This window comes from Euprymna scolopes, chromosome 3 (genome assembly GCF_053919585.1).
Source record: "Euprymna scolopes isolate OS-2025 chromosome 3, ASM5391958v1, whole genome shotgun sequence".
Classification (NCBI taxonomy): Eukaryota; Metazoa; Mollusca; class Cephalopoda; order Sepiida; family Sepiolidae; genus Euprymna; species Euprymna scolopes.
The window spans coordinates 109867472-110011650 of record NC_136484.1 but is presented as its reverse complement, the minus strand read 5'-3'; the positions used below and the strand labels follow the sequence as shown (position 1 = coordinate 110011650).

Here is a 144179-nt window from a genome sequence, read left to right as displayed (position 1 = left end):
TCGAAATTTGATATACAGTGTACTGAGATTTGGAAAAATCTTTGTAATCTGTTTTCGGCCAGAAATTTTGCTGTTAAGCGGTCAAAGTTCAATGATTTGACCTTTGAGAACTCTACATAACTAATCCGGCAATTTGGTGTCTAAACTCTTGAAATTTTACATATAGGTTCCTTTGACATGGATCTAACTTAATAACTTGATTTAAGCCCAAAACAATAAATGTTAAGGGGTCATAATAGGCGGCAAAGTTTAAAAAAATTACGTTTTTTTTTTTTTCCTTTTTTGCTTAGCATACACCTCCAAACACCCGGGCAACGCCGGGCACCCATGCTAGTCTATATATCTATAAAAATGAACGTGTCTGGGTGTCTGTCTGTCTATCTGTTTGTCTGTGTACATTTTCCTTCGCAATAACTCTGTTAACTTTTAGTCTACAGACTCGAAATTTGATATGCAAGGTACTGAGAGTTTGGAAAATCTATGTGATCGGTTTTCAGCCAGAAATTTGGCTGTTAAGCCGTCAAAGTCCAACGATTTGACCTTTGAGAACTCTACATAACTCCTCCGACAATTTCGGGTCTTACCACTTGAAATTTTAGATATAGGTTCATTGGACATGGATCTAACTTAATAACTTGATTTGAGCCCAAAATAAGTTTTAAGGGGTCATAATAGGGGTCAAAGTTAAAAAAATTGACCGCTTTTTTTTTTTTTTGCTAAATATACACCTCAAAAAACCCGGGCAACGCTTGGCTGAAATGCTAGTATAATATAGGTGTACAATTTACCATGATAAAAAGAAAAATGAATCAAACATCGCAGTGGTAATTGCAAATGTTTGGTAGAGTTCTCAAAAGTCAAATCATTGAACTTTGACCCCTTAACAACCAAATTTCTGGCCGAAAACCGATCACAAATATTTTCCCAACTTTCAGTACCCTGTATATCAAATTTCGAATCTGTTGACAGAGTTATTGCGTAGGGAAATGTACACAGACAGACACACAGACACACACAGATAGACACTTTCACTTTTATATATATACTAACATTTTAGCCCGGCGTTGCCCGGGTGTTTGGAGATGTATGTTGAGGGAAAAAAAAAAGTCAATTTTTTTAATTTTGACCCCTAATATAACCCCTTAACATTTATTATTTTAAGCTCAAATCAAGTTATTGTTAGATTTATGTCCAAGGAACCTATATTTAAAATTTCAAGTGTTTAGACCCAAAATTGTCGGAGGAGTTTTGTAGAGTTCTCAAAAGTCAAATCGTTGAACTTTGACCTCTTAACAGCGAAATTTCTGGCCGAAAACGGATTACAAAGATTTCCCAAATCTCAGTACCCTGTATATCAAATTTCGAGTCTGTAGACTTAAAATTGACAGAGTTATTGCGTTGGAAAATACACACACAGAGATACACACACGTTGACTTTTATATATATACTAGCATTTCAGCCCGGTGTTGCCCGGGTGTTTGGATGTGTATGTTGAGCAAACAAAAAAAAAAAGTGGTAGTAGGAAGGCAGGCTCGAGCCCGTACCGCAAAGGAGGAAAAGAAAGGGGGAAAAAACTGACGTCTTTGCGGTTATGACCACCACAAACCCGTGACTCGTTAATATTGACTCGTGTTAATATTTAGCCTAGACAATCTAAAGGAGAGGATAGCTTTAAAAAATATTTGGCGACAAAAGCGACACCCCCGTAGAAAAGTGCCTAGTTTAATGCGAAGATATTAATGTTTTTAGCTAATTTTTCGATATTTGTCGCATAAAAGGTCAAACTTCAAAACGAGACTAATCTTGATAATATCCGTCGTCTCTGTCGAAAGTTTTAGGCATACATGCAAACATACATACATACATACATACATACATTTATATATTGGTAACTAAATTTTTCGACCCAAACCGATGAAAAAGCTTGCCCCATCTCTGAATACCCTGTATGTCAAATTTCAAATGTTTAGACCAGAAATTGTCTGAGTAATTTGGTAAAAACCGCAGAGGTCAAATTTTTTTAACCCCTATTGTGTCCCCTTAAAATTTATTATTTTAGGCTCAAATCAAGTTATTAAGTTAGATCCATATCAAAGGGACCTATATAAAACATTTCAAGTTTTTAGACCCAAAATTGTCGGAGTAGTTTGGTAGAGATCTCAAAAGTCAAATCCTTGAACTTTGACCCCTTAACAGCCAAATTTCTGGCCGAAACCCGATCATAAAGATTTTCCCAAATCTTAGTACCCTGTATATCAAATTTCGAGTCTGTAGACTTTAAATTGACAAAGTTATTGCGTAGGGAAATGTACACACACACACACACACACACACACACACACACACACACACACACACACACACACACACACACACACGTTCACTTTTATAGATAGATAGATAGATAGATAGATAGATAGGTAAAAAAAAGAAATAATCGATCTCAGGTAGTGAATAAATATTAAAGTGTGAATTAAAACGAAAATTAATAAAAATCCCAATTCTATTTCCTTAATGTTCACTCTTATGGAAGCAGCAGGAACCAGTGGAAAAAGTATCGACTGTCACTTGGAACAATATGGCAATCAACTGCTTCTTTCAGCCAATCAAAAGCGCAGAAATATTCACTCCACATACTTTGCGCATAAAATACAAAATCAAATATGCCAGCATTTTTTTCTCCCCCCCCTTTTTTTTGTCAGGATTAAGGCACATACCTAACAAATGTAGGTATAAAAAGCGTTTATAATCCATCATTCCATATCATGTTTTTTCTTTATTGAACTGACAAATAAATATAATTATCCGCTGACAAAAATAGTAAAAGGGAAAATTATTCCCAACTCGCATTTAGGTAGAAATGCACTTTCGTATAAATAATTAAATTCATTCAAAAGTACCACAAACAAAAACAAATAAATAACATCTAAATAAAAAAAAATGATACGTTCAACAGTCCCGCGAGGTAGTCCAGGGGTAAGGGTTTAATTTTCTAACCATGGGGTCCCGATTTTAAATCTTGCTAGATTCAGCCACTCTGATGAGTCATAGAGGAAACACGTGGCAGGAGATAATTATAGTTTAAACTATATATATATATATATATATATATATATATATATATATATATATATATACATATATATATATACATATATATATATATATATATATATATATACATATATATATATATATATACATATATATATATATATATATATATATATATATATAATCTTTATTTTTATTTTTGCATTTTCTTATTCAAAGCTTCTTTAGACTATATATATATATATATATATATATATATATATATATATATATATATATACACTTGTGCCCGATATTATTCATACCCCTCGGATCTTTGAGATTTCTATAAGAATATTGCTCAAACCAGAAGGTAGACAATATTAAAGGGATTTCAAACAATAAATCAAGCATAAGCATTTAATTTAAACTCAACAAATAAATAAATTATGCAAGTTTGAAACATTATACAAAGAAAAACAATAATGGCACTAGTTCAAAATTATTCATACCTCTCTTACTAATAGTCAATAGCATGCCCTTTATTCTTAATAACTGCCTGTAACCGTTTTGGATATTTATCAACAAGGTTTTTACAAGCATCAACACTGATTTTTGACCATTCTTCAATGCAGTAGTTCTCCAAATCCCTCAAATTTCTAGGTTTCCGCTTTTTAACCTCAGTTTTCAATATGTGCCAGAGGTTTTCGATAGGGTTCAGGTCGGGACTCTGGCTAGGCCATTCCAAAACATTAATTTGATTATCCTCAAACCATTTCTTGACTATTTTGGCAGTATGTTTTGGATCATTATCCTGTTGAAGGACCCAGTTTTGTCCTAAATGGAGCTTCTCCGCATCCTGTCTAATGTTTTTCTGGAGTATCTCCAAATATTGCTCCTTCTTCATGGTTCAATCTATCTTGACCACACTACCTGGACCACTAGCCGAAAAGGAGTCCCAAAACATTAGGCTACCACCACCATATTTCACCGTGGGTATGGTGTTCTTTGGGTTGTAAGCTTCTCCTTTCTTCCTCCAAACGTAAGAAGCATCCATATGGCCAAACAATTCAATTTTTGTTTCGTCAATCCACAAAATACTTGAGAAAACGGACTCTGGAGAATTCACATGGGTCCTAGCAAACTTTAGACGTGCTGCAAGGTGTTTTCCGGTGTGCAATGGAGTCCTTCTTGGTCTTCTTCGTTTCAGACCATTTTCATGCAGAGTCCTTTGCAATGTTTGCCTTGATATTTTTATGCCAGAAGACTCCAGATTTTCTAAAATGTCCTTAGTAGTGGTGGTTGGATTTGCATTAACACTTCTTACAATATTCCTGGTGGCTCTAGCAGACAGTTTCCTTTTCCTTCCTCTACCAATCAAGTTGTTTGTTGTGTGGTGGCTCTGGAATTTTTTGATGATGCTCTGTACTGTTGCTGTAGGGACCTCCAATTTCTTGGAAATTGACTTGTAACCTAAACCATCCTTATGTGAATTCACAATTTTAGTCCTAAGATCATTACTAAGCTCTTTTTTCTTCCCCATTCTAATAATTTTTATTCTTTTATTGGTTTTCAGTTGATATCATTTTAATTTCTGAAAAATGCAAAAAACGAAATGAAATTAATCAAAGGTTGTATAAAAGCATTCAAAATAAGAATCAAACAGGAAACAAACAGTCAGAAACTCGATTAATACTGAAAATATAAGGGGGTATGATTATTTTTGAACATTGCAGATTTTATAAATAGTTGTATATTTCTTTTATTACAAGTATCCCGAGATTTTAAAATGACGAACATGATCAGAAGAGGTTTATTAAGAATATGTATCAATATGGACGTAAACAATAAATTCTTACAAAGTTACACCTAATAAACTCAATTTTCAAGGGGGGGGGTATGAATAATATCGGGCACAAGTGTATATATATATATATATATATATATATATATATATATATATATATATAAGTGTTGGGACGATTAATCAGAATTAGAATCGAGAACCAGAAAATCAGAACTTTTTGGGGTATTGGAATCGGTATCGAAATCGGGGGAGGGGGAATATTAGACTTAATTTGCGATTCCAAAACCGATTCTTTGCATATTTTCTAAGACTGAATTTTCCATTGCTGATACTACTGATAAATACTTGCTGTTTTTAAGCTATTAGTAAGACTAAAATCTACAGATCATGTATCTATAGATACATAAAAATACGATACAAATTTATTCTATTTGCATAAAATAACCAAAACAAAAATTTAAACCATACGTAAATTCGCGATGTAATGTATACTTTAGAAGAATGCAGCTTATTTACAAAGTTCGAAAAAGTGTTTTGAAAGTTAAATAAAAGACTTTTTGTCAATGAAAAATACTATCAAACATTATTGATAATTGAATTAAAAGTAGAATATAAAAAACGTGTTTTTAAAAATCTTTTTATGCTAGTTTATGTTCTCAGCTATTGTCCAGTGGACTTTTGTCCGGTCCCTCATCTGGCATTTGCAAATATTACAAAGTGAGGACAAAACATAGCTGCTAGGAAGACCTTATCCTGCCTTGACAGAGTTCAGAATAGACTTTGTAGTCTAGTGGGGGTTGCTCTTTTCTCTTCCCTTCAACCTCTTTCTCACAGAAGAGACGTTGTGAGCCTGTCTCTGTCTTATCATTATTTTCATGGCAAATGTTCGTCTGAGCTCAAATCTATGGCCGCCCCCCCTCGCCAAATATAACATTCATGAGAAACACTCATTTGGCTGTAAACACTATCAATAGTTTCCCCCACTCTTTATCTGTGCCTAAACCTAAACGTAGATTCCATCAACAAAGCTTCTTTCTAAGAACTGCACACCTGTGAAACTCTCTTCCGTTTACCTGCTTTCCAGTAACTACAATATAGCCGTCTTCAAGTCCAATGTAAACAAGTTCTTGATAAGCCGTTCCCCTTAAGTAATCCAATTTACCAAATTTACACGCCTAACGATTACGATGATATCGTCCTTTTGACCACTGTACACTCTTTATCCCTTATCCTCGAGTGACCTCTGGGCCTTGATAAGTGGTGATTCCTTTGTAAAAAAAAAAAAGAAGCTTGACTTTGAATTGAATGAGGTATCAATTCTTTTTTGATGGTGCCTCAGGTCAAAGTAATCCATCGTTTTCAGCCTGAAACCAGAGCCTGTGTATAGGTTGTAAAACAAAATTAATTAAGGTTGTTTGGGATGAATATAGAATACTATAAAATCGAAACTACTAATAAAATATGATTCTTGGTTGGTTGAAACCTTTGAGTAGTTTATTTATCACAGAAATGTTCCACTAACTGGACACACGTGAAAGAGTAAAAATTTGCCAAATATACGTGTATTTTTAAATATTATTCTAAAGACATTTAAACTGTGTTTTATGAATTAAAAATTAATTACTATGAAGTGAACGTTGCTGAATGTTATCTATCACATCGAAAACGTAACATTTGTAGATGAAGAACAAATAAAGAAACAACGCTCACTAAATGTGCAACTTACAAATCGTGTGTATTTATTACAGACAACGAGTACAAGACATGCTTACAAGAAAGTCAGGCGGAGAGTGTTTTTAACACGTCCATTCAGCCTGATCCCAAATGTAAGAGAGAGAGAGAGAGAGAGAGAGAGAGAGAGAGAGAGAGAGAGAGAGAGAGGAAGTCGATATCTCTACATGTGGGCTGAAACATGCAACTGCTGGAAATAAAGAAATAAGGAGCAATAACTATATATGTCTCAAAGACATTCTAGCATTTTAGAACAGCTAACCAAAATTATTAGTTTTCTCTGGGAGATAAATTCTATGCATTTTTTTTTTGGAGAGGGAGTTACGGTCTTGCCAGTCGGACTTAGGGTTAATACTAAATAATTTAGTGAACATCCCTACAAAGTTAAAATATTCTGGAAATGATGATCATTTTACATTAAATTTATAAACGAAATTGTACTCCCTGTCTAAATTCTAAAATTATTGTTTTTTTTCTAACCGAGAAAATTTTCAAGTTATTCACATGTAATCACCTAAAACCAAAATAAAATCATATTTTTAGCTGAGGGTGTGAATCTACAAATTTGACATTGTTAGTAATAGTAGTATTCATATTGTTAACAAACATAAAAAATATACATAATTTATACGTATGCAAACGTATAAAAATACAATAACTTAAAGGAATTCTAAATAGATGTAAATATTTGGAATAGCTTACTTATATTTATTTGAAAGTAAATTCCATTCTTCTTGTTTTAATTTGTGAGAAAAGATTGATAATTTTCTCCTTAACTTCTGAATGATTGCTGAAGAACTTTTTTTCAATTGAAAGCACTGCAAGTGCATTTAGTCTTTCGCAACCCATGGTGCTCCTTAGAAAAGTTTTTATTCTTTTCAGAGTTGAAAAACAACATTCTGCCTCTGATGTAGTCATGGGAATTGTCAAGATAATTTTTATGAGTTTTGTGATTACACTAAGAACATCGTTTAAATTGTTTTCCAAAATAAATTTCAGGAGATCAATTACTTTGCAATACTCATGGTTATCTGACCTACTATAAAATATTTCTAACTCAGTTTCAAGCTTTTGTTTGTCAATCATGGGATATGCTTCAGTTGTCAAGGATATCTCGTCTGTAGGTAGTTCTTTCTTAAAACTAGCAAAGCTTTTCTTGTTAAACAATTTAGCAAGTATTAAATGTTTAGTTGAAGAATATCTGCCCGTTATATCAACAGATATATTGTCACACAGTTCTTTAGCTTCGGCCTTGAGTGTTTGTGAAGGATTTTCACGGTATTTGGAGTTTCTTATCTCTAAAATAGCAGTTTTGAAATTTGCTATGTATTCATTGACTTTATATATGCTAATTTCCCGAGATTGCATTTGATTATAAATAATTTCAACATGAGGCATAATTTGTATGAAATAGCTCTAACCAAAATATGAAATTTTCATCGTTCAAATATTTCAGAATTCCTGTCGCTTCTGCAACGGTTTCATCTACATATGATGTTGACTGAATTTCAGTGAGACATTTTTTAATGCTTGAACATTTTCATGAACTCTATTTATGGTCCGTATGTTAAAGTTCCACCTTGTGGCGGATGGACGTGGAATGCTTACATCCAGATGCTTCTTGAGAATGGAAAGACGCTGTGGTGATCTAGAAAAGAAAGTCGGAATAGCCAAAATGTTAGAGATAAATATTCTAGCATTTCGTGTAATGCTTGCTGCATTCCTCATTATTAAATTATGTTGATGCGCATAACAGTGAGTGAAATGTGCATTACTATAAACTGCTTTTATTTTCGCCTGAACACCAGCTTTTTTGCCTTTCATGACATTTGCACCATCAAATGTCTGAGCTATCAGTTTTTGGCGATTCCCTTGAAGGATTATATCCAATTGTTGTAGAATACATTTTGATATTCCATCAGCGGTTTGGTTTTCTGGAATAAAGAATCCCCAAAAGCGTTCAAGTATTTTTTCATCCAAGACGTACCGTAAAACAATGATCATTTGTGTATGTTCAGACACATCTGTTGTATCGTCAGCCATGACAGCTACAAAGGAAGCTTTGCTAATTTCTGCCCTTATTTCATCACGGTATATTTGAAAAAGACAGTCAAGTATGTCATTCTGAATGGTCTTGGAAACACCTTTGAAGACACTACTGGTTTCTAAGTAATTCTTTAAATCTGGATCTAATTTATATGATAAATTTACTAATCCTCTAAATACACCTGGATTTACTGAATCATCTTTTTCATCATGTCCTCGTAAGGGAGTTTCAAAGTTCCCACAAAAGAAAATACAATCTATTATTTTAGATAAAATTTCACGGTTCTTCTTAACATTCATGTTATGATGATTGATTGAAAGTCTGTAGGCCTCACTAAGTTTTTCTTTAATATTTACGGTCCCCAAAATTGATAGGGAAACTACATTGTCAACGTGCTTCTTTGACTTCTCATGCTTTTCAGTTCTATCTTTCATTTTGCTAATAGTTCTGAAACCATCTTTTGTCCATGTTACATCACCCCCAAACAACAAACAAGGAAAGCAGAACAATGCCTTTTTTAGTTCACAGCCGCAAAGCCAACTTTTCCGTTGGTACCAGTCAGAATTAAAGCTACGAATATAAACTTTGTTGTTGCTAATGCCTGGCTGAGATATTTGAATATCAGGCGTTGAACGGCCTCTTTTCTTAATTTCAACTTTATCATGGAGAGGCAGCTGTGAAAACCCAATCTGTTGAAGTTCACTTACCGTCACAGAAGTTATTTCTTGGGGATGCAAGGAGGCCATGGTTAAATTCTTTTTTTAAAAATTTTTTTTTTACACATTGATCACCACTTATCAAGGCCCGGAAGCCACTCAGGGATAAGGGTTATTGCAAGTACATTACGTTAGTGTGGAGATTTGATGAAGTGTTTAATTAAGGGGACGGTTCATTAGGAATTTGTTAACATTAGACTTGAAGACATCCAAGTTGTAGTCCGGAGGGAAGCAGGCAGACGGAACAGAGTTCCACAGGCGTGCAGTTCTAAGAAAGAAGCTTTGTTCATGGAATCCGCGTTTTGATTTAGGCACAGATATAGAGTGGGGGAAATTTTTCACAGTGGATTCAGCTAGACGGGTGTTTTTCGTGAAAGATTGGCGAGGGGGGACTAGAGATTGGAGTTCAGACGAACACCTGCCATGAAAATAACGATAAAACAAGGATAGGCTCGTAACGTCTCTTCTGTGGGAGAGAGGTTGCAGAGTAGAGAAAAGGGCATCCCCCACTAAGCCACGAAGTCTATTTTGTACTCTGTCAAGGCAGGATAGGCTGTTTTTGGCCGCTCCTGCCCAGATATGGCAACAGTATTCAATCCTTGGACGTACTTGGCTTTTATATAGATAGAAAATTGCATCAGTAATGAGATATCTTCTGGAGCGGTAGAAGGATCCCACCATCTTTCCAGCGACCTTGGCAACAGACTTGATGTACGTGTTCCATTTCAGATCAGGAGTAAAGGTCAAACCCAGAAGCTTGTCAAAACACGGGGCCTCACCCAGACGAGAGCCATCCATCACAATTGATGCCAGCTGGGGATCAGAGCGTTGATGATGTAAGGATAGGAGTTTGGTTTTAGATGCATTAAAGGTAACCAGCCACATCTTCCCCCACTGAACCACGTGCTCGAGATCAGAGGAGAGAGAATCCGAGAGAACTTTGTCATTTACAGCCTTTGATGTGTTGTCGTAGATGGTCGTGTCATCAGCATAGATGTCAACGAATGATTTAAGTATGTGTTTAGGGAGGTCATTGATGTAGATCAGGAAGAGAGTTGGGCCCAGGATTGACCCCTGAGGGACTCCAGCATTTATATTGCAGGCCTCCGATTTTTGTCCATCTACCACTACTCTTATGAACCTATCGGAGAGAAATGATTTTATGATTGAGAAGACATTTCCAGTTATACCGTAGCTGGAAATCTTGTGAAGTAGACCCTTATGCCATACCTTGTTGAAGGCGTTTGATATGTCAAGAGCAATTGCCCTAGAAAGGAAGCCTTTGTCAAGAGATTCACTAATCCTGTGGGATATAACCGTCAGCACATCTGCGGTAGATCTTGCAGAGCGGAAACCATATTGTGTGTCACTAAGAAGGTTATTTTTGCTGAGATGGTTGACTATTTCTCTATTTAATATGGATTCCAGCAACTTACTCATAACACACAGGAGACATAGGTCTGTACTGAGAGGGAGATGACTTATCACCTGAATTCTTAAATACAGGGCAAACCGATGAGGTCTTCCAGTGGGTCGGAAAGCACTTCTCCTTAAGGCAGCGCTTAAATAGTTTCGTAAGTATGGGAGCAAGTTCTGGTTGAAGCTTTTTTAACACTATAATTGGGATGCCATCAAGGCCAGTTGCTTTACTGGAATCTAGGTTTTTTTATTAGCTTGGCGACCTCATGCAATTGTGTTGGGAAAGGTAAGTACTAGGCAGTCTATTAGTAGAATATTAATTAGGGTAGAAGGAATACAATGTTTACGTGATCCTCTTTTTGCGATTCAACTGAACCGGAAGTTCTAAATGAGTTGAATCGTACTTTTATAACTTTTAGATAACAGATTTTTATTAACGAAAATAGTTTTACTATTTAAAAACGTTTTTATTTTATTGTTAATTAAAAATAGGCGTATAACAAAATAAGATTGCCATTAAAATTGTCTTTTTTTAATACAAATATTTTTTAACTTTGCCATTTTAAGCCGTCGAAAAAGGGATAATACGCAAAAACATTTTAATAAAAAAAATACTATTTTAAATTGTGTACACTTTACAGAGTAATAAAAAAATATACAAATATATTTCTTTTAAACTTTACAGATTAAATAAATTTTATGGGCTTTTCCGCAGGCAAACAAACAAAAAACATTTTTTTAAATACATTTTATTTACAATGTTTTAATAATTCATTTTTTCATAAAAACAAAATCTTTGAAATTTACTTGCTTGCACACGATGGTAAAGTTAGGAGTTTACCATTTAAAAATGGTTTTATTAGATAACAGTTTTATTTAAAATTTAAAAATGTGTTTATAACTAAACTTACTTTGTAAATAAAATATAGAATAAAAAAGTTTACATGTTTGTACTATGAGCAACATTTAAAAACATTTTTTAACTAAAATGTATTTAAAAAATAAAATTTTCTTCGCTTTTCTTTAGAAAAAAAATGTAAATATTTTTTATTCTGTAAAGTTTAACTACCACAAAATGAATAGATTTCAAAATACATCAAAACACAAACAAAATAAGCCGTACGTGAAAAAATAACATTAGTAACGTTGGTAGCTTTACGGGTAAAAAGCCCGAACACTTTTAATTAAAAAAAAAAAAAGTTTCACATATTGTATATTTTTGTCTGCTTAAATTGCATTTAAAAGTGTGAGAATTTTTTTTAAGGTGGATATTTATTTACAAGAACACTTTACACTTTTTAATAATAATAAAAACAAAACATTTGTAAACAAGCCTTTTAAAAAAATAATAATATAAGCGAAAACACGCAAACACCGGTTTTCACGAGCGTTTGGAACTGCTAAAACGACAGTTCCAATTTAGCTTTCATTCGCCGTCTGAAGCGGGCATGCGTATAAGCGAACTTCGCTAAGAATGTGTAACTGTGAATTTGGCAGCTCCAAGCAAAGTTTTACTTTTATACTTATATGAATATGGGGACAGTTATCGACATTAAGCTTCAGGATTATATATATATATATATATATATATATATATATATATATATATATATATATATATATATTATTAATATGATATATTATCACATAGAAAGGAAAAAATAAACGTATTATTTTTACCGTGTATCGATAATATTGAGTAGAAATGATTGGGGGTGCTGCAGTTCCACAGCTCCAAGCACGAGCCGCCACTGGTTATCTGTATCTGTTTCTTTTTACATAAAAACAAATCAATCTACTACATATCTGTCATATTGACAGTAGCAATAACTGACAAAATCTTTCTAATAAGGGTAAAAACATAAACATTATTTGGTAGAGAGAATGCACAGAATAGTTAACAATACATCTCCACTCCATTCGTTTCAGGTTAAGGATGTCTTCCTGCTATGTTATTTAGAAACTCATTCTTAAGATGTTAACTTTTCTTTTCCTACACCGTCTTATTCTGGTTTATGAAAGCAGATGAAAAATTGCCGCCATCTTTTTTAAAATTGGAACGGAAATTACCTCCCTTTTGAACTCTCCTGTGTATTACGATCGTTTTCATCAAATTCTATTGTTTATTTTCTTTAATAAATAATTTTCTAACTTATCGATTTTCGTAATTTTTTTGGATATAATCATCTTAAAAATACAACGAATACATAGATACCATTGTTTTCATGTGAAATTCAGTATTACGATTTCCGAAATTTTGTCCGAGTAGTGTAGAAGCGCCAAGCATTCAAATAGTATTTGTCAACTGTTCTAAAAAAGAAATAATTTTTAGTTGTTTCACTATTTTCAATCAATTGTTCCGACATAGGCGCGAACACAGGTCGTCGCAATCTATTGGCTATGCCTCGACTTTTAAATTCTTATATTCTTGTCCTTTAACACAATATATATATATATTGCGTTAAAGGCTATCTCAGCAGAAAACATTTGCGAAAAAATATTTGGAAAGATCTATTCATACAATATACACTTCCACAGAAAGTATTTGTTATGTTTGTGAAAATATATGCAGACACGACACAGAGGTTTGACAGGAATTCAAAAATGAAAATAAAAAACAAAGCAATTAAATCTTCAGAAATTTAAAAAGAATCGACATCAGATTCGGTAATTGTATCGGAATTGGGAATTTAGACCAGAATCGGTAATTGTATCGGAGTTAGGGGGAAATTTTGGAATCGTCCCATCACTAATATATATATATATATATATATATATATATATATATATATATTATACACACATATATATATTAAAAATGATTATAATAATAATAATTATTATTATAATCATTTTTATAGCAAAAAAATAATTATATATATATATATATATATATATATATATATACATATATATATATATATATATATATATATATATATATATATATATATATATATATATATAACTACCCGTTCACATACACTTTTCACGATAAAGCTAGAACCCAAAATTAAATAGAATCGAGCAATTGCATCGACAACGGACAACGCCAGGCCCAAAGTGGGTTTTGATGTACTGCATCTCATCAGTGACATGCTCCGACATAGGCACGAATCCAGGTCGTCGCTCTCATGAAGTGTGCAATACTGATGACCTAACCATTTGGGTCATGGCGCAATCTATTGGCTATGCCTCAATTTTTAAATTCTTATATTTTTATCCAGTTCTACATTCTACGATGTGACAAGCAATGCGTCCTATACAACTAAGATAGTTACTGCTGGTATGCAGGCGGTAGATATCACATCTACAAACATTAACTGAAATTAGCCGACTCCCCAGACACGATTTCGGAACAACCTTATTTGTTGAGGGACATCACGTCCCTACGAAGGATGACCTGCTTTTTCTACAAATATTAGACATTAAGAGGAGATTATAGATAGATATATAAATACCTGTTCACATACACCTTTCACGATAAAGCTAGAACCCAGAATTAGATAGAATCGAGCAATTGCATCGACAATGGACAACGCCAGACCCAAAGTAGGTTTCGATGTACTGCATCTCATCAGGGACGTGCTCTGACATAGGCACGAACCCAGGTTGTCGCAATCAACTATGCCCCGATTTTTAAATTCTTATATTTTTATCCAGTTTTACATTCTACGATGTGACAAGCAACACGTCCTATACAACTAAGATAGTTACTGAAATGTCCTTTAACGCAATATATATATATATATATATATATATATATATATATATATATATATATATATATATATATTAATGCGTTAAAGGACATCTCAGCAGACACAATAGGAAAAAGAATCATGAAAGAATTGATAGTCACATATTTGCAGTTACTAGGATCGACAGAAGCATAAAGTTACAGTTCAAGCTTTTTGCATATGCAAATAACTGCATACCATCCCTGCCTCAATTGCATATTGGAACGGTTTCACAGAGAGTTGAAAGTATCTCTTGTATTAATTATGAACTTTGTCAAACAGGACTTAGGTCGAACATCAGCTAAAAAACATTATTTTTTCCCAGACAATATTTTGACAACAAAGATGGTGTGCACCCTACGACTACATTTGTACACTGCATAAAAGTAAGAATGTAAAAATTATATTTTTCCTTTACACAGCAAATATTGAGACAATTTCACTCCCCCAAAACATTTTTTAATAGTGAATGTGTATTTGTCCACGACAATTCAGTAAAAAAATAAATTACAACCAATCTACTAGGATCCATACAGAGTAGTCAAAAGAGTAGAAAATATTATCCTCATCACAATAAATGGCACTAGTTTCATTAACAAACTAAAGCTCGCTTCAGTGAAAAATCATAGCTAAGCCAACAGATACATGGAATGTAAACTAATTCCGACACCATGGATGGAATTCAATACTCTAAACGCATACACCTCCTTCCACCAAAATACAAGAACAGAGATCAGATCTGTTAGAAAAATGACATTCCCTCACAACTTTAAAACATACATATATTATTAAAAACATAAGAACTGTTGTAGCGGAATTGGCAATAACAGAAATGGGGGAAAATAAAAAGCTTACCTTGGATACGTCTGTTGTTGTGTTGTAGGCCGAGGGGAAGAGAGTGGAAGAGATTTCCAAGATGGCGTCCATGGGTTTTTATTGGCGTTGACCCCATGAAATTCTCATAGAATCGCGTGTGCTCTTGCACGATTATGCAAATATATAATTCCGGCCGCTATAAAACTTTACAATAAATACCTTACCGAATCTTGCTTTCCCGACTGCTGGAAAACCGCTTCTGTGGTACCAGTCTTCAAGAATTCTGATGAAAGAACTGACCCACTAAATTATCGCACCATTAGCCTCCTCCCACTTTTTGCCAAAATATTTGAGTCTTTAGTTAATCAAACCCTAGTCCAACACCTAACAGCTGCTAAACTCCTGACTGACAAACAATATGGATTTAGGCAAGCCTGTTCAACAGCAGATACCTTAACTGTAGTCTCTGTATATACCGTTCACTGGACAAAACAGGAGACGGTAGAGTGGTACCTTTGATATATCTAAGGCTCTTGACAGGGTATGGCATGATGGTCTTCTAAGGAAAATTAGATCATATGGTATCACTGGAAGAATACATAATATAATTAAATCCTTCTTAAGTAAGAGAAAAATCCAAGTTGTTCTCAACGGTCGTACATCCAAACAATATGATATAAATGTAGGAGTACTCCAGGGGTCTATCCTTGGACCTTTATTATTCCTGATATTCATAAATGACCTCACTGATAAAATTGTTTCGGAGATAGGTATATTTGCCAATGACACCACCCTCTATAACAGGCATGAGGGGAAAACAAATGAACGCATATCTAAGGAAATGGCAGAAACACTAGAGGATGACCTCCAATCTGTAGTGAAATGGGGACAAAAACGGATGGTCACATTCAATGCTGCCAAGACTAAGCTTGTTTCCTTCAATAATTACAAGAAACCTTTTCTACCACCAATAGCAATGGCCAAAAACACACTTCCTGAAAATACTTCCTTTAAAGTCCTTGGCCTAACATTTACAGGGAACATGAACTGGAATATATACATTGAAAGCATTGCCAAGGCTGCTGCAAAGAAGGTAGGCTCTCTCTACCATGCCAGAAAATTACTTATGCCTGAAAGTATCTATAAGGCCACCATTTGCCCATGTATGGAGTACTGCTGTCACATTTGGGCTGGTGCATCTGCTGCTTGTCTCTCACTCCTGGACAAGGTTCAAAAGAGAGTTGCCAACCTGATAGGTCCTGAACTGTCATCTAAGCCTCAGCCTCTGTCCCATCGACGAAATGTTGCATCCCTCTGCCTGTTCTACAAATACTTTAATGGTGAATGCTCTGACGAACTGCAAGCACTTGTACCTCCTCGACGTGATTACCCCAGACAAACCCGACAAGCAACTAAGTTCCACCCCTTTACAGTAGAGATCCCTAGGTGTAAGAACAAACATCTTTCTACTCATCTCCCTTCATAATTCCCCCCCCCCCCCGCAAATTATGTCTCCGATAATAGCCCCCTACTTCAAAGTGGCACTTGCCTTGTTTGGAGTGAAGATTGAATAAAAAAAAAAATAAAGTAAAAAAATAAAGGCAGGATGCTGGGAAACAGTCAGGCAGTGTCCTTCAGATTGTGTGTAGGTGGTTCTGGCGGTTTGATTGTTCTTTGTGATGAACCACAAACCTGCGAGAAGCGAGTTTTCTTCTGCCTTTTTTTCTGCCTCCTTCTTTTTCTTTCTCTACGGTCATTACAGCCAAGAAATCCCTCTCTTCTAGAGTGCAGGGTGAAACTGACTATTTCCTATCTTTACTCCTGATTTTTGCCTACTACATTTTGCTACAATTGATTTTCTTAATCTGGAAGCGTGAGTATTTGTATTATTGCCTACTCTTTTCTGCACATTTACACACTTACTCACTAGCAGGCGTTTCAAACTCAAATTATTTCTACTTTCAGGATGGTAGAGAATGCTACAATTTGTGATATAAAATGGACAGACAGCAAAATTCGCGCTCTTTCTTCCAGTCTGGCTAGACATATACATTACACAGTATGTAAGACATTTCCTTAAACTTCCCAAAGTTTAAAATTTAATTTTATTACATATCGTTCTTCTAAAGTGTCCTCACATCTACATTGCATTTTTCAAATTCACTAACTGTGACAATCAAGCTTTAGTAGGGTGTATTCGAATTCCTGCTATAGCTGGTTATTTGAACCTGAAATCATAAAAATTGGTAAGTCATCCCATAAGATGTATTGCAATAAATTACTGAATTTTCCAGAGTCCGCAACAATTTTAAATTCCTGTACAAAAATGCCTGGCAACTTATTTAAGGCACCTCGTACATATATATATATAAAAAAAATGTTTTGTTAGGTATCAACCTAAAAAAAAAATAGAGTTATTTCCCTTGGACCTAAGAAAGGAGAGTGCTCCTGAGAAGAGCACGTCCACAATGACAGTTTTAGAGGTAAACAAAATGTATCTCCTTCATAAACTTTAAATCATCATGTATCAAGCGGTTTCTACATTACTATTTATTCTGTAAGTTGTTAAATAAATCTTTAAATGATTACAATTGGTAATTTTTTAATGGTTTTTGAATCGATAGCATGTTTTATCAGAATGAAAAGAAAAATGAGATCACATATTCATTCCTGATCATGTGTTTTTTTTTTTTTAGTAGTAATCATTATTAACATCATAAAGGAAAACACATTTCTTATTTTAAAATGAAGCGTTTTGGTCTCAAGCCAAAAGACACGTCCAAAAATTGTTGGGGACAAAAAGTGAGACGTTTCACATTCATCTCATAGAATTTCTTGGACAGAAAAAGGAAAAGGGAGAAGTATTCCCTCTCATAATTGTTACGATTAGAGATCAATATATGATACGCTTTTTTTTCTTCATAAATAAACAGATTCATTTAATTTTTATAATTTTAACATTGTTTTATTGTTACAGCTTATTTACGTTTGGTTTTGTGTAACAAGTTTAATGATTTTGTTACTTAACATTATTTTATTTTTAGTTCGTTAATTAACTTGTTTTCTTTTTCAATTGAATAATTGTTCAGGTATAGTATGCGTGTATTATTATTATTATTATTATTATTATTATTATTATTATTATTATTATTATTATTTTAAATTTTTAGTTTGTTAATTGATTTGTTTCCTTTTTGTTTTGATAAGTTCCAGAGCTAACAGTCATTGTGGAGATAATTTATCGGATGCATTTCCGGTACCCTTAATAATAAATTAAACGAGGTCGCCACTTTATAGGAAGGGTTACCAATTTACATCCTTAAATAAGTTGGTTGGTTGGTTTTGTTTTACGGCATATCAACCCTTTTCGGGTTATTTAATGCCGAATCCAAAGATTTTGAAGAAAATTTTTTTTAATAGAATATATTTGTTGTTTGCACGTCGGTTTCTATTTAACCCATAGTTGGGACGTTAACAGGTACTACCAATCCGGGTCAGAGTGGACTTGGGAGCAATGGTAATTAAAGGGTGGCTCCACACTCCCCAAAGCTCACAAGCTAGGGCCTCACCACTGGATATAGTTTAAGGTCATATCCAGGACCCCCATTGAGGGACTTTTACCCTCTGCAGGGGGGCAGTCAGCGTATTCTAATGCCCCACCGACAGGGCCCCTTAAATACGGAAATAAAAATAAATTCAGGAAAAGACGGCACTCGATAAAGAACACGGAATTGCTGAGTTTATATAAAATAAATAACGTTTAATTTATGTGAAAGAAGTATTAAAATAAAGAAAAGTGACGTCACCAATTTTTGTGTTGTGCAGTTTACTGGTGAGATAAATGGTGTAATTTTGATGGAAATGTGTCGTCTGTGTTTGAGCGGAACATTATGGACGGAGTATAGCAAGGAGCTGAGCGATAGATAAGCAGAATGTTATAGGTTATATAATTTCTCATCATTTCTTGGGTGCAGCAATCTGTTGTAGATCGGCGTTATTGATGGATTGAATGACATCAATATGCATGCGCGTGGTGAATCCGCATCGCATTAGAATGCGATGTACTTGTAAGAAGATCCCTTATGCACGTGTGAATATGTATCAGGATTGCTTAAGAATCCGATGTGCTTATTTCACTATTGTCGATTAACTCTACTCTATAAGGTAGGATTAGGGTTCTCACTTTCGTGGATTGACTCTTCTGTATAAGGTAGGATTAGAGGCTATTACCACCACGCATGCCGAAAATGGCAGTATCTCTAATGTGGCCTTTGCAACCATGGTTGATGTTAAAACATCTGTCTCTATTGTATCGCAAATTTAATGGGAGATTCGGCGTTAAACAGGTGTTGATAATCATCATTGGCAACGATGTAGGTAAAATCGCCTTAATGTGTGAAATCTTCAACCTGCTGGTTACGAGACAGCTAATCTGTAGAAGGACCAAAGTTATGTGTGCTGCCAGTTCACTGTAGTTGGAGTTCGGTTCATAGGGAAGGCGTATTTGGTTTAATTTTCGATTTTTGAGCGATTATTGGCTATGCATTTTTCGGATCCTTAATAATAAATTAAACTGAGTCGCCAATTTATAAGAAAAGTTACCAATTTACATCCTTAAATAAAGAAATAAAAATAAATTTCAGGAAAAGACAGCACTCAATAAAGAACATGGAATCGCTGAGTTTATATAAAATAAATACCATTTATTTATGTAAAAGAAGTATTAAAATACAGTGTTCTAACATAACTTGTGTTTTTAACGTTTTAAATGAATAAATATTAAATGAATAATTATTGGTGTGCGGATTTTGTGTGTATGGCACAAGTACTGATTGTTATGATAAGTGTGTTGCAGGAGAGCTTGGAGTCAATATGGCTTATTTCCTGGTGGAAACAGTTTGTAATCCACAGAAATGAATGTGCGTGCGGTTGTGTGTGTGTGCTCGTATTATAAGGACAGTGGTTTTGGATACACATGTTTAAAAGGAAGTTTGGGTTCTAGTTGGATGTGGTGAATTTCCACAATGAGTATTGTCGTTCATTTGCAGTTCGCGTAAAACCATGACGAGTGTTTTAATGTCTCACAAAGATGGAGCTTCCTCGAACATGTGCTGCACTTGAGAATTTGGAGAGAAACTGCTTTGATTTGGGCGGGTAAATGCATTTATAGTGCCTGCCTGCTGCTTTGGAACTGATCACCATATTCAAGCGCAAAGGAGCATAAAAATAGTTCCTTTGCTTTTATGTATGCATGTGGTCCTATCACGTCATATTCCTACATGTTTTTAATCATACGTAAGCGTTTCAAAGTGATGATGGCTGTGGAGCACGAGTTTTTATTTACTTATTTTTTCTACTTAAAATGGTTTCATTGTTTGATCGATCATTTTAGCGTCCAAATTATCTCTTGCAAAATCTGCTTATTCGATCTTTAGATAATCGTTTCGATTCTCATAAGCACCCAGTTTTCTCACTGTAATGTTACGTTTTTTATTGCTTTGAAAAATGTTGGAGTCTACCTATTTTCAAGTATAACATTATCAAGTAGTATAGGCGTGTCAGAAATTTCGTGAAAAATATTGAATAATTCCACCCCCTGTCTTTCTAAGCTTATAACTCCTCGAAAAATGTAATTCAAGCCCTAATTTTTTTTCAATTAAAGGAGCAAGGACCAACGTTTCATTAAAAAACACAAAAAACAATGTGTTTTTTTTTAAAGGTTTTAAACTTCAGACTTTACAGGTAAATTTCTAAAAAACACTACTTTTTTGTTTCAAATTTGAATATATTATTTATTGACCTTTTCTCTTCAATTTGTGATATATAACACTTTGGTGAATAAATTATTTACTTTTTAATAGACATTTCAAAATGGGAGGCGTGAATTAATTCGACACCCTGTCTTTCCAAGCTTATAACTACTCAAAAAATGTAATTCAAACCCTAATATTTTTTTTCAATTAAAGGAGCAAGGACCAAGGTTGCATAAAAAAAAAACAATTAAAAAAAAAACGCAAAAAAAACAAACAACGTGGTTAAAAAAAAAAGGTTTTAAACTTCGGACTTTACAGGTAAATTTCTAAAAAGCACTACTTTTTTTATTTTAAATTTGAATATATTATTTATTGATCTTTTATCTTCAATTTGTGATACATAAAATTTTGGTGAGTAAATTTGCTTTTTAATAGACATTTGAAAATGGAGGTGGGGCGTGAATTAAAAAAAACATTTGTCTAAAATATTATATTCAGTTTATTGGAAAGAGCATAAAATTTCACATTGACCCTGAAAATATCGTAAAAATAGAATAAATAGAAAAATTTTGATAGATTTTTAAAGTTTAAAAATTGAAAAATACTGAACTCGTAAAATTCAATTAATTTCATTACTGTTTTTTAAAAAATAAAAAAAAATAATATTTATATTACTTTTTACACACTTTAGTTTATTTTGGAAGTATAATCCATAAAGAAAATAAACAACCCACTTTTAAAGGAGAAATTACGAGTTTTTTTTTTATATTTTATTCGCAGTTTCGTGTTAGGGGTGTCAAAAATTCCTACGAAAATTCTGATACACCTCTTGGCACGAGTACTTACTTCATTTCACTTATAGTAAAATTTAACAATGTCCAAGGGCAATAACTCCCAAAATATTTTCTAATTAATAATTTGTTTGTTTGAGTTATTCCCCTTCTTTCATGTAAACGTTTACTAAATTTAAAGATAGTTTCTTTTTACTCCAAATAGAATAAACATTATTAAATAGGAAAGGTGTGAAAGATTTTATTTTACAATACACTGCGCTGAGAGAGAAAACTTTCTTTTACTAAGAGATTCGTTCATTTTTTCATCGAATAATTTAGGACGCTCGATTCAGAGATGTTTTTTTTTTGTTTTTTTTTAATATTGTTTGGCTACAATTATCAATTTGGAATTCTTTAGCCTTTTAGAAAAAATTCTGAAAGATTTGAGCTGAATTTTTTTTATGGTCTTGCAACCTTGAGGACGCTATTGTAAAGAAGCACCTTTAATGTAGATACTCCACCCACCGCTGCATTCTGTAGACAAAGTATCAAATGCATCAATTTTTTTTTTTTTTTTTTTTTTTTTAATGTTTAAGACATAGTTTTTATATATATAAAAACAGCATTTCGGTTTAAGATCCCAGTTAAATTTGAAAATCTAACACAGTTATTTCCCTTGCATCGATGACCCTTTATACAAAAAACGCCCGAACTTAATCAGATCGATGAAGGAAACGGGATAAGTATTTTCTTGAATAATTATCTGCATCATGAATCAATATCTAATATAATTACATAACAATTTTTAATATTTGATGTGTTATTTTTGAAAATGTATGAAAAAAAGGTCGCTATTTTAAGAATGAGCGTTAAAAAAAAAAAGAATCCTCAGCAACTATTGTCGCAGTAAAAAAAAAAAAAAAAAAAAAATTAAAAATGATTTTGTTTTTCGAGGTTAAGAAACTCTAACCCACCTGTAGTTTGATGTAATTTGCACACAGCCACAGACCCCCCCCCCCAAAAAAAAAAATATATATATAGCTTAATCGCCATATATATTTTATAAATTAGTATATATATATATATATATATATATATATATATATATATATATATATATATATATATATATATATATATATATATATATATAATGTAATATTATATTTTCCTTGTACGTATGAATGTGTAAATATCAGCATAAGAATTTTTTTATTTTATAATCTTGGAAGAAAAAAATTGAGATCCAATAGTAGTGATGCCCTTTTCTCTGCAACCTCTTTCTCACAGAAGAGATGTTGCGAGTTTGTCTCTGCTCTATCATTATTTGCATGGCAATTGTTCGATTGAGCTCCAGTCTATGGTCCTCCCTCACCAATCAAAAGTCACCTGTCTAGGCTGTGTATACGGTGGCTCGTTAGTGCCTCTCCTTGTAATGAACACGGCCTACAGTCCTGAAACTAAGACTAGATTTATTACACACTCAACTGTGTCAAACCTTAAAGTAAAACTGGAAAGGAAAGAAAGCTGGATGTTTGGATTTTTATGTTTTATGTGTAAAATTAGGAAGTGAATATTTTTCAGCTCTTGGTTTGCTAATTTTTTTTTTTTTTTCACATAGGAGTCACAACTTATCAAGGCCCAGAGGCCACTCGAGGATAAGGGTTAAAGACTGTACAGTAAATGGAATAGTATTGTAATAATCGTTAGTAGTGGAAATTTTGTAAATTGGATTACTTAAGCGGAACGGCTCATCAAGAACTTGTTTACAATGGACTTGAAGACGACCATATTGTAGTCAGCTGGAAAGCAGGCAAATTGAAGAGCGTTCCACAGGCGTGTTCATGGAATCTACGTTCAGGTTTAGGCACAGATAAAGAGTGGGGGAAATTATTGATAGTGTTTTCAGTTAGACGAGTGTTTCTTGTGAATGTTTGGCGAGGGGAGGTACAAAGATTGGAGCTCAGTCGAGGACTTGCTATGAAAATAACGATAAAGCAGAGACAAGCTTGCAACGTCTTTTCTGTGAGAAAAAGGTTGCAGGGAAGAGAAAAGGGCATCCCCCTACTAGGCTATGAAGTCTATTTTGAACTCTGTCAAGGCAGGATAGGCTGTTTTTAGCAGCTCCTGCCCAGATGTAGCAACAGTACTCCATCCTTGGACGTACCTTGCTCTTATATAGGTAGAGAATTGCATAGTAAAATAGTAAAATGCTAATTGGAGATTTTGTCCAATCGAAAGTCAATATGTAAAAACAACATTCACTGCTTCTTCCCATAAAATCATTCTCTATATAAAATAAATTGTATTTTAAAAACTGCTTGAAAAAATTCAAACAAATATTTATGCATAAAATTCTAATAAAATATTTTTATATAGCAAGATGTATTTTCTGGACAGCATCACACATGGCTAGAAAGAATGACGAGATATTTCCTTTTTGGAGAAAGTGAAAAATGGATCTCAAATAAATAAAGGGAAACTATGTGCTGAATGTATACAAAGAAATATAACAAACAACTTGTTCCCAGAAAGTCTATTAAAAATACAAAGTTACCTGGTTTGTCTCACATATGTGGATGTCTGTTTGATGGTGGACTGCCCTGGGTTAGATGACAACTGGCGAAGTGATTAATGCAGCCATTAAAAGTTTATTTTGAATAACTATAAAACAGATTAGCTGACAGTTCTAGAAACAAGTTGGCAGATACGAATTCTAGTGTCCATTAATTGTATTCATTCCCAAAAGATAACAAATTTATTTATTTTTTTACGTATATGAAATGACATTTGTGAAATACCCTTGCTTATGAAAATAAAGAGGAGGAGAGACCCTCCCACATGAGTGATGGTGAAAGGCCTTCGATAAGGTTTGGCATAAGGGCCTACTACACAAGATTTCCAGCTACGGTATAACTGGAAATGTTTTCTCTATCATTAAATCATTTCTCTCTGATAGGCTCATAAGAGTAGTGGTTGATGGGCAGAAATCAGAGGCCCACAGTATTAATGCTGGAGTCCCTCAGGGGTCCATACTGGGCCCAACTCTCTTCCTGATCTACATCAATGATCTCCCTAAACACATACTAAAATCTTTCGTTGACATCTATGCTGATGACACGACTATCTATAGCAACACATCAAAGGCCGTAAATGATGATGTTCTCTCTGATCCTCTCTCCTCTGATCTTGAGCGCGTGGTACAGTGGGGGAAGAGGTGGCTGGTTACCTTTAATGCATCTAAACCAAGTCCCTATCTCTACATCATAAACTCTCTGATCCCCATCTGGCATCAATTGAAATGGATGGCTCTCGTCTAGGGGAGGCTCCATGTTTTGATAAGCTTCTGGGTTTGACCTTTACTCCTGATCTTAAATGGAACACATACATCAAGTCTGTTGCCAAGGTCGCTAGGAAAATGGTGGGATCCTTCTACCGCTCCAGAAGATATCTCACTAATGATGCAATTCTTTATCTATATAAAAGCCAAGTACGTCCAAGGATGGAGTACTGCTGCCACATCTGGGCAGGAGCTGCTAAAAACAGCCTATCCTGCCTTGACAGAGTACAAAATAGACTTTGTGGCTTGGTGGGCGATGCCTTTTTCTCTTCCCTGCAACCTCTCTCCCACAGAAGAGACGTAGCGAGCCTGTCTTTGTTCTATCGTTATTTCCATGGCAAATACTCGTCTGAGCTCCATTCTCTGGTCCCCCCTCGCCAATCTTTTTCAAAAAACACCCAACTAGTTGAAACCACCGTCAATAATTTTCCCCACTCCTTATCTGTGCCTAAATCAAAATGTAGATTCCATGAACAAAGCTTCTTTCTTAGAACTGCACGCCTGTGGAACTCTGTTCCGCTTGCCTGTTTCCCTCCCGACTTCAACCTGGATGTCTTCAAGTCCAACACAAACAAATTCCTGATGAACCGCCCCCTTAAGTAATGACACTTTATCAATTCTCCAATACTATTACTACACTCTCCCATTGATTACTGTACACACAATAACCCTTATCCCCGAGTGGCCATTGGGCCTTGATAAGTGGTGAACTCCATGTAAAAAAAAAAATCTTTTATGAATATATGAGGTATTTTGTAGTCTAGACAACAAAAGGAAAACGTGATCAAGAAATAAATCTATCTATATGTAAAAGTGAAATTGTCTGTCTGTTTGTGTGTGTCTGTGTGTGTACATTTCCCTACTAAACTACTCTGTCAATTTTCAGTCTACAGACTCGAGATTTGACATAGGGGGTATGGAAATTTGGGAAAATCTTTTAATCAGTGTTCAGACAGAATTTTGGCTGCCACGAGGTCAAAGTTCAACGATTTGAACTTGAAAACTCTATCAAACTCCTCCACCAATTTTGGGTCTAAACACTTGAAATTTTAGATGTAGGTTACTTGGACATGAATCAAACCTTTAACTAGATTTGAGCCCAAAACAATAAATGTTAAGGGGTCAAAATTGGGGTCAAAGTTAAAAAAAATTGACCTCTGCGATCTCTACCAAATTACTCAGCCAATTATTGGTCTGAAGATTTGAGAATTTACAAAAAGTGTATTCAGATATAGAGTAAACTTTTTAATCGGTTTTTGGCCGAAAATTTTGGTGCCAAGGAGTCAAAGTTCAAAAGATTTGACCTTTGCGGTTTCTAGCAAACTATTCAGCCAATTTTGGGTCTAAACATTTGAAATTTTACATAAAGGGTATTCAGACATGCAGCAAGCTTTTTAATCAGTTTTTGGGCGAAAATTTGGCTGCTAAGAGAGGTCAAAGTTTAAAGAGTTGACCTTTGTAGACTCTACCAAACTCCTCCGTCAATTTTGGGTCTAAACACTTGAAATTTTAGATCTAGGTTACTTAGATATGAGTCAAACTTTTTAATATATATATAGATATGCACATAAAGTTATGAACAGTACATAGGGCCCGAGCAAAGCCGAGCTGAACTGCTAGTAACAAATAAAGGTTACCAAAGGCAAACTAAGTTACACTTCTACTTTTTTGGATATTTTTTTCTGTGTTAATTTATTTTAAAGCGTTTATTTACTTTGAAACACGAATAATGCCGAATGTTAAGTCAGAACAAGGAAAAATGTCTGACATGAGACAGTCATCTGAATAGTCTCGGAAAAACTTATCCTGGTAGATAGAAGAGTAACTTATCTTGCTTCTGGTAACATTTATTTGTTTTATATATATATATATATATATATATATATATATATATATATATATATATATATATTTCTGGATTTAGATATAAAAATTGAGGATGGAATTTTTCTTTATAAAATATTTGATAAAAGAAACGCTTTCCCCTTTAAAATAGTACGTATGCCCCATAAGGATAGCACCTGCCCCGTTTTTGTGTTTTATGGAACCATTATGTCAGAGTTTTTGAGAATAGCTCGCGTTACTCTAAAATTAACAGATTTTATACCACCAGTTTCTAGCTTAGTAATAAGGATGATAAAACAAGGTGGAGATAAAAATAAAATATTTAAACAGTTAAATAAAGCATTTGTTCGTTATCCTGATGCTTTTGAATCGTTTAAGATAAACCAGATTATATTGATAAAGGAAATCCAAAACTATATTAGCAATGTATAAATGTATTTATAATTACATATAATAAATTTATATAGATAAAAAAAAAAAAAAAAAAAAAAAAAATGTATATATGTAAAAATAAAATATTTTTAACCTTTATATATCTAATTTTAAATAAATAAGAATGTAAATATACAAACTACTAACTATAGTGGGGGTGATAAGTAGTTAAATGGATTAATCCAAATCTTATAAATACAAGACTGATAAATTAAAAAATTAAAAAATGTATCCATTTTAAATGTGGAAATTGATGAATCGCACAGGTAAGAAATTCATTTTTATACTATGAAAAGGTTAGTAATTACAATTAAGAATAGGAAATTGGGAAAAAAAATTTTTGTAACTTGTCTTCTTCCTAAGATTAAGGGTGGTGGTGTTTGATCAACACTGCTGGGGAGCCATGATGTAATACACTGTTTTGTTTTTAAATCCCCGAAACAGTGTTTCATGGTAAACAACTGATGATCCCTTAAAAAATATAAAAATTGGTATTATAGTAAATTTGAGAGTTGATGCAGGTGATTGCAGGTGATTAAATGACTTACTGACTAGATGTTTTTTTAATGAATGATAAAAAATAATTTTTTGTGTGGTTTCAAATGTTAAAAACTTCAAAGACTATATACATATATATATATATATATATTTTAACCATTTTTCATTTTCGTTTTCTTGTCTATACTGCAAAATGCTCAATGGATAATTTCATTGGTTGAAAAATTTTGGGAGGTGAGACAATAATAAAGACACTACACTTTGCTCTAATACTAAAGGTCAAGGAATAGAATCAAAACACTACTAAAACTTACTTAAAATAGCAGCGACAGTGAATATTGTTTTTTACATATTGACTCTTGGTTTGCCCAAAGCTCAAATCAATAATTTCTTTCAACCAATCAGAGCACTAATATTAAGTAATATTAACGTCCAAAACTCTGCGTGTCCAAAACACTCAATCTTTCCTTCTCTTTTCCATTTTTCTTCGGCAGTCAACACATGTGAGAACAGCCTTCACAAAAGGGCATTGGCACTCTGTGCTGAAAACCCCCAATAGATGAAAGTCTCTAGACTTTCACAAACTACTAAACACAGCACCACTATATACACACTGTTAACTGAACTGTAGCAGACGGATTTGCAACAAACACAAGTAGGAGTGAATTCTCGAAGCTGGAGATTTTGAAATACACTTCCTTCCTGGCTCGTCCAATTAGAAGCCAGCTCTCAGTCATGTGACTAAGTTTATAAGATGTTTAACCGGCAAGACATTTTCTCTCTTTCCTTAGCTCTGGCTGACAGCACACCACTCTGTTGGAATGCTACCTCGCCCCAGGCCCTTTGGCCCTGGGTTAGAGTGAATACAAACAAGCCAACATAGCTATCTTCGGCGCTTCTGCATGTCAGTGACATAAAGCGAATGTATGTATTTTAGTTTCAAGAACCGCCGACAGATGTCATTTGTCAGCCAAAGAACAGCAGTCGATAACTCTCCCTTTTCTAAAAGTGCATGCAAACTAAAATTATCTTTTGCTACATTTTTATACAATCTTTCTGTACAAACAAAAAAAAAGACAAAAAAAAGACAAAACAAAAGAAATTATTCTTAAACCTCTATAAATGTTTTTTAAATTACATTTTGCTGCATTTTTATACAACCTTATTGTAAAAGAAAACCCCAATAATTCTAAAAATAATCTATAAATGTTTTGTGTTTTTATCATAACTATTATTTTGTTTTCAGTTATAAATCACTCATTGAAAAGAAATTATATTAATACATGAAATTATATTTTGATACATTTTTTTTATACAGTAAATTTTTCAATTTTCATATTTTTGTGTTATTTATTTTGTTATTATATATTTTTGCGTTATCGTAAACACTTGTTTTTATTTGAGGTTCACATAATGGCCGCTAGACGTCAGTTCTCCTTCGAAAAACAGGGGTCGATAATTCGTCTCTATTGCTAATATGTCACAGACATGCAGAAGTGCCCTATCTCCAAACATGGACTTCCACATGTGTTACACACAGGTACTCTCTTTTTACCCCAGGACTCTCTAATCGTTTGACAAACAATATAGATTTAAATTTTAAATGATTGATTTCTCAATCTTTTATTTAAAAAAAAAAACTTGACGTAAGCAAACACAAATTAAAGTGTTCAAAGTTCGTAAGGATGTGTTCGAACATGTTCTCCCTCACATATACACACCCACATGTACGCATGCATGTACGCACACACACACACACACGCATATACACAGCCTCATACACACACTCACATTCATGCGCATACACACACCCGAGCTGTGACGTCACTTCCTTTTAAGTGAAAACCAGACATGCGCACCCAGAACACTAACTCCAGTATAAAAGTCAACAAAACCTGTCAACTTCCTTTTTTCGTTCGGACCAGCGTTCGACCTGTTGAGTTGACAAACCGACCGCGCGCCCTAACGTCACTTTCCCTGCTACTGTAATGTGGGATAAGCGCACGTACACTTTATACGCTTCTCTCTCCATGAACTGGATGGACTTTCCCACTCTATCTCCCCTTTGGCTTTGGTCCATCAACACAGACATGTGCGCGACTCTCTACTGAGCTTAACCCTCTCTTTCTACAGGCGCTTGCCACTTCGTGTTTCTCTATTGCATTCCCCTTTCCTCCCAAGCGCGTAGTCATCAACGGCTGAATGAACACGTGTACACCCAAGACTTTAATTTCTCAACAGAAAATAAACGACATGTTTATTTTATTCCAGCATTTGAGTTCTTTGTTTCCTTCATTCAATTCGTTTCATTATGTTTTCTTGTAGCGAGTTAGGGTATATATATCCTGGTCCGCAACAGATATGAGAATGTTCAGGAAAGAAGATTTTTGGCGTAAAGTTAATGTTTGTAACCTCTTAGGAGAGAAAAGTAAGAAACATAATGAAATAAGAAATGTAAATGTTAATTCTCGCTGTTGGTGCTTCCATGTAGAGAAGTTGATGAATAGTGCGCGCGAAAGTGATTGTTTAACGTCGGGAAAAGAAATCCAACAGAGCCGATGATTACCCCATGCTGGTTGACTGACTGTGACTCTGGATTCAACTGACTGGTTTTGGCGCATTTTCCCCATTTTTATAGTGGACAGACCGGCTCCAGCGAGGGCTGTCAGGAAAAATATTTTTATATTCTCTTTCTTTGCAATGTGATTGGCTGAAAACACAACATCCCTATGCTTCCAACCATGTCAGCAAAAACAAGACGAGTTCTAGCTTTTACGATCGCGAAAATTGCGTGGGTGTATACAGCAACTGTACGCGCCACTGAAACGTTCAACGATGTATTCACTGCTCCTGCTAATTTTGTTACTTTCTCGCAAAGAAAGCTTCACAAATCGAAATGAGATCTCGTATGCACTTCGTAACATCATTGTTTCGTTTGAAATTACTTTTCCCTCTACAAACTCTTTTCGCTTTAGATAATTTACATGACTAAAATAAGATAACTGGTTCGGGTAAGTAACTGCGTTATCGTACCACCAAAAGTTGCGATTAACGGGTTGTTTATATTTAATCAGGTTGCAGTGATCGCAGGGAGAGATAATTCACGCTTTACTTGTTTCGGCTGTTGTAAAAGTCAGATACGAGATAAATATAAACTGGTCCACGTGTTCTTTCCGTCTTCATCTTCTCCTTCTCCACTCTCTTTTTCACATATATCCTGAAGAATTTTTGTGTCTCCCCTCCACTCACCTCTCTCTCACTCCTCCTTACGGATTAACACACTCTTTCTATTTACATTGCCTGTCTCCCCTTCCACCTATTTACCCCTCTCTTTGTTAAGCATTTGTAGGGGAAAAGAAGTTTAAGTGAAATTAAATCTCTCTGCCCCAACAAAATAATAATAATAAAAAAGGAATAAAACAAAATGACACCTCCTTCTCATTTAAAATGCACTGCATTTATTTTTCAACAAAAATAACAAGATGAACAAGCAAAGGTCCGATCGGTAAGAGTTCTTGAGAAATCATTGTGATTAGAATGTTAGATGAAAGTCCTTCGTGGAATTAATAAGGTTAGAAGGTGAAAGTCTTGTGTGAAAATGTCCTTATTTCAAGTTTTGTGTTTTAACTGGCGAATTTCGTCTTATTCAAAAGTCCCATGAGGAAAGTAGTCCGTTGTTATTAATTCTTATAGAAAATATGCAGAATGGGTGTGTGTGTGCATAAGTGTGATTTTTGAGAGCTCGCTTAATGTGTGCAATTATGGTTTCGACAGATTTGAAAGTGACGATGAGATGAAAATGAGAGGCATGTTCTTGTGTCACTTCGGAGCGAGAAGAGAAGAAGAAAGAAGGGAAAAAGGAGGGAAGAAAAAATATTTGATGCGTTTAAATACTTTTTGAACCGGCTCCAAAACAAGATTGCTACTGCTGATATTATGGTTTTTGGAAAAGCGTTAAAAAGACAATCTTGGTCGCTTGTGTCACATGATACTGTCTTCAACTACGTCCGCCAGAAATATGTTCATTTTACTTTTGTTGTTGTGAGAAAAGCGTGTGGGCGTATTTGAAATTATGTCGTTACTGGAAGAACTATTTTTGTGCAAAATGCGCGGGGAAACTGAAATGAATAAACGTTCGTTTATTTGCGCGCAAGCGTGTGTGTATGTGTGTGCGTGTGTGTATGTGTGTGTGTGTGACAGCACAAATACTCTCTCCAGATTAAAGAAAAAAATATAAAACTGTTTTTCTCTATTTTTTTCAATGTGTAATGTATTCCTTAAAACGTTTCAGTCAGTGTACTCTCCTGCTGGTTTTCGTTTTGGTAGTTGCGTCGGCATTCTGTACAACAATAGGTTCTGTAAGAGGTTGCTTCAGTGGGGGAATGATTTGAAAATTTTCTTCTATGTATGCCGGTTTAAGTCGGTCCAACACGATAGTGTCTCTTTTCCCATTTTTTGAAACAATGAAATATTTATCCTGCCTGTCCAGAACTGGGCATGGAGCCGAATAATTTGGACAAAATGGCTTTTTCATTGAGTCGTTCCTGACAAATACGTGTTTGGTGGTGTGAAGATTTTTTGGGATATAGGATTGTCTGTCTGTCCTCTTGGAGGATGTGAAATTTAAACAAGACATTTTATCTTTCAACCCTGTTATGAACGTGGTTGTAGGTGAGACCTCCGTGTGTTGATCAAAATATTGAACCGGTAGAGTCAAAGTGGAATCAAAAACTACCTCCGCCAGTGTGCTTTGTAAGTCTTCTTTTACAGAGTTCCATATCATTAATAGTATCAAAAGTATATTGTCTGCCCAGTCAGTGCTGTTCAGACTCATTGCCAGGAAGATTTTTAACTGCCTGTGAAAGCGTTCAACCAAACCATTCGAGGATGGGTGATATGCCGTAGTCTTGATGTGGTTCGTTCCTAGTAATTGATTAAATTCCGCAAAGAGTGTCGATTGGAACTGCGAACCTCTGTCTGTCGTAATGACTATGGGTACTCCAAAAATGGCTATCCAGTCCTGAAGTATGGCTCTGGCTATTGTTGAAGCTGAAGTATCCTTAACGGCTATGGTGGTAGGCCATCTGCTAAATCTATCGATGATAGTCAGGATGTGGGTGTATCCCTTTGAACTGGGTAACGGTCCTACCAAATCGAAAGGATGTTGGTGAATCTAGCATCGGGTGTGCTAAAAGAATCCAGTGGTGATTTCGTGTGTCTGTGAATTTTGTGCTTTAGTCCAATGTTGAATATCTGTGTTCATATTTGTCCACATGAAACGTTGCGTAATTAGCTTTAGAGCTCTTTTTCCTGGGTGAGATGAATTGTGAAGATGTTGAAAAACGTGTTGTCTGAGGCTAGGTGGTATGTACGGTCATGGTTGTTTCTTTGCCGTGTCGCAATAACAATCACTGTACTGAAGGGTACGGGCATTTTTTCGAGTTGTAAGGATGTGTTTTCCTGAACATCTTTAAACGTTGTTTCTGATTCCTGTTCTCGTGCTATCAATTCCATGCTTAGCGGGCTGGAATTTAGAGAAGTGATCATAGCTTTAGATAAGGTGTCTGCTACAAGGTTCTCCTGGCTCTTCACGTATCTTATATCTGTGGATTACTGTGCAATATAATCAAGATGCCTGATTTCTCATAGGCCATATTTGTCTACGTGTGTGTGTAGCGCACAAGTTAACAGTTTGTGATCTGTGTAGATCGTGAAATTTCTGCGTTCCAAGATGTGTTTGAAATCTTTAATCGCCAGGTAAATTGCCAAAAATTCCCTTGAAAATGTGCTGTATTTTCTTTGTGTTTTGTTTAGCTTAACTGAAAAAAATGATATAGGGGTCATCCTATCATTGGTCAGCTGGTGTATGACTGCCCCTATGGCTACGTCTGACGCATCTGTTGTAAGTGTGAGTCTGGTATCTTCCTTGTCATTTATGTAAGTCAGCTTTGTGATGTTTGCTAGGGCTTTCTTCGCTTGAGTAAAAGCTGCTAAGGCTGGTCCATCTAATGTTAACTGTTGGTCTTGTTCTGCAACAACGATGTTAGTGGCATGAGAATTTCAGAGCAGTTGGGTAAGAATCGCCTGTAGTAGTTGATTATCCCTATAAATCAACGTACTTGTTGAACAGATGTGGATTGTGGAAAATTAGCGATGGCACTCACTTTTTCGGGTAGTGGTGATATTCCGCCCTTGTCGATCGTGTGTTCGAGGAAGTTGACTTTTGATTGGCCGAAGATGCATTTTTCAACGTTTACTTTTAGGCCGTAGTGAGATAATCTCTAGAAAGCTTGATCCAAGTGCTGATTATGTTCGTCAAGGTTTTTACTAGCACTCAGGACGTCATCCACGTATGCAAATATGAATAGCAATCCTCTGAAAACCTTGTCTATTAAACATTGGAAAATTTGACTAGTGTTTTGAAGTCCGAAGGGCATGCGAGTGAATTCGTAAAATCCAAATGGTGTGGTCAAGGCTGTTTTGTGGATATCCTCATCTGCTACGGGAACTTGGTAGTATGTCTTCACTAGATCCAAGTTCGAAAAGGTTATCGTGTTCTGTAACCTGATCACAAAATCGTGGATGTGAGAAATAGGGTATCTGCCTGGTGCAGTTTGTGCATTTAGTCTTCTGAAATCGCTGCATGGGCGCCAGAATATACTCTCCGATTTCTGTACCATGTGTAAGGGAGAAGACCATGCGCTTTTTGAGGGTTGATAATTCCCTGTTGTGGCATGTGCTGAAATTCTTCCTTCGCTATTTGATATTTGTCCGGTTTTAAATGTCTGGGGGTGGCATGTACTGATTGTCCGGTCGTTTTAATGTAGTGTTTAGCACTATGCTTGACCGTGTTCATGTTCCTGAATGGCTGAGACAGCTGCGGATATTTTTGGAGTAATCGACGGATAGCTGGGTCCTCAGGTAGAGCTGAACTGATACCTGTTGACTGGTATCGAGTGGAGACTCCTCTAACCACCAATTTCGTTTGATTGTCTGTTAATGTGTGGTTGGTCATGTCCACGGACAAGTTGAATTTCGTCAGAAAATCCACTCCTATTATGGGTGTTGTTACGTTTGTTATGGTAAAAATCGATGTGAAAGTTCACTTCAAGCCGATGTTGATAGTCAGTGATTTATCCCCGAATGTGGACATCTTGGTATCATTGGCTGCTTGTAATTGATACAATTCGGCCGTAATCTTCTGACTGGTCAGCGGTGGGATACGCTTACTTCGGCGCCAGTGTCTATCAGAAAATTATATCCGTGGGTGCTGTCACAGATATAGAAAAGACGACCTTTTACAGAGGGTCCAACGACAGTCGTCGTCTTTACTGGTTGGCATCCTCGTTTCCCTGTTTCGTTCTGTTACTGAAAGAACAAGTGTGGGTACAGCATCGCACATTACTGCTGAATTTGCTATGGTAAAAACAGTGTCCACCCACTCTGTCGCATTCCACGTTTCTACTTCTGCCATCTGCCTTCATTAAATCCTGCATTTGTTTGGACAGCTTCTCAACCATTGCTTTTTTAGCTCAGCTAGCTCTTTGTCTCTTCATTGTATTGGCTGTTGTTGTAGCGAGTTTTCTCAGCGTGCCTGGAGGTTTTCGTGAATCCGGTCTGCTATTTCCGCGAGTTTGTCAGGCTCTGTTCCTTCTGCCATTGGAGGATTTGCACTGTTGATGCTGGTAGTTTATCCAGCCACAAACTCCTCATGATGTTCTCCAACATCTTGTTATCTCCCAAAAGGGTGTGCATGTGACGTAACAACTGCGACGGTGTGCAGTCTCCAAGTTCGACTTGCGTAAAGAGGTTGCATAGCATCGACTTGTACAATAAGCCAGTTCGTTTTAGAATTGCTTCCTTCAGCTGGTCATAAGGGTTTTCTTCTGGTATAGTTTCGAGCAAATCTATTATCATCTCCACGATGTCGGCAGGTAATTTCTCGACCAGGTAAGTGTATCGTGTCCTTTGCGACGTTATCTGCTTTGCATTGAATAAAGCTTGGATTTGGACGAAGCAGGATTTGATGTTGGCTGAGTTATATACCGGGATGTTTAATGATAGGGTGGCTGGAGATATTTCTGAAAGTGACGAATCCATGCTCTTGTTTCGCTTGATTTAATCCCAAAAATGATTTGGAAGCCTTTAAATTGCCGGTCTCTGTTCTTTGCGTAGGCAAGGAGTCAGTGTAGACGGATGTCTGCGGTCCCGGTTTAAATGGGAGAATAACATGATGTGGAACTGTAGGGTTGTAGAAGGAAGTGCATGTTTTAATCTCAAGGTGATACTGTCTTCAACTACGTCCGCCAGAAATATGTTCATTTTACTTTTGTTGTTGTGAGAAAAGCGTGTGGGCGTATTTGAAATTATGTCGTTACTGGAAGAACTTATTTTTGTGTAAATGTGCGGGGAAACTGAAATTATTTGCGCACGAGCATGTGTGCGCGTGCGCATGTGAGTAACAGCACACATTCACCGGTTGATTTTTTCCTATTATATTTCTAGGTATTTCTCCCGCAATACACACTCTCATCTATCTATCTATCTATCTATCTATCTATCTATCTATCTATCCATTCAGTTTTCCTTTCCCTTTCATCTTCCTTCCTCTATTTCTCTGGATTTATCAATTTCTAATATATTTTAACAATTTCATTGTTTAAATTCTTTGTTCATATTATTTAATAATATGAACAAATAATTATTACCTTTCCTCCGCCTTTTTGAAGTTTACTCCCCCCCCCCAGCCCCTGGTCGCATTCACCACTTTCTCTTTTTTTCTCTCTCATTACCGCCTCTTTTTCATCTCTGTACCTCTTCATCATTTTCTCCCTCCCACCATTCTCTATTATAGGTTCTTATTTAGATTTCAATCTAATTAAAAATCACAGAAAAATCTAAAAAAAAAAAAATCACAGAAAAATCTTTATGATGTACGTACAAGTCATGGAACGAAAATGTCATATTTCAAAAATCACGTAAATCGATCGAGTAGTTTTATTTTTTTTAAAAGAAAATCATTTTTAAACGATTTAAAGCGATTAATGTGAAATCGGCAACACTACAAGTTTGATCTCGCAAGTTTAAATTATTGTGGACTTATCTGCTTTTGTTCGTTTTTTTTTTGTAAAGATAGTGAAAAGTCATCTCCCTCTCAGTACAGACTAATAAGTCTCCTGTGTGTTATGAGTAAGTTGCTGGAATCCATATTAAATAGAGAAATAGTCAACCATCTCAGCAAAAATAACCTTCTTAGTGACATGCAATATGGTTTCCGTTCTGCAAGATCTACCGCAGATGTGCTAATGGTTATATCTCATAGGATTAGTGAATCTCTTGACAAAGGCTTCCTTTCTAGGGCAATTGCTCTTGACATATCAAACGCCTTCGACAAGGTATGGCATAAAGGCCTACTTCACAAGATTTCCAGCTACGGTATAAGTGGAAATGTTTTCTCAATCATTAAAACATTTCTCTCCGATAGGCTCATAAGAGTAGTGGTTGATGGTCAGAAATCAGAGGCCCACAGTATTAATACTGGAGTCCCTCAGGGGTTCATCCTGGGCCCAACTCTTTTCCTAATCTACATCAATGATCTCCCTAAACACATACTTAAATCATTCATTGACATCTATGCTGATGACACGACCATCTACGACAACACATTAAAGGCTGTAAATGACAAAGTTCTCACTGATTCTCTCTCCTCTGATCTTGACCACGTGGTTCAGTGGAGGAAGAGATGGCTGGTTACTGTTAATGCATCTAAAACCAAGCTCTATATATCTTTACATCATCAACGCTCTGATCCCCATCTGGCATCAATTGAAATGGATGGCTCTCGTCTAGGAGAAGCCCCATATTTTGACAAGCTTCTGGGTTTGACCTTTACTCCTGATCTGAAATGGAACACATACATCAAGTCTGTTGCCAAGGTCGCTGGAAAGATGGTGGGATCCTTCTACCACTCAAGAAGATATCTCACTACTGATGCAATTCTCTATCTATATAAAAGCCAAGTACGCCCAAGGATGGAATACTGCTGCCATATCTGGTCAGGAGCTACTAAAACCAGCCTATCCTGCCTTGACAGAGTACAAAATAGACTTCGAGGCTTAGTAGGGGATGCCCTTTTCTCTTCGCTGCAACCTCTCTCCCATAGAAAAGACGTTGCGAGCCTATCTTTGTTTGATCGTTATTTTCATGGTAGGTGCTTGTCTGAGCTCCAATCTCTAGTCCCCCCTCGCAAATCTTTTACAAAAAACACTCGTCTAGCTGAAACCACTGTCAATAATTTTCCCCACTCTTTATCTGTACCTAAATCAAAACGCAGATTCCATGAACAAAGCTACTTTCTTAGACCTGCACGCATGTGGAACTCTGTTCTGTCTGTTTGCTTCCCACCTGACTACAACCTGGATATCTTCAAGTCCATCGTAAACAAATTCCTGATGAACGGCCCCCTTAAGTAGACATTTTTATTAAACCCCCACACTAACGTACTGCCACTCATACGGGTTATTGCATGTGCAGTACTGCAGTACTACTGACTGCACATGCAATAACCCGTATGAGTGGCTTCCGGGCCTTGATAAGTGGTTATCACCTTGTAAAAAAAAAAAAAAAAGACGCGAGACAGTTTCTTTTTGCTTATTCATAAATTTGCTTTACTTAGTTAAAAATAAAACTATTATGAACATCGTAAAGATTTTTCTATATTTTTGGTTTTTTAATTAGGTTGAAAAATCCCTTTCTTTTTATCTCCACCTTCCTTTGTCTATTTCTTTAGTCTCTCTCTCTCTGTTTTATTAAGTTCAAATTCTCTGTTTACATTATTATTCCCCTTGCTTCCACCTCTTTTCCATTCATCACTCTCTCTCCTTGCGCGATCAGTAACTCTGTTATCTGTATGTATTTCTCTCTAGAGAGAGATATACAAATAAGACTAAGGGGGGATACTTCCACTCTCTTTAACCCTCTAATAACCTATGTCCCCTTCCCTCTCTCCTTTTGTTACACACTTACCAATTGTTCTCCTTTCGCTTTACCCCCACTTCTCTCTAACATATATTCCTCTCGTCCCCACCCTCTATTATATTCCTACCTCTTTCTTTCTCTCCCACCTTTCTCCGTCTAGTTTTTTTTTCACCGTATTATCACAAGGAAGTCTTGCAGACGTCTTACAGGATGTCATGGCCATGAATTTAAGAAATCTTTTCCAGGACTTTAATCCGAGGTTTGTTTTATTTTAAGACACATTATCATCTATTACGTATACATAGATCCGTCATTCTTTTTTGTTATTATTAAAACTGATAATTTTAAGTAAAAATGGACGTATTTCTCGCATTTCTTTTTTTTTTTTTACATCGCTCTCTATAAATAGTGCTAATTTCAATATAGTTTTTTTACTCTATATTTTTCTCTTAAGGACGAAAACGTTAAGTTTTGAAAGCACAGTGAGTATAACAACAAAAGCAATAATAAATCGTTTAAAGTTAATATTTAAAGAAACTATTTCTTATTAAAATAAAAATTTTATTTCAATTAAGTAACATTACTATTTTTGTTAGTACGGATGTCCATCCATCAGTGCTATAAAAACTTATTTATTTTTCAATTTAAAAACCCTGACTAATCACAATTTTATTACTACTACATCTTTTTAAAAGCACGCTTTTGTTTTTATAAACACCCAATACTGTGTTTTGAAAATATACGAATATTATTTTATTTTAAATACTTAAGATTTTAAACTAAAAAAACCCAAAACAAAACAAAAAACCCCAAAAAACTGAATTGCAAAAATAAAGCGATATTTTTATACTTATGCGGAGAAGGTACCGTGCTATTTTTTAAATGGTATTTTCAAGTTTTACGGTATTTTTTTAATTAAATTGTTAGGTGAAAGTATCGCATAAAACACCCTGTCTATGTTAAGAATGTGTTTCTAGTCATTTTGTTTTCAGCACGCCACCTCTGCATAGGTTACAACTCTTTTTCTTAAAAAAAAAACAAAAACAAATACACAAGCACCAAAAAATATATTTTAATTGATAAAACGGTTCTTTTACAGAATTTGGACCAAACAGTTAAAAAAAAAAAAAAAATATATATACCTGAAACTAAGCGTAACTTACGTTTACTTCCGCAAAAGTCGGTTTGGTTCTGTTCATATTCTGTAGAAGCACATGTAAAAAGAAAAAAAGAAAAACACACCCAAACTCTCATTTAAGAGTCAATTTTATTCGTGATTTCATTAATTTATTACAGAAAACAAAACAAATTGTTTACGTTGAAGCGTTAGTAGTTTTAATATTATCTTGACAATCTATATAAATATAAACAAAATGTTGAAGATTTGTATATTAATTATATGCCTTTTGACCATCCGTACACATAGCACTTGCTTGATTTCTTATGTAAATATAAATAAATGTATTTTTACGATTATTTATTTAGTTTCCTTTGCCTAATTAAAAAGAAATAATTCTATTTTTTTATTTTATATTTTATTTTCATTTTAATGTTTTACTGCAAGAAAAGTTTACTTTTTTATTATAATATAATTATTATAATTATATCGTGAATTTTGCATTTCATTTTTTATAAAATGGAAGGTTAATTCTTACTTCAGTCACATCAATTATTTCGGATGAATTCCGCATGGTTTCAGCATTTCTCTTGAACAATTAAAAAACATGTGTCACTTAAACCATGTTTTAGTAAAAAACGAACAAAAAACAAAACAAAAAAAAAACAACAACCCAAAACAAACCAACAGAAAAACAAAACACATTGCACTAAGGTTGCTTATAATTACACATGAAAAAACGCGGAAATGAAAAGCCAACCAGAAAAATAAAGTCACTCACTCTCTTTACACAAACCTGAAACCAGTTCATTATTTACTAGTTAAGCATAGGGAACCTTTTTTTTTTTTTTTTTCTATATGTGTGTTATTGTATCTTAACCTAGTTTTATTTATTTATTTACTTATTAGGATATACAAAACAAAAACAATTATGGTACTCGTGCATTTTTTTTTTATTACCGTGCCGGATGCTAGTGCACTTATTAACCCGCCCTATTTTTTTTAAAAAATAGTATTTTCAAGTTTACTTAATTTTATATCTTTTATTAAATTGTAAGGGTAAAGTACAGAATAGGTACAAAACACCTTCCTCTCCCCATGTTAAGAATGGCTTTCTAAATGTTATTTCAACACGGATCAATAAGTGCACTGCACTACTAGTGCACTTATTGGGGTACTAGTGCACTACTAGTGCACTTATTGGGGTACTGTGCACTGCACTAGTACCCCATGCTGAAATAATGTTATTTTGAAAGCCATTCTTAACATGGGGAGGGTGTTTTGGTAACTGTTCTGTGTTTGTGAAAAATACCCAAAATGCATAAGCACCACGATTATCTTAGCGTTTTCCTGACAAACTCCTCTGCAGAGAGACACTCGGGGATAACGTCTAGTAGACATAATGAGACCATAACATTTAATGCTACTAAAAATAAGCTGCTTTCCTTTAATTTTTTTTTTTTTACATAGGCGGCACCACTTATAAAGGCCGATAGGCCACTCAAGGATAAGGGTTAAAGAGTGTACAGTAGTCAAAAGGACAATAAAGTACTCGATAGTAATGAAAGTTCGGTAAATTTGTTAACTTCAGTGGAACGGCTCATCAGAAACTTGTTCACGTTGGACTTGAAGACAACCATATTATAGACAGCTGGAAAGCAGGAAAACGGAAGACAATTCCACAGGCGTGCAGTTGTTCTAAGAAAGAAGCTTTGTTCATAGAATCTATGTTTAGGTTTAGGCACAGATAAAGAGTGGGGAAAATTATTGATAATGTTTTCAGCTAGTCGAGTGTTTCTTGTGAAAGTTTGGCGAGGGGGGACCATAGATTGAAACTCAGTCGAACACTTTCCATTAAAATAACGATAAAGCAGAGACAAACTCGCAACATCTCTTCTGTGAGATAGAGGTTGCAAGGAAGAGAAAAGGACATCTCCCATCAGGCCACGGTTACAAAGAACGTTCTCAACCAATGATTGCCATGACGTATAACACCCTACTTGAGAGCCAATCTTTCAAACTACTTGGCCTAACATTCACAGGCAACATGAATTGGAACAAATATATTGAGGACATTGCCAAGGCTGCTGCAAAGAAGGTGCAAGAAAATTGCTCATACCAAGGAGCATCCTATATCTTTACAAAACCACAGTTCACCCATGCAAGGAGTAATGTTGCCACATCTGGGCTGATGCCTCTACCACTAGTCTCTCATTCTTAGAGAGGGTCGAAAAAGTCTCAAACCTAATAGGTCCCGCACTGTCGACCGAGCTCTATTGTTCCATTGGTGCAATGTTGCCTCCCTGTGACTCTTTTAAAAGTACTTTAATAGAATGTGCGCCAATAAGCTTGTAACACTTATGCCCCCCCCTCAATGTACATTCATCCGACTAACTGAACAAGCAGCAAAATCCCACCTCTTCACTGTTGACATACCTAGATGCCAGAAAGCCTTCTACTTTAATGGTTTCTTTCTTTGGACTGCTAGACTTTGGAATTCCTTCCCCGTTTCTTGCTTCCCCGATAGTACTAAACTGCAGAAGTTTAAATGTAATATGAACAGACATCTTGCTGCTCAACTACCCACAGTCCTCAGTTAGACATGACCTCAAATAGTAGCCCTTATGTTTATAGTGACAATAATAGAAAACCTAAGTTATTTTTCTCTTATCTAATCTTTTTTTGTAAAAATGTTGACTATATTTTCCTGATTGCCTTTTTTTCCAGTTATATTATCATTTTGTTCTAGCTAGGGATGAGATGTCCTACCGAATATATTTCAACCGAGAGATCTTTTAAAGATTCTAATTGTTCCTTTAAGTGCTGTTGTTTGTATCGCTTATATGCTAGGCTCACTGGGTATTTTTTATTCATTTATTTTTTTTAATCATGTTCACCCCTTACATATCACCACTTGAACGTAAGGGACTACTATTTAGGGCCATGTCCAGGAAAGATTAACAAGATATTTGTTTATGTTACATTTAAACTTCTGCATATCAGTACAGGAAGGGAATTCCAAAGTCTAGCTGTTCGAGGGGGAAAAACTATTAGAATAAAAAGCTTTCTGGCATTTAGGGACATCAACAGTGAAGGGGTGAGATCTTATTGCTAAGCGGATATGTCGGGGGGGGGGTACAAGTGAAACGAGTTCATCAGAACACATTCCATTAAAATATTTGTAAAACAGGTAAAGTGATGCAAGATTGCGGCGATGGGACAGGGGCTGGAGCTTAGTTGATAAAGTGGGACTGATTAGGTTGACAACTCTTTTTTGGACGTTATCTAAGACGGAGAGATTAGTGGTAGATGCACCAGCCCAGATGTGGCAACAATACTCCATGCATGGGCGAATGGTGGCCTTGTAGAGGTACAGGATACTCTCAGGTGTGAGTAATCTTCTAGCTCAATAGAGGGAACCTACCTTCTTTGCAGCAGCCTTTGCAATGTCCTCTATATATTTGTTCCAGTTCATATTGCCTGCAAATGTTAGGCCGAGGCGTTCGAAGGTAGAATTCTCAGGTAGGGTGTTATTTGTCATGGATATAGGTGGTTGGAGAGGCGTCTTGTAATTGTCAAAGGAGGGTATTTTACCATTTCACACAAAACTTGTTTTGACTTTTTTTTTTTTTTTTAAAATGTTATTTTGCTTTTTACTTAAACAGCATTTAAATAAAAAATAATGTATGTGAAAGTAATGCTGAATCTCATTTCACTTTAAATAACTTATGTGACTGAAATAGGAATTGACCAACTGGAAATTATTTGATAACGTCCGTAAAGAAGCAATATGGCTAAAACATTTTTTATATCAAGATTAAACACAGCAAAGATGATCTAATCACCTTTCCGATGTTCTGATTATCATAAAAACCCTTGACCCTTCCAAGGCATGTGAACCAACCAGATCTTATCCCTGCTATATAGTAATAAATAAATTGTAATAATGCCACAAACAATCGTTTCTCAAAGAATCTAAAGGTGTGTTCTCTCTGCTACCAGCGCATGAAAACTGGAATACAACACAAGAGCTGCGACTTGTTTTATGGAAAAGAATGTGACAAGCTCACACGAAGTGGTGAGATTAAACGAGTATGAAAGGAACCAAACTTAAACAGACAGTTAGAATCTTAAAAAGATGTCTCGGTTGAAATATGATAGCAGATGAATGTCTGGCATCTGGTAAAATGCCCACTCTCCAAATTGAACAAACTAAAAAATTTGAAAACAAAAGGTGGAGGGGGGGGCAGTATTTTGTTTATGTCTGATTGGTAAACATCAATCGGCTCATTTTCATGTGTGGAAACTTGACTATCGTCAGATAGGTTGATTCCACTTTGAGAAAAATTCTGAACCCTAGCGAACAGAAATGATCTACTGAGCTGGTCCTTAGCCTCTTAAAACTCTATAACAAATGCAGAATCTTGCTTCCCTGATAGCTGTAAAAATTGCTTCCATGGAACCAGTTTTCAAGAACTGACCCACAAAATTATCACCCCCATCTCCTTTTTGCTCTTCACTGAAATCTTTGAGTCGTTAATCAATCTCATGAAATTTCACCACTTTGAAAATGCAAAACTTTTCTCATGGCAACATTATGAATTTGCCATCCCATTACCAATCGGTAACATAGGTAATCTGTAATTCACCAGTAAAGATATCTATTAATTAATGTAGAGACAAGGTCTATGTCTGTGGTATCGAAGTCAACTAGTGGAAGTTTTTTTCAATAACAGCTGTAGAGTGCGATGCTATTGATGGGTTCTGAATGAGAATGTTGCTGAGACCAGTGATGTGTGCATTAATGAAGAGGAAGGTATTTTTGTTAATGTCAGAATTTCTAAACTATCAGAATTTATGTTGCAGATTTTTTTCTTTCTCCGTGCATTTTTCGTTCACTTGAAAGTGCTGTCTTGTTTAATCATTTCCTACAAATTTGCTTTGGATGCACAGAAGTTGGAGACAAAACCCCTATTTGTTCTTTTTTATTTTTACAAGGTGGTTACCACTTATCAAGGCCCGGAAGCCACTCGGGGATAAGGGTTATTGCATGTACAGTACATTAGTGTTGAGATTTGATAAAGTGTCTTACTTAAGGGTGTGGTTCATCAGGTATTTTTGTTCAACTTGAAGACATCCAGGTTGTAGTCAGGTGGGAAACAGGCAGACGGAACAGTTCCACAGGCGTGCACTTCTAAGAAAGAAGCTTTGTTCATGGAATCTACGTGTTGGTTTTGGCACAGATAAAGAGTGGGGAAATCTTTTGACAGTGGTTTCAGCTAAATGGGTGTTTTTCGTGAAAAATCGGCGGGGGCGGGCAGGAATTGGAGCCCAGACGAGTACTTGCCATGGAAGTAATGATAAAACAAAGACTGGCTCACAATGTCTCTCCTGTGGGAGAGAGGTTGCAGGGAAGAGAAAAAGGTATCCCCCATAAAGCCTATTTTGTACTTTGTCAAGGCAGGATAGTATTTTAGTAGCTCCTGGCCAGATGTGGCAACAGTAGTCCATCTTTGGACGTACTTGGCTTTTATACAGATAAAGAATTGCATCAGCAGTGAGATATCTTCTGGAGCGGTCGAAGGATCCCACCATCTTTCCAGCGACCTTGGCAACAGACTTGATGTACGTGTTCCATTTCAGGTCAGGAGTAAAGGTCAAACCTTATCAAAACATGGAGCTTACCCTAGTCGAGAGCCATCCATTTCAATTGATGCCAGATGGTGGATCAGAGTGTTGATGATGTAAAGATAGGAGCTTGGTTTTAGATGGATTAAAAGTAACCAGCCACCTCTTCCTCCACTGTACGACATGCTCGAGATCAGAGGAGAGAGAACCAGAGAGAACTTTGTCATTTACGGCCTTTGATGTGTTGTCATAGATGGTCGTGTCATCAGCATAGATGTCAACGAATGATTTAAGTATGTGTTTTGGGAGGTCATTGATGTAGATCAGCAAGAGAGTTGGGCCCAGGATGGACCCCCTGGTGGACTCCAGCATTAATACTGAGGGCCTCTGATTTCTGCCCATCAACCACTACTCTTATGACCCTATCAGAGAGAAATGATTTAATGATTGAGAAAACATTTTCAGTTATACTGTAGCTAGAAATCTTGTGAAGTAGGCCTTTATGCCATACTTTATCGAAGGCTTTTGATATGTCGAGCAATTGCCCTAGAGATTTTTTTCTGGGGATATTTCATGTTGAGGATTTGGGATTTGTGGAACAGATCAACAGACTTGGTCAGAGCAGGACAGAGAGGGAAAGCAAGAGAGAAATAGATAGGAAATTTTTTTTTTTTTTTTTTTAGCACATAAGGTAAAGCCGTAACAATTACCCACTAGTATGGCATCGAGAGGCCTCAACAGAATCCATTCACCAGATGGCAATACAGCAGCCCCAGTACTGTGCACCTGCTGATAGGACAGCCTCCTTAGTGGTTAATCTTAAAGATAAGCTTAGATTTGATGACTTCAGAAGAAAATTAAATCTGGACAGTATAGGAATAGGCAGAACAGAAAATTTCGATGTTATTGCCGCATTGAAAGAATGAATTTAGAGTTAGTAGATGTTTATCAGTTTAGGTAGTGGCTAGTTGGCAGCGGAACGCTAAGGAAAACGTCTAAGGAAGTGATAAGATTGTGTTTAAAAAGAGGAAAAATAAAGACCTGGCCAGAAATAGGTTAGTTTAGTAGTTAAGAATCAAGATGAGAATAAGAATCCCAATCGACTGACAAAAAACAAAAGAACTGATTTCGATCGACACCAGTTTGACCTTGACATTTGTGCATGCCCTCTGTAAACAAATATAAAATAACAGCTATGTTCAGACATTTGCAACCAAAATTTATTTTTTGTAGAGTGCGTTTTTTTTTTTTTTTTCACATTTTAAAATTTATATTTACAAAATCTTTTAAAACTATTTAAGCCAAATACATGGCAAATTTTTAATGTAAGGAACAAAATACATTTTAATAAAAAAAAAAAAATATCAATTCAGAGTGCCTTATTTTGGAGAGCTTATTCCTCCCCAAATGGAAACCATGGATTGGAATGACAGATTTTTCTTTGCTTAAAAAACAGAATGCCGGACATTAAAAAGTTTGGTTCAAATAGTTTTATTCAAGTTTTGGGTCAAAGTACCAACTAACGACTTAACCTTTTAAAAGATGATTGTTAGGGGTATTTGGCTCTGTTTTGAACGAATATCACATTTAAAATTGTCGCCGACAAGTAGTTTTCATGATATTAAGAGCTTTATCCAATGTATTCCCTATTGTTATCACTGATCGGCATGATGGTGTTTTTGTGCACACAAACTTAAAGAGAGGGAAACAAAGACCTGGCCATAAATAGTTGAGAAGTTAATTCCTAAAAGCTGCCACATGCATGCCAAAATGTAAAATGGATGTTTGAATCAAATATGGTCATTGTGATGACTTCAAATGAATGGCTTGGAACACTGATTTTTTTTTTTCTGTGAACCATCGCATAATGTTCCTATTTCCAATGCCTCCCCACGGGACACAGTTTGACACCAGGGTCGTTTTTTTAACATGGAGAAAAGGAACAAAAATAAAAATTGTCTCAGTCGTGAAGGATTTCTCCTCCACTGACAGAGAACAAGAAATTTAAGTGCAGCATCTGAAGAACAGATACTACACTTTGATCTTGTCCCGAAGACCAATGTTGTCGACCAGTCTGATAGAGATGTCCGTCTTGTTTACGATGATCCATAAAGAACTGCCAGCATTGCGAACAAGTAGTGGGTATTTTCATAATGTGTTTTATCAAACTTACTGTTGTGTTCAGAGAAATCGTGATGTCAGGATGTCTTCCTCGAACTCTCTAATCTGTTTAAGGATCTATAAAGTGCAATAACTTTTTTTTCATTTAGAGTTATTTCCCCTTTAATCGCTATAAGACCCTCGATCAACCCAACTAGCAGCAAAATTCTCAACCTTTCAACGCAGAAATATCCAGATGCAAGAAAGCTTTTCTAATAGCTTCTTTTCTCGGACCACTCGACTTTCCTTCTTGGCTACCTGATTTCTTAATTGTACCAGTATGCAAAAATTTAAATGTAATGTGAACAAAGATCTTACTATACATCTTCCCACTTAGGGTGTCCTCTATAAATCGCACTCCTAATAACAGTAACCACTTGTGTCTCTGTGGCAATATGCCTTGTTTGAGGGGAATATCACCCCCCCTCCCTCCCCCAGGAGCAATGTCACTTAATCATTGTATGGCTCTCTGATGTTATTTACTTCCATCTTGATGGTTTGACTTTTAGTAAGTTTTTATTCTTTAATTTTTGTTTTTGTTTTTTAGACCCCCCCCCCCCAATCTGTGACAAAGGAGAGATTGGACCTAGTAATTCACTATCATTCGTCTGTTTGCACTTTTCTCAATAACCATGCCCTGGATGTTTTGAAAAAATTTTGCACCAACATTAGTCATGGTGAAAGTAAATTTTTGCCAGAACGTATTTTTCAGAATAACTCTGGTTCCCCCACCCCCTCCAGGGACAATTATAAAGGTAAAATTGTCATCCAAATCGTTCATCTGTTCATACTTTTCTCAATAACCATAATTGGATTTTTCTGAAAATTTTCGCAAACATAGTCATGATAAAAGTAAATTTTTTTTCCTTGTGGAGGTGGAGGGGCTCTGCATGCTCGGCTTGTTTTTCTTTCTTGCTTGCTTCTTTCATCATTCTTATTCAAACGAAATCCAGTTCACTTTTATCTTATGTTCAGTATCTAACAAAGATGGCGTGGTTTAGAGAAAATAAAAATATTTACAAGAGAAATCTGAACTTAATGGGTCCTTGCCAACACTAAGTCATTACACCTAGTTGTATATACAATAAAAACACTAAGTTGATAACATCTCAATGACTTTGTCTCTTCTGATGCAAAGCAAACGTAGCATGAGGTACGGTACCCGGGTTGCACAATTCAGGGTGTGGCCTTTCAAGAAGAAAACTTTAATCATAGATATCTGCAAAAGAAATGTTAAAAATCGTTAACATCAGAACACTAAGAGACAACATTTAATTACATCTTTATAACACTAAAACTTTGATAGTTTTATTTGCTTGTTTGCACATAAAATGTTTTAAATGGTGGGAGGAAGGGCAAATGAGACATTAAGTCCTAAGATATAGGAGGAGTAGTACCAGCATGGGAGAGTAAGATGATGTCAATTATAAAGGAGAAAGTTGGAGTTAGCAACCTAAGAGGAGAATAATAGAATGATGTAAGTACTTCTGCAGTTTATGGACCATGCTATTTTTTTAGATAGAATTTTTAAATTAAAATTTTTACAGTATCTTTTTTGTTTATTAAATTGTTAGGTGAAAGTATAGAATAGTTAAGGAAGTTCCCTTCCTTCCCATTTTAAGAATGGCTTTCAGCATGGTCCATAAACTGCACAAGTACCAAATAAACAAAGTAAAACATTTACAGAACATTTGAAAAATAAATGGTAATATATTGTTCAGGGCTGGTAGCATGAGTACACCTGGATCCTCATTAATTACCAGGCAGCTCTGAAGGAGTCTTCTAGTCTATTATATGATTAGAGGTTGTATGCCTGTGTCTGGCTAAAAGTCAGGAACTATATAAGATACACTTTACATCATCAAAGTCTATGTAACTCTGGCCTAATTATGGAAAATAAAACTAATATTTATTCCCTTGAACTTGCCAACGACCAAATTGCTTTTTATTCTTAATAGTTTAACAAAACCAAAACCAAAAAGCGTTCTTGGCCTTGGGCAAGGATTAAAATGTAGTATCTGTCTGATGCTGCACGTTTTTGTCTCTGTCAGTGCAGGAGAAATCCTTCATGATTGATACATTTATTTTTGTTACTAACCAAAGTGCCCTTCTTGGGGAGCTGGTTTCTCCCCCACATTAAAAACCGGCTTTGTGCCTAACTCTGCCCTTGTAGGGAGGCAAGTAAACAACAAAAAAAAGCACTGAAACTAGGTTAAGCAACCAATCAGCTTTCTTTTACTTTTTTTAAATCTTTTATTATATTGAACCAGTTGTGAGAAGGAAAGTTTTAGAATAAAGATGCTACACACATTTAAGTCTCTTTTTTTTTTTTTTTTTTTTTTTTTTTAATGTTCCTCCCTCTTCCCCCCAAATGCCGGGTATACCTGCTGGTATAGTATAAGAGACAATTTCTAGATTTTTGCATTGAAGAATTTGCTTCTGATATCGGAAACGTCATTCGTATGCAGAATGTTGTTTAATGCTCATTAATTTTAACTGATTTATTTAATCTGTCTTTTACAATATATATATATATATATATATATATATATATATATATATATATATTTAGTAATGTGATTAATAATGTTTCCTGTATTTTAATTAAACTAGTAATTTCACTATTACATTAAAATACACTCTGCTCTTTTGACTATTGTTCTAATCTCCTTTATATATATATATATATATATATATATATATATATATATATATATATATATATATATATATTATATATATATATATTTTGCGTCTCATCCACTCTAGAGTGGATGAAATGTGGAATATTCAGTGTAACTTAAATACCATATATATTTATAACTTACTAACTAGCTCTACCTATGTATTGAGCACTATTGAAGTAAATACTTAAAGTTTATGTATAAATTTATACTTTCGTATATTAATTTTATGTGATTAAATGAAGTAGTTTTATATATATATATATATATATATATATATATATATAAAGTTTTCAGTAATGTTGAATCTTGATCAAGAGTTTGGGTTATTTGCATATTTCTGGGAGCTTGAGGGCAAAATTTTACCACCCATCATAGTTTTGAGACTAGGAGTCATTGATTATGTTGGGTTCAGTCTTTTTACTCATGACTAATGAAAACAAATTTGTATTTCATCAGCATTAAATCCCTGAAGGCCTGTGACATTCACCACAGATCTGCTGCTACTGGAAATTTGTGATAGGTTTTTTTAAAAAATTGCAATAGATTTTTTTATTAAAAAGTTGTCTTTTTAATATAAAATATTTTTTTATTCAGAACATTATCTACTGTAGCATCTTAAAACAGCATGGTCATTTTGGTGCAAACTGACCTCTGAAAATATATTCAACTCCTTTTATGATGTTTCAGCAGGCTCTTTATCTTTTGTCGATCAGTGAACAGCTAGTTAAAATTTCTATTGCTTTTTGACTTGCACACAATCACATTTAACATGTCTTACAGAGATCTATCTGGCATTACCGGTGTGACATTTTTTTTTTCAACACACACACACCTCCAAACACCCAGGCAATACCGGGCACTGATTCTAGTGCATAATACAACTAGAGCTCTTAATTTAGCATCGGTATTCAGATCATAGGTATTCCGAAATCCAATCCATATTTCTTCCAAAACACTATTAACAGACAATTGTTTTTGCCCATTTTCCAAAGTAAACATTTTTATGTTATTATAGTTATTCACAAAGAGTATTTGCCACAGTTCAGGTGAAAAATCAAAATGCACTGAATATTCATTTAGTTCATACATTTTTAATTTCTATATCTTTTTTTTTTTTTTTTTTTTTTTTTTTCACTCAAATCGACTAACTTTTTTTTTTTGTATTTAAATTGTTTTTTCTCTGAAAATATGAAAAGTTATTTTTCTTTTCTGTGTCTCTTTCTATCTGTACAGCCAGTTCTTGGTATTCTCAAGTCTGTTGGTATTTTCCATGTTATTTGCTCTGCGATTGGATGGGACTATCCAGTGGAGTTATTGGGTCGTTTTCCTCCCAATATGGTTATGGAAGGTGATGGTGGTGGCAGGGGCATCCGTCGGAAGTTACATTTGGTGGCGCAATCCACAATACAGGTAAGTTTTAAAATTATTTCTTATTTTACTTCAGTATCTGTTTGTCTCCTATTCGCTCTCCTCCCCACAAGGCAATAGTTGGACATTAGATCGGTTTTTAAAGCTGAGAATCTAATTACTTAAGAAGGGGTACTCTGGACTAAAAAAAAAGCAAAACAAAAAAAAACTTTTTTAAATTGTTTCGATCTGAGAATTTAAAACAAATATCTGAAAGGCCGGATAATGTTTCTGTGAGCAACTTTCTTGAAAAGCCACTGATTAGGTCTCAATGAATATTTTTAGTAATAGTTGGTGAGCTAACATTTTTCCTAACTTCTGGTGTGACTGCGACCAGAAGCAGTGACAGGGTAATTCAGTTCTTTCGCTTTTTTTCTCTCCTGCCTACATCTCTGATGTGCACATACTCTTTTTTTTTTTTTTTTTTTTTTCCCTTGATTGTTCTTTTATTTAACAGTTATTGAAAAGATTTTTCGGTCTTATTTTAATTAAGAATTGTTGAAATTATTATTTATTTTATTTTATTTTTTTTAAAGAATTGTTGAAAACACTTTAAAAAATATTTAAAAACTATTTTGGGAATAATATGCATTGGATACATTTTTTTTATGTTTGAAATTTTATTTTGATTTCAATAATTTTATTTTTATACTTTCATAAACATATGTTACATGAATTCAAATAAAACACCTTGTATTTAAAAAAAAAAAAAGAAAGATTAGTTTTATAATTTCATAAACATTTCTTATAAAATTTCAAATAAAATAAAACTTTTTTATTTTTTTTTAAAATTTTATTAATAGTACAAATAAAGACTAATTATGTTATTTTTATCTTTTTATAATTTGAATTTTTATTGTGTACTTTTCAATAATATCCTTTTCTTATATTTTATTTCAATAAATCACTTCACAATAGAAATCCTGAAGAACAATAAAAGTGAAATTGATTTGCTTTGGCACAGCTTCTGGTAGCAGCCATGCCAGAAGCTAGGAAGTATGTTAGCTGACTATAATCACATTTTACCAAAAATGATCCATGTCTGGTAAAATTTAAATTTTTGATAAGCAAGTCCTCAATGGCTTCCTCTTGAAACATGAATAGTAGAAACTGTAAATTATGCTTAAAAAAATATCAAATCATAAACTTAAAAAAAAAAGTCTAGGGATACGGCCATCTTTACTTGGAATACTGCAGCATTACAGATATATGGTTTTCCTTATTGGTGAATTACAATAGGGGAGATAACCGGTGATAGTATCACAGAGGGTGTTAAATTTACAGAAATCTATTTCAATTAATGTCACTTTACTTGCATTTCTTTTCACCCAATGAATGTTAAATACATCTTTAGACCATACCTCGAAACTTAAATCTTATAAAATGTAAAAATACACTTGTGGAAGTGATTTATAGATTTTATTTTGTTTTAGTGATAGTTTAAAATCAATAAATATTTATCATTACCAACAATGGAAAATTAAATTTTAAACAAAAAAAATATTAATCGTTTGTGGGGGACCCGTGTGCACTTTAGTTATCGGTTGTATAGCTGGATCCCCCTTTGTAGACAGCATGTATAAACCGGTTACTGGAATAGGCTGTGTGTATAAACCGGTTACTGGAATAGGCTGTGTGTTTGGATAGTTGGAGGTCGTCGTTTGCAGATCGTACAGCATAATGAAAAAACAATCAACAATAAGGGCACGTGCTACGAATACATTTAAGACCTTAAAATGAAGCACGCTGAAACAGGATCATATATTTATATATGTACAAGGAACACTTATTTACATAGAAAGGTTACGAATGTTACAGAGCGTTTGTGTGTTTATAAACTAGCATGCATACGTGCATAAATGTATGCAAGAGTTCACCGAAGCATATGTTGGAAGTTTACTATGTGGGTAAGAGTTTGTTTATACGAGTTTCATTCTTTCCTTGAGAAAGGTCAATGCCCTGTCGAGGCGTAGATGTAATTTGCATGCCACTCACATTTGAGGTTTCAATTGAAGGAAAACACATGTTGTTAGCTTGATGTCTCGAGTGGGAAGAGAAAGAAGAGAGAAAACGAAAGAGGAAATAGAGCGCCACCTGTTGGCAAAGCGGAGGTTATCACAAGGGAGACAACTGATGCGTTGGTTAAAAGGTGTATGCAAGGATGTGTGTGCGGTTTGCTTAAATGCATGTTAGATTAAAAGGCATGGTCCTATATGGCATCTGAAAATAAGCACAATTTTTTTTTTTTTTTTTTTTTTTATATTCCGATATCCTAAACAATTCGGAATTTTACCATTCCTGATTTTGATTAATCGTCTCAACATTAGAAAACATGTAGCTAAACACACACCTCTACACATATAAACACATTGTCCACACATTCGTCTTTTTTTTTTTTTTATACAGTGATCACCACTTATCAAGGCCCGGACGGAAGCCACTTAGGGATAAGGGTTATTGCAAGTACATTACGTTAGTGTGGAGATTTGATGAAGTGTTTACTTAAGGGGGCGGTTCATTAGGAATTTGTTTACATTGGACTTGAAGACATCCAAGTTGTAGTCCGGTGGGAAGCAGGCAGACGGAACAGAGTTCCACAGGTGTGCAGTTCTAAGATAGAGTGGGGGGGGGTTGACACTAAGCATGATGCCAAAGAAATTAATTTCTAAATTCTGCTATTTTTTCTTCATTTGATAGTATTTTTATTGATACATTTTTTTTTTGTCATTATTTCAATGTAAACATTATTTGTTTCATGATTGCTTTGTCTTGTTTTAAAAGCAATTAATTTCTTTTTCAGAATCGAAGGTGATGGCTATGTACAGTACAAGGCCATGGTCATTTGTACTGGGATGCATTTGTTGCTGCTTATGTTTGAAATTCTTGCCTGCGACAACTTGGAAAGTCGGAATCACTCTTGGATTTTAGTCTTTATCCCACTCATGTTTATGTCTGTTGTATCAATTGGCATATGTATTTGGGCTGTAAAGAATGAACGATCTTTTGAGGTGAGTACTTCCTTCCCATTATTCACTCTGTAGGAAGGAGAGTTCTACTATGGCTTTAAGAATAAAAGACCAAGTTAATACTTTTATTCTAAACTAGCTGTCCTGACCTGGCATTGCCCAATAGTGTATTTATTTACAATTTCTTTTGCTTTATTTATTTATTCATTTTTTTTTTTTCGATCGAAGAAAAATAATTCTTTATAAAGGGTTATGTCCTTTTTAATTTTTTTTTTAAATTCAAAAATAATTTCAATCAAGACAGTATTTTCGGGGGAAAAAAATAGATTGTATTGTATGTTTTCTTGTAAACGAAATGCTACAACAACCCACAAAATTAAAAACTGACAAGTTGAAATCAAATATTGATTTTTCTAGGAGGAAACAAAAGTGATAAAGACTGACTTTACTCTATATATTAGATTTAAAGTTAAATTAAAAATGTCTTAAAAAATATCTAGAGTAATCTAATTATATTTAAAGTATTTCAGGAATGAATTATAGTAGTTATTTTCCAGATTGTTTTCATTTTGGTTATCTTCACATTTCAGTCTATGTGGCTTTCTTCAGTCATACATTTTGTCATAGTCTGTAACCTTAAGTTCAAACTAGACCCATTATTTAAAGTAATCCACTTGTGTGAATATCACCAAGATGTGAACTATAATCCAAAACGTGTAAATAATGTAATCACTCTGAGATTCACTTCAATTTCTTCTTCCCATTCATATGAAGCAGTTTAATAAACAACTGATAGTTGGTTTGGGTTTTGTCTTCTTTGAATGTACATATTAATATCGCTGTCACTTAAGGACTTAGCTAGTTAGTTACATGTTGGTGATAACTAGGGCTTGAAACTGACTTTATAAGTAAAACCAAAACCAATTTGCTCAAACCAATTTTAATGTTTGTTGTTTCCGCTTTTCATGGAACATTTCTGTTATTTTGTGCAATTGAAACATATCGCAACATGTGAATTTCTTACCTTCCTCATATTTCAAATCAGCGCTTCATCATTTCCATCATTGACCCCTATTGAACTCTTTGACTTTGAAGGTTACAGGCATTTATTTAGAGCACTCTAAGTAAACCTTGTTAATCATAAATCAAGTGACTTTTCTTTTTTTTTTTCCATTGAGTGTATGTAATAACCAATTCGAGATTATTTTTTTGTCTGTTTCATGAAATAGATTGCAACATATCATCTCCATCTCTCTTCACCCATACCTAAGATCAGTGCCATGTCATTTCCTTCAATTCTGAAGGATTACAAAATTTAATTAATAGCAGGCCAAGAGAATGCTGTTTTAAGGCTGGTTATTGTGTGAAACGATAGTGACTGATTTATACATGTCATATGCAATATTGAGTGACTGATTGTGTGAAATAAACATTTCCTGATCTTGGTGACAATCTTGTTACAAAAGCATATTAAAAAATAACAAAATTAAAGAAAAATTTGTATGGTGTATGTACCCGTGATGAAACAAAGATATATTTCAAAATCACGTAAATTGATCAAGTAGTCTTATTTTTATTTAGAAAATTTTTTAAGCAATTAATGGAAATTTGTAGGTATTACAACATAAATGTTGCAAAATTAAATTAAGTAATTTTATTTATTTATTTTTATTTTTTATTTTTTCAAATGGCAGACAAGACAGCTGCTTTATTCTGTTACTCATAAAATTTGATTTTCTTATTTAAAAAGAAAACTACTTGATCAATTTATGTGATTTTTGGAATATATTTGTTTTATCTTGGGTATGTATATCATACAGCGTTTTTTGTTTTTATTTTTTTAATATAGGGAGAATTTTGGACAAAAATCTAAACATTTTACGTAGATTCATTCTTCTACAAGTCAACTTTTTTATTCTACAGCAGTGCAAAAAATTTAATATAAATTTTATTAGCTCAGCAGAAAACTGCACACAAATTAAAATAATTCTCCAATTATTTTAATAAATTAAAATTGTTACTCTGGTTTTCTTTTATTGCTTATTTTATCTTATTTGTTTTTTAACATGGAATGTGAACAGACCTGAATAGTTAAAATGTTACACTCTTATACAGTCAGTGTTAAATGTTTTTAAATACTTAATGCATTGCTGGAAGGATTTTTACTGTGAAACCCTTCAGCTCTGTTATTGTCCTCTTGATGGCCTTCGCACCTTCAAAAGTAAGTAGATTCAATAACCTAATCTGCTAATTCTTTTGCCCATACAGGGCTCTACATTACGACTAGAAATAATGAAATGCTTATCTTTTGGTGATTGTATTTCTTTCACTGATACTCTTGCAAGGCTCACTACTGAGTGAAAAATATCTTCAACTTTTTTTTTTTTTTTTTTATAGAATGAGCAAAGTCGAATTATTTAAACCATAAAAGGTTTAACAAAACAATATACTTTTTATAACAAAGGCTGTTTTAAAAAAACATCTGAGGAAAGTCGAATGTTTATACTTTCAGGTACCAACACATGTATATGTTTAGAATTACACTTTAAAAAAAAATACAAAAAAAATCTTTATGATGTAAATACTCGTCACAGAATGAAGATGCCATATCTTAAAAATCATATGGGTTTGGCTAGTAAACGAAAATATTTAGTTGTGAAAGGTCAACTAAAGATAAATTTGTCCGTAGAGCTCTGCCATAGCTTGCATGACACACACTGTCCAGTTATTTTTAAGGCATATGTTGTATAATCATTTCTTCAAAAGTGAAAATTTACAGTTCTTTAAAATAACCTTATTCTTCACTAGATGAATTTTCAGATGTTACCGAGGTCGCCCACTTCAACTTTCATTATTTTTGACAACTGTTTCCACACTCTGCATAGCTTGCATAGGGTTTGTTTATACCAGTCAAGGCTATGTCCTCGACAATGTCTGACAATGGCTTTGTAGCTGTTGGGCTAAGGTATAGTTCTGTTCAGTCCTAGGAGTTCCAGTTAGTTTCTTGCCAATTGCCTGAGGTACTGGGACTGCTCACTACTGCTGTTTTAACTAGTACACTGGCTTTTCAAAATCACATCGGACCTTGTATGTAACCTTCTGGCAAGGAGGTCGATAAGCATAAGTAAATATACAAAATGAATGTGATCCTTTAACCTTCAGAAGTTTCATATTCACTCCCAACGCGACGCTAAGCTGCTTGGACAATGTTGCATAAAGTTGATTCTGTTAGTAGCGGAACTGCAAAGAATGTTTGCAAAACTCTGACAAAGTGTAGAAGTCGTTCACCATTGTCACCAACAAGAAACGGCTTGTTTGCTGTATGAATTCTCTGAAGTTGATCCTAATGATTGTAAAGAATACACTGCATGCTCTTCTTGGACTCCACCCTACCAACGTCTGTAGTAACACCACTTTGTGTGTCTTTATTTTTACACAGGAATACCTGCTTATCAAAGCCCGGAGGCCACTCGAGGATAAGGGTTAATAGGTATACATAAGTCAATGTGATTATAGCATAGTAAACATAAGTAGTGGGAATTTTGTAAATTGGATTACTTAAGAGGACGGTTCATCAAGAACTTGTTTACGTTGGACTTGAAGACAATCAGATTGTAGTCAGCTGGAAAGCAGGCAATCGTAAGAGTTCCACAGGTGTGCAGTTCTAAGAAAGAAGCTTTGTTCATGGAATCTGCATTTAGGTTTAGGCACAGATAAAGAGTGTGGGATTTGTAAACCTAATTTCAGCTTTGTAGCTGATCAGCTGAGAAAGTTATGAATACATGAGATAGCTTAACAAAATGTTTTTCCCAGGCAACATCGCCTTTAAACATACATGCTCTATCCAGGATATTGAGCACTTTGTATTGACTAACTTATACTTCTTACTATATGTGATACTATATTAGTCCCCCGATTTCGGAGAGGGACCTATGTTTTCAGGGGTGTCCGTTAGTCCGGACTATTGTCAGATAACTGTCTATTAGTTTTTCCTGAAATTTTGCCACAAATTCTATTTCATTAAATAGATGTGCACAGTAAAAAAAAAAAAAAAAATTTTTATAAAAATTCCCGTTGCGCTCTCAGGGTCTCAAGAGGTAAAAAAATGTCCCAAAATGGCCCAAAATGACACATTTTGCCCCGTAACTTTTGATCCATCCATTAAATTTTTTTTTAAACTTAGCCAAAATGTGCAGCCCATTGTTCTTAATATAAATCCAGTATGGGTGACCCTGGCAAAATTCTGGTTCGCGATCCAGGGGACTCTTAGTGCTAAAAATGACACTTTTTGTGGCTCTTTTTTCATATTTCTCCACAAAAACTTGATGTCTGACTATATAGTGGTTTTTCAGTGTTCAACTCAACTATACATGTGTAAAGGCCTGAAACTGCACCGTTATCCATTTACACTGGGATTCCGCATCTCCAGAGGCTCAAGAGTTCAAAAATGCCCCAAACTGGCCCAAAATGACACTTTTTGCCCCATAGTGCTTGATCCATCCATTAGATTTTCCTGAAATTTGCCCAAAATGTGGGGGCTATTGTTCTTAATATAAATTCAGTATGGGTGACCCTGGCAAAATTCTGGTTTGTGAGCCCGAGAACTTTTAGGGCTAAATAAACATGCCTTTTTGGAGGTCTTTTTTTTTTTTTTTTTTTTTTTTTTTTTTTTTTTTTTACATTGAGGTCACCACTTATCAAGGCCCGGAAGCCACTCGGGGATGAGGGTTATTGCGTGTACAGTAATCAATGAGATAGTATCATAGTAATCATTAATATTGGATATTTGATAGTGTCTTAAGAGGGCGGTTTGTCAGGAATTTGTTTATGTTGGACTTGAAGACCTCCATGTTGTAGTCAGGTCGGAAGAGTTTCACAGTCGTGCATTTCTGAGAAAGCTCTGCTCATGGAATTTACATTTGGATTTAGGCATAGATAAAGAGTGGGGAAAATTATTGACAGTAGTTTCAGCCAGATAGGTGTTTCTTGTGAAAGATTGGCGAGGGTATGAGAGATTGTAGCTCAGACGAGCACTTGCCATGGAAAGAACGATAAAACAAAGACAGGCTTGCAACATCTCTTCTGTGGGAGAGAGGCTGCAGGGAAGAGAATAGGGCATCCCCCACTAAGCTACGAAGTCTATTTTGTACTCTGTCAAGGCAGGTGATTTTTAACAGCTCCTGCCCAGGTGTGGCAACAGTATTCCATCCTTGGACGTACTTGACTTTTATACAGATAGAGAATTGCATCAGTAGTGAGATATCTTCTGGAGCGGTAGAAGGATCCCACCATTTTCCCAGCATCCTTGGCAACAGACCTGATGTACGTGTTCCATTTCAGATCAGGAGTAAAGGTCAAACCCAGAAGCTTGTCAAAACCTGGAACCTCCCCAAGACAAGAGCCATCCATTTCAATTGATGCCAGATGGAGATCAGAGCATTGATGATGTAAAGATAGAAGCTTGGTTTTGGATGCATTAAAAGTAACCAGCCACCTCTTCCCCCACTGTACCATTCGCTCAAGATCAGAAGAGAGAGAATTAGAGAGAACCTTGTCATTTATGGCCTTTGATGTGTTGCCATAGATGGTCGTGACATCTATGCTGATGACAACAAATGATTTAAGTATGTGTTTAGGGAGATCATTGATGTAGATCAGGAAGAGAGTTGGGCCCAGGATGGACCCCTGAGGGACTCCAGCATTAATACTGTGGGCGTCTGATTTCTGCCCATCAACCACAACTCTTATGAATCTATCGGAGAGAAATGATTTAATGATTGAGAAAATATTTCCAGTTATACCGTGGCTGGAAATTTTGTGAAGTAGGCCCTTATGCCATACCTTATCGAAGGCCTTCGATATGTCAAGAGCAATTGCCCTGGAAAGGAAGCCTTTGTCAAGAGATTCACTAATCCTATGAGATATAACCGTTAGCACATCTGCTGTAGATCTTGCAGAGCGGAAACCATATTGCATGTCACTAAGAAGGTTATTTCTGCTGAGGTGGTTGACTACTTTATTTAATATGGATTCCAACAACTTACTCATGACACACAGGAGACTTATTGGTCTGTACTGAGAGGGAGATGACTTTTTACCTGAATTCTTAAATACAGGGCATACTGATGAGGTTTTCCAGGGTGTTGGAAAGCACTTCTCCTTAAGGCAACGCTTAAACAGTTTGGTAAGTATGGGAGCAAGTTCTGGTTGGAGCTTTTTCAGCACTATAACTGGAATGCCGTCAGGGCCTGTTGCTCTACTGGAATCAAGGTTCTTGATTAGCTTGGCGACCTCATGCACAGATTTTTGTATATTGCATAGTGTGTTGGCTGTTATAGGAGGAAATACGGAAAAGCTCTTTTTTCATATTACTCAAGAACTTGATATGTATGTCTATATAGTAGTTTTCCATGGTGCTGAATTCAAATATACATGTTTTAAGGTGTGAAACTGCATCGTTTGTCCATTTTCACTGGGATTCGGCATTCCCAGGTGCTCAAAAGTGGTCACAAATGCCCCAGAATGTCAAAAAATAACACTTTTTACTCCATAACTTTTGCACCATTCATTAGATTTTTCTGAAACTTGTCGAAAATGTGAAGCCAATGTTGGCACTTCACACTTCTCACATTCATCATTTCTTCACTATTTTTTGTGGTGTTATCTCATATGCAGCACAAGAGGGGGACCATGCATGCGCGGCTTGTTATTCATATTTTCACACGCAGACAGCACTATATTTTGTCTAGTAATACCAACATAATGAAAAAAAAAATAACAAAGAAAGTCTCTCTTAGGCAGTCCTGTGTTTAAACACAGCTGCTCTATCTAGGAAATTGAGCACTCTTTAGTAACTATGTACCAATGTATCTTTTCAAATAATTTATACATCATAATTGTAACATTCTATTGTATCTTATAATCTACAGAAGCTAAAAGCATAACTTTTTTTTATATCTTTTGTTTTTTTATTTTTTCTTAAGTTAAATTACCTGTATCTGTAGAATTAATAAAACTCTGAACCTTGCTTGCATCTTGTCTTCGACAATCGGGCAGTTCCATCTTTTAAAAAAGGATGACAGGTGAATTTATATAATTATAAATAAATATGTGTATGGGCGTGGCTCATGTATGGCATAATCATGGTGACACACCAGTTCTCACCAGATCACCGAAGTTAAGCAACATTGAGCCTGCCCAGTACTAGATGGGTGACCATTTGGGAAGGCTAGGCACTGTATGTACCTTCTGGGAAGGTTGGGCGTGAGGTCAGCACCCTCACCCTGTAAAAATAACTCCTCGCTACAAAAGCATCTACAAAAGTTGTAGATGGCCTATGCCCCTCCAGGGAGGCTCAAGGGCTATGGATGGGTGTGGCTCAGAGGCTAAGGAATGAGGTCGGAGAGTTGTACGTTTTTTCGATTCTTGCTCATGGCATCCAAGTCATATACTTCTTAGTTTTGATCTCACTTCTATATATTAGGTACAATATAATAATTAATAGTGAATTGTCTATATGATAATAAATACATAATCTGCATGAATTAAAATATATTTAAGCGTTTATTTTATTATTGTAGAATCCAGCGTCACGATTGTAACGCTAGATACTGGACTCTCACAACTTTTCGTATATTTATATTTTTTTATTAAAAGAAAACATTTTCCTTAAACTTTCATACAACATAAGACCTGCATGAATGCTCGAAATAACAATAACACAAGTTATGTGAAGTATAACTACAAGAAATCTAAATGCAAAAGTTGACTGTTTCTCTAACAGTAACGTGAAACTGTCATATTTCAAATTAATTCAACGTGGCACAATAGATACAATTTTTATATACTGCTTATGTATGTGTGGTAGCAGCCACAAGGTTAACTAATTTGCATATTAGTTTTGAAAAATGACATTAACTAACAATTATTTTAATATAACAAAGTTTTGTGATATTTTAGCATTTATGTTCAAATGTTCCTTTAAGAAACATGACCTGATTTTTCAACAAGTTGTAAGCTATTTCTAAATCGCAAATGTAAAGGCAAATTTCTTTTATCTTTCTTTATGGTTGCATTTAAAAGATAAATTTATATTGAAATTAGCAAAATCTCAGTGTTTATCTATAAATTAGAAAGATTTTTTTTTTTGGGGGGGGGGTTTGCAACAAAGTTATGAATGGTATGTTTACTGTTCAAAATTTTGGTTTTTAAGTATTCCAAGTGGCAAACTTTGCGAAGTGATAGTGATCCAGCAAAACCATCTAGTCTTTTATGGATACAAGATAGTGCGAAGAGTTAGAGAAAATGCTGACAAGTTTGTAAAAGAGAGAATAAGTTAACTTTTGGTATCTAGCGGCTGCTAAAAACAATGACAATACACCTATGCCAAAGAATATTATCATTTCTCCAACGCACAAGTCAACAAAAGTAGAAGAGGAAAAGAGATGTAGGTAATGAAAATGTGTAGCTAACTACAGTTCCTATGGTCTCAAGCTAAAGAAAAGACTTCTACTTTATCCTTCCTTTTATTCTAATAGAGCTACCCGTCATTGCCTGGGGCCAAAGTATAACATAACTTCTTTCTTTCTCTCTCTTCTCGCCCCATCCCACTCCTTTTCTTCCTTAATCAGCCGATTCCTCTCTCTGGACACACACACCACTCGTGTTGCCATAAAGAATGTAACTATGTGAAAAAAAATCAGTTGCATCTCTTTACGTGATAATGTTAGAAGATGTGTGTACATCTCAAACATTAAATGTTCAGTTGGTCCTCAAATAATGAAACTTGTATTTTTGATTTTTATTAATATTATACATCTGGAGTTACAGATTTTTAAATACCAATTTTGTAGTTGTTATTTGTGTATTTTTCAAGTTTTAGCTAAAGAGATTCCTCTATATAACAGATGGAATTATGAAATACAGCTAAGTTTTGATTCTCTAGCATCTGTTTGAGTTTTAATTTTTTGATAAAATATAATTTCACATTGTTCTGGCCGGGGATGGGGCATCCTACCAAATGCCAGACATTCACCACTATCTCATGCATTCTAACTGGTACACTTTTTTTAAAAGATTCTAATGGTCCCTTTAAGTGCAATTGTTTGTGTCTCTCTTGCACTTGATTCACCGGGTATATTTGGGTGGTAGTTTGGAAATTATTTTTCAGGAGTCAGGTTGTTTCTATATGTGATTAAACAGAGCTGAAAGTTTCTGCTTGTTTCATTTTTGATTCAAATTTTTTTTTTTTTTTCAGTCGGCAGTCCAACGATCTAATGTGAATAAGATCTCTCCATATTTTCAACTGTTTTTGACTATCATGAGTCATTGTTGGGAACATGATGAGGTTACAAAATTAAATGAATTTATTTTCAAAGTTAAGAACGTTTTAAAAACATTTTAATATACCCTCTCCCTCTTCATATCGAGTCTGGTTGATGGTGGTTTTACATGCTTAAATGAGTAAGGCTTCAAAAGCAATTATATTAAACATACAATGGGGTATAAGGAAAAAAATGTATGTTTTCACCTACAGTTCTGTATTTATGACTAGCAGGATTAACTGCCATTGCCCAAGATTCTGCCTCAGAAAATGAAAGAGAAACCGGGTGTTTCTCTTATATTAGATTTTGAACATATCTCATTTAAGTGCAAACTGGCTCAATATGCAGATGTACAGTTCTCAAAGAATTGTCAATTGAAAAGGGTTTCTCATCCTCTAATTAAGGACAGAATAAATCCTACATTTTTATCTTAGCCCAAACTCATATAGTACCAGATTTGGCAAGTAGCATATAATACAGTACACAAAAATGGTGTTATATTTTTCCACAAATATTCTCATCTGCTTATTTCATTCAAAGCAAATTTTATGTCAAAAATAGAATCCAAAAATGACCATAAGAACATGTTTTTTAAGTGAGATAGTTTGATCAACACTACTGGGAGCTATTAGAGAAAATTTGTTTTTCCCTGAAATGGTTTATCATGGAAAAAAACAAAAACAAACAAACTGATCCTACAATAATATTAAAACTAGGATAATTTCTTGGAAGCAAAATAATGCAGTGATTGCAAGAGGAGATTGACTTACAAGCTTAGGAGTTATCCAGTAAAGAACATGGGACTTAGTTTAAAAAAATTCTTTTTATATAGTTTTAAAAGTTGAAAAGATTCCATGATTGTGTGTGTGTGTATGTATATATATATATATATATATAATTATTACAATAATAATTTAATATTTTTAAATAATTTAACATTTTTTTAATACCTATTCTCAATAAAGCTATATTTAAATACTACTAAAATACTTAGTTGTGTTCATAAATAGACACCCACTGTATGATACCATGCACCAGTTAAAAAAAAAATTGAAATTTGTACATCTGAATTTATAATTCATGGCTTATGGTAAAGAAATACATCAGATTTGACTGCATAATCAGAAAGAGCACACAATTTTACATAAGAATGGCAAGTTTCATGAGAATAGCTTGAAAAATAAATAAATGGTGTCGAAATTACCGAATTTCTTGAAATGTTGAAGTTCGTAATTTAGCTCACTTTTCTAAAGAAAAATGTTCACGGAAAAGCCTAAATTTTGGCACTTAAAATTCTCATAACTTTTAAACTACTGATGGTATTTGCATAATTCAAACGGTTTTAAGCATCTTTTACGTAGCTCTTTTCATGCAAGTTGATAAAATAACAATTATCTAAAAAGAAAAAAATCAACTTGTAATGCTACATTGAGGTTGGGGTACCAGTTCTACAAGTTCATCAGAAGAAATCATTAAAGTACTTGTTAAATAAGCAGTGATGGATGAGGGGTTTAATTAACAGTTCAGGATCTATTAGATTGGAGACTTTTTTTTTTTTTACCTTGTCCAATAGAGAAAAGCTAGTGGTTGATGAACTGGCTGATGTGTGGTAACAATATTGCATCTATGGGTGAATGGTGGTTTTCTAGAGGTGCAGGACGATGGTGGTGCTTAATCTGTAATCTACCATTAAGAAAATTCAAAGCTTTAGCCGTTGAAATAAATCCTGTGAGCAAAGTTGTACTTCTGTGTCATGTTTGTTTGGGGGGGGGCAGAGATAATGGGATTTTGTACAGTGTTTAATCTCATTTCATTTAATGATTATTACTTTGAAAATGATTTTTTTTCATTTATGACAGGATGGCGTGTACAGAATTTTTTCATTTGTTTGAATTTTGCATGACAAATTTTCTGATTTCTAACAAACTGATTTGGTGGTTGGTTGAGTTATCCAAATAAATTAAGTATCATTGTTTATATTTTTCAAAGCTCTATGTGCTCACCTTTTTAAAAGTTTTTAAATATAATAAAATTTTGTTTTAGGATTGAATTGTATAAAATATTTTTCTCTCTCTCTCCTTTACCCTCATCCGTCCACATTGATGTAATGGACATTTTCTTTGCTTTATAAAATACGGATGATGTTTTCTACTCGACTCCATTAATTACATAAGAAGAGAACAGAATTCCCTTCCCAAAAGGTCCTTCGTTTTTTTTATATTTTATTCTATGTTTTTATTTTATTTTATTTTCTCAACCCCCTATTCTTTAGCTAATGTTAGTCCTTAAATAAAATTTATAAAATTTCATTTTGCGTTTGTCTTTTTATTTCATGAGTCCTGCTGTCCTATATATATATTACCGGTGTCCTGAGACAAGATATTCCATCCCCTCCCATTCACCTCTTTTCGTCATTTTTTTTTTTTTTTTTGTCTTATTTTTTTCTATTGTTGTGCCCATTGGTCTCTCGCCGTTCCCAGTGTATTCCGATGCATAACAAGATGTATCTAAAATCTGATAGCTTGTCAATGTAAAAACTACAAATTTTGTTTGAATCCTCATTGTTTGTCTTTCTCATCTGAGTGAATATAAACAAATGAAATGAATTTTCTTATTCTTTTGTTTTTCTTCTTTACAGTCTTTATTTTCTGATTCTTTTCTCTCCAAACTTGTAAGTGATTTTTTTTCCCTCTTGTCTCCTCCTCCATCACATTACCATACAATAGCATCATCAATACTTCCTACCTGCCAAATTGCACACTTGCCGCCAACACTGCAGCCCCAGTCGCTTCACCATAGGTGTTCTTTCAACTCTTAAACTCACTAGCAGGGCTATCTGGCATTACCCAGGAGGTATGGATAAGCAAATTAAAGACTAAAAAAAAATATCTAATATCTTTCATTTAAAACTTCTATCCATTCCTCTCTCTTAACACAATTCGGTCTAATTACTTTTTGAACACGCATCTCCCTGGCAACTGGTTCAATATAATGAAAAAAGAAAGAGTAATCAGCAGCCAAAGATTTAAGTTAGCTTTAGTGTTTTTTTTTTTTTTTTTAAACACTAACAAGAATGGAAGTATTTTCTATTCTAACCATAATCTCACTGCACTAATATCGTTCTTGGAATCAAATTAATTATGGTGTTTTTGAATTTTTTAGATGCCAATTAATACTTTGTATTATTCGTGTTTTGACTGTCATTCACACTGAGGATTGGATCTTCAACCTCCAGAAGAGTGTAACTTACAACTGAATTTTCTCAAGTACTTACTTGTCCACTGTCATGTGTTCTTGCAAATTACTTAGGACTTTTACCAAATCATGGCTGATAGAATGAGAACATGCAACTCCTGTGGATTAAATAAAAGGTCCCATTTGAAATTCTGTGCAGATTCTCTAGTTCCTTGACCAAAATATGAAAATCACAATCGAGATGAAACCAGCCGTCCAATATTTTTTTTTATCCTAACTAGTTGTGGGTCATACTAAATCAGAATATACTTTTAAGTGTATCTTTGGTAGTTTCTGAGTTTTAGTCAAACACACAAACAGAAATATGACTTTCCTTTCACTAATAGATATTGATGGTGGATTAAAATGCTTCCATCCGCTGTAGGAATCGCTCCGTTGTATTGTAAATCCTGTATAAGAGAATGTGAAACCGTAGCAGAATTTTTTTGCATGCAAAGAATTGAATGCTGAAATGAAATTGGTCAAATGTGGGCCAATCGAGTTGTTGGATGTATAATCTGCTATTGGACTTTTTATAGACCATTATTGACAAGATGAAGTTTCTTTTTGAACTGAATGCCAACGAGAGAACATTTGTCTCCCTTCACCAACATGTCAAGTAGGAACAACTATGCGTGCATCAGCAACATGCCTGCTCGTCACTTTCTTGCTCGTGCTTCCTACAAACGTTTGTTTATTATAAAATAATCTTCTGATATCATCAATGACCTTACAAAAAGGTTTTGTTCTTATCACTTACTAGCTAGGTGTGCCACCTTACCATTGCTTCGCAAAGTTGTTTTGAACAAACATTTCATAAGTTATTTGTGAACACAAGACAAAACTTTCACATTTATTCATACAATAGATAAATATTAACGCTTTGGTAATTTAACAAATTTATCTTATAAAATAAGATCAAAGAAATTATAAATCAATTAGACTGAGCAATGGTGTGTGTGTGTGTGTGTGTGTGTGTGTGTGTGTGTGTGTGTGTGTGTGTGTGTGTGTGTGTGAGAGAGAGAGGAGGAGGCTCTTTTAAGAAAAAAAAATTGAGAAAGGAGTGAGGGTGACGATAAATTTAAAAAATAAAAATTTTAAGAGCTGCCCCCACCCCCCACAGTGAGTGAAAGAGAGAGCAGTCACTGCCCTCTCTATGAATCTTATGCCTCATCTGTATATATTAATAGCTAGCTAAGACATCATTTTTTTTCATTTAAATTATTGAAATAAAATGATAATCAATGAGCATATTTAAAAAAAAATTTTCATAATTCTTTTTTTTTTAATTAAATTACTTTAATTACTGTTAATATTGAAAAAAAATCTATTGCATATATATTGGAAAAACAACTATAAAATTACAAATGAATAACACCAAATATTTATTATGCACTGTTTAAAATGTACTTAAACATTCATATAATTATCTAATTTGTATAAGAGGGTCTTTCTTCCGGACTATATATATATATATATACACACACACACACACACACACACACACACATTTCAAAATGTTGATTTAAATAACTGTATCTGAGAAATAAATGAAAATTTTTTTTTGCATGTGTTTAAATCACTTTCCTTTATATATAGAATAGAATGGATACCAAGATTCCTTCCGATAAATATAGAGAACACTTATTTTAGTTGTCAGACTTGATGATGATATGACAAATACCAAACAATCTACCACGAGTAAGTCTGCATGAGGTATCAGCTTTTTAGAGTATACATTTATATATAATAATTTTAGATTACCTGCTACACCCTCCCAAAAAACGGGCCCCGTGTACACTTTATGTGATATCTCCATTATTTATTCACCGATTGCCCTTATTTTACAGGACATTGCAGAATCAACGACCGTGAGTACACCAAGATCCCAGTGGGAGCTGGGACAAAGAATACACTGTGTTAAGTTTTACTACAAGACAGGCTCGTTTAAGAAAAGCCAGGACAGTTTCATGTGTCAGTTCGAATGTGAAAAGGCTCCATTCAAAACCAGAATTCAGAACTGGGTGGACCACTTCAAGAAGTATGGGACCGTGGAGAACCTCAATGCTGCCAGAGAGAACCGCCCAAGCCACTCGAGACGTCCCAAGAAGCGAACAGCTGAGCTGGTCGAAAGAGTGAGTCTCTTCAGCAGAGTCCGAAACGCTCTGTGCGTAAGCGAAGTCAGTCCCTCGGTATGCCCCGTGAGACTTGCAGGAAAGTGCTGGTGAATGATATCAGGGTTTACCCATACAGAATACAGATGCTGCAGACCCTTACAGCCTCAGACAAGAAGCAGAGGAGGGCTATGGCAGTCAAGATGCTCGAGAAGATCGAGGAGACACAGTTTCCTTAACCTCCTTTGGACCTCAGATGAAGTCCACTTCCATCTTGATAGAAAGGCGAATGTCTTCTGGGGGTCCTCCAAACCCAATGAAGTAGCCACCAAGCCCCTGCACTCTCCTAAGTGCATGGTGTGGGCGGCAATCTTAGCCAGAGGCATCATCGGAACAATCTTCATCGAAGAATCTGGCGCAGCAGTGACAGTCACCAAGGAGCGGTATGTGGAGGTCCTCAAAACCTTCAAGAGTGAGCGCCAGATCATCTACTTGTCGCTCATGAGCAAGTTCTGGTTCCAGCAGGACGGAGCAAGTTCTCACACCTCAAACCTGTCCCGAGATTGGCTGAAAGAGAACTTCGGAGGCAGAGTGAGCAGTCTCAAGACTGATTTTGAGTGGGCACTTCATAGCCCGGACCTAAGCACCCCAGATTTTTTTCTTTGGGGCTATCTTAAGAACAGTCTATGCAGGGAAACCCAGAACCATCACGGAACTCAAGGAAGCCATCACCAATTCGGTCTGTAAGAATGTCATGGACAACTTTGTGATGCGCTTCAAGAAATGCACGGAGCTAAATGGAGGCTATCTAGAACATATGCTGTAGAACGGAGGAAAAAAGGCCAAAGACCCTAGTGTTTTGATGTGATGTTTTGAATATAATAAACTAGTTATGACCAAAATTTCATTTCATTTGGACAAAACACTAAGAAACAGGACTTAATTAGAGTTGGGGCCCGTTTTTTTGGATCACCCTGTATACTCCATCACGAGTATGCAAGTGACTACATGAAGTTTAACTAATTTGCATATTCCTTTAAAAAAGTGTTAATTACTTATTCACTTTATTAGTTTCTTATTAGATGGCTGGTTTCATTTTACTATTATTTTAAATTTTATTTATGCATAGTTTCTACATTCTGCATAATTGCATAGAATATAAGATGAAAACATTCTAGCACACGGAAATAATTTTATATCTATCATAAGTGACCTTGTCAGTATGTGTATGTGCAAATAGTCTCTACCAAACTCCTGAATATTTGGTCTACAGAGTCGAAATTTGATATATAGGGTATTTGGACCTGTAGCACACTTTTGATTTAGATTTTAGCCTGCAAAAATTGCTGTTAAGGGGTCAAAATTAAAAACAAAACAGTTGGTAAATCTAATAAACCATTACTTCTGTTACTTTTGCACATGCACAAAATTAAGCATTAATAGCTCAGTCACTTAATTTTGAACGTTTCCTATCTATCTGTTGGTATCTCGGATAGTAATGACTCTGGAGAAATAAATAACGACTAAGGCTAGCGTACTAAACGTTCTGATTTTGATTCTAACAAATGGTACCCAAGTCACTTTTAAAATTTTTTTTTTATAACTTTTGAAATCATTACCATATATTGGATAATAATCAATAGAGAATTGGCTGTATAATAATAAGAAATTGCATGAACTAAAATATAATATTTGTGTATTTTATGACTGGACAACAGCTACTAGTTTGAAATAAAATTTGGGTAGATTTTGAAGCGTATTAATAAAAATTTCAGATATAATGAAGCTCCAGAAATTAACATTCAACAATGTCTATCCATATGTACGTGCATTTCAGAAAACATTTTTTATTATCCAAATTATATGAAAGTAAATCTTGAAAATGTTTGATTTTCATCCTTTTTATCAATCACAATTTTAGGTAACATTGAATTGATATATTTGAAATTGCTAAAGAACAAACCAATATCAAGATAGGAAATATTAAGATGGCCCAGGACATGTAGATATTTATTAATTTGACCGAATTAAAAATGGAAAGTGCCAATACCCCTCTCAAATGAAGTGATTGACACCCATTAATTGATGGAAATACATAACTTGGGAAGGGCTAATAAAACCAAGAATCTGATTAGAGTAAACTCTAGTCATATATAATCCATATATCTATGAAATTAGCCTTAGGATTTTCCTCAGAAATAAATGTTAAGTGTTGAGACATTATTTTGAATAAAGGTGGCAGCATTAAATCAAATCTGCGAAGAATCAATGCAGTCACGATCTCGAGTATTGAGTAATTCTTAGTAACATAGAGGGTAGCGAAGAATCAATGCAGTCATGATTCAGTCGGTTCGAGACGGAGGTTGATGGCAAACTGAATTCAATCCAAAATTTGATATTTTTATAACATTTAAAGCTTCTGATTGGTTGATTCTCCTAACTGTGGGTATAGAAACAACCGTCAAAGTCATTGTAGTCTTACCCTCGTAAGTAACCAAAAAAATTTTTAACTATAAAAAAATAAATGTTTCTATGTAGTTTAAATATCATAAGTATATTCTCTTGTTACTATTCTGTTCTACTCTCCTCTTGATAACTGTCAAAAATATATATACACAATATATATCATAATATTATGTACATCAATAATTTTACAAAATGCAGGAATTCTCTCATGTAGAAATGGCAGCACGAAACATTAGATCTGTACACTTATATGGCTGCAAAACATGGCAAATGATGACACGGTTCTGGCTGCAGTGCATTAGATGGAGAAAATTGTTAGTTTCACTCTACTAGCCTCTGTGTGAAAGTATCACAACTTTTCAGCTAGTATGGCCACGTTGCCAGCCATTAGTCATCCAAAAATGCTCCAAAGGGCATCCCATATTGAATCGGTTGATGATAGCCTGATCCTGCCAGACAACACAAGTAAAAAATGGCAAAATAGGCAAGAAAAGTTGAAGTCTTTCACGAAATGTTAAACTTCAAACATGAGACAAGACATATATATATATATATATATATATTTTTTAAATGTTATTGAAGGCCATCAAAGTAGTTTTGTTAAAAATCTTCAGTTGATATTTTTCTTGTTTTTATGCAAGTCTTGCTTCTGAGTTCAGTAATTGTTTATTTAATATATATTCAGAATGTGAGAGATTATATAATTATTTCCACATCCAAACAATGTGACGGCCAACAAACCGGAAGTCCAAGACTCTAGTTTTTTCCTCATTTGGGCTCATCAGTATGACATATGTGAACTCGGGATTCGCAACCTGAGCTTTTGCATGCAAGGTTAGCACTCTGCCACCTGAGCAAACCCATCACCCACACAAAAGAAAGTCTATTAACTAACACAGATCAAGCAAACTGGAAGTCCAAGACTCTAGTTTCGCTTGATCTATATTAGTTAATAGACTGTCTTGTGTGTGTAGCGGGTTTGCTCAGGTGGCAATGCTTGCCTTGCATGCAACAGGCTCGGGTTTTGAATCCCGAGTTCGGATATGTCTGATGAGCCCAAATGAGGGCGAAACTTGAGTCTTGGACTTCCGGTTTGTTGGCTGTCATGGCTCTTGTGAGCTGTGACATTATTTGGCTGTGAAAATAATATGAGAAGGAAAATTAAAACTGTAAGTTGAACTTTACAATCAAAAATTATTGTTCGACTGAATACTAAAAAAAAAACAATTTACAAAGTCCTTATTCTGCGGAGTTTTAAAGAATGCTATTCTTGTTATTCTTCTCATCAGAGGACATAAAGAAATTAGCAAATTATATTTGTAGCAATGCTAGAATTTGCTAGTTAAGGCATTAAGTGAAACTGCAATTTATTGTAGTTATAAATTAGTTAAAGTTTTTATATATATATATATATATATATAAAATAATGGCAAGAAATTTATAGATTGATTCCCTATGATCTTGGATGTTTTCATATTTTTTTTTTTTTTTTTAAATTACTCAACATTTTTAAAATTGACGTTTTGGACTTCACTCTGGTCTATTCACAACCTGGATTGCAAATTTTTCTTTCTGGACCTTACAAAGTGTGTGTGTGTATAATAAATATATATATATATATATATATATATATATATATATATATATATATATATAGTGGTCTGGCAAGACCACAGGGGAGACAACCAAGCAAAGAAAAACTCTAAGCAAAATTCATCTCAAAGCAATAGAACTGAAGCTAGCCTGCCAGGACACTATATATAGATATACAAATGTAGGCAAATTTGGGCATATTTTATTGGTTTAAAAAGATAAGTTCTTTTTTACCAACTGTCATTAAATTTTATCCATAGAATAGTATTATAATATTCAAAAAGTTTACAAATTTTCATGTAGCTTTGTTCCATAGAACCAAAGATACAAGCATTTCAATATTCAATTTGGCTACGAGTGTGTGTGTGTGTATATATATATACGCACACACCTTTTTTTGGCAATTTTTATAAGTTCCAACTCTCAACGACTATTGATCAGAATTTAACAAATGAAAGCTTGTTGGAAAGGTAATGACCTGAATTGTGTAGTGGGCTATGTGACATTTGCCTTTAAGGTCGCACATTAAGGGGATCATCCTAGCCTATTTTTGGCGCTTTTTTACAGCCATAAAATGTTTTGGTAAAGGTGCAGTACTCCCCCCCCCAATCCTTTAAAATTACCACTATTATTGGTTTTTGAGAGTGCTGAAAACGAAAATAACGTTTAAAATACCAGGAAATTAGTAGTTTCCAACGTATAAAGAAATCTTAGTTTCAACAAGTGGGGATCACTATTTTATATTAATTTAATGTAATTTATTACCACCTTTTGGTGGGGGAGTATCTGGGTTTATTTATTTTTTTTTTCAAAGTGGTATTTATTTGTTAATTGTAGCCTGGTAGACCAACATAAAGCCTACCTTAAAAAAACTTGTTTTTTATAGGTTTTCGGGTGTGCTGAAAATGAATATTACATTCAAATTTTCCGCAAATAAGTATTTTTCTGAGTGTTATGCAAAAATATGTGTGTTTGCGTGTACGACAATAGTCACCTTAATAACATAAAGAATTATATTGCTTAATACCTAGAAAAATATTTATGGAAAATTTAAATGCAATATTCGTTTTTAGCGCACTCGAATTACCAAATAAGCACCATCTCTAACAAAAAAAAAAAAAGTAGCAGAGCCCCCCCACAAAAAAAAACAAGGTTGCTATAAAGTGGGTATTCATTTTACATTAAATTAATATAGTACAGTGATCCCCCACTTTTTGAAACTATAATTTCTTCATATCTTGGAAACTACTCGTTTCATGGAATTTTAAGCATTGTTTTCATTTTCAGCACCCTCGAAAACCTATAATAGTGGTAATTTTAAAGAATTTTTTTAGGGTGAAAAGATACTACACCTTTTATCAAGGTTTCAATCATAGTCATTTGTTTTTCTAGTTTTGCATATGAATTACAAATTCTGATATTTCCCCAAAACCTCTAGCCTAGATGGAGAGGAGACTAAAACTTGCTTCTACGGTTTTAAATGATCTGAAATAACAACAAGGGGAGACTTGATTCCAAATATTTTTCATGTTATATCTCCCCTTTTTTGTTTTCATCCATAAAGTAAATTTTAGTGTGTAAGGATTATTTGATACTGGAGATATTCATAATCATACTCTATTTCCAAAAGAGGGGAAATATGACATATGAGAAATATTTGGAATCAAGTCTCCCCTTGTTGTTATTTCAGATCATTTGAAACCATAGCAGCAAGTTTGTATGTATGTATTAGCAATCCAGGAAAAGTTTGTATCCACAAGGTGAAAAAAAATCTGAAGAATCTTTACCATGTTTCTATAATAGTGCTCATAGAGTTATTAAGTTGTAATAAAGTTTGGCTACGCATTTAAAAACGTGTATCAGTCACAGCTTTAACGAATCTGGCATCCTCAATCAGAATGTTCTTTTTATACTTTAATTTTGAGTAATAAAGAAAATTCTGTATTTAACATCACATGACTAATTCAGAATATTTTTTTTAAAATCATACCTACGGTTAAATTTTTTTTTTTTATTTCTCTCAAAAATATTTAAAATTTCCATTGTGAACGCTGTCAGATTTTTGAAATTAAACAACTTGATGAACTCATTACTGTCTAGGTCACTAAGGTTAAAATGTCCTAGCCGTCAACAAATGTAAAGCCGATGTGCTAATGAGATGTGAGGAAGGTACACACACACAATGTACTCTTATGTATGTATTTATATGTATCCTTTTTCATTTGTCTTTTTCATACTCACCAAACCTGTGCAAGCTTTTCTCTTACTGGCAAAGTGTTCTTTCATTATACACTATTCCCAAACGATATTGTTCTGACCTGGCAAATTCATGGGCTGCCAAAACATGCTCAGAGTTTATTTATTTATCCAACAGCTTTATTAAATCAACCCTTTCATTTGTTCTTGTAACTGGACACTATTTTTAGTCATTTTTTTTTTTTCTCTAGCAAATATAATTGCTGCACTCCATCACACATAAACAAAGCAAAAAAAAAACAAAAAAACCAAAAAAAAAACCAAACTCTCCTCTTCAAAACCAAACAAACCTCTAAATCTATTTTGATTCGAATAAATAGTTCCTGATAACTGATGTATTATTTATATTGTAACTAATTTTTATGATTACTAAAGTAAACTATTACCTGTGACTTGTTGGTCTACTGTTTGTACATTTTACATTTGCATATTCTGTCCACCATGTTGAGAAAGGCAAAATCAATGGACAAACAACAAGTAGAGAAACAATGCTCACCAAAATATGTCACTTACAAACCATGTGAATTTATTACGGATGACTGGTACAAGACCTGTTTATAAGAAAATCAGAGGAGAAATCTCCGCACGTCCATACCGCATGATATCTCAGATGAAAGAGTAAGAGAGAGAAAGGAAGTTGATATCACCATCTATCGGTTTCAGCATGCAACGCTGGAAATAAAGGATAACTGTGTTTGCATTGTGAATGTTGTGTGGAAACTGTGTTTGCATTGTGAATGTTGTGTGGAAGCAATGCTAAATATAATAGTTCAGCAAGCGTCCCTATAAAGGATTCTCAGCTTAGAATCTTGCTCTCCTCCTCCCACCTGTGCTGGAACAGGCTGTCATCATAATATCAAGAGCAGTTTCTTAGAATACGCCTTTCTCTGAAATGTATTTCTCATAGACTTTTCTGATTCTTTTGATATTGCCTTATCCTCTACATATCCATTCCATCAATAATGGTGTTTTGTAGATGTTTAAAAAAAAATCTTAGGTTGAACCCTAACAAAAGTTCATTAAGACCTGCCAGAATTCTAATGGGCGAAATGACTTCTCTTTGGTAAGCATTGCATGATGAAATTAAGAAAGTCTGCCATTGATGTTCAGAGCAAGAAAACTAGCCTTGAGCTATGCCAAGCTTCACATTCAGCATTTCTTAGTAGCCATCAGAATTGATCCTGATGATTTAAAGTTAATAGTTTACTGGTCTGGGGGTAAGCTAATATACCTATTTCTGGAATGATGGATTTATCCCGAGACTATAAATATCGTGATGACGGTTATGGCCTCAGAATCATAACGTGTACATCTGTAGCATATTTTTACTAATAGACTTTTTGTTAATTATTCTAGTGTTTGTCTTGATTATTAACAGCATTAACAGGTTACAATCTTTATGAAGAATTCGAAACTTACACCACTACAACATTAACCACTCCTTTTCTTTTTATTTTTTTTTAGTCTTTAAACAATGGATGCTCTTAGCACAATGGGTTTATAATGAAGCAAACATTGTACAATCTATAACTGCTTGTGTGTGTGTGTGTGTGTGTATATATATATATATAGAGAGAGAGAGAGAGAGATGAGAAATCCAGAATGATTGGAAACAATGTTGCAATGAACAGAGAAAGACTGGTGTTATTTTTGAGTTTTCTTTCTCATAAACTAGTAGCATAAGCAATGTTTAAGATTTGATGTCTATTCTACTCTAATATTTAATCCAAAGCAAGATGAAGGAAATATAGATTAACACATACCCTAAGGTATTAGTCATCTCATCTACAAAATTAGGTTGGTCTGATTTTTCAAATAAAACCTAAACCTGACAAACTGATATTTTATTCTGACTAGCCAATATTTATCTTTTTACCTTTGATCATATTATTTGCAACACTTTACTGTATTAAGATTTTGTCCCCTTTTTTTAAAAAAATTTTTTTTTTTAAACAAAACTTAATTCAACACAGAATATTAATAAAATGGAGACATTTCTTTGCTATTCACTTACACACCAGCTGCTGTTCACATCCAAAAAACAAACATATTTCCACAAAAATGGTCTGTTGGTTTTAAAATAAAAAAGATAGTGTTTTAATAAAGATATTACGTAAAATATTTCTATATTTATCTTCCTAATTAAAATGTTATTTCAGTGCAAGGATGCAAGCTAGATTACCCTCATAACAATGTTGGACATTGTCTGCCCATGAGGGTAAAGTTATACATAATATGAATTCTCCTATACTCTCTGAATTTTTAAAATTTATCCAACAAGACACATGTTCACACAACTTTCCTGAAATAATATAACCAAGAAATAATGTATAACAAATGTGCTCTTTTTGAATTACTTTATATTATAATTTCAAGCCATACCTTTTTCTTTTCGGACAACTTTCAAAAACGTTTCTGGAGTTTTTTTTTAGACGAGGATTGATTATTCCTATTATTTGGATTCTTCGGACTACTCTGCTCATCTCAACTGTTATTTTCACAACATTTTGGTCGATGTAACCTCTGACCTTTAGGTGTATCTTGTTGAACTCTGGAAATCTTTCTGTTGAACTTGCAAGGACCCATAGCATAGTGGATAGAGTACTTGGTAAAATTTTAAGTTGTAAGTTACACTCTTTTGGAGGTTGAAGGTTCAATCATCGGTGAGGGCGATACTCAAAAAATAATTGCGAATTACTTAGGACTTCTACTCAGTCATGAGCGATAGAACAAGAGCATGCTACCCCACTTTATTAAATAAACGATTCTGTTTGAAATTCTATGCAAATCTATAAGATCAACAGAAAGATTCTGGAGTTCGACAAGATACACCTGAAGATAATTGAAGGTTACATTGACTAAAATGTGAAAATAAAACTCAAGATAGAAACAGTAGTCCAAAGAATCCAAATAATACGAATTCCAAATGTTTTATGCTAACGATATTTACAATACTATCCTTTGCAATTTTTGCAAAAAATTGGAAAGGACTGATGGTTTTGTCTTTGTACACTGGACAGTCATTCTTCGGATTTTTCTTAATCAGTTCATGGGATCCATATTTTTAAATGAAAAAAAAAAAAAAAAAGTAAATTGTTATAATTTACTTCATTATTTTAGCTTCAAATTCATCAACGTTAGGGTTGGTGGTTGTTTACAAGTACCAGTGATCCCTAGAAAAAAAAGCTTTGCACAAAGTCATACGACCATAAAGTTTGAAAACTGATTTTTCAGGAAAAACTGTAGTGTATAAAAAAAAAAAAAAAAAAAAAAATCTATCTTTTACCAATTTTTCACAATCCACTAAAAGTTAAGACTGAACGCTATTTACATGAAACAAGCATAAAAACTCTAGTTTTTCTTCTGGAAGAACTGAAAAATATCCCATTTCTCCAAAGCAAGAATTGCACTTTTGTTTTTCAAAATTATCTAAGAGAACACTATCCCACTCTTCAAAATAATCCAATAAAAGTTGTTTGCATTATTCATAAAAAAAAAAAAATAAATAATAGTAGCAATCGCTTTACTCATTCTTTTTTTTTTTTTTTATTCAATTTTTTTTTATTTCATTTTTTATAATCATTTTTTTGAATAAGCTTTTTTGTGTGACTTGAATTTTGAGTTGTTTTTTCTTTTCCCTGTTTCCTTTTACTTCAGTTTGCAGTACAATACAGACTGTTTCAAAGCCCAGGCATCTTGCAGGTATGACTCTGCCTGCACCCATTGCCTTGTATTGTTATAAATCCGTAGACATTCTTTATGTTCAACCTTTAAAAAACAACAAAACTCCAATAAATCCTTCCCAGCTTAGTTCAACTTACATATGTTGTTCCTTCTTGAGTCGCCTGAAGATGATTATCATTCTAATATTATCAGACATGCACGATCAATTAGATTAATTATGAAATCTCTTTTCGTTGGATTGCTTTCCTATTCTTTTTAAGACTTATGTGTGTGCGTATATACATCCTCTTTACCATTGCCTAAGCTGATTCATAATTAATTATATATTTGTGTGTTATGTGCGTATACAAAGAAAAAACTGTGTAGATGAATAGAAAAAATGATAGACCAAAACGTTACAAGTGTAGTCAGATGGAGATATTTCTGCATAATGATGTAATAAAAGCAGGTGGTTTATCTATTCAGGTAGATAAAGTAATTAAGTCCTCACTGCATAGATAAATATTCATTAGTTCTCTCTCCATTTCCTCCTCAGAAATGACCAATGGAACTATTGGTTTCTTACAAGTTAACAAACTTGTTTATTGTTTGTGTTCATAGAAATAAAGCACATAATATTATATATATATATATATATATATATATATATATATATATATATATATATATATATATATTTGTTGTTTTTTTTTTTTTTACCCGTTTATCATGCATAATAGCAAATGACATTTTGAAGGTATTTTTAGGAACTCCTTGTTGCTGAGTTCACATAATATGGCAAGAATATGAAGGTTGGTTGACTTTGTTGTGCTTGAGACTTTCTTCTACAATATATCCTCTTAGAAAATGAAAGAAAAAATAAACGATTTGTTGCAGGATGGCAAAAAAAAAAAAAAAAAAAAAAGAGTAGCAATCAATATGGATAAGCATGCAAGTTGGGATAAAAATGTGCTCAAATAGATTAAAATTACAAAAAAAAATGTATATGAACATAACGGCAAGAAGAAAATAAGTGCAACAAGTGCGGTTCAATCAAATTGACTAAATGGTGAGATTATTAATATTGTATCTTTATCATCCAAAGTCTTTCTCAGAAATGATTGATGTTCTCTCCCCTACCACCCAGAATGATATAGACAAGAGATAAAGGAAGGGGGGAAAGGGGAGAGAGAGATATCAATCCATCCATCGGTATTCTCCCTACCCGGGTTGAACCAGCTTAAATGGAAGTGTCTAGGGAATATCAAATTCACAAGTGGTCCCCAGTCACATGTATGTTTAGATTAAGGAAGATAATGTTATGTTTTTGCAGTTCTTGCAGGGAGAAATCTGCGTCTGTCTACATGCAGCACTTGGTATTCCCTAATGGTCACCCAACTGCTTCTTAACAGGCTGAATGTTACTTTGATGATTTAACGAGAACCAGTGTATCAACATTATTATGCCGTGATTAGGAGAGATATAGAAGAGGGAGTGGGGAGGGAATAAAAAAGGGAAGGGGTAGTTCAAATTAGGTTTTTAAATTTAATGAAACTAAATAGGAATTAATGATTGTATTTGGTCCATCTGCTTTTTTCCATTCATCTTATATATATATATATATATATATATATATATATATATATATAAACGGTGCATTTAGTTTCTATGTAAAATTCATGCTGAATATGAAAGTTACTATTTTTTAAAATTTCTTTTTAAAATGAGATGGTATTTAAAATTTTATCTTTTTAAAGTGCTCAATACTATGAAATAAAAATGAAAATATGACGTAGTTGATATGATCCTTGAAGTTATAACAGCTCATATGTCTCTACATAATTCTGGATTGATAGCCCTCAAGAGACCCCCATCAGATGGAATTTATACTAATTTCAACATGACACTTTAGTATGTAACAGTGTTTTTACCTGAAATGCATTTGTTTGTAATTCTATTATACTGCACAAGCACCTTTTTTTTTTTCTTTTTTTTTTTTTTTTATATTTAAAAAATTATTTTTGATAATACCCCCCCCCTTTCTGATATATTATAGTATACACATTATTATGCTTATAATATGTTGAGACTTCTGGGGTGAGTTATAACTTGAAGAATTATATAGACAAACAGGAGCCTGTGGAAATTCCATGGTTGCTCTCTATCTTCTATATAAAAATTGTGCTTGCATCCTTTTAGTTAGCATGACCGTAATGCTGCCAACACACTACATCAAATGGGAGTAATGCATCCAAATTCAATGCAGTAATAGTATTAATACCGCTTTTTTTTTTTTTTTTGTGTGTGTGTGTGTGTGTGTGTGTATATATATATATATATATATATATATATATAGACACACACACAAAAAAAACAGATGACAGCTGATTTTTTTCCAATTTAATAACAAACGTTTTAGCTGAGAAAGTTAATAACTAAATGTTTGGAAGAAAAATCTGTAAAAGCAACAGTAGAATCAAAGAATAGAGCAATGTTGTTCATGAATTACAAGCATATGAACTTGCGACTAGGAGTAAGTTGTATCTTCTGTCCTGATATTACACTTATTGTTTCTGTTTTATTCAAAAGATGAAGGATCTTTGTAAACTGAGGCAATTGTAATTTTTGTGTCCATCCAGAGTGCCCCTTTGGGGAGCTGAAATTTCACACATTAAAAACTGTCTGCCTCTTCCCTCATAGGAAGGCAAGTAAATACGAACTACTTACTCGTGTTTCATATCTGTGTTGATGATTGTCTTGTTGGCATATCTTCATGCTGTAGGGTTGAAGAACTCTTGAAGTTGGACCCTGAAGAAATTAATGCTGAAAAAAAGTAAAAGAAATGAAGGCGGCTGCTTGTTGGATCAACCAAACTATTGTTGTTGATTCAAATTAATCAAACGACTCAGATGATTTTCGTATTGACAGCTTGTTCTTTGATTTATATTTTATATCATATTTTGACATGGTGGGGGGGGGAATAAAGACGGTGACTTCAGTCTGATCATTGGAAGAGTTTAAAATAAGGAGTCTGAGTTAGAATTTTCGAAATCCTCGGAGCCCGAGTCGGACCTTTTATACTTTACGACTGCACAACCCTGATACGTCCTGTATATTAGTGAAACATGACATCATTGTATACATTTTATTCAGTCTGCATCCTAGTCGGTTTCTCTTAATTACAAAGTCATTTCTGACTTTGTCAATGACCCCACAACAATTGTGAGTTCTAGTACTTCTCAAACCTAACCTTCTGACTTTAACAGACAACCATCTGCTGTCATTAAATGTTTCCAAGGACGTTCAACCTATTGACAAAAGGATATATAACACCTCCAACAAAACCATCTTATATATTTGTTTGCACAGGAAATACTTACCAGGGTAGCAGAGTTGGAATCAGACCCACAAGGATGCCAGAAGTTAATCAGATTTTTAACCTCTAAGCAGTCTTAATATCGGAGTTAGTCTGAACATTTGGAATCCTAGGAGTCTGAACCGGACCTTATATTTTCTGACAGCCCAATCCTGATACTTCCTGTACATTAATAAGTTATTCAATAGCCCCAACAATTTGAACCAGCCAATCAGAGTTTATAACTATTGTATAACTGCTGTTAAACTTTACTATTGGCAACATAAATTATTTCAAAGGAAATACATTTGAGAAATTAGTAAAAGAAAAAAAAAAGTTTTAGGTTTATCTATTCATTTGTCATTTATTTGCATTAAAAGAAGTTTAATTTTTAATATAAAATATATTTTAAGTTGTCAAACATTAGTTGTTTGAATTCTTTTGAAACTATTGCATAACTTTCAAATAATTTATGTGGTTAATAGTAACATTTATTGAATCGTCATTTCCACCATAATATATATATATATATATATATATATATAGCACAACATAATAAATTCTATTTTGTTTCCATGCAGTGTAATGGTCATACTAGCGAACTAAGGGAGGAACAAGCACACTTATTATATAGATAACGAGCAAAAAGGAGAAATCGAGTGGCTTGTTTTTACCTGGCATTTGTTTGTTTCTAGTTTTATTTTTTTTTTTTTTTCATTTATTATTTTAGAAATAGTTTAATTCCAGAACCTTCCCAATGAGTGTGTGATTGTGAATCTGTTTTTACTTAAATTTGTCTCTTTTTCGGTCATTTCATTTTCTCCACTTTCTTTCAGATTTTTTAAAAACAGTTATGCATTTTATGTTTTGGCATTTTTTTAGATGAGTATTTAATAATTTGAATTATTTTTACTACTGTTATCTTGGATGTTATTTTCGATGTTTTAGCTGATGTAACATTTAAATCTTTTCAAGCAATTTGTAGTTTTATTCTTAGTATTGCCTATACATAGGATTGAACTTTCAACCTTCAGAAGACTGTCATTTAGAACTGACTAGTCTGGGTGCCTGGCGTTGCCGGGAGGTATGTGTTGAGAAAAAAAAAAAAAAAAAAAGTAGTAGGCAGGCAGGTTCGAACCTGTACCGCGAAGGAGGAAAAGAACGTGAAAAAAAAAGAAAAAAACGTGATGTCTTTGCTGTTGCACCCATCGCCAAACTGGAAGTGACAGAGGTTTAAATTAAAGCTAGTCAATCGAAAAGAGGGGATGACTTTTGAAAATATTGGCAAAAAAAAGTGACCTTTCTCTGTAGAAAAGTGCCCAGTTAGGGGTGAAGGAATTAATGTTTTTAGCCAATTTTTCAATATTTGTCGTCTGAAGGGTCGAGCTTCAAAATGATACCGATCTTGTGAAAATCTGTCACCTCTGTCGAAAGTTTTAGGCATACATACATTTAAACACAGGTGAGATTTATATTGTAGATTATCACTTAGCACTTTTATCCATTGATCCAGGAGTCCTCAGTATGGGCGAAGCCTGTGGAACTCTGTTCCGTTGGCCTGCTTCTCTCCGGACTACAACTTGGATGTCTTCAAGTCCAATGTTATCAAATTCCTAATGAACCACCCCCTTAAGTAAACACTTCATCAAATCTCCACACTAATGTAATGTACTTGCAATAACCCTGATCCCTGAGTGGCTTCCGGGCCTTGATAAGTGGTGATCACTGTGTAAAAAAAAAAAAAAAAAAGCTAAGAATACAATTGTGTCTTAAGACATTTACTGTCATGGTTGATGGAATGAGAACAAGGCACCTTTTTAAGTTAAAGAGTTTTGTACATATTTCTTGAGTTTGACAAGATGCACCTGAAGACGGTCAGAGGTTAGATCAGCTGAAACATTGTGAGGACAACATCCAAGCTGAGAACAGTGATTAAAAAAATGCAAGTTATGTTTTCTTTTTATTAAAATAACTAGTGTATTGAGATCAATTTTTAATCATTCTAGTATCTTTTCAAACATTGAATGAATTTATCTTTATTAAAATTAAATATTTTGGTAGTTGCATTTAGTTTTCATCATTAATCTCCTTGCTTGTTTTTGCAATGTGTTTTTTTTTCTCCATCTCCTTATATTTTCTTTATCATAATTTGTCTGTAACAAAAATGGTCACAAGTGAGAAGTTATCTTCAATGCAATTTTTTTTTTTTCCCCCAAATTTATGCAAATTTCTTATTTTAATTTTTAAAATATCATTAATTTACCAGTGGTTCTTATCCTGCATTGCTTGGGAATCTTCTTTCAGTTTTCTTTTGCCATTTAAAACTATAGTGCTTTTTTTTTTGGGGGGGGGTATTTTCAAAGTTGAATTTAATTATAGTATTGTTTGGTCATTAAATTATTAACTAAACCAAATTGTTATACAACTATAATTTATTTATCAAATTATTGAATGTAAATATCCCCAAAAATCTTCAGTCTTTTAATGTATAAGGATTTGCTAAAAATTTTAAAGCCAGAAATGACTGTTTTCAACAATTTAAATGCTTCCAAATTCCTTTCAACATTGAAAGGACCAGAATAATTTCGTTTTTCAGTTATTAACAAAAGATTAAAATAGCTGACTTATCTACAAAGAAACTGAAAGGCATTATGGTGGATTTAATTCCATGATAGTTTTTAAAAATAAAATCTATTTTACACAATTGCATATATTATTTCAATACATATTTAGATTAGTAGTAAATAAAAATAATTCAATATGCAATTATCAAAGTTACATTGGCATGAGAAATGCAGCTATGTGTGAATAATTTTATGCATATAAAGATTAAATGGATTTTTTTTCCTGGGGAGGGGGGGGGAGAGTCCTTATGTAATATACAAGATGAGAAGAATAGAACGAGGCAAAAATGTATTTGTTTATCTGTTTTGACTGTGGTATTAAAAAATAAACAAATAAGGAGTTGTGTTTTTAAGTCCATCATAATGCATTTTTATAGAGAAAACAACTGTTGGATATGTGTCAAGGTAAATAAAATAGATGACAATATTAAGATTTCAAATTAAAAATATAATATAAACAGATAAACTCTTTTAAAAACGATTTCTTAAAGAACAACAAAACTGTCTCTTCGGTCTCTGATGATGGATTTTCAAAGATCTGAAATTCAATTACAAAAAGAGAAAAAAACAGATGTCGGAAGAATTAAGGGCAAAAAAAAAAAATTGGATTGTTTTTTTTTCTTCCTCATTTTATAAAATGCTTTCACCTTCAAATGGTTGTTTAAAACAGTTTCTGTTTATTTAAAATTTTTAATTTTATAAATGGTGCTTATAAAAGTTTCCTTTACTTTTAAGATTTCAATTTTCGGTTATACATCTTGGCAGGGACTGTTGTATATTTAACAGATCCTACAATGACAACAAAAGGTTCGAACAAGTGGCATCCTATATGTTCCTTTTTGTCTCGAAAATCCTATATGTTCCTTTTTGTCTCGAAAAGTAGTATCATTGTGTAGTACCATCACTTCTGTCTAGGCCAACTGGCTAAAGAATTGATGTGAAAAAAAATATTTAATAGCTACAAGTTAATAGTTAGAGTTGTTAAATACATTTTTTTTTGTACTTACCCCCTCCTCCATTAATATAAATTTATTTCCTTATTTTATTCCTTTCAGATTTTTAGTCAATGATACTGTTTATGGAATATGTCAGTTTTATTTTCTTATGTTTTCAAGAAAACAGTTTACCTACAAAGTACAACAAATATCTGATCAAGTTGTGTATATTTCTTCCACAAAGAACATCACTGAATTTTTGTGGATATTTAATTTCTAAAAAAATAAAAATTGACAGCACATCTTCTATATAATAAAGTGAAGCTGGTCTATTTCTTTGTCATTTGTCATTGATAGCTTTGAATCTGACAAATCAATGTTTAATTTTGACTAACTGATTTTTCTTTTAAATCCTTGCATTATATATTTTTAACAATTTCAGTTGAGTTTCTTTCAGAAAAAACTTATTCCAGCTAGGAAGATTGTTAAAATGGAGACATTTCTTTCACTGATGACTTGAACAACAGCACTGGCTTATGACATTAATAAAAAAATGTGTTCTGCATTGCTATATTTATTTCAGTTTTAAGATAGATAATTACATGTTTAAAATATACACAATGGCACTAAAGTTGTTTACATATGTTTCAAGTAAATATTACACAAGTTATTTATAAACATGTTTTATTTCTTAAAAAAACAGAAATAATGGATCTTAAACATAAAAGTTCAAATGTATTTTATGCAAAGGGATATCTAGGGATTTCTTTGATAATGCATTCTTTTATATACTTTCTAACTTGTGCTGAATTTGATACTTATATGGTAAGGGGTCATTCAAGTTTATATTTAGAATTTCTCATAAGTGTCAAATTTGGTCTTGATATATTGTAAAATATATGTAGTTTGCTTGAAGCATTGTGTATAATATATACTTCTAATTTATTGGAAGGCTCTAACAATGAGAATATACCGGGTTGTAAGAAAAATTTAGTAACCAGGCAAGTCCCCCCCCCCCACAGTATTCACAGTATACGCCTTTGTTACGTGCTTCTATTTCTTTGACTTTGAAGCTACTGTTTTTAAAGATCATAGTAAGACCAAGTCCAAATGTTGCAAAATAAAACATTTGTAACATAAATATTGCAGCGTTAATAAATTATTTTATTTTTACTACTTTCTTAATTAAATTTATAATCTTCTTTAATTTTACCGATTTTAGGTTTACAATTAATGCCAGGAAGATAATTGTAGAATTTTTTTCAATGTTCTGTTCCTGTAGGTTCAGATATTCTAATAAATTGATTACAGTTATTTAATACCTTAATATACAATAACTGAATATATATATATTATATGTATATGTGTTTTAATTGTGATCCTATGTTATAGATTTACCCTTTAATAAAGAAGCCAACGATTGTTTATTAATATTCCTGTAATCGGGAATAACAAACAAAAATAAGGCTATTTTAATGAAATAATTATTTTATTTAGTAATACTCTATTTAAATAATTAAATAAACAAATTTATGTATGAAATGGATTTGCAATTTAGGATCTAAAATAATAATGACTTAATTTGATATAGATTTCTTGTCAAGGAAATTTATTGTTTAAGGGAATTTGGTTAAGTTACATTAAACTGTTTGGATGAAGAAATGAAAAAATGTATTAGTTATTGTGTAATTCTTACATTCAAGATTGACAAATGCAGCCATTGGTCAAATATATCGCAAAATATGTGGATTATCCAATAGAAATGTGTTGTAGAAAGAAAAGTTTTGCATAAAAATAGAGTATTTAATTTACAATAAGATGTAAATCTGTATTTTCAACCAAACTCCATTGGTATCGCCTTAAAAATTCAACTTACATATTGCAATCAATGCTTCAAGCAGACTAACAACATCCGTCTAGCATAGATATATATTTTTTCACATCGTATACAGTACCATATTTATTTAAATATGTTATTAACATTCAGATGGAACTCTTTTGTGCAGTCAACATTCTGCAGTTCATCTTTCTGGCGTTAAAGTTGGATAAAATCATTCTTTGGAACTGGGTGGTAAGTAAAAAAAATATCTTTACTTTTCATCCTTTTCTTTTTTTTTTTTCTTTTTTCAAGACCAATCAAGATAATTTCTCTTAAACTGTACATAAGAAACAATTGTATTTCTTATATTCTTGATTGGTCTTAATATTAGGAGACTGTGTTTGGATTGAAAATAAACCAATGTCAATTTTTCGTTTTATTAGTATAGTGTTAGTTAGAAGTAACTGACTATATATGCTCGGCAGGATGGCTCATCTACAAGGTCTTTATCTCCCTTTCTCTATCTGGTGGGCAGTTGAAGACCAGAGAGGTGACAATCAAAGCTGACCTAGCAGCACAATCAGACCCACAAGTAGTTCATCTTTGACTTGAATTAGATTTGCTAGTCATATTCTGTGACCTAGTGCTATGAAAGATATATTTATAATTTGTGACTGAAAGATGTATTTAGGTAATTCCTTTTTCAGTCACCTCAGCTACTTTGGATTTAATGGACTGAGCATATAACTCTCTTGCATTTTTTATTACTGTTTTACGGTGGTTGCTGGCAGTCCTGAAAGCAGCTTTAGTCTCAGTACATCTATTACATTGGTAGCTATGGAAAAAGTGATTTCTGTGCACGATGGCAGCAGCACATTCAGGGGAGAATCATGACTGGCTGTTAGGTTTTTGTTTGAATTTTTTGGATGGTATGAATCGGTCTATGCCTACTATTAACCATTCGGGCAAGTCTGATACTATAGAGGACACATCCTTTTTAAACATGGAATGCAGAGGTAGATCAGATATAAATGTACGGAAGCTATCCCAGTCAGCCATAGAGTTGCCCACATGGTTCTTCAAACTGTTTGATTGATTCCATAACAGGTGTTGGGTTAACCCTCTACCAGTTGCAACTTCCTGACCACAGGAACACATGAGAATTCCTCCCCGTCCCTAACCAATAGTGTCAATCACAGAAAGTTGCAAAGTCCAGTTGAACCTAGATTTTTATTATCTCCCTTTATAGGTACTCATTACATGAAGGGCATGGGCAAAAGTGTTTGAGAACAGTGTGTATGTGATTTCACCCGACGCCCCTTGAAATACCAGAATGCACTCTTCCTAGAACTATATAAAAATGACACTGGAGTCATTCAAGAGTGATTTTACAAGTTACTCTTGGATCGTGTCAACATTCATAACTATTGACGTTATTGTTGGTGTTCAGTTGTATTGGTGTTACTGTTAAAGTCCATGTTGGGTCGTATCACCATTGCTGTTGGGTTCATGTTGGTGAACATTCTAGTCAGTCATTAGTTTTTGTGTTTCTGTTGACATGCAGCTGGTTGGCATGCTTGATCAAATCCTCCACTCCATCGGACCACTTCAATAGACCCTCACCAACTCATCAGGGAAGGATAGTATAAAAATGGTTGTCTATTGCTCCAACCAACCCAATGATTTCTCAAAAGAAAAATGCTTATGTTTTTTTTTTCTTGCTCATTATTAAATTGGTAAATGGGAAGAAGATAGGCAAATTTTCTTTGAAGTGATAATTTGCAGAAATTATAAGACATGAATAAATGTATTAATGAACAATGGCAAACTAGTGAGGATGATTGTCAATGTTTTTTTGTTTTTTTTTTATATAGGCATCACTACTTATCAAGGCCAAGAGGCCACTCGAGGATAAGGGTTAAAGAGTGTACAGTAGAAATTGGACAATATAGTAACCGTTAGTAATGGAGATTTGGTAAATTTGTTAACTTATATGGAACGGCTCATCAAAAACTTGTTTACGTTAGACTTGAAGACAACCATATTGTAGTCTGCTGGCAAGCAGAAAAACGGAAGACAATTCCATAGATGTGCAGTTCTACGAAAGAAGCTTTGCTCATGGAATCTACGCTTAGGTTTAGGCACAGATAAAGAATAGGAGAAACTAGTGATAGTGTTTTCTACTAGACGGGTGTTTCTTGTGAAAGTTTAGCGAGGGGGGACCATAGAATGGAGCTCAGCCGAGCACCTGCCATGAAAATAACGATAAAGCAGAGACAAACTCGCAACATCTCTTCTGTAAGAAAGAGGTTGCAGGGGAAAGAAAAGGACATCCCCCACAAGGCTATGAAGTCTATTTTGAACTCTATCAAGACAGGATAAGTCCTTTCTAGCAGCTCCTAGCCAGATGTGGCAACAGCACTCCATCCTTGGACATACCTGGCTCTTATATAGATAGAGAATTGCATCAGCAGTGAGATATCTACTGGCCCGATAGAAGGATCCATTTTTTAATGTATGTGTTCCATTTAAGATCAGGAGTAAAGGTCAAACCCAGAAGCTTGTCAAAACATGAGGCCTCTCCAAGATGAGAGCCATTCATTTCAGTTGATGCCAGATGGGGATCAGAGCATTGATGATGTAAAGATAAAAGCTTGGTTTTAGATGCATTAAAAGTAACAAGCCATCTCTATCTCCATTGTACCACTTGGTCGTTTACGGTCTTAGATGTGCTACCATAGATAGTAGTGTCATCAGCATAGATGTCTACGAATGATGTAAGGATGTGATTTGGAAAATCATTAATATAGATCAGGAAGAGAGTTGGGCCCAGGATGGACCCCTGAGGGACTCCAGCATTAATACTAAGAGCTTCTGATTTCTGCCCATTAACCACTACTCTTATGAACCTATCAGAGAGAAATGATTTAATAATTGAGAAGACATTTCCAGCTATACCGTAGCTGGAGATCTTGTGAAGTAAACCTTTATGCCATACTCTATCAAAGGCCTTTGATATGTCAAGAGCAATTGCCCTAGAAAGGTAGCCTCCGTCAAAAGATTTGCTAATCCTATGAGATATAACTGTAAGCACATCTGCATGTTTGACTGGTTTTCTTATTTTTCAGATTGTGTTCATTCCAATATGGATTGTAATGTGTGTGGCAATGATAGGTGTCCTCTACCGGATAATTCTCACGATTATTCTTATGAAATCTCCTGATTTGATCCCAGAGCAACGACGAGGAAATCTCTCTTCAGCCATTGGTTATTCATTTCTTGTGATACCATTGTTAATTTTTGAGGTAAAGTTCCTTTTTGTTTTATAATGTTCTGCATTATATATAAAGATAATAAATTAGTAGGACTTGTGGAAATTCCAAGGTTTATTAAAAAAAAAAATTAAGTTTAAATTTTATTTAGTGCACATATGTTCTATGAATTTCATTTGATCTATTATATAAAGGGAAGTTGTAATTTTATTTATATCTAGCTTTTCAGACCTTACCCAAGATATACAAATCTTACATCCTATTCAGTGAGACTGACCTAATTAATGTAGTAGAGGGTAGAGGTGTGAGGTTTTTTAATTCTTACTGGAACTAGATCAAACAGTCAATTAGTTTTCTTCCCTCACCTCTCCCTTTCCCTCACCTTATATTGAACCAGTTGCAAAAGGGTGAGGTTTAAAAAGAAAGATGATACACTTTTTTAAAATACAATTTTGTTATTCATTCTGGTACCAACCACTAGCTTTTCTCTTTTGGAGAGGGCATAAAGAATAATTTCTAACTTAATAAACCACACACTCTCTTCCTTGTGTCACCCATAGAATTCTGGTTAGATGTTTGAACAGGGAGAAGTGATTTTACAAAGTCAGCTAAATTAGATAAATAAATAAATGAATACAAAATTAGTTTATTTCTATTTGTTGTATATCTCCCTTTCTTTCTCTTTCTTTTCTTCAGCTGTAAATACTATTACTATTTGTGGTGATATATCCTTTGGTTTATAATAGACTATTGCGATCCACTCTTATAGTTATTTTTCTGTATTTGACTGTTAATGCATGTTTATCTGTCAGAACGACAAACACCACCTGATGATCCTATCATCCTATGAGTTTGCTTAAAGTAAAGCTGGTTTACACAGTTGGTCTCACTCTCTCGTTCCAACCAGTCTAATCCAGTGGCATGAATAGGGTCAAGATAGGTGAGATGCAGGAGCTGCCGGAAGTATTGATGTCCTCCTACATACAGCGCCTGGTATTCCCAAATGGTACCCATCTGGTACTGGTCAGGCTCAACGTTGCTTAACCTCAGTGATCTAATGAGAATCAGTGTGCTAGTGTTATTGTGCTGTATATTTTTTACTGTTAATAAATACGGAGAGAGACACATTATTTGATATAGTGTCTCTGTGTTTATTAATATTCATGTAAGAGCAGGGTGAAGGGGAGGGAGTTCAAACAACATGCAGTGAGATAATGAGAATGATAGAACTTTAATAAGAAATGAGTCTCTTGCGGAATTATTTGCAAGTTAAGGCTTATTAGGACAATTAAAAATAGTTCTTTTTAAAACGTAAATCAATCCCGAAACTAAGCAATAATTTAGCATATAATTTTATGTGATTAAAATGAGCGAGAAATTTAGCTTTAGTATATAAAAAAAATTTCTGTTGTATGACTTATCTAGTTTTATCTTACAAGAGTGTTTTTTCCCCAAAATCCTTAGCAAAAGTCTGTCAAGTGTTCCTTGCAATAACATTAACCCATGTAAACAAATATTACTCATCGGTCCTAAATGATATTCATGAATAATACAAGTTATCTTCAAAGTGGCATCCAGCACCTTCACTATTTAAAAAACCTTTTTTTTTTAAAAAGAAAGATACTTATTTTTTCATAATCAGAATGACGCTTGTGACTCTTTCAATCTGCACAACATAAAATTACATTTGGCCATAATCAGAAAAAGTAACCATTGTATATCTAAGGTTATCCTTGCATATACAATCACTCATATATATATATATATATATATATATATATATATATAATGTGTGTATATACACACACACATGCGCACACACTGTAATTGTATTTTCAGTCATTTCTAAAATAAATATGAAGATTGAAAATAAATATGTGAATTTTTTTTGTCAGATCTTACTTGCAAATCGTCTTGATGGTGACAACCACCTCAAGTACGCAGCGATCACGGTGCCTTTGATGATCTCTCTTCTCACCCTCATTTGCATGGCATTTGGTTGTAAAGGAGGAAACCATTGTAAGTAGTTCAAACATCAGCTTTCTTTATCCTTTCCTTCCTTTTTTCCTTTGTTTCTTTTTCCTTTATTTCTTTTTTTCCTTTATTTCTTTTTTTCCTTTATTTCTTTTTTTCCTTTGTTTCCTTTTTCCTTTGTTTCCTTTTTCCTTTGTTTCCCTTTTCCTTTTTCCTTTGTTTCTTTTTCCTTTTTCTTTTCCCTTTCTCGTTTTTCTTTTTTTCCATTTTCCTTTTTTCCTTTTGTTTTTGCTTTCCTTTTTTGCTTCCCTTTCACTTTTCTTTTTATCTTTACTAACTTTCACATTTTTCTTTTCCTTTTCTTTCACCTCTCCCTTCCCTTTCTCTGTTTCTTTCCTTTTTATTTTCTGTTTTCATTGTTGCTTTCTTTTTCCTATTTAGTTTACTTTACTTTTAACTTTTTTTTCTTTATTATTGTTTTTTATCAATTTTCATTGCATGCTTTCATTTCAATTTAACCAAAATATAATTCTAAAGTAAACAATTTGCACAAAAATGGATAAAAAAAAGCTAATGATCAAAAATAAATTTGCTTCCAAAGAGCTAATGCCACTTACTCCCTTTTAATATTAACAACAAAAAATGTCTACATTTTGTTGTAAAGCAGAAGAATTAACTCCCTTTTATGACATTGGCAGCAATCTTGGTTTGGATTTGCTAAGTAATCTTAATATTTTTAACAACCTTATTTGATGCCAGTTAATTAAAAAAAAATGCATTTTTTTAAAATTTCAGGGTGGTTTGGTATTCGGAAGGACTTTTGCCAGTTTCTGCTTGGAGTATTCCCTCTGCTACAAGAATATGGTAACATTAGTTATTCATTACAGAGTGATGAAGCCGATTCGGATGAAAGCTCATCTGGTATTAGCAAACTGGACACTTTGGGAAGCAAAGCAAGTGTTATTGAGGAACAACCGCGGGTAGTCGTGCCAATCATATCCATAGAGACACCTGACTGATCATGACGGAAGTGGGGAGGAGGAGGGGGTTTGAAATGGATGTATGGGGGGGGGGAACCAGGGCTTACAAGATTGAAGAGGGGGGGGGGTTGCAATGGAATGTCGCTGTGTGGCGGAAGCCCGACTATTGTGATATTTCTTTCGAGGTGATTATGCTCCATCTGTTGGAAGCACTGACAGCTTCGCTGCTGAACTTATATACATACAAGCACACATTCCGATCAAAACCAAAAACTCCAAACTGAAAAAATATAAACTGCAGAGACACACACATATATATATATATATATATATATATATATATATGTATATATCATGGAGAAAGTGGATATGCCAACATATCAAATTAACTTCTATATTAAGATTTTATATTTCATCTTTATTATTCCAGAGACTCCATCAGGATGAGAAAATATTTAAAAATAACTCATTTCTGATGTAGTAAACATATAAAGTTATTTTGTTGGATTCTCAAATTTGGGTCCCAGTAGTATTTAATCTTAAAAATCAAACCAATTTTTATTTGTTATTATTGTGCTGTGTTATTGGCAACATAATATACTTAATAACAATTTATGTAAAAAAAAAATTATTTAGTCTAGCCAGGATAGCTGCTAATATTGAACTTTTTTTTTTAAATAATCACCTAAAAATACAAATTAGCTAAGAGGATAATTTATTTTAAATTAAAGAATATTATAGGAGTTTTCTGAATTTTAAATTTGAAAAAAAAATACCAATTAAAATGACTTCACAGCATCCTGGGCAATGTCCGGTAAATATATCTATTGGAATAACAATGATAAAATGCTAAAATCTACTCCTGTTAATTTGATTGCAATTTGTTGGTAAATCCGTTTTTTATCCATTTTTTTTTATCTTCTACATTTTGTTGGATTTTATCCAAATAATTTCTTCCTATATATATATATATATATATATATATATATGAGTAAAAGAATGATGCCAGCTTGAGTGGATGTGGTATTGAATGAACGCAAATGCCATTACCAATTTGTTATGTCTCTTGTTATTGTTATTACTAAAGAAACATTTTTTTTTTTATGTTTCAAATGTTTGTTTTTTTTCCCTCTTCTTTTTACAGCATTTATTTTGTTTGTGCATTCATTGAAAACCCTAACCCATGTTTCTTGATTAAAATGAGTCAAATTTTCAGATTGGATTCCATTATTTTTAACTGATAATAATGTTTGAATATTAAATTTCAAGTTCAGATAAAATAAAAAGGGGAAAAAATTTATTATTGCTTGCTTCCTGTTAAATATATTTTTTTGGTTAAAGGAAATAAAACATTAGCTTGGAGTTTATTATTGTAATTATTATTAACAACTGTTAAGGATAAATGCCAAAAAATTGTATAATAAAGTCCATATTCTCATAAGTAAAAACCACAGAAAATACTGATTTTTTTAAATCCAGTTTCAGAATTGTCCGATTTTTAATTTCTGAAATTGGGTTGAACTTCATTGGAATTATTATTATTATTATTATTATTATTATTAAATATGTAATGTTGCATAGGTAACTTTTTTGTGAGTGATTTTAAATTAAGTTATGCAATTACATTATTTATATACATGTATACACACACACACACACACACACACACACATATATGTATTTTTTTTTCTATTTTCTTTGTTACGTTACACATAATATACTGTCAGAAATAAATTCCAATTTCATCTATATACCAAAATCATGTTATTCATTAAAATTTCAATAAGAAAATATTTGTTATTAAAAACGTCAGCAAAGATTTGTCGATTAAGCTTTAAGGATGAGTTATTGATATAAATTCAGCTTTCTCTAACCGTACAGCTTATTAGTTCAGCAGTGACAAGCACAATCTGTGTTTGGTGATCCTTCTTTCAGAAACCCAGGCTTGGATTTTGTATAAGTCTCATTAATTTATTTATTTTTTTTGCATTGCTTTCTTTGTTTATCCCAGCTCTGCGGACTAAATTAATGATTTATTTAATCATATTTCCAATGCAAACACAAGTGTCAGCAATGTTAAAAAAAATTAAGAAGCAACATAATACAAATTATACTGTTGGAAATAAATTTCAGTATTGACTATACATATGTATATAAAATGTGTTGCTTGGCTAAATACGAATTTTTTCACATTAAAACAATTATAAATAAAATAGTCTCATAGAAAACAAGAACACTGATGTATGTCTAAATGGGTCACTCTATATAGCATGCTTTGATTGACATAGGTCATAAAAAGTACTGATGTATTCAATATAATTTTAATATTTTCATCTATTTTTTATTTTTATTTTATTTTTTTTTTTTTGTAAATGTTTTCTTGATAAAAAAAAAAAATGCAACTTTTCTGAATTACTGGACATCAGATATCCATTATGAGTCCCTTTCATTGTGACTTTTTCTTTGTTTTGCTTGTCTTTCACTATAATAATGATGAACCATGTTTATACCGTCCTTTGCTAATGCTCCTATAATTTCACCTGTTCAGCAGCTTTGCGTAAAATTATACATTTGTATTGCACACATTTTTTATTTATAGTCTTTGACGTATATTCGTCGTCTGTTACATTCTTGTTTCTGTTAACGACAAAATTTGTTCATAGTTAAGGCAATATCTTTTAAGTATATAAAAAAGAAAAGTTTGTTTTTTTTTCCCCCAAGTAAAATGTTTATATCCTAAACCAAAATTTAATTTTCATTATGCCTAACAACTTTTAACAAGATTATTGCAAAACATAAAAAATAGTTTTATATTGACAAATACAAAGAAAAAAAATCTGTATAATGTACTCATAACTGAAAGAAAATATATTCGCCAAGTCAATAAACTGATCAAGTAGTTTTATTTGTAAATAAGAAAATCAAATTTTTATGAGTATCTTGCCACCATTTTGTTAAAAAAAAATCTCAAAAACAAGGAAGATAACTCAATAATTCGTACTAGATTTATGTTATAATGCCTATAAATTGCCATTAACCGCTTAATGATTTTATTTATAAAACTAAAAACTACTTGATCAATTTATGATTTTTGGAACATATTTTCCTTTTGTCATGGGCATATGCATTATACAGATTTTTCTTTTTTAATGTATAGGGGGAATTCTGAACAAAAATCAATTATTATACCAAATTTATTTGTCTAACTCGATTGATTACCAACTTGACTGAACTTTGTTGGAAATCAGAAAATTTGCCATCTTGTGTACTATTGACCCATAAGCAAAATGCACAACTTTGAACAGGTGAACTTACAAATCTATCAGTTATCTTGTGATAAATGAAACCAATCTAAACACTGAGGAAAATTCGCCCTTCCAACCTTTTAATAAATGCGCAAAAATGACACCATAACTCACCTTTCACTATTTATGTGATTCATTTTAACAGCAGCATCGTGGTGTTCAAGTTTCTAGAACTACTGAATCTTCATAATATGATTGATGATGTATTAGAGATCAAGCAAGACTTTTCCATTTTGAAAGCAAGTAGTAGCAATAATTGAGAACACCTAGAATACCAGCTTCCAGAATGCCCACTTTTTTTTTTCTTTTTTTTGTGCCGGATTATTTTTCCTCACCAGCAAAAGGTGTTACACAGTAGCAGCAGCAACATTCATTTCAATTCAACTGTGGTGTGAACATTCAAACAAACAATGGCAACTGAAAACAAATGCCGAAACTTTAAAACCATAAAATAAAAAATGCTTGACTAATGTTACCCATGATAATCCAAACATTAACAACATGGCATTAAAAAACGATTTTTCTCAAGTAAAAAAAAATCGCAATTTCCTTATTGAGCTTTTTTTTTTTTTTCTACACAGGAATCACCACTTATCAAGGCCCAGAGGCCACTCGAGTATAAGGGTTAATCGGTATACATTAGTCAATGTGATTATAGCATAGTAAACATAAGTAGTGGAAATTTTGTAAATTAGATTACTTAAGGGGACAGTTCATCAAGAACTTGTTTACGTTGGACTTAAAGACAATCAGATTGTAGTCAGCTTGAAAGCAGGCAGACGGAAGAGAGTTTCACAGGCGTGCAGTTCTAAGAAAGAAGCTTTATTCATAGAATCTACATTTAGGTTTAGGCATAGATAAAGAGTGTGAGAAATTATTGATAGTGGTTTTTGGCGAGTGTTTTTCGTGAAAGTTTTGCGAGGGTGGTGGTGGCATAGATTGAAGCTCAGATGAGCAATTGCCATCAAAATAAATGTAAAGCAGAGACAGGCTCTTAACATCTCTTCTGTGGGAAAGAGGTTGCAGGGAAGAGAAAAGGGCATCCCCCACTAAGCTACAAAGTCTATTTTACTGGCAAAACTTACTTGCCGTAATTGTGCATGTTTAACCATCTTCAGGTCAGACAGTTCCAGATTTGCTCCTGCATGCAGCCACTGTTTCTTTGCAACGGGCACATGCCATTCATGACTGTCTGTCCCTCAATCTCTCTGCACCGTCACCACAATCTTCCCTGATATCATGATCATAAAGGCAGCATCGTGGTGGCAGTTGTTTTTATTTGGTGCTCCTTCACAAAGCTGGAGACTTCCACTTCATCTTGGATAAATTATCTGACTATTTCGTCATCCTGTATCAGATTCTTTGACTTGCTCTCTGAAGACGTTGTGCTGTCACAATCTTCCTCTGATGATAAAAAAAATTCTTCTTTAATGCTGTTGATGACCATGATTCTCAAAACAATGAATACCATAATTTATATTCCATTATTCTTAACTAGTAGGACTACTCAGCATTGCTTTGCATCTTAAAAAAGAAAAAAAAAGTAATTCTTTCTTTCTCTACACTTCCTCAATCATGTTATTTTTTTGAACACATCTTTTAATCTTGCCTGTCTCTCTCTCCTTCATATGTAAACTTTAGCAACTGATAAAAGTAAAAAAAAAAAGAAAAAAAAAAAGAAAAGATAACTCATCAGCTGACTGACTGCTTGATCTAATTTCAGTGTTCCAGTTTTCAAAAATTTACTGGTAAGAATAAAATGAGTAATTTATTTTTCTAACCCCACATACACTAATCAAGCTCCTCTTGACACCCAAATGAATGAAATTTTTTTTGTCATACTAGCTTGAGGCCATATTGAATTCAACTTTTCTGAATTTTTGAGATGAAGTATAAATGTTTGTATTGCTTATTAATCAGGCAACTGTCCTTCTCCTTATAACCTCGAACCTTTGCCAGATGCAAAAGTCACCATGCTTTGGAAGGAAAAAGAAAGGGTAGCTTTGCACTCGAAGGTTTCAAAATTTTTTTGGATCTAGTTGGAAGTAAGTTTACATGAATTATAAAGATAGAGGTGTAATTGCTAACTGTTATGATTAGATTTTTTATTAAATCTATCAACCAATTGTAAGTTGTTAGAAACAAAATATTTACGAAACTAAGAGGTTGCTGGTTTCAGTATGATTAATCGTGTGTTATCCGTTTTTTAAAAAAACCTTTTGATGTTATCATAACTTATAGAAGATAATAAAAGGTGGGTGGGGGGAAGCAAGAAAAACTATGTAAGGTTTGTAAATATAGCTCTGGTAATTTGAGTTTAAAAACATAAAAGAAGTCTTAAGACAGGTTTGAATATTAGATTTCACATCATTTAAGAACGTAATGTTTATTTTGCTAACTCAGTTATTCCTATTATCGTAGAACTCATAGTGTTACTTACTAGGAGTTTTCATACAAGTCATTACTAGTGATTACTCGGGTGGTATTTCCTGGAATTTGAGTGACAAGTTTCCTCAGATCTCCACTTCTTTAGATCGTTTTGCAAATCTATCTGCATTCTCACAACAGCCATTTACAGTTGAGTCCTCACTGATAATGTCTATTTACTTTTTCGGAAATTTGTGTAATATAATAAACCTGTTTAGGTTTCTAGAACTTTCCATGCTATTCCAGTGGAGGTCTTTCCATCCTTCTAGATCGTTTATAAACATTGTTATTTTGTTTTAAATATTTAATTCAATGGAAGATTATATTTCAATTTAATTAAGAAAGAAAAAAAAAAATACCAAAACTAAAAATGGAGTTTGAATATTAAAGTAAAAAGTCCTTGGATAAAATATTTTTCTTTTTAATGACATGCTAAAATGAACCACCTTGTATCGGAATTTTTGATTTTAACTATACCATAATACAAAATTTTGTTAATGCTGTTTGTTTGAATGTGTCACCTTTTATATAGTATGCTTTGATTGACACAGGTCATAAAAAGTAATGATGTATGCGTAAATACTATAATTTTTGATATCAATAAATGTTATAAAAAAAATGATGTGTAATACAAATTTGATTTTTAGACACATGAAAACTTCAATTTTGTTAATGCTGTATGTTTAAATGGGCCATTCTGTCTCTAAATTTTTATTTAGATAAATCATAAATTGTCATTTTAATGGTATAGATTTTTAGAGTCAACATTTATATGAATTTTTGATTTTGACATGTCATCAAACATGAGTTGTTCATGATGTATTTGTAAATGGACCGTCCTGTATAAAATCTTTGATTATATACAATTTTGTTAATGATGTCTGCTTAAATGGGCCAATCTGTATAATCGTCAAAAAAAAAAAAAAAAAAAAAAATTAAAAAAAAAAGGTATCATGCTGAATAGTTTTCTGAGAATTTCAATGCTTGTGTGACATATGTAACTACCTGAACGTCTGATGACTAGAAAAAAAACGTTGTCTTTGCTTGATTACTCAGAAGAAGATAATGTCTTCTAATTTTTTATTTTATTTATACATTTATTTTTAACTCCTAAACAAGGCATATTGCCACTTGGAATGTAAAGAGCTACTATTTGGAATTGTCTAATAGGGCACTTGGAAGCAGGAAACAAGGAAGGAATTCCAAAGTCTAGTCTAAGGAAAGAAACTGTTAGAGTAGAAAGCTTTTTGGCATCTAGAGTTCTCAACAGTGAAGGGATGGAACTTTGCTGCTCGTCGGGTTAGTCGGGAGCATATATGTCGAAGGGGCAAAAGTGATACAAGGTCATCAGAGCACATTCTATATTCTACTTATAAATCTGGTACAGAAATGCAACATTGCAGTGATGGGACAGGGATTGGGGCTTTGCTGATGGTGTGAGGCCTATTAGATTTGAGATTCATTTTTGAACTTGTCTAAGAGTGAGAGACTAGTGGTAGATGCATCAGCCCAGATGTGGCAACAATACTCCATACGTAGGTGAATTGTGGCTTTGTAAAATATAGGATGGTCTCTGGTGTGAATAATTTTCTAGCATAGTAGAGAGAGCCCACCTTTACAGTAGCCTTGGCAATGTCCTCAATGTATTTGTTTAAATTCATGTTGCCTGTGAATGAGGAGTTTGACAGATAACCTCTCAGGTTTTATTATTGGGGAAGGAAGACTGCAAACAGTGGTTGATTGTTTAAAAAATTTTTTTTATTATCTTCTGTACTTAGTCTTTTAGCCTTTTTTTTGGGGGGGGGCATTGCTACCCGGACTTAAGGTTAATGGTAGGATTCTAGTGCTTTTTTTTTTTTTTTTTTTTTTTTTTAAAGCAAGAAATGGAAGACGGAGACCAAAGGCTGATAAATTTGAATCTGCCATATTTATGAAATATTAGAAATTGTTTACATAAGGAAAAATATTTTAGAGCACCACTACTTTCCATGATTCTGGTATTTCCATTCTTTAATCCTGGCTGCTTGATAATTACACATTTCGGATAATCACGTTCAGTTTAAATTTTAAATGTTTGTGCTCACTGCAACATATCCTCTCTACAACAAGCTCGCCTCTTCAATTTGAATCAGGCATATTTATGAAATATTAGAAAAATGTGAAGAAATAGTAGGAAGTGATTTTGCTGAAGCGGAAAAAGGTGGGTAATGATTTTTTTTTTTCTAACTGACGAAAGACTTTGGTTGTTCAAATATTTATGATCTGCATATCTAGGCAAATTATGTAATTTGTTAGCGAAACTCCTAAATGACTATTCTGCATTTGCACCAAAAGCAATTATAAACTTTTAAGTGCCACTCTGTATATGAATTGTTTTTGTTTTGTTTTTAATATTAAATACATGTCATCTATTATAAATGTTCTTTTAATGCTATACATTTAAGGGAAGGACCATGTATATACATTTTTGATTTAGATAAATCTTATATATAAAAAAAAAAAAAATGAAATGATTTTTTTTTGTCTTGGTGTGCATATATATATATACAGAAAGGGCACTCGCTGTATTTTTCATAAAATTTGTTCATGTTTAAATATTTTTTTTATGTTCTTGAATTTATTTATTTTTATTTTTATTTTAAACAGAAATTTCACCATTTTACATATGTGTTTATTTATACATATAAAAAAATACTTTTTCATGACTGTTTTATTCACTGTTTTTCATTTGGAAATGATATTGTTCTTTTTGGTAAATTCGGCAGGATGAGTCTGATTCTTGTTTTTTCTTTTCTTTTTTTGTTATAAGCAATTTGAATTCTACAACACAGAAAATCCATTTAAAGAAGCAAAAAACACACAGATTTCTTCAATTATCTGTATCTTTTTTAAATTTAATTTTCCAACTTTTTCATGCATATTTCATTTAATTATTGAATAGTTTGATTTCAAAATGCAATAAAGGCCATTTTCCAAACTACAAAAATATTGCTACAAACACTGAGCCACACCCCCAAATTATGTTTTACATAATATGATCCGGGCATTTTTTTTTTTTGTTTTTTTAATCAAAATAAGCTTTTACAGTCTAGATTTCACATGTTCTTCCTTTTTTATTGTTTAAAGTCTTAAACTAATTGAATTTATTGTGTTTTGCATTCAAACTTTTCAGTTGTACATTGGGAAAACCAAATTTAAATTAAAAGTTTTTATCTCTGATTTATCTCTGATCCTAGCATCCTTGTCAAAGATTATTTATACACTCTTATCAAAAATGATAAAAAAAAAAAATTATAAAATTTGGCTTTGCCAGAGTTTGAACTGTTTATCTAGTTATATTACTGTAATACTCATATAAAATCATAAAATAATTTAATTTTTTAAGTTAGCATTTATGATGATCTAATCAAAAAACATCCACTGTTGACTTTCTATTATAGAAAGAAGAATTTCTTTCCAAATTTATCTCAGGTGGAGTAAGTTCGAGTTGGTTGTCTGACTTGATATTTGCTTTTTGCCTGGAAATCAAGAAAAAAGCACGTTTTACTCACTGACTTCTCATGACAGGATGAAAGCACATATATATATATACCATTTGCTATCATTCCAAATGCCAAAAGATGGAATCAATTCACTCATAAGTTTATTTTGTATTTTAGAGCGACACCTAAATTATTATATTACATCTTACACATGTTTTGTTGAATAGCAAAAGATCATGAAACACATACAAACATATATATTCATATATATGTTTCTGTAGAAATATATTTGCTAATATTATATATCAATCCTTATTTAAGAAGCTCAATGTAATTACAGTGCAATATAGAGAATAAATGACAAAAAGTTATATTCAAAAATTCATGATGTTGACTATCTTATAATTTATTCCTTTGATTCAGTTGACTTATACAATTCTTGACAGTATCCGTTTCATAGCGCAAAATCAATCACTTAATTATTATATCAATCAGTGAATCTAGTATGCCCTTAACTCATCAGAAGAAATAGCAACAATCAATCCGTCAAAAGAAATTGAAGTGTGATTTGACATGATTAAAATCCGAAAATTGGAAGAGAAACAGCAAATACCTTTTTATTTTTCCATTACACCATATTGAATTCCAATTTTCCAATTTTCGGATTTTAATCATGTTAAATCACACTTCAATTCCTTTTAACGGATTGAGTGTTTCTATTTCTTCTGATGAGTTAAGTGCATAATAGAATCATTGATTGATATAATGATTAAGTGATTGATTTTGTGCTACGAAACAGATACTGTCAAGAATTGTATGAGTCAACTGAATTAAAGGAATAAATTATAAGATGGTCAACATCATGAATTTTGGAATATAACTCTTTGCCATTTATTCCCTCTCTCTCTCATATATATATATATAATATATATATATATATATATATATATTTATACACACACGATTGCCACTTCTTCAGGTTAATGTCGGGCATCCATATGCATGTAGCTGGCTCTTCTGCCCAGCTACATTCTTTCATATTTGTTCAGATATGGCAGAGGAACTTGCCAGTATTTTCTGGTTCTTGTAAAGGGACTATATTTTTTTTTTTTTTTTTTACAAGGTGGTCACCACTTATCAAGGCCTGGAAGCCACTTGGGGATAAGGGTTATTGCGTGTACAGTATGTTAGTGTTGAGATTTGATAAAGTGTCTTACTTAAAGGGGCGGTTCATCAGGAATTTGTTTATGTTGGACTTGAAGACATCCAGGTTGTAGTCAGGTGGAAAACAGGCAGATGGAACAGAGTTCCACAGGCGTGCACTTCTAAGAAAGAAGCTTTGTTCATGGAATTTACATTTTGGTTTTGGCATAGATAAAGAGTGGGGAAAATTTTTGACAGTGGTTTCAGCTAGACGGGTGTTTTTCGTGAAAGATCAGTGAGAGGGGGGCAGGGATTGGAGCTTAGACGAGCACTTGCCATGGAAGTAACGATAAAACAAAGAGAGGCTCGCAAGTCTCTCTTGCATTTTTTATTACTCTTTACAGTGGTTGCTCGCAGTCCTGAAAGCAGCTCTAGTCACGTTGGTAGCTATGCAAAAAGTGATTTCTGTGCGCGATGGCAGCAGCACATTCTGGTGAGAACCATGGCTGGCTGTTAGGTTTTTGCTGGAATTTTTTGGATGGTATGCATCGGTCTATGCCTACAATTAACCATTCAGTCAGGTCTTATTATGCACCTTTTAAATGTTGTGTCAAACTGCTTGCAGATTTTCAGACCAATCCACAGATATTACAACAATATTTGGGTAGACAGAGTGGCAGCACATCCTCATAAAATTTTTTGGTTTTGTCTAACTTGATGTAACTTAATGTGGTTCACCAAGCCAGCTTTAGACAGAGGAAATCTGCCTCAGATTGTACATTTCAGATCTTGTTTAAAATCGGCAGGAACTGCAGATTCATCCTGTTTTCTGAGAGCACGTTTCAATACTGCATGCTTAACACACTTTTCCCCAAATTTCTTGCATCCTTCAATGATTAATTTTCTCTATTTCTTCTGATCCACAGTTTCCAATTCAGCTTATGGTTATTCCTCAGTACATCCTTAAACCTTTTTGTATTTTATGCTGCAGTCTCTTTCCTATGGAAAACTCTCCATAAAGCAGTTGTTTTGGTATCTTACTATTTTTTCCTCTCTCTCTTTGAATAAAAAGAAAAAGTGGTTTGAAGTGGGAACATAACAACGGGTAATTAATATCATTAACCCTTATAATGTAGGATTGGGCATATGAATTTAAACTAGTCATCCAGAATACTGCAGATTTATTTGTGTATTTTATATATATATATATATATATATATATATATATATATATATATATATATTATAAAGAAAAAAAATAAATACACATGGGTTTTTATTATAGTGGAGAATATGCCCTTCATTAGCCCTAAGTCCAGGCTTGGAAGTCTAGAATTTCAGGATCCAGGATTGAGATTGAAACCCTTGGTTTGCCTTTACCTCATCATTCAGAGATGGCAGTCAATGCATTTGTAGAAAAGTTGGAAAATCACATTAAAACGTGCCCACAAATTATCCACAAGTTCATAAAATACTGTCAATCCAAAATTTAATCAACTGGTTTGTCAATCAAAGCATTATTTTCATTGTTATATGTACTATGGGCATTACTTTTATGACAATCATTTTTATTCTTGCCATTTAAACTGTATGAGAAGATTCTGCTTGTAAGCTTTTTGTAGTATTTAGATTCAATATTTTTTATTTTTTTTTAGAAATCGGATTTCTTAAACTAAAATCTATTCAACTAATAAAATTAAAAAAAAAATTTTTTTCTGTGATAATTTTTTTTTTTTTTCTTTCTTTAATGTGCAATATCTTTTTCTTATATACCTATGCATATAATATTTTGTATTAGATGAACAAAAACTACCAACTCTATTTATTCCTTTTTAAAATGCATTATCCATCTTTAAATTGATTGTAATTAAAAAAAAAATGATAGTTTACCTTCCTTGGACAATTTATGAATATAATATTAAAAAAAAAGGTTCAAGTAATTTATCCATTTTTAATTAAATCTTTTTTTTATGTTTAAGAAAATCACTTCAATTTATTAGTTATTATCGATAAAACTATTGCATGTAATAAGAAAATGGGACAATGAAGTTACAAATATCATCAAACATTAATTTATTATAAACTGAGTTTTTGTTCTTTCAACAGTGTAGGAAATTCGAACCCAGTTATATATATATATATATAATTAGTATTTCCAAAACTTGTGTATTATTGATTTTTAAATAACAGGAAGCTGTTTTAATGATAATATAGATGTAATAAATAGCTTTCACATTTATTCATTCAGATGATATAAAGAAATGTTAAGATATTTTTGAATTTATGAGTCTTTGAACTATATTTTAGACTCAACTCGCGAGGAGGAGGGGTTCTGTAACACCAGCTGTGCTTTTCTGGTGTTGCTTGGAATGAAGTAAAGTTATTTTAGTTTTTAACTTGTGTTTGTTTGCCTATTTTTTAACTTACATAGACACAGAAGTAACATTTTGGTTGGAATTTAGTTTTAAAGTAAGAATTATCTCCCTTTACACTATTCTTTACAGCGTTTTTATGAATGTTTCATTTGAACTTTTTCGACATTAAAAATTAAGTCTCGAAATATTCATTTCTTTCCTCAATGAATTTCCAAATTTGCAGTTTCATGTGGAAGAAAAGAAAAGGAAATTACTATCTTTGCTAAAATAAGTATAAAGAAAATCAGTCCATTAAAATATTCCTTATTTTCCAGAATAGCTAACAAAGCAAAAATTTGGTGAAAAGAATAAATATACGACAAATAATTGTTACCAAAGACAAGATAAGTTACTCTTCTACTCTACTGATAAAGTTGTTTTTGTGTATTTTAATCATTTTAAAATGTTTTTCTTATTGTTTATTTTTAAATTAAAAATAAAAGTAGTGTTAAGCCTGTCGTATTAGAACCAAAAACAAAATTCGATTAGTTTTGATAATCGCTCAAAAATCGAAAAATAAACAAAATACTGATAAAATTTCGTCCAATAAATGTCAACAATCATATAAAAAATAATGTTCTATCAGTATTTTGTTTGATTAACTCAGACTGTTAATTAAAAAAAAAAATCTTTAAATAAGATTTTTTTTTGTCTTACTCTTCTACCTATCTAGATAAGTTAACTTACATTGCCTTTGGTAATAATTATGTTGTTTTTATTTTTTTTCACCCTTTTTTGTCTTGTTGTCTATTCTAGAAAATCATGAAAATTTTTCATTACTGACATAAGGTGATTTTTCTTTTTAAGTGATTATTTAAAAATGCTTCATATTACCAATTATCCAGGCTTACTGCATACATGTATTTTATATCTAAAAGCACAAGTTAACCCAACCATCTTTTGCATTATTCAAACAACCGTTCTCATCATAAATGTTTTAATATTTTGGCTAATGTAACCTCTAGCCTTCTTCAGGTGTTTTTTTTTTCTCCAAACTCTGGAATATTTACAAAGTTTTAAACTCACCTCTTTATTTAATCCACAGGGGTAGAGTGTTTTCATTCTCTCAGCTATGACCATGTAGAAGTTTAAAGTGATTTCTATTTCATTCTTAGTGTTGCCTGTAGTGATGATTGAATGTTCAGTCTCTAGAAGCCATCATTTAGAACTGATGCTTTTATCCACATGGACTTGTGGTGTAATGGATAAAGGTGGTAATTAACAATTGGTTCTAAGTGACTTTTTTTCTGGAGAATTCTTACTATAATCGATAACTAAAAATGAAATAAAATTAATTTGCATTTCTATCCGGTCATGAATCCTGGAACAATTTATCCCTGTGGATAAAATAAAGGAATTTGCTAAGAATGTAAAACTGGAAATAACTTTCTACTTGACAGTTTAAATGCTTACAAAAATCTTTCAAATTTCGAAGGATCACAAAGTAATTATTATTAATATTTTATTCTTACAATTATTAAGATTTAAAATAGTTGACTTGTAAAACACATTCTGGTAGATTTAATTTAAAAAAAAAAAATAAAAAATTGATTGTTTTTTTTTTTTTTTTTTAAATTTTGATTTATACAATTTTATTTGATAAAATTAAATTAATAACTTAAGTTATGTTGATGGAGAAATATATACACAATTGAAGTTCTCATAGTTTTATAAATTCCAATATATTAAGCTTGGTGCTTTGAGTTGCCTAATTAGTCCCACCGCATATGTAAATGGGTTAAGTTGAGATTCACTTTGTCGCTAAAACAAAAAATATTCACTTGTGTGTGTGTATATATATATATCATGCATTTTGTATTTATCACTTTTCAATATCTGTGATCTATCAAAATTTACACAGACACAACCACTTCGAATGATAGACAACATGATATACAGATATTTCCTACTGATCACACACATTTTTTTTTTTTTTTTCTGTTAACAAGTTTATCCAATTGTTCTGTCTCTCTCTGTATGCGTTTTCATTCTCTGGTCTGACGCCTTTTGTATTCAGCACACTGCAATATTATTTTCTACTGCAAGATGCTCAATAAAAATCAAACAAAAATAATATAACGTATTTGGGAATTTGTACTTTATTATTCCATTTCCTTGGGGGGGGGGAAATGTGTCGGAAGAAAAGGCCTAACCACTTTAATTTCTCTTTAAATGTTTTTTTAATTTTTTATTTTTATGGATTACTATTTATTTAGGCCTGGGGAGAGGGCTACTCGAGGATAAAAGTTATACTATGTTCGCTACGATGAGGAGATCGGAAACAATGGGTGAGATGGCCAGAAGATTATATAAAAGGAATTAATTATTTAATAAGTGTTAATTCTTAATTCTTTTGCAGGCTGTTATCCTCATCTTCATAGTCGCTGTTGTTTCAGCACATTTTGGCCAATCCATCCTCTGACCTTCTTCAGGTAATTAACTATGGCGGGATAGGAATGCTGAATCTTATAACTGTATCTCTAGTAATTACTGCCTTCCATAGCTGTTTCACCATGTTTATGCCAACTAATCGTCTGGCCTGCTTGAGTAGAATTGAAACCACTATCTTCAGACAAGTCTCACCTGGAAGTGTAGAGAGTCAACGCCTCTGATCCACTGTGCCACAGGCCCTGAAGTTTGCTGAAACACGGTGAAACAACAACTATGAAGATAAGGATAAGTCAACAAAAAAATGAATACACAAATTATGCAGCCTCATCTCGGGATTCAAAAAAAAAAAAATGTATATATAATGATTCAATAAGTGTTTGTTCATATTAGACTTGAAAACGATCATGTTGTAGTCTGTTAGGAAGCAGACTCGTGGTATCTTGTTTCTTCATCTGATGATTTGTTCTAGGAAACAAACTTTTTTCATGGAAGTTCTCTTTTTTTCTTTTTTTAAATTTTATTAAAGTTATTTGCTGTGGTTGTAACTAAGAGTTCTTGCTGTAAATGTTTTACAGGGATTTGAGCTCTAATTTTCTGTTGAGCATGACATGTATACCTGATAAAAAAAAGGGGGGGGAAGTGCGGTGGCTGAAATTAAAATGAAGTTATCTACAAAGAACGACTTCCAAGACAATATCTGTTCTGACATCCATTGTTAAAATCTACCCGTCAGCAATCCCTCCCCCCCACTGTAACGTCTAGTCACGGTCTAAGAGAGGCACCTGCAGAAGATGTACCATCGATGTTTTTGCCTCAACAGAAGAAAGGCAGCATTCTCTGTTCGTGTTTCTGCTTTGTGGAAAGATGTTTGCTAGTAGACCCTTATGGTGTCTACTCTATTCAGGTTTTAAGATGTCTCGCATAACATTCAGATGATATATACATGCAATATCTTCTGTCTTTTTGCATGGCTTGCTGCACTTTGCTTACCCCCCCCCCCCTCCCATAGATTGATATATATTTTGGGACTTGTTCTTGTCTAGATGTTATGTCCAAACCTTTTTATTAGTGATGGGATGATTCCAATATTCCCCCCCCCCCCGGGTTCCGATACACTTACTGATTCTGTTCTAAATTCTCAATTTTGATACAATTACTGATTCAGTTTTTGTTGGAAGGAGAGGGTTTAATTACTGTGCAAATCCATGTAAAATGTGTATATATTTTCGCAAATATAAAAATACACTTATGGGTGTGACTTATAAATTTTAGTTTTATTTATAATTTAAAATAAATATTTATCATTTCATCATTATTGTGAGCCATGGAAAATTAAGTTTTTAAACAAAAAAAAAAATGATAAAAAGAATCGTTTTGGGCATTGGAGAATGGGCACGTTTTCTGATTCCAATACTCCCACAAGTTCTGATTTTTTAAAAATTTATTCCGATTAATCATTTCAGCTCTACTTTTTATGTTCCCTGGCAAGATAGCTACACAAATGAAATCATGTTTCACCAGAAAAAGATGAGTGATGTTCCCTGGAGTCTGAGTGACAAGTCTTGACGGATTACTAGGACTCTTTGCTTCTCTCAATCACAGCTGTAAAGTATTCTTCATTCTCTCTTAACTGTCGCTTGAAACAGCCATTGGTTTTTCTTCACAATTCAAGCCCCTTTTGAAGTTCAAATATTCACCATGCCTCTCCAGTGGAAGTTTACCTATCTGGTCTTTTCATCCTCCCAGGCCCTTCATGACCATTTTCTGTGGTAGCAACTAATGCTGGTGCAACACCTTGAAAAAGAGCAGAATTCAACTTTCTTAAACATTATTGACTTCTATGCGGTCAAGATTAGAACTTCAATAATACATGTGGTGGAAAAGATAGAAAAATAAAGAAAAAAATCTCAATTTTGGAAGGGATTTTCTCAAAATACTGGAATATTAAACACTGCTAATTTAATTCCACATGGTCAGGACTAAAACTTCAAGTGTTGAATATTGAGCCAGTAAACATACCAGTATATAAAATGGTTAGTTAAAAAAAAGTGGACGAAAAGTTGCTGAACACAAAGAAAGGATTACTAGACTGTAGAAATTAATGGAAATGGATGTGACACCACATGGTAAAAAGTGAGTGTGTGGGAGAAAAGATGCTAGTGCATTTGGAGCATGCAATGTATCAACACAAAAAAAATGGAGATGTGCTGACAAAATAGGATTAAACAGTGATTATCAATCTCTCTCTTCCAACCTACTTGCCAGTGATTCGAAACAAAGATCAAATTGAATATCTTCATTCTTGTGTTGATTTCGGCTTTTTTGAAAGTGTAAATTTATTTTCAATTTAAGTCTTATCTATATTTAAAATTGAGTTTTTTTTGCTGCATTTATTTTGATGTGAAAGCTTACATTTTCTATTTAAAAATTATTAAAACGAACTTCTTAACGTACTTAGTTATTGGATGATTGGTTTCATTTCACTATTACGTCCAGTTCTATTTATGCATATTTTCTACATTCTGCATAATTCTATAGAATTTTGGATGAAAATGTTTTAGCATACTCATATATTGATATACAGGGTGATCCCTAAAAAAAACGTGATATCTCCATTATTTATTCACCGATTGCCCTTATTTTACAGGACATGGCAGAATGAATGACCATGAGTACACCAAGACCCCAGTGGGAGCTGGGGCAAACAATACACTGTTAAATTTCGTTTGGACAAAACACCAAGAAACGAGGCCTAATTATAGTTGGGGCCCGTTTTTCTTTTTTTTTGGGGGGGGGGGGTCACCCTGTATATAAAAGTGGTGTGTGCAGAACTGTTTCTACCAAATAACCCTGCATTGTTTGACCCTCATACTTTCCAAAATTCACTGAAACACCGGGTATTCCCCTCCATAATTGGTATATGGTTCATTTTCCTGATGATGATTTCAAATTGTCATATATATATATATACACACACACACACACATTTGATTAGTTGCAGTGTATCTGGGCCCTGTGCATAATTTGATTAGTTGCAGTGTATCTGGGCCCTGTGCATAATAATTTCATTATCTATTATGATAAAAAAAAAAAAAATTGCATCATTTTTAGTTTTTTCTCTTTTGCATAAAGCCTCAGTAACCAGTATTGAGGCCACCATAATCTTCTACTGCCTTTGCTGGGCAGGCCATATCCACAGAATGGATCCTTCCAGGTTCTCCAAGAAAATTCTCTATGCTAAGAGAACTAGACCACGATGAACCCTAAAAATGTGCTATAAAAACCAGTTGATGTGCACCTTGGCCTTAACCAACATCGATTCATCCTTGACTTGAACATGTGGAAGAAACAATGTGTAGATTGGAGATTTTAAGGAGAAGAGGAAAAATGAGATGACAAACTTAAAGAGAAGAAGAGTCGAGTGAACAACCTTGTCTTCCCGCTACCTTTTCATGTGAACACTGTCTATGACTCTTCCGCCACAGACTCGGCCTTCAAAGATTCAGCATTCATGGGCGTTTATAAAGGAGAGAGACAAACAACAGAACCCAATGCTGGGACATGAGTGGGAGCCGCCGCTGTTGATTATACTAAAACTGAATTAACGTTTGTTTCCCTAAAGCCTTTTTTTTTTTTTTTTCCCCTATATATTGTAAATTTTTATCAAAATTGGATAATTCTGACTTTGGCAAAAAAAAAAAAAAAAAAAAAAAATTATTAAAAATAACACTTTGGTCTCTTTATTGAAAATAGTTTCTTACTGTTGCACATTACTCTGCTGCAATCTATTTTTTGGTTGGTTTGATCATTTGAAATAGAAGGGTATTGAAGTGAGATTATCAGAGCAGTTCAGAACTTGGTAAAGAAACATGTCATGTAATATCCTAAGGTGCTAGATAGGATCTTTAGACCTCCTCTTACCCTTCCTTTTGAATATAGTCAGAAACAACTTAGTAAAGAAAGAGGTGCAAGTTCATACCCCCCTCCCCCTACCACTCTATGAAAAAAAAACAAAAAAAAATCTTCATGCCGGAAAGACTATTAAATATTGAAAAAATTATGTAAATTGATCAAGTAATTTTATTTGAAGAAAAAAAATAAAATCAAATTTTATGGCTGATTGACGACCTCAATTCCATTTTGCAGAACAAGAGAGATAGTTCCAAGGAATTTAGACTTGTGAGATTTTAGAAAGTCAATCTTAGCATGAGGAGGTGGGAAGCCTATGAATTATTAATCACTTACAAATGATTTTTTTTTTTTATAAAATAAAACTACTTGATTTATGTATGGTATTTTTTTTCTCTCATAGTTACATAAATCAAACATTTTTCTTTATTTTTATCTATATATTAATATGATAACGTGTGTGGTATTTTCTGTGTCACACTTACATCAGGGTCATTTAATTGTTATGTACTTCCATTTCTTGTCATAAATAATTTTACCAAGAATTAAGTTTTGATTTCGGTTTCAATTATAGCTGATGGCACTTAAGTCTTTTTTTTTTTTTTTTTTTTTTGATAAATAATTTTACCAAGAATTCTTCATAAGGTTCGGTTTTGGTTTTGATTATAGCTGATGACACTCCAGTAATTTATTTTTTATAAATAATTTTATCAAGAATTCTTCATAAGTTTTGGTTTCAATTGTGCCTGAATGAAATATATATATATATATATATATATATATATATATTTTTTTTTTTATAAGTTTTGGTTTCGGTTCAAGCGGATGCACACAAGTCATATGGATATAATTTTTTATTTTGGAAATCGCAACTTTATAATATATAAAAATCGATGGATCATTAACTCTATAATAATAATATATACAATATCTGCAAGAATTAAAATATATTTAAGTTATGACCTGGCTATGCCGGGCGTCCCTGCTAGCTTCGATAAATACTTTTGCAGTTTTAACACAAAAGCTACAATAATATCAGAGCGTCTCCATTTACGCTGAACATCTACAGAATGCCAACATTAATATATTACATATGAATGAGCCCCTTGTGGAATTTCCACAGGCCCTGCTAGTTATTATTATTATTATTTTATTTTTTCTTTTAAAGAAATGGTTATCAATATGTAAAGTCAAATAAAATGTTTTAAGTGAAAATAGTCATCGTCTCCATGTATAAACATGTTCTGTTTGAGAGAAGAAGCAGGATAGTGGCACCAACCTAGTTTACAAGAAAAAGAAGCAAACAATAATCATATTCATCATCCATTATAACATCAGTGAGTGCTTCGTATCATAGATTGCGCCTGCACTGTATAGTAAGTGCATGCACATTCATGTTCGTCCATCGAAACAATGAGAACCATCTGATCATCCTTGAAAGATAATGGATGGCACACACTGAATTGTGAAGCAAGCGTTGCACAATGCGAACCACGTCTCTCATTCGGCAGTTTGATTCCAGAGGCAAGAAGTTCAGGACAACTGGAAACAATGTCGAGATAAACAGTGAGCACATACAGTAATGAGTATTCCCCCAAATAGTCACCCATTCTAGTACTGACCCGGCTCAATGATGCTTAACTTTGGTGATCTAATGGAAATATAATCATTTTGTATATTAAGTGTACGCACATACACTTACACTGGATTCACATTTACTCACAACTTTGAAAATATGAATTGACATGAGAAAAAGTTGGCTTGATAGGAAATATAACTCTGAACAAATTACCTCCCTTGACTGATTTTCATTAATCACCATTTTTATATGAAAAAAAAAAGTACAGTGAGTCAAGAATTTAAAAAAAAAAAAAAATTAAATAAATTACAGAGACTTCAAAAAATGTTATTTTTTGGATTGGTCCATCTTTAATAATTATCTTTGATTTGTGTAAAGTTTAATATCTCTTTCACGAGCCTTCATTAGACCCAAAAGTTCAAGAAATAACTTTTCTTTTTTTTCCCTTTTTTTTTGTTTTACCTGAATTGTCCTCCGTCCAACATATTTTGAATTATAATACAAACCATTCCACCAACAAATTGATAGCCGTTAATGGTCCATCGTTGTCGTAGAATCTGACTGTTTTAAAGTATGACTAGCTATCCTTTCACTCCCTTGCCAACGGAGCTTCAAGGTGTCCTCTGTGTCGAAATACGACAAAGGATCGTCCATGATAAAGTCATCATATTCAAGTTCACAGCCCTCGGATGTTGCGTCGGATGGAGTCAGGAGACTTCGTGTGGGTGAAAGTGTCTTCCCACTCCGTATACTAAGGGGAGTTAAGTTAGGAGTTTTGTCTCCTCTCTGAAGTTCTGGACTCTGTCCATCTGGCTTTTGATTCCGCCGTCCGTCGAGGAGTCGTAATTTTGTATCCAGTGGTGGTTTTGAAGTGACCATAGGAGACGCTTTTGTAAAGTTTATGGTTTGATCATCATCAACAAGACTAGTCGGTCGTCTCGGTCGGTTCTCTTTGGAGATAAACTCTGTTGTGAGATTTCTGTCAGGTTTATCTGTTAATCTCGCTTCAGGACCAGCGGATTGGGCTAAAGATTTCAGATCGTAGTCTGATCTGTCTTGTAATGTCATCAACGGAATACCGTCTGAATTTCGATTGCTGCCCTTCGGCGTCGGCAGCCGAAAATGTTTTGACTTGTCTCTTTTTTGCAATTTATCTTGACTGGTTTTTGATGAGGAGTATGATTTATTTGAGGATGTGTCCGTGGCATTGACTGGTGTTCTTGCCGATGAAGCGGTACCATTATTCTGTGAAGATGTAGGTGTTCCGGAAGCTCCGGGAACCACACGTTCTTCCAAGTTCAATGTGCACAGTGGTGATATTGGTGTTGTGGCACTTGATGGATGGACCTTAGTCGAACGCACCTTTGACGAGGGGCTAGACTTAAGAATGTTCACGTTATGAACATAATCGACAGAGGTTGCGTTTGCAGAGTAGGGGCTCTGTGCAGACACGTCCGCTTTTGTCTTTACTTTGTGACCAGCATTTGACACTGACGTTTGCGGAGAAGAAACTCCTGGAGTAGTGCCGCCTTGCTTTTTGCGTTTGGTGCTTCCAGTTTTTGTGAGAGGAGCCTCCATGTCATGTTCGATTTCAGTGTTCCCAGCAGCGCTGGTCGGACTGCTTGGTGCACTGCCCTTGGCATGGTAAGGACTGTCACCCTGGGAAGCAACTGTGTATTTATGCCATGGGCGACGATAAATGCGTTGGTAAAGTCCGCAAGCAATGCTTATTCCCAACATCATAACACAGGCGATAATCCCAATGGCGGCCACCGTGTTCTCCCATTCAGGTTCTTTTGCCATCAATGAGTGTGGAATCAGTATTGGCGTTGTGGTGTTGATTGCTGAAAACAAAAAAAAAAATATTAAAATAATATATTAGAATATTTTGACATTTTTGAGATGAGGATTAGTGATTAAGATTATTCGAACTATTAATCTCATCATGGTTGTTATTTTTACAACATTTGATCTTTTTCAGGTGCATTTTTTTGGGGGGAATATTTATGTCAAACTTGGAAAGTTATCTATATATATTTATAAAAGGCAAAACGGTCGCGTGCATTTTTGTATGTCCAAGAAAGTCTTTTTTGAAGGGTGGGGAGGTTCTCAACGACGTTACATTTATTTAAAACTTTTTATATACTTCCTAGATTATAATATCTACAATTTGCGAATGGACGTCATCTCTACATTTATTTTGATCGACTTTTAAAAAATTCCCTCTATTCTGTTCTTTCACATGTTTGTTCATCTTTTTCGTATAAATAAAACAAAACTAATTAAAGCGGAGTAGGCCACTTGGCTTTCCTGCCAGGGACGCCTTGAAAGAAATTAGTTTTGATCGATCAATGTGGGGGAAACCCTTCATATCAGACAATTTCTATTCATTTGAGAGTACTCCCTTTTTCGGGGGAGCTTTGTTTCCCAAACATCGTGGGGAAACAAATAAATGAAACAACGGAAAGCTTAACTGGCCTTCAGCCAACATTCATTTCTGCACGTGTGGGATTGTTAACTTATTTATGCAAGTCAACTTTTTGATTGACATCACTAAATTTGAACGCTTTACACTTCCTGTGTGTCGTCATAGCGTGGCGGTAAGATGTCATGTTTTCTTCCACTTTCTTTTTCGCCTTCACGTCACAGATTTGAGCCTGCCTTCCTACTAAAATTTTTTTTTTTTTCTAAACACACCCTTACAAACACCCGGGAAACGCCGGGCACCTCGCTAGTCTATTATATAAATCTTCCCTGTCTGTTTAAATGTATGTATGTATGTATGTATGTATGTCTAAAACTTTCGACAGAGGCGACGGATTTTCACGAGATCAGTATTGTTTTCAAGCTCGACCCTTTGGACGACAAATATCGAAAAATTGGCTCAAAACATTAATTCCTGCACCCTCAACTGGGCACTTTTCTACAAGAAGGGTCGTTTTTTTTTGTTTTTTTTCTGATATTTTCGAAAGTCATCCCCTCTTTTCAATTGACTTGCCTTAATTTAAACCTTCGTCACTTCCAGTTTGATGATGAACGCAACAGCAAAGACGTCACTTTTTTTTTTCACATTCTTTTCCTCCTTTGCGTTACAGGTTCGAGCCTGCCTGTCTACTACTACTTTTTTCTTTTTTCTTTTGCTCAAGACACACATCCAAACATCCGGGCAATGCCAGGCAATCAGAATAGTATAGAATAAAGTATCCTGTCTGAAATTCTGTGTATGTTCCTGAGTTTGACATAAAAATTCCGAAGTTTGAGAAAAAATGTGTTTAAAGAAGGTCAGAGGTTATATAGACTAAAATACGAAAAAAAAGAAAAAAAGAAATAAATAAAAATAAATAAATAAATAATAGTCTGAATAATGCAACACATTAGAATATCTTTAATATGGCTATTCAGAATTTGGAACTATTGTTCTAAGGGAGGTAACTCTACTTCACTAAAGTAGTTAAAATTTTTTTCTTACAATTCCTCAAATGTTTTAAGAAAGATTACAATATGGTCGCATTTTACATCTTTTGTTATTAATGTTATAAAACTTTATTGCATTAAATGAAATAGTTGAGAAAGACATTTTTTTTTCTTACAATTCTTAGTAAAATAGAGTTACCTCCCTTAGAACAATAAGTTAACATTTCAAATAACCTTTAATATTAGCAGTAATTATAATATTGTAATAATGATTTTTTTTTTTTACATGGTAGTCACCACTTATCATTTTACTCATATTATTATCTAATTGCTATATCATTATCGTTAATAGGATAGCGAGTGTGTCATTCATTTTATTGTGTGTGTCACATATCCAAGTGACTGTCGTTTAATTTTTATGGACTTCCATTTCTTGTAATAAATAATTTTACCAAGAATTCTTCATAACTTTTGGTTTTGGTTTCGATTCAAGCTGATGCACCCAAGTCATATGGATATAATTTATTTTTGAAATCGCAAGTTTATAATATATAAAAATCGATAGAATATTAACTCTATAATAATATGAAAACTACAAGAATCAAAATATCATATTTAAGCATACTTTATGACCAGGCTATGCCAGTCGTCTCTGCTAGCTTGCAGTTTTAACAAAAGAGCTACAATAATATCAGAGCGTCTCCATTTATGCTGAACATCTACGGAATGTCAACATCAATACATTACATATGAATGAGTCCCCTGTGGAATTTTCACAGGTCTCGACCATCGATATTAATATATAATTGATATAATAACTATTATACATGTTTTCATATCTATAGACAATTATTTCTTCATATGCAAATGTAAGGCAGTAATTCATTCTATGTATATTCAAGTCAATGTAAGCAGCAGCAGATTTGAAATTGCTTGTAATGGAAACAAGACTGGATTGTTTTTTACAAGTAAAATGAATTATAAACGTTTAAGACATTTAATTCTTTAACAGACTTTCTTTGAAATAATTTGTTAAACCAAGCCCTCCAATTTAAGTAAATATGAAAAGCAGAGTAATCTCCCTTGTATCATCCAAATGATATCTGCTCTTGATCATTCTATAACGAGAAGTCAGCCATGACCTGTCCATCTCCCACCCATGATGAGATGGTGTGACATAAGCTTTCAGAAAAGTGTGATTTGAAAAGTCAGCATCTTAGAGGAAGAGTCCCTGATCTGCAAAAGGGTGGGGGAGGTTGATCGATAGATTTAAGTTTTAATTGTAGTAATAAATATTTATTATTTGATTACTATTACAAACAGTGGAAGATTTTGTTTGAAATAAAATCAAATAAAAAAGAATAATTAAAGGAATCGTTTTTGCCATTGGAAAATATGCACAAATTTTGCTGATTCTGATACCGATACTCCAAAAAGTTCCGATTCCGATTAATTGTCCCAACATTATTATATATATATATATATGAGAGAGAGAGAGAGAGAGAGAGAGAGAGAGAAATAAAAAAGAACAAACCGAGTTATGTGTTCATCAATGTTTCGTCTTTATTTCGAGACTTCATCTGAATGAAATAAAGACGAAACATTGACAAACACATAACTGGGTCTGTTCCTTTTTATTTCTCTATTTTGTGGGAATACTATTTCCGTTATTCTCATATATATATATATATATATATATTTATATATATATATATATATATATAATAATTTTCCAAATATCAAGTTTTCTCAGTTTTCAAAAGGTAGCCATTACAATATTGTTTTTTTTTATTGTGACTAACAAGTCTGCAAAATTATGTTATTGCTGCATATTTAGTCACGTACTCACAGATGTTTAGAAACAAGAACGACCGATAGAGTGTGCCGATTACATGAACCATGTAAGTTGTCCAAAAGTGTGTTTTTATAAGTTTTTAGATAAACATCTGATGAGTACGTGACTAAATATGCAGCAATAACATAATTTTGCAGACTTGTTAGCTACAATACGAAACAATATTGTAATGGTTACCTTTTTGAAAAGTAATAAATGACTAACTGAGAAAACTTGATATTTGGAACTTGGAAAATTATTATATTACATTATATATGCTCTGAAACCCAATAAAAAGGCATTCATTGAGCTTTGATTTTTCAAAAAATTTTCCAAATCTATATAAAAATTTTTTTTTCGTTATAGAAAACTTTGAGAAACATTTTTTAATCTATTACAGTTGGTATATATATATATACAAACTGAATACATTTCAAGTAAATGATTAACTTACCAGATATTGTGTAATTTGCGATGAATCCATATAAATATAATGTTTTTGAGATCTCTTGTGTATCTTTAAGTGGAAGTGTGTATGAAGATGATTCAGAAGTGGATGACGTCATGAATTCAATGCGCATGATGTTGGATGATGACGTCACTGAGTCGGGAATCCCGCCAATAGCGCTGAAGGCAATGAGCTTGGAATTGTCTTCATGTCCGTCACGAACTTTTATCCACTGATCGGACTCACGCAAATTAGTATACTGGAAGAGCAGCGTGATTTGGTGGCTGCTAGCCACATTGACCAGCCACACGCTCAACCCAGGACACTCGTCAGTGGCAGTTATCAGACCAGTGCTATTCCTGAGCACACAGCCGCAAACGCAGGTGTCTTCGCTTGGCATCGGTTCGAATGGCGTTTTCAGTGGTTCCTCTGAAAAAAAAAAAAAAAAAAAAAAAAAATGATCAGGAGAATGAATACAACAGAGTGAGCTCCCCTGAGAGAAGAAATTATAAGAATAAAAATGAACTATGAAAGAATAGAAGAGAAAAAGGCAATCATGCAGTATACTTAACAACCGATCAATTAAAGAAAAACAAAATAATAAAACAAAAACTTTTACCTTTTAAAAATTAATTTTCTACCGACCTGTACAATTTTAAAGTGTGGAACCTGATCGTAAGATTCATTATCTCTGGATTTATTATCGTGAGTTTGACTTATTCGAACATGAGTCAATCAAAGATGACTGCTAATATTTTGGGGATATGGATAGTAAAAAAAATAAGACTTACTCTTCCACTAACCCTTAGTTTGAGGAGTACTTGCAAGTCGCATTAGGGTAAGTTTTGTTTTCTGGTTTATTATCTGTTAAGCCTGCAATTAGAGATTTATCTCCCAAAAACATTGACCGCCATATTTGATTGATCCCGCTAAGTCAAAGTAATGATAACAAATTCAGAGATAATAAATTTTGCAATTATTTTCTATGCTTTAAAATTATACAATTGCATTTGGTATGAGTTATCCATTGTATATTTGAAAAAAAAAAAAATATTTCTCAGCTATTAATATGATTTAAGATAAAAAAAACAGATTAATCATGACAATTAAACTAGTAACTCAATGTCTATTTTGTTCTCTATACTCTAATCTACCCCTCCCCCATAAAGCATTCACAACAAGAACTCTTCTAGTTATAACCATTGTAGGGAGCTTTCTCATTATTTACAGAGGTTTATTTTTTCTGGAAACTTCACATCTGTAGAACACAATACCACAGGACTGCTTCTTTATTAACTACGACATGGTTGTCTTCAAGTTAAATGTCAACAAATGCTTGCCATGCTCTTAAATAAGGCAAATTTCTATCCATTCATAGTTTTGGATCCTCTCATAGTATTGTTCATCATTCACCAGACAATCTCATTAGCCCTTATCCTCTAGTGGCGTTTAACCTTGGTAGGTGGTGACTTATTAATATAAAAAACTTTGTTGGGGAGAATTTGTGAGTTCATACCTTTCTAAACCAAATTACGAAGGGCGTTCTATTTTTTTGTCCGCCTGAATCGATCAGAAGGGATCCCACATTGCATTGTTATGATGACTGGAGTTAATGCATTCATGACCTGAAAGTTTAATCTCTCTGTTGCAGATATTGACGGTGTGAGGCCCTAAGAAAGCAACCCCTGTCATGGGCGTTCGTCAAAAGCAAAGATATTTCATTAAATTCCTGGGAAAAGTGCATTTAGAATGGTGGTGACTATGTAGAAAAATAAATTCTGCAGCACCAAAAAGTCACTCGTTTTAAATGGTACCACTCCCGTCTTTGCAGCTCTTTAAATTTTTGACTTAAAAAAAAAAAAAAAATAGAACAACCCACGAAGTATGTAAATGTAATATTCAACAACCTTGTAAGTGTTGCTTCACTTATTTTGTTCTTTATTTCTTACATTCCATAAGCGATGTTTCTTGCAAAGGAGGAAGAATTGTTGTTTTCTGGATTAAAATCTATTCGTATCATCGGCTAGTTTTGATCTTGTAGTAGTATATTTTTTAGCTCCTTACATCAAGTAGCGTCATGCTTTGTCTGGAGTGATTTCCATAAAAAACAATGGTTACAGTAAATCTAGTAGGATTTGAATCTGGAATAGCTGATCACATAGTCTGTGCTGATATCTATTCGTCCACTAATACGCGTCTACTTTTCTTGAGTGACTACCAAATACAAAGTAAATTCAACATGGTAAACTTTGAGTGAAGGTGACCTGTACGCTCACATTTCCAAGTATTCTACTTCCGTAGGCAGTTGAGGGCGTCATTCTCTTCACATCTATTTTTATTTATATCAAACAAGGCTACTGTGATAGAGTCCCAAATATATAGGGAGGCAACCTGGATGGGGAGTTGGGCAGCAAAATTATTGTTCACATTACATTTACACATCTGATCCCAGTAACTATTGAGTTGGGTTGTGATGACGAAAAGTGACCAGATGGAATGAGCATCTTCCCAGGCAACCGAGGTAAGTGTTTAACCCTAAAATGCAATTACGGTGGACGAACAACCCTTGTAATATGAATGGACCCCATTCGCTATCTATGATCAATTCTGGTCATTACTTTTCCTCCAACAACAACAACCACTGTGACAACTCTGGAAACCGTTGTACAGCTACCAGAAAAAAGAACCGAACTAAGTATGGCCAACTAATGGAGCAATACGATACTGTGTTCATCATTGCTAAGACTTTCAACATCACAGGAAAGAATGCAATATCAATCCTGGACCAAAGCCACCAATCTAGGCCATTGTTGAGATGGCATATTCTCTATTGGTTGAGGTATGGTTCTAGTCTTGTACAGTTCTAAGAGGTCCTTCTCACCCTTTGAGATGGGTTAATTTATTACTAATCACCTGAGGAGCCTCTACTAAGAAATCCCAACAGAGGTGTCATGACATTTTTTTCAGGCTAGAGCAGGTGGTCTGCAAACGTTTTAAACAGTGGACCATATTGCGGACTAAAAAATTACCTGAACATGTTTGATACTCTTCTGCTTATTAGCTTTGCTTTTTAGTAAAACTGGTTCTCCAAAACCTCATTTTTAAAAACTTATTTTCAGAACAAAAAGAAAAACATTACACTATTTGTACACATTTCCATTTTTAAAAATATTTCCTGAACATATTTTATGTCTTCTATAAGAGCTCTGTGGGCCAGATTAACAACTTAGAAGTTTGGAGACCCCTGGGCTAGAGTATAAGTTATTTTGAGGATTACAAAACCATTTAGATCGCCTTAGGTTACTGGTACTACTGGACATTACAAGAGAAGATTGAATATGAGTTAGATTCATGTTTGACACCAGACCCTAAAGAATTTTTACAAACGACAGATGGAGTCAAGTTATAGAGATTAAAGGTCGTTATTGTTAGGAACAAAGTTTTTAATTTTTAAGATGAAATTTAAAATTGTCCAAAATATTTGTACCAATCTAATACATACATTCTCACACTGGCAAAACAAATTAATATTTGTATGAATAGACGTTGCCAGTTTTTCATTTGTTCATATCCTATATTCTACATTGGTGACCCCGAGTGTTGTCTCTTCAACAAAGGTTTGAAACATGATGAAACTGGAATCCATTTGTTGACAATCTATATATATATATATGTGACCTTGTTTGTCTGTCTGTGTGAGGAACGGTTTCTACCAAATTAATCTGTCAATATTTGGTCTTCAGTTTGGAAATATATAAGAGATTTGGACCTGTGGAACAAATTCGATTTGGTTAAATATACATCTTTTAGAGTTTTGATATCAATATGTTGTTAGCTCAGATGACAACGGATGAGGTTGGAGTACTAAATGTTTTGGTTTCGATTCTAACTGATGGCACTCAAGTCATTTTTTATTTTTGTACCTTTTAAATCATTACTATATATTGGGTACAATATAATAATCAATAGAGAACTGGCCATATAATATATACGAAATTTGCATAAATTAAAATATCATATTTAAGCATATTTTACGATCAGGCAACGCCAGACGGCCTGCTAATTAAAAGATAAAACACAGAGTTGTTGCATAGTGCGGGATCAAAATATTCATAGAAGAAAGAAGATGAAAAGATGAGATTATGTTTTTATATTCTTACTTTCACAATAAACATTGCAGCTTTTCCATTCGATGGGTTCCCCCGGGCAGAAACCGCCACCCTTCGATGGAGCTGGGTTGTTGCACATGCGGAACCTGTTCTGTTTGCCACTACCGCAACTTGCTGTACATTCCGCCCATCCAGACCATGGACCCCATTCGCCATCTATGGTCAATGCTTGAATAAGAAGAAGAAAAAAAACATATATATTATGCTGGATCTGGAAAGATTTTACAAGCATCATGAAATAATCACAAATACTAGACATGACATTAACGATGGTACATATCAATCTGTATAATTTAACACTCATATTTCTCGTACAATGGTCAATATCATTATGAAAAATGACTCTTCTTCCATAAAAATAATTTACATTGTCAGGTAAATATTCTTTAAATAAACAAAACAAATGTTTCTTCTTTATTTCTTTACTAGCAGGGAGACCCGATGTTGCCAGGGATTGAATGATGTTTTACTCTCCCATATTTCTATTGTCATCGAAATTGGAAAAAATCGTTCATTTTTCAATCAAATTGATCGATTATTTGCTCCAGTTGGCAACCCATCGTAGTGCACCAGGAGGAAGCTTCACATGCCTCTCCGCAGTAACTTGGTTCAAAATACATTGTAGTCTACATTGCACTGTAGAGAACCTACTGATGATTTTATAAAATTATTTTTTTTTGTATATATATAATGGCTTGAATTAAAGTTTAAAATGCAAAAGTCAAGTATCCTGGTTCAATTGTGTTGTAAACAGAAACATTCATTTCGAACGCGCCCCTGTCATATCAAAGAAACTACTGTTGATTTTATATGTCAGGTCTTTTGGCGTGTGGTAATAAAACTTCTCAAATGCACTTGTGATGTTAGGCTGTGTAAGATGTTAACTTTAGTCAAAATCGCCTGTTCTTGCTTTCATCGGATTATTTCAATTATTGATACTTATCAAAGACATTCTAATACAAAACCTATCTAAGAATACTGCCAGGCACACAAAGTACAGTTGTGTGAAATCCATAAAAATTGGCCCAGCCGTTTTTAAGTCGATAGGAAAAGAACTCGCGAACACACACACACACACACACACACACACACACACACACACACAGTTTCTTTTTTGTAACAGCAAAGATAGAGATTGAAAATTGTAGCCATTTAATTATTTTTTAAACTATAACTATTCCCTCTTTTCATAGCGTAAAAATGGTGGTGACGGTGGCTGAGGGGCTAACGTCATGGATTGACAACCTGGGTGTGCCAAGTTTGAATCCTAGTCGTTCCATAAAAACACGTTCTCTTTGATAGTCCTCAAAATGTGCTCAATATCCTAAGAATATCAGGTATGTTCAAATGCAACTTTATTTCCTCTCTTTTGTTTATACGGTACTGAGCAATGCCGGGTAGCCCTGCTAGTTATTAACAGATATAAAACATTTTACCTAAACAACTAGATTCGGGGAGGTAATCATAGCTAAGGGGTTAACGGCACAGATTGACAACTTGAGTGTACAAGTTCGAACCTCGTTCATTTCACAGAAAACAAATCTACCCACCGCTTCGACTCCTTTCCGCTGGGAAGTATCACTTTTACACTAGGAGAAAATAGGATGGCATCAGTTACTTGAATGCGAATAGAGAAATCATCCTTCAACGCTGTAGCATATGTGGTAGATTGTTAGCAAAGATAGGACTGATCGTTCCAAAGGTTCTGACTCTTAGAACAAGATGGGGGAGGGTTGATGGTAGCTCAATTGTTAACGACACACACTGAAAAACTGAGTGTCAAGTTCGAATCCAGTCCGTTCCACAGAAACAGTTTCACTTAGGATGTTGGCAACCTTCACCTGGTCCCTCCTGTAAGTATCCAATATCCTTCTGGAAAGAATTCAAATTAGAAAGATATCAGGGAAACTAATGCCAACAACAGAATCATCTGAACTGTACGAAATGAATGAATGAGCTAAATATTTTTCAAATCCATAAAACAAATGTCACTTTTTGAAATATATTTATTTAAAATTGTACTGTTTTAGTCGATAAGGCGAGATAATTTGATTTGGGAACAATTCATTTTAAAACAGGTAAAGTCGGAGTTCTTTTTTTCTCACTTTAGCGACATAAAATTAATTACCAATGAACATGTTTGCTAATCAAACGATCTCATTTTGTAAAAACGTGGGTGAAAGGTGATAACGTATGTGTAAACATGAAATGCGTGAGCGTATTATTATATTGATGATAGAGTTTTTTTTTTGTGTTCATTCCAATACACAACCTATTCATCTTTTATTAATTTAAGTTTCACGTAATGTTCCACAGGCTTAAGCACGGAATGCGGTTTTTAAGATTCCCTATACTTGATTAACTCTTGTTAGACATACCCGTGACTCGTTAAATCACGACCACTACTATTATTTATTCTACTAAAAATATTGTTTTAATTGTTCCAATGAGCCGTAATTTATAAGTAATTGAACAAGCCGGGTCGGCCTTAGGCCACTGTAACCTATGCAGTCGCAGTGGACCTGCGCTTTCATAATGGCCGCGCTGGTTCATTTTTTTTCTTCAAAATCTTCATTTTCAGTTATTATCCCTACCCACACATGGCTTTGTGCAATCCGTTTTGCACAGAGCCCATTAATAAGATCGGCTCTGCGACTTTTTTTTTAATAATCGATGTATTTCTCTTATTCTTCGCGTCTATGTCGATTCAATCATTTTCTAAACTGCTTCAAATTGGAGTAAAAATCACATTTGAATACGGTGCAAAGTGGAAGGAAGTGGAGAGAGAGAGAGAGAGAGAGAGAGAGAGAGAGAGAGAGTCTTCAGAGGAGAAACCCCCTTCAATCAAGTGTTTTGGACCTTAACTCCTTACACTAGGTGGGTGGGCCACATCCGGGTCATGACTCCCGGATGTCTCTCTGCTGCCATGTTTTTTTTTTTTTTTTTTTTTTTTTACCCATACGCTTCAGTATCGTTGATGAATGTCTTAACCACCGTGAAATTAGGAAAATTAAGATAAATGAAGTTGATCGTTATTCCTCTTCGACCAGATCCAGCAGGAGCTCTTCTCCACTGCATCACTCATTGCTTTCAGTGCTCCGTTTCGACTCTTCCCTGGAATAAATAAACTTGTTTCTCGTTGGCAAAATGTGTCGATTTTAATGGTTCTTATTTCGATTAATAAAGTTTATTATGAAAGGAGTTATGATCTTTCGAAGTTGAATAGCAAAATACATTTTCGCACCAACCTAATATAATATAATAATATAACGATATGGAAACTGTTTGTCACTTATAAGACTTATACTCCCACTGTAACTCCCACTCATAACATATTCAGAGCACGCTAGTAATAATTTATCCGCATACTATTGTGCCACGACCCGATGGTTGGGAACCACTGGTGTAGATTTTCAGTGTCATAAATTCACCTTTCAAAAGACCAACAATTATGTACCGTGCTATTACCAGAGCTCCTACGGAACCACTACGTCAAGGATGATAGATATACTGATAAGTATATTTAACGCCTGCTTAATTTTATCGACATTGCAATTCCGGTTTGCAATTGATGCCATTAATCACTTTCTCTGGTCAAGTTAAAATTGCATATTGCCGAACACCCGATAAAATTACTTAGTAACCACGAGTGGCAAGTTTTAGCTTTTATTTTTATTTTCTGAAGCGTCCAAAACGACCGAATCTATTTTTATTGACCCTCCATTGTCTGCTCGAACTTTTGTTTGTTCTACTCTTATTCAATCTTGTGCTCAAGTACATGCGCGTCAATATCGGTGGATAATTTATGGAGTCTGTTGAGTGCTATTGTCAAGAGGAATAAGGACAGACTTGTGGCGTAAAAGAGGAGGTGTTCATATAAAATGGCTGCCGTAGTTACTGCTGTTAAGAATCATTCAGGATGATTTTGTTGGCATTCGTTTTCCCGATATCTTTCTATTAAGAATTCTTTCTATCGGATACTTTTTGTGGAACGAGCTGGATTCGAACTTGGCACACGCAGATTGTCAATCCTTGTCGTTAACCTATGAGCCATCGTCATCTCTTAAGAATAAAACAAACAAAAATACGAGTTTTTGATTGAGTTTTCTAATTTTTGAAAATTAAAAAACTAAAAAAAAAAAAAAAATACTCTAACAAATGAACCGAACCATGTTAAAAGGTTTTGTGTGTCCGTTGATTTCGAAATGCATTGTATAAACAATTGAATGGAAGAAACAGCGTTGACTGTTTGAAGGTAGAAAGAATTTTGAGTGCTGTTATGTCCGTATGAATTGGACACACAATCAGTGGTCCTGGATGTTTGGAAATGCCAAAATAAGAATTGTCAGGCATATAAAAACAAAACATCTATACGATGCAACTTTACCTAAAAATTAAAATGCCCACAAAAAAAAAAAAAAAATAACTATTAGAATGTAAGACGATTTATATTTATATTACGAAGGTGTGTGTGTGTGTGTGCGCGCGCGCGTATGCTTACAAAACATTTCAATAAACAAACGAGGGATGTTTGTTTATTGAAATGTTTTGTAAGCACACACACACACGCGCACACACGCGCGCGCGCACACACACACACACACACACGCACGCACGCACGCACCTTCGTAATATAAATAGACTTGGATTTCAACATGAAATATTGCCACAAGGAAATTTAGTTTTACAATTGGAAATGTTTGAAGCTGGATTTAGGTTAGATTCGTTGCACATTTATATCTTGAGAAGTTTTATCGATAAAAAAATATTTTTAGATTTTTCAATGTGATGTATTTTTAGGTGATTCCTGAACGATACGAATAAAAAAACAAACAAACAAACAAAAATAAACGGCAAATAAAACTGATTACAACGTTTGATTTGATTTACTGTATAGATAGACTAATAGTTTTTATTGTTCTTTTTTTCAACATGTTAAAATATTCTGGACATTTTCCAATATAGACAACAAAACAAAAAAGTGGTCTTATATATTACTATAATTATTTTTTAATACCTATAGTAACTAGTGTTTCATCCTTTCAGTAATCATCAGTGCAGAGTGTCACGATTACCGCCGGTCGGGAGATTCGAACACGGCAACGAAGCCATCTCGTACTCCGTTAGCAAGGAACAAATCCACACGACCCCTGTTAATCGCGAGAAATACGGTTGAAATTTAAACATTTATTCTTTTAAATGTCAAGACGGTGATAGTGAGCTAATGATTATCACATCATGATCTGCGCGTGTAAGCTTAAGTGACCGACTTTTAACTTCAACTTAAAGTACTCAACAATAAGAACCGAGTTCTTAAAGGAGCTGACATAATTATTTCTATAATTATTTTTTAATATCTACAGACACCAGTGTTTCATCCTTTCGGGAATCATCAGTGCAGAGTGTCACGATTACCGCCCGGTATATATATATATATATATATATATATATATATATATATATAAACAAATAAATGTTACCAAAGGCAAGATAAGTTACTCTTCTTTCTACCTGGATATTTTGTTGTTATAAAACGTTTAAGTAATAACAGAAAAAAAAGATAAAATAATAATTATAGCCGGCATTAAAAGGTCATCTAGGAGTCTTGATAATCGCTCAAAAAATTAAACAAAATTCTGCTAGAAACTTACCCAATAAATGTCACGAGGGACATGTATTGGGTGAGTTTCTACCAGTATTGTTCTAACTTAAGACTCGGCATTATTTATGTTTCGAACTAAAAAAAAAAAAAAGAAACAAAAAAAAAAAGAAACAAAAAAAAAAGAAACAAAAAAAAAAGAAACAAAAAAAAAAAGAAACAAAAAAAAAAAGAAACAAAAAAAAAAGAAACAAAAAAAAAAGAAACAAAAAAAAAAGAAACAAAAAAAAAAAAGAAACAAACAAAAAAAAAGAAACAAAAAAAAAAAAGAAACAAAAAAAAAAAAAGAAACAAAAAAAAAAAAGAAAGAAAAAAAAAAAAAAAGAAAGAAAAAAACGCATTAAGATCAGTCGAAAAAGTAGACAAGTACATTATCTTACCTTTGGTGACATTGTTTTCTTATATATCTGTTTTATAATTTTTTTTTTCGTTTTGTTGTCGATATTATAAAATGCCCAATATTTTTAATTTTCAAATTTAGAAAAAGATTTAAAAAAATTCGAACAGTTATTTTCATTATAGAAATAACAACAAATTAAAAAAAAAAACAAGCAAATAAAACAATAAAAATAAGAACCAAGTGTATCTTCAGCACCCCAATTATCATAGCAGAATAAAGGAACGAGTTCAGCATGGCATTGTTTAAAGTAACAGTGTTATTCATCAGTATCGACTCTTGATTGGACAGAAGCTCAAATCAACAGTTCTTTCAACCAATCAAAAACGCAAGAGGTATTCAATTTTTTAATCTCGCGTGTCGACACGACGAGAGGAGAGAATGAAGGTCTTCGCTTCAGATTAGTCTATTGGCGAATTGCAGGGTCTGCATGGACGGTACAAAGCTATCTCGGATCGAGAGACTCTGTTGCAGATGCCACAGATATAGGTGGTGTATTGTTGCAAGAGTCCTGTTGCAGCCCTCTGCCGTCTGTGCCCTTTCCTCTGTCCACTGATGATTTCTCCCTTTTTAACTCCTCTTGGAGCATGTTTTTACAGTTCTTCTTCAGTGGCTGCGATTTTCAGCCACGAATTCCCACCCTGTTGAATCGATGCCATCTGTCCTCATGTCTCGGTTGCAGACATCCTTATAGCATAGGATATGTCTTCTTGCTGGTGTGGAGCTGATTGCGAGCATATCATAAAGAATATTGTTTTGATCTTTTTTTTTAAATGTGAACAAAGCACATTTTCATATTGATTCGGTATTAGTAGTAAATAGAAAAGATTTAGATTTTTTCATTAAAAAAAAAAAAAGTTTTTTTTTGTACCAAGTCAAGTTTTCTAAGACACGTGTTATTTTTGTTGCTTCGAAAAACATGAAATTTGATTGGCCTCAGATAGGTCACATGTTAAACCCGTGCCCTTCAACTGCTTGCACAATTGTACTACCTAAAATACATTTAGTTTTAAAATTACAACAAAAGGAAGACGAGATATAAATAATAAAACAACGTCAATAACAAACACTAAAAGTGCAATTAAAACACAATAGAGGCAGGCAATCTTACACAGAAAAAAATTATGTCAGCATCCCGGCAGACTGAAGTCGTTTTTTCATTATTTTGTGTTATGGCGTTGTCTATCCACGTGAATTTATTTGTAACTTTTATAAATAAAGCACATCCATACATAGCACGATTCAGGATATATCTTGTCAAGCGGTGGTGGATGCTTCGACGAACTACATCCCTTGTACTCCCTCGACGTAAATAGCCCCCAACAAACCCGACAAGCAGCAAAGTCCCACCCCTACATAGTAGAGATCTCTAGATGTAAGAAAGCCTTCTACTTTAACAGTTTCTTCCCCAGAACTGCACGACTTTGGAATACCCTTCCAGGTTCCTGCTTCCCCAACTGTAATGACATGCAAAAGTTCAAATGTAATGTGAACAGACATCTTGCTGCTCAGCTCCCTACATAGTATCCCTGCAACTTATGTCCCTGATAGTAGCCCCATGCATCAAAGTGGCACTGTGCCTTGTTTGGGGTGAAAATGTAATAATAAAGAAGAAGCGTATTCACTATAGGATTAGTTTAAGATTGTGTCCCCTGGAGTATTATTCATGCTTAGAATCAGCTGTTTTTCTTCAACTCACACGACTTCCTCTGACGTCGCTGTATTGTTGAGCGAACAGCAACATGCTTCGGCGAGGCATGAGTAACTGAGCAGTCTTTTCAGGGTAGAACTGTTCACCCAAAATTATGAGAGGAATCTAGAAAAGACGACGTAATCAAATGCCTGTTCAAGTACAGATGACCAGCAACCTACTAGCAGGACGAAAAAAAAAACATACAAAGAAACTATTTATAGCTAGTTGGAATCTTTAGTACTTCCCTACCGTAAGGAGTCTAGAAATCTGGAGCAACATACTACTATATTTTCATTAAAATTTATTCTAAGTAGAAACTTAATGTGTGTTATGTTTTTAAAATTTATTTTTTTTCTACCAAACGGGCTTGTAGCAATACATGGCATAGTATCCAGTCACGATGCCACTTGGATAGACCTGTGGTGGTATCATACGTTTTCCAACCACCAGTAAGATCTTCAACCTCGCTCGATTTAATACAGGGATCAAGACCTTCTAAATCTTCGTGCGGAATCTCCTTTATACTGATATGCAGACTTCGTTGCTTATAGCGAGGGGGCATGCAGGTAGTAATGAATCTATTCTCTCGATAAATTTACATATTAATTTTATTTATACAAATATGTTTGTTACATATTTGCAGACGTGTTTCAATTATAACCTTATTTGACTAAGCCTCTTCAGGCCAACGTCTAGCTACACTGATGAGTCGTGGAGACAACAGGACAAGATGGAACGTAAAACAGAAGCACGCGGCTCGAGAGCCGTTCGTTGTCGATCCCTGTTCTAGTGTATTAAATAAAAACGTATATTCAAACAAATAAAAAAAAGTTTAAAGCTAAAACAACACAAACAACAAAAAATTGTGATCTTTTGCTGACAAAAAAAAAAAAAAAAAAAAAAGACGACACCGACAATTAATATTTTACTCACCGATTCAATTTCACCGCAAATGAAGTTTAGAAAATTGTAAAAAAAAAAAAAGAAGATATTTTGTATTAATTTTTAAGCAAGTACAATTATTTAATCGTATTTTGGGAAAACATAACTGTTGCAGAGATAAAATACTTCAAAGTTCAAACCTTTTCATTTCAGTTTCACTGTGGGGCGTATCGACGGATTCAATGTCGTAACGAATACATAAGTTTTTAAATAAGTACTTATCTGATAGCTAGAGATTTTGGTTTCGATTCTAGCCGATGGCACCCAAGTCATATTTCTTTTTCAAACTTTTGAAATCACTACTATATATTGGGTACAATATAATAATCAATAGACAATTAACTCTATAATAATAAATATGAAATCTGCATAAATTAAAATATATTTAAGCGTATTTTACGATCGGACAACACCGGACGGCGTGCTAGTATATGTGTGTATGCATATATCTTTCTATCTACTATTATAATAAAGGGATTTTGAGTGTGCGTGAGAATTCGTTTCCTATGGGCTCCGAAACTGCTAGGGCGATTAAAAAAAATTCACACAAATGTACTTTATGTGTCTGGGAATGTTTTCACGTAGGTTTTAAATTGGAATGTGTCTGATAAGTATAAAAAAAATCTATAATCGAAAAAAAAAATCCGATTAAAGCAGGAACAATCCGATTTTAACCAAAGTTAACACTTTTATAAAACCTAACATCACAAGTGCATTTTAGAAATTTTATCACCGCACAAGTAGAAAGAGGGAATTGTTGACTGTCCATGATTTATTGCATTGTTATAAATTATCCAGAAATCGCTAGTTTCTAATTTCTGTGACTCCATGCATTTTCTGGCGAGTTCAGAATGCCTTCTCTTGGCTGCGGTTATTAAACTTTTACAATTATTTCTAGCTTCTATATGCTCCTGCCTATTTGTATTGAACTTATGTCGGATACGTCTGCGGTATGCATGCTGCATTTGAGCGTTGACAGCTACACAAGTAGAAGTGAACCATTGGGCAGAGTGGGATTTGTTAAAGAACTTCCGTGTGGGCTGCTTTGAACCATTTGCATACAATGCCACAGGAAAAGAAAAGATACTACTCCATAGAGTAGTATCTGATGTGATTCCTGATGGGTTCCCAATTAGTTTTCTTGAAGTACTTTGTTGTTTTGAGTACTAGGTCTTCAACTTAGGGGTCCAGAGTTTAGGGTGATTTCCACCAATTACACAGCGTGATCAGCATTCCCGAGTGGTTATGCTACCAGCTGCGCCTGTGTAACCAGAGAAACCAAATCAATTACTACGGTGAGCATTGAAGTAATCAAATACATGTACTTGGACACTAGTGTCTAGAAAAAGTGCTGTATGCTGTTAGAGACGGTTGATTAGGGTGCAGTCCACGGTCAAGGGAGAACGATAGAGAAAATATAAGTACCTAATGCTATGTTGCAGATTTAGTCCAAAGCACACGAAGGTCTGGTCGTCTGATTCTAGTTTGGATTCTTTAGTTAGAGAGAGGGTGTTTCGAATATAGGCTCAAAGTCCGTGCATATGTCTGTCTGAGTCCTTAAGGCAAAGTGGGAGATAAACAGGAATGTTAAAGTGGTTAGAGGGGATGGAGGGGGTGTAGATTAGTTTTGCTTAGAGCTGAGATATTCAGAGAGTTGTCTAGGAGAAATGACTCTACATCGTCTAAGATAGTTCTAAGTCTGCGGATATTTGCAAATGAAAGCCTCAAGGAAAGAAGCGAATGAGTTTGCGCTTGGTTTCGTCGTATTTTTTGTTTGAGTTGTCATTTTATTTAATTGTTTCAGTTTTAGGGTGAAATGTGCTGAACAAAACAGATGTGCATAATACCAAATGAAAAACAGAAGCAACACCATCAGCCGACTTTTATTCACAAGATTGTGATCTCAGGGAAAGCCCACCCAATATTGGTGTAGGGTCTCTTTCCACGTGTGACAAGGCACTACAACCATCCCACTATTATACAACTGATGATAGAGCAGCCGCTCTAAGTGCTACCGAAGAGTTAGGGGTCCTTTACTTTGTACAAAGTATAGCAGACAGAAACTGTCAAACTGGTACCTTCAAACTTGTCTAACAAGAGCGGCGCAGTCTAATCGCGTGTACATATGTAGCAATTAAGCACCCCCAAGATGCCCAGTGGGGATGGGAATGAGACAAGAGCAGGGAACAGCGTTTATTGCCCTAGACAGGAAACAAGGCCAAGCACTGGATGTCTCCGCTGAGTGTCTGTGATCGTACCTCTTCGCCTGGCTAATAGTCAAAGAAGGAGTATGAAAGCCGGTCGATAGGCATAGCCCTCCTACTCATTAAATAAACATTGTGAGGAGTCTATGCGGATTGATCAATGCTTTATGCAGATTATATATATATATATATATATATATATATATATATATATATAGAGAGAGAGATATTACAAGGAAGTCACCACTTATCAAGGCCCGGAGGCCACTCAGGGATAAGGGTTATTGCGTGTACAGTAATCAGACGGGTAATATCGTAGTAATCGAGATCTGATAAAGAGTCTTACTTAAGGGGGCGGTTTATGTTGGACTTGAAGACATCCAAGTTGTAGTCAGGTGGGAAACAGGAAAACGGAATATATATATATATATATATATATATATATATATATATATATATATATATATATAAGAATTATTTTATACCCTGCACTGAAGATTCCCGAAAGGATGAAACACTAGTGTCTGTAGGTATTTAATTATTATAGTAAAAAAATAATTATGACAGCCCCTTTAAGAAATACGTTTCTTATCGTTGAGCACTTTCCGTTGAATAAAAGTCGGTCAATTTAGCTCTTATGCGTAGATCGTCGTATAACGATTTGATCACTGTCTGTCTGACGTAATGAACATTTAAATTAAAATGTTTAAAATTCAACGCTATTTCACACGATTAATGGTAGCCGAATGGATACGGCCTCCGCTAATCGAGCCAGAGATGTCTCGTGTCGCGGGATTCGAATCGTTCGACTGGTAGTAATTGTGACACCCTGCACTGAAGAATCCCGAAAGGATGAAACACTAGTGTCTGTAGGTATTTAATTATTATAGTAAAAAAATAATTATATATATATATATATATATATATATATATATATATATATATATATATATATATATATATATATATATACACACTAGTAGAGAGACCCGACGTTGTCCGGGATTGAATGAGTACATTCCAATACATTTATTATCATCGAATCGGTGAAATCGCCCATTTTTAAATCAAATCGATTGAATGCTTGCTCAATTCGGAAACTCACCACAGTGCACTGGGAAGAAGTTAACATGCTTCCCCGTAGTGATTTAGTTTACAATACATTGTAATCTACATTGCACTATGAGGAACATATTGTTGATTTTATGAAATTATTTTTATATAATACCTTTAATAAAAGTTAAAGATGCAAATGTCAAGTATCATGGTTCGATTGTGCTCTAAACAAAAACACCTATTTCGAACGCACCATAGTCTTATAAAAGAATCTACTGTTGATTTTATAGGCTAGGCCTCTCTGCTTGTGCGGTAATAAAATTTCTAAAATATACTTGTGATGTTAGGCTGTATAAAAGTGTTAACTTTAGTAAAAATCGGACATATTTCGATACAAAACCTATTTAAGAAACATGTACATAAAAAAAAATACTTGTTGGAATTTCATAAAACTTGGCTCTGCGGTTTCTGAATCCATAGAGAACAAATTCACGCACACAAAGTGCCTTTTATATACAAGGATATATATATATATATATATATATATATATATATATATATATATATATAAGTGAACGTGTCTGTGTGTCTGTCTGTGTGCGTACATTTCCCTACACAATAACTGTCAATTTTAAGTTTACAGACTCGAAATTTGATATACAGGGTACTGAGATTTGGGAAAATCTAATGATCGGTTTTCAGCAAGATGGAATTAATAAATTTTAAGGGGTCATAATAGGGGTCAAATTTAAAAAAAAATTGACCCTTTTTTAATTTTTTTGCTCAACATACACCTCCAAATACCCGGGCAACGCCGGGCACCCATGCTAGTATATCTATAAAAGTGAACGTGTCTGTGTGTCTGTGTCTGCGTGTCTGTGTACATTTTCCTTCGAAATAACTCTTAATTTTAAGTCTACATACTCGAAATTTGATATACAGGGTACTGAGATTTGGGAAAATCTATGTGATCCATTTTCGGCCATAAATTTGGCTGTTAAGAGGTCAAAGTTCAACGATTTGACCTTTGAGAACTCTACCAAACTCCTCCAACAATTTTGGGTCTAAGCACTTGAAATTTTAGATATAGGTTCCTTGGACATGGATCTAACTTAATAATTTGATTTGAGCCCAAAACAATAAATTTTAAGGGGTCATAATAGGGGTCAAAGTTTTAAAAAATTGTGATCTCTACGGTCTCTATCAAAGTACTCAAATAATTTCTGGTTTAAATAGTGTAAATTTTACATAAAGGGTATTTAGAGATAGGGCAAGCTTTTTAATCGGTTTGGGTGGAAAATTTGAGCTACTAATATATAAATGTATGTATGTATGTATGTATGTTTGCATGTCTGCCTAAAACTTTTGAGAGAGGCGATGGATTTTCACAAGATCAGTATCGTTTTGAAGCTCGACCCTTCAGACGACAAATACCGAAAAATTGGCTGAAAACATTAATTTATTCACCCTTAACTGGGCACTTTTCTACAGACAAGGGTCGCTTTTTTCACCGATATTTTCGAAAGTCATCCCCTCTTTTCGATTGTCTAGCCTTAATTTAAACTTACGCCATTTCCGCTTTAGCGATGGTCGTAACAGCAAAGACGTCAGGTTTTTTCTCGTTCTTTTCCCCCTTCGTGGGTTTGAGCCTGCCTTCCTACTACCACTTTTGTTTTTTGTTTTTTTTTGCTCAACACACACCTCCAAACACCCGGGCAACGCCGGGCACCCATGCTAGCATATATATATATATATATATATATATATACACTGGCAGGGAGACCCGACGTTGCTCGGGATTTAATGAAGATTAAGGAATGTTTTACCCTTCCAATACTTTTCTTGCCATCAAAATCGGTCATATTGCCTATTTTTCAATCATATCGATTGATTTCCTGCACTAGTCAGGGACCCACTACGATGCACTGGAAGGAAGCTTAACATATTTCCCCTGTAGTGACAGTCCACAATACGTTGTCTACAATAAACTATAAAGAACCTACGGTTGGTTTTATAAACTATTTTTATACAATGACTTGAATCGAATTAAAGTTTAAAATGCAAAAGGTCATGGGTCAATTGTTCTCTAAATAGAAACATTAACTTCTAACGCGCCCCTGTCTTATCAAAGAACCTATTATTGATTTTATACACTGGGTCGATTTGCTTGTGTAACGATAAAACTTCTAAAATGCACTTGTGATAGAAGGCTGTATTATATTAGTAACTTTGGTCAAAATCGAACTGTCCCTTCTTTAATAAGATTTTTTAGATTATCGATTTTTAATACTTTCTGCGGACATTCTGATACAAAACCTATTTAAGAAAATTCCCCGACGCATAAAGTACATTTATGTTTAATTTGAACTATCGGCTCAGCTGTTTTCGAGTCCATAGGGAACTCTCTCTCGCTCTCTAACAAACACAGTGGCATATATATATATATATATATATATATATATATAGAGAGAGAGAGAGAGAGAGAGAGAAAGAGAAAGGGGGGAGGGAGAGAGAGAGAGAGAGAGAGGCTAGCAGGCTGCCCGGCATTGCCCGGTTGTAAAATACGCTTAAATATGATGTTTTTATTAATGCAGGTTTCGTATTTATTATTATATTATATTGGACCCAATACATAGTAATAAAGTTAAAAAAAAAAAAAAGTGACTCGCCACCGAGATTAGAAGCTAAAACGTTTAGCTTACGATTTACTTTTTCCTTTAGCGTTTATGCCTGAGCTATGACAACATGTTTGCTGCAAGGCTAAAAATTAAAACATGAACCAATAGCTATTACGTAACGCATGCATATTCGTTATGGCGTCTTCTACAATGTTCGACTTTCAACTGCCAATTCCATTTTTTTTTTAATTTTCACACTTTTGCACCGATATTTTCTTGGCTAATACCCGAATATAAAGTTTCGCATGGGTTAGAATACCCTATATATTAAGTTTCATGTCTGACCAAAAACTGACAGAGGAGTTTGGTAGGTAAATGTTTTTAAACAAATATATATCGAAAGAGGTTTGTGTTTACTACAACCTTTTAACACAAATATTACCCAAATCATGTAGAATATCTGCGTTGGTTGGTTGTTTTACGGCATATCAACCCTTTTCAGGTTATTTAATTCCGAATCCAAAGATTTTGAAAAAAAATTTTTTTTAATAGAATATATTTGTTGTTTTCAAGTCGGTTTCTATTTAACCCATAATTGGGACCCTAACAGGTACTACCACTCCGGGTCAGAGTGGACCTGGGAGCAATGGCAATTAAAGGGTGTCTCAACACTCCCCAAATCCCGCAAGCTGGGGCCTCACGACTGGATATAGTTTAAGGTCATATCCAGGACCGTAAAATATCTGCATGAATATAATTTACACGTAATAGTTAACTAAAAATGATCATCTCACAAGTAAAACGAAAAACTAAAAGAAAGTTAATTATAATGAATGTTTAAAAGAATATGCAAACTAACTAGATCTTTTGTAGATTAATGCAATTCCACGGCCCATATATAACAAAGTTGTACTTTCTTTTTAAATAAATAGAAAAAAAGGGGTTTTAATATGAATACCAATACACACACATTTATAGGAGTGTGTGTGTGTGTGTGTGTGTGTGTGTTTAACAAGGCGGCGCGATATGTTGATTAAGGGATGTCGGGACGAAGGGTAAAGCTTTTTAAGTTCGTTATGTTTACTTTAGGCATCCAATTTTGATGCGTCACAATCACCGAAGGCCTTATTCGGCCATTGCTGTAAGGTCCATTATTTCCAGAAGGTTGAATGTGCACCGAGTGATTTGTTTGCTCGGGTCATTTACGCGAGAAAGTGAAATGTTGATTATTTGGGAGAGAAGCGCGCAGTCTGTCCAGATGGGAACTAGAAGAGAATGAAGACGATAGATAGAGAGAGAGAGAGAGAGAAGGGGTGAGGTGTTATGGTAACTAATTTTTGGTGACGTATGTATGTCATAGTAGCTGAACAACCCGTTGTATTATGTATATCGAATTGCCATTTTTCTATTTTACTTTCACTTTTTCTTTAGCCTTAAAAAAAATAATGCGCAAGTTACGTAGACGCGGGAAAATCAAACAAACGCACGCATAAAATTGTCTCATGAATTAAATAATATGGGCAGAAAAAGATAGCTAGGTTATTAAAAAATTAGCTTTAGTTCAACTTATCGCAGTTTGTATTTCAATACATATTTGATACATCCTATATATAAAGTAAAGCAAGTGTTCACTGTTGTGACCAATAAGATTTTTTTTATTATGAATTGCATACAAAAACCTTATCAGCCATATAAGGCAGAGATATTGCTCTGTGTTTTTAAAATTATGTTTCTAATTGATTGTAATATATTAATATTTAATCCTAATAGAGAGAGAGAGAGAGAGAGAGAGAGAGAGAGAGAGAGAGAGAGAGAGAGAGAGTCTGGTTTATTTGTTTATTTATTTAATAGCGTTTCATATCGCTATATAGGTAAAATCGCCTCAGCTGAAGTAAACAGTAATTGACACTAGTCCCGTTACTTTTCAGACACTGCTGGGATTACTGTTTAGCGGAAATAGAGACACGTACAAAATTTAGCGGATTGAGTGTGTTGTGAGCTATGGGTGAAGAAGATTGTATTATCATTTAATATGATATATTTCCACTATTACTATAACTGTATCCTTTAGCTTTCTGCTACTGAAAGAAGCGTAGGCTATCAAACCTCTTATAGTCCAATGCTGAATCTCAGTTTCTTAATATTGCAGTCGATCTCTTTTGTCCAATTCATTAAACTAGGATCAACTTATAAAGAGACCGCAATAAAAACTCGCCGGAACCAGGTAAGCAGATTATGAAGTTTTGTGGTTATTTGATTGTCGAAACGTATGTCGCTGCAAATAACGGCTGTTCGGTTTTAGGATTTGCACTTTCTCGTGAAGAGGAAACACAAATACAAAATAGGCTTCATTGAGTTAAGGAATTGGTTGGATGTAATGGCGTACAGAGTTCCCGATTTCGAACCTTGCTAGATTTAGCGATGCTGATAAGATAATACGGCGAATATATATATATATATATATATATATATATATATATATATATATATATATATATATATATATACACATACATTTTCTTATAATATATATCAATCCTTGAGCTTCTTAAATAATTATTATATGAAATGAACATTGTCTCTCTGTGTGCGTGAATTCGTTCCCTATGGACTCGGAAACGGCTGGACCTGTTTTTTGAAATTTCACAGTACTTGATATATCCGGGAGTGTTCTTACGTAGGTTTTGTACCGGAATGCGTTTGATAAATATCGAAAATTTATAATCGAAAAAATCCGATTAAAAAAAAAAAAAAAAGAGTCTGATTTTGCCCAAAGTTAACACTTTTATACAACCTAACATCACAAGTGCATTTCAAAAGTTTTATTACCGCGCACGCAGAAAGGTCCAGTCTATAAAATCAACCGTAGATTCTTTTATAAGAAAGGGAAACGTTCGAAATCTGTCTATTTTTAGAGCACAACTGAACCAAGATACTTGACTTTTGCATTTTAACTTGAAGTAAAGCTATTATTTACAAAATACATTCATCAAATCAGAAGTAGATACGCTATGGTGCAATGTAGACTACAATGTATTGCGAACTACGTCACTGTGGGGAGGCATGTGGAGATTCCTTCCGGTACACTGCGGAGGGGGGGGGTCCATAAGTAGATCTGGCACTCAATCGATTTGATTAAAGAATGGGCGATTTCACCGATTTCGAGTATGGCAGGGTGGAGCATTTATTGATTCCTATTCAATCATGGACAAGGGTGTGTTTTTTTTTTTTTTAGAATCGGCAAATTTAAATTGACAACTTTAGTTTTTTTAATTCCAGATTTGGCAAATATCGGTTGCAAATGCCAAACATTAATCTTTGGAATAAATCACATATTCGTATAATAAAAAAATATTTTGTAGAAGTTATGAAAATATATGTGGCAGTTAGGGTACACAAAATTTTCTGCGTTTCTTCGAGAGGCTAAAATGCTGAGTCTTACGGAAAATTTTGTTTAGCTTTATTGCGATATATGTTTTCATAACTGCTAGCTAACTTTTAGTTACTGTTGGAGTAAATACTGAAACTCTATGAATAAAACATATTCTCACATAAAATTTTATGTGGACACTCGTTATTGTGCATTTTGCGCCGCATTTTCTTTAATTTTTTAAATGTAATATTAGTTATTAATTTTTTTTTTTTTACATGGGTGTCACCACTTATCAAGGCCCAGAGGCCACTCAAGGATAAGGGTTAATAGGTATACATTAGTCATTGTGATTTTAGCATAGTAAACAGTGGGAATTTTGTAACTAGGATTACTTAGGGGGACGATTCAATTAGAACTTGTTCACATTGGACTTTTTCTTTTTTTTTTTCATAGGTATCAACACATTATCAAGGCCAAGAGGCCACTCAAGGATAAGGGTTAAAGAGTGTACAGTAGAAATTGGACAATATAATAATCATTAGTAATGAAAATTTGTTAAATTTGATAACTTATATGGAACGGCTCATCAAGAACTTATTTACGTTAGACTGGAAGACAACCATATTGTAGTCAGCCGGAAAGCAGGAAAACGGAAGACAATTCCACAGGCGTGCAGTTCTAATAAAAAAGCTTTGTTCATGGAATCTACGTTTAGGTTTAGGCACAGATAAAGAGTGGAGGGAATTATTGATAGTGTTTACAGCTAGACGAGTGTTTCTTGTGAAAGTTTTGCGAGGGGGGACCATAGATTGAAGCTCAGTCGAACACTTATTTTTCTAATAAATCGTTTTTGGCATGAGTTCAGTTTTTTTTTTCAAACACATCTCGCATATTGTCAGTCGTAGTAAACGCCTTGATTTCTTCTGCTGTTTTGTCTACACAAGCACTAATATGTACTAGTTAGAATATCCACTAGCCAACCTATGTACTCTGATATTTAACAGTTTCATTACCTTGAAACGGAAACGGAAATCGGAAAAATTGGTATATATTATTTTATTGAAATTCACTATTGAGAGAAGAATTGTTTTATTAATTTTATTTATTGCGAACTATTATCCTCATCTTTTTTGTTTTTTTAGTTGTTGTTTCACGACGTTTCGGCCAGCTATTCCTCTGACCTTTGTCACGTGGTAACTGCGACAGGTTAGGAACTCCGAA

At 33.8% G+C, this 144179-nt stretch overlaps 3 protein-coding genes across 6 annotated transcripts in view; 1 reads left to right on the top strand and 2 right to left on the bottom strand.

Moving 5' to 3' along the window:
• Nucleotides 1-35571: 35571 nt before the first annotated feature.
• LOC145262156 (uncharacterized) lies at nt 35572-36051 on the bottom strand. The gene has a single exon (XM_080119806.1). The coding sequence runs from the start codon at nt 36049-36051 to the stop codon at nt 35572-35574; it is 480 nt and encodes a 159-aa protein (XP_079975932.1).
• A 2872-nt stretch (nt 36052-38923) lies between these two features.
• LOC145258105 (transmembrane protein 185B-like) lies at nt 38924-99494 on the top strand. Of its 3 annotated transcripts, none has more exons than XM_080115849.1 (8): nt 38924-39187; nt 51754-51930; nt 54728-54935; nt 79537-79581; nt 88444-88527; nt 91404-91580; nt 93443-93566; nt 94317-99494. In XM_080115849.1, the coding sequence occupies exons 1-8, from the start codon at nt 38940-38942 to the stop codon at nt 94538-94540; spliced, it is 1287 nt and encodes a 428-aa protein (XP_079971975.1). In that variant the 5' UTR covers nt 38924-38939; the 3' UTR covers nt 94541-99494. The 3 variants fall into 3 exon arrangements, with proteins under 3 accessions (XP_079971975.1, XP_079971984.1, XP_079971991.1); XM_080115858.1 differs by lacking the exon at nt 79537-79581 and adding an exon at nt 66855-66887 and having other exon boundaries at nt 38925-39187; nt 94317-94587; XM_080115865.1 differs by lacking the exon at nt 79537-79581 and having other exon boundaries at nt 38944-39187; nt 94317-94587.
• A 15870-nt stretch (nt 99495-115364) lies between these two features.
• LOC145258091 (uncharacterized) overlaps nt 115365-144179 on the bottom strand; it is a 448867-nt gene continuing 420052 nt past the window's right edge. Inside the window, exons 6-8 of one of the 2 annotated variants that reach the window (XM_080115832.1) lie at nt 125008-125184; nt 120854-121276; nt 115365-116995 (exon numbers count right to left, since the gene is read on the bottom strand). In XM_080115832.1, coding sequence (XP_079971958.1) covers nt 115683-116995; nt 120854-121276; nt 125008-125184 — 1913 coding nt within the window. In that variant the 3' untranslated portion in view covers nt 115365-115682. The remainder of the gene's footprint in view (nt 116996-120853; nt 121277-125007; nt 125185-144179) is intronic. The other variant, XM_080115838.1, reaches the window with a different exon arrangement.

Excerpts from the sequence above, each read along its gene's own strand:
- LOC145262156 (XM_080119806.1), bottom strand. The coding sequence starts at position 36,051 with ATGGATTCGTCACTTTCAGAAATATCTCCAGCCACCCTATCATTAAAC.
- LOC145258105 (XM_080115849.1), top strand. The coding sequence starts at position 38,940 with ATGTCCCCTTCCCTCTCTCCTTTTGTTACACACTTACCAATTGTTCTC. Across the intron at positions 39,188-51,753 it reads TTCCAGGACTTTAATCCGAG|CCAGTTCTTGGTATTCTCAA; the intron begins GTTTGTTTTATT and ends CTATCTGTACAG. Across the intron at positions 51,931-54,727 it reads TGGCGCAATCCACAATACAG|AATCGAAGGTGATGGCTATG; the intron begins GTAAGTTTTAAA and ends TTTCTTTTTCAG.